General features: G+C 42.3%; 3 protein-coding genes across 3 annotated transcripts in view; 2 read left to right on the forward strand and 1 right to left on the reverse strand.

Annotated features, from left to right (window-relative positions):
• prok1 (prokineticin 1) overlaps positions 1 to 4,239 on the reverse strand; it is a 4,536-nt gene extending 297 nt beyond the window's left edge. Inside the window, exons 1-3 of the mRNA XM_031794967.1 lie at positions 3,950 to 4,239; positions 926 to 1,051; positions 1 to 411 (exon numbers count right to left, since the gene is read on the reverse strand). The exon at positions 1 to 411 is cut by the window's left edge and continues 297 nt beyond it. Of these exons, the coding sequence (XP_031650827.1) occupies positions 292 to 411; positions 926 to 1,051; positions 3,950 to 4,024 (321 nt within the window). The 5' untranslated portion in view covers positions 4,025 to 4,239 and the 3' untranslated portion in view covers positions 1 to 291. The remainder of the gene's footprint in view (positions 412 to 925; positions 1,052 to 3,949) is intronic.
• A 22,254-nt stretch (positions 4,240 to 26,493) lies between these two features.
• Positions 26,494 to 30,029, forward strand: lamtor5 (late endosomal/lysosomal adaptor, MAPK and MTOR activator 5). The gene is made up of 4 exons (XM_020507017.2): positions 26,494 to 26,690; positions 26,778 to 26,839; positions 28,441 to 28,558; positions 29,341 to 30,029. The coding sequence occupies exons 1-4, from the start codon at positions 26,656 to 26,658 to the stop codon at positions 29,399 to 29,401; spliced, it is 276 nt and encodes a 91-aa protein (XP_020362606.1). The 5' UTR covers positions 26,494 to 26,655; the 3' UTR covers positions 29,402 to 30,029.
• Positions 30,030 to 30,999: 970 nt separating this feature from the next.
• Positions 31,000 to 120,326, forward strand: slc16a4 (solute carrier family 16 member 4). The gene is made up of 10 exons (XM_031794757.1): positions 31,000 to 32,169; positions 42,890 to 43,029; positions 73,963 to 74,107; positions 74,458 to 74,590; positions 74,972 to 75,115; positions 75,662 to 75,823; positions 75,999 to 76,694; positions 102,231 to 102,442; positions 108,375 to 108,468; positions 113,677 to 120,326. Exons 2-10 carry the CDS (start codon positions 43,007 to 43,009, stop codon positions 113,901 to 113,903), a joined length of 1,836 nt encoding a protein of 611 aa, XP_031650617.1. The 5' UTR covers positions 31,000 to 32,169; positions 42,890 to 43,006; the 3' UTR covers positions 113,904 to 120,326.
• The last annotated feature ends 6,779 nt before the right edge of the window (positions 120,327 to 127,105 follow it).

Consider the following 127,105-nt stretch of genomic DNA (forward strand, 5'->3'; position numbering starts at 1 on the left):
AAATAAATAAAATTGGTACATACATTAAAAAAGAAAACATTTAGCTATGTATATTTCTTGGCACAGTTTAGCATGTATATATTGTCTTGGTATGTCTTTGGTGGCCAGTGGGGCACAGTGAGGTGTATTTACAGATGTTATATTCTCATGAAATATAACAGTTCCTATAGTATATAGAACAAAGACTAAGTAGAAGGAAAAGAGTGAAGGTCGTGTGTGATTGAATGTGCTGCTTTCATTGTTTCCCATCTTTCTCCTCTTCTTCTCTCTCCTCTTCTTCCTCCCCTGTCATCAAAAGTCTAGGTTTTTGAAGTCTTTGGTACACCTGTATGTGCTACCTGTGTAGCTGGTACAGACCAAATGAGGAAGACATGGACAGGTGTGATGCTGTCTTTTTCCTGGATAGGGCACCTGGAAGAAAAATACATGATCTACATTTGATTCAACTCCCTTAGGATCCATTAAATCACATTGAGCCAACAGCTCTATGGGCTAAATGAACAGACTTGGTCAAACGCCACCAGAGATTATGGAGCAATTCCAATGGGAAATGGAGAACCATTCAGTTGTCAATTCCCAGAGATAAACTTTGTGGAGTGAACTAACCCGGCTGGAGGCTGATCCGATCTCCAGCCAATCAAAGTGATGTATTACTTCCATTGGTTTGATTCATGATGAAAACAAGTCAATAACTTCTGAAGTTATCATCCTAAGCAATAACTGTGTGTGTATGTTTGTGCATATATGTGTTTATGTGCACTTCTGTGTGTTTGTGTGTGTGCGTGCGCTTGTGTGTGTATACCGGAGTGTGTGAGTGTTTGCACATGTGTGAGTGCGTGTGCCAGCCAGTATGTGCCATCAAGCATATGCATGTGTGTTTGCGCGTGTGTGTGTGTGCGTGCGTTCGTGCGTGTGTGTTCCTCACCTTGTGACTGAAGGGGTGGCACTCGTCCCCCTCTTCCCCTCGTGGTATACACATCCGCAGTCCCCTAAGCCACAGGCTGACAGCACAGCATAGACCAAACCCACACTGAACATCTCTATCACACGCCTGACAGAGACAGGGAGAGAGAGAGAGAGAGAGAGAGAGAGAGAGAATGAGAGAGAGAGATAGAGAGAGTGAGAGAGAATGAGAGAGAGATAGAGAGAGTGAGAGAGAGAGGGAGAGAGAGAGATAGAGAGAGAGAGAGAGAGGGAGAGAGAGAGAGAGAATGAGAGAGAGATAGAGAGAGAGGCAGAAAGGGGGAAGAGAGAAAAAGACAAAGAGAGAGAGAGAGAAAGACAGAGAGAGGCAGAGAGAGAGAGAAAGACAGAGAGAGGCAGAGAGAGAGAGAGAAAGACAGAGAGAGGCAGAGAGAGAGAGAAAGACAGAGAGAGGCAGAGAGAGAGAGAAAGACAGAGAGAGGCAGAGAGAGAGAGAAAGACAGAGAGAGGCAGAGAGAGAGAGAGAAAGACAGAGAGAGGCAGAGAGAGAGAGAGAGAGGACCATCACACATTTTTTTTACTCAGTTTGGTTGCACATTTTCTGTGCCGGTCTGGTGTTGTAGTAAAGCTCTGACTCTGGACCACAAATACCCACTGGAAACAGGATTCACATAAACACTGGAAACAGGAAACACATACCCACTGGAAACAGGAACACATACCCACTGGAAACAGGGAACACATACCCACAGGAAACACATACCCACTGGAAACAGGGACACCTCTTGGGTTGAGCCGTGGCGGAGATCTTTGTGGGCTATACTCGGCCTTGTCTCAGGATGGTAAGCTGGTGGTTGAAGATATCCCTCTAGTGGTGTGGGGGCTGTGCTTTGGCAAAGTGGGTGGGGTTATATCCTGCCTGTTTGGCCCTGTCCTTGGGTATCGTCGGATGGGGCCACAGTGTCTCCTGACCCCTGCTGTCTCAGCCTCCAGTATCTATGCTGCAGTAGTTTATGTGTCAGGGGCCTAGGGTCAGTCTGTTATATCTGGAGTACTTCTTCTGTCTTATCCGGTGTCCTGTGTTAATTTAAGTATGCTCTCTCTCTTTCTTTCTCACTCTCAGAGGACCTGAGCCCTAGGACCATGCCTCAGGACTACCTGGCATGATGACTCCTTGCTGTCCCCAGTCCACCTGGCTGTGCTGCTGCTCCAGTTTCAACTGTTCTGCCTGTGGCTATGGAACCCTGACCTGTTCACCGGACGTGCTACCTGTCCCAGACCTGCTGTTTTCAACTCTCTAGAGACAGCAGGAGCGGTAGAGATACTCTGAATGATCGGCTATGAAAAGCCAACTGACATGTACTCCTGAGGTGCTGACTTGCTGCACCCTCGACAACTACTGTGATTATTATTATTTGACCATGCTGGTCATTTATGAACATTTGAACATCTTGGCCATGTTCTGTTATAATCTCCATTCGGCACAGCCAGAAGAGGACTGGCCACCCCTCATAGCCTGGTTCCTCTCTAGGTTTCTTCCTAGGTTTTGGCCTTTCTAGGGAGTTTTTCCTAGCCACCATGCTTCTACACCTGCATTGCTTGCTGTTTGGGGTTTTAGGCTGGGTTTCTGTACCGCACTTTGAGATATCAGCTGATGTACGAAGGGCTATATAAATACATTTGATTTGATTTGACATACCCACTGGAAACAGGAAACACATACCCACTGGAAACAGGAAACACATACCCACTGGAAACAGGAAACACATACCCACTGGAAACAGGAAACACATACCCACTGGAAACAGGAAACACATACCCACTGGAAACAGGAAAAACATACCCACTGGAAACACATACCCACTGGAAACACATACCCACTGGAAACAGGAAACACATCCCCACTGGAAACAGGAAACACATCCCCACTGGAAACAGGAAACACATACCCACTGGAAACAGGAAACACATACAGACTGGAAACAGGAAACACATACAGACTGGAAACAGGAAACACGTACCCACTGGAACCAGGAAACACAGGATATTTTTGCAGAATTCTGCATGCAGAGTCTCAATTTGGTGTTTACTCTCTCTGTCTCGCTCTAACTTCCACCTGTCACTTCTAATGACCCCTACTCTCTCTATATATCTGTCTCTCTCTACCTTCTAATGACCCCTACTCTCTCTGTATCTGTCTCTCTCTCTACCTTCTAATGACCCCTACTCTCTCTATATCTGTCTCTCTCTCTACCTTCTAATGACCCCTACTCTCTCTATATCTGTCTCTCTCTACCTTCTAATGACCCCTACTCTCTCTATATCTGTCTCTCTCAGTGGTGTAAAGTACCTAAGTAAAAATACTTTTTTGGGTATCTGTACATTACTATTTATATTTTTGACAACTTTTAAAATCGTGTTTTCTGGTTTGCTTAATATAAGACATTTTAAATTATTTATACTTTTACTTTTGATACTTAAGTATATTTAAAACCAAATACTTTTAGACTTTTACTCAAGTAGTATTTTACTAGGGGACTTTTACTCAAGTAGTATTTTACTAGGGGACTTTTACTCAAGTAGTATTTTACTAGGGGACTTTTACTTGAGTCATTTTCTTTTAAGGTATCTTTCCTTTTACTCTGGTATGAAAATTGGGTACTTTTTCCACCACTGGTCTCTCTGTATCTGTCTCTCTCTACCTTCCAACTGTCACTTCTAATGACCGCTACTCTCTCTAACTTCTAATGACCGCTACTCTCTCTGCATCTGTCTCTCTCTACCTTCCAACTGTCACTTCTAATGACCCCTACTCTCTCTACCTTCTAATGACCGCTACTCTCTCTAACTTCTAATGACCGCTACTCTCTCTGCATCTGTCTCTCTCTACCTTCCAACTGTCACTTCTAATGACCCCTACTCTCTCTGCATCTGTCTCTCTCTACTTTCAATCGTACGTTTCACAATGACAACTCTATTAGTTAAAATTTCCACACAGCATATGAATGAAAGGTTTGTCACTCACCCCAGTGATGACAGCCCCCATGGACCAGTTGAAAGAAATCATTAAGATGGAGAGAAGCAGGACCCTGGTCCCCATGGCCGTAGCAGCAACAGTAGCACAGGATAGTGTAGGGTACCACTCTCTCCTCAACACAGTAATACTGTAGCCCCCTTCAGCGCAGTGGCTACTTTCTGTTGTCAGTCTCTACTCAACACAGCAATACTGTAGCCCCCTTCAGCGCAGTAGCTACTTTCTGTTGTCACTCTCTCCTTCTTGTGCCGTCTGACTCACTGTGCCTGGTGTCATGTCCAAGCTCTCTCTCACTCTCTTTCATCCTCTCCCTCTCCCCTGACCCCCCATATATGTGTGTATGTATGTATGTATGTATGTACGTACGTACGTACGTACGTACGTACGTACGTACGTACGTGTGTATGTATGTATGTATGTATGTATGTATGTATGTATGTATGTATGTATGTATATAACATGAAATACCTTATTTACATAAATATTCAGACCCTTTGCTATGAGACTCGAAATTGAGCTTGAGTTGTACCCTGTTTCATTGATCATCCTTGAGATGTTTCTACAACTTGATTGGACATGATTTTGAAAGAAACACACACCTGTCTAAGGTCCCACATTTCACAGTGCATGTCAGAGCAAAATCCAAGCCATGTCGTCGAAGGAATTGTCCGTAGAGTTCCAAGACAGGATTATGTCGAGGCACAGATCTGAGGAAGGGTACCAAAACATTTCTGCAGCATTGAAGGTCCCCAAGAACACAGTGGTCTCCATCATTCTTAAATGGAAGAAGTTTGGAACCACCAAGACTATTCATAGATTTAGCCGCCCAGCCAAACTGAGCAAATCGGGGGAGAAGGGCCTTGGTCAGGGAGGTGACCAAGAACCTGATGGTCACTCTGACAGAGCTCCAGAGTTCCTCTGTGGAGATGGGAAAACCTTCCAGAAGGACACCCATCTCTGCAGCACTCCACCAATCAGGCCTTTATGGTAGAGTGACCAGATGGAATCCACTCATCAGTAAAAGGCACATGGAAGCCCGCTTGGAGTTTACCAAAATGCACATAAAGACTCTCAGACCATGAGAAACAATATTCTCTGGTCTGATGAAATCCAGATTGAACTCTTTCCCCTGAATGCCAAGCATGGTGGTGGCAGCATCATGTTGTGGCAATGTTTTTCAGCGGCAGGGACTGAGAGACTAGTCAGGATCAAGGGAAAGATGAACGGAGCAAAGTACAGAGAGATCCTTGATGAAAACCTGCTCCAGAGCACTGAAGACCTCAGACTGGGGCGAAGGTTCATCTTCCAACAGGACAATGCCTGTAAGCACACAGTCCAGACAACGCAGGCAGGAATGGTTTCGGGACAAGTCTCTGAATGGCCTTAAGTGGCCCAAAAAGAGCCAAGACTTGAACCCAACCGAACATCTCTGGAGAGACCTGAAAATAGCTCCATGCAACCTGATAGACCTTGAGAGGATCTGCAGGAAGGAATGGGAGAAACTCCACAAATTCAGGTGTGCCAAGCTTGTACCAACATACCCAAGAAGACTCGAGGCTGTAATAGCTGCCAAAGGTGCTTCAACAAAGTACTGAGTAAAAGGGTCTGAAAACGTATGTAAATATGATATTTCCGTTTCTTAAATTTTAACACATTTGCCAAAATTCGTCATTATGGGGTATTGTGTGTAGATAGATGGCGGGGGGGGGGACGGACAATTTAAACAAGTTTATAATAAGGCTGTAACGTAACAAAATGTGGAAAAAGTAAAGGGGTCTGAATACTTTCCAAATGCACTGTATATACCTCTTCCTATTCCAAGTATAGCTCCGTATTCTGAGTAAGTGACCAGACCAACAGTGGTGACTGACTGACCAGCATGTCTGTTGAAAGGGCTTTACGAATACACACTAATACAGTATGTCACGGGACTGAAAGACACCTACTACCGGGCCAAAAAATGTATGGAAGTGAATAGGGAATTTCCACGCCGAAGGTATACATGTCATTCCACAGTAAATTATTATTATCATCATCAATATATATATATATATATATATATATATATATATATATATATGATGATAATAATAATAATAATTTACTGTACCGACGGATATATATATATATATATATATACTATATAAGTTTTCTTATCTCTCTCAGATACTTCAAAACATTGTTTTGATATATTTTTGGATTAATCGTTTTTTTCATATATGAATCTGTTATTCGATGTGTTTGTATGGGCTAATAGCAGTAAGACCAAATTCACTGTTTCATCAAATATATATATATATTTTTTATACCTACAAGGTTCCTAAAAATCAAATAGTTAAATGATCCATGGTATGGCCATCTTAAAACAATTCCATATGTTAGAAAACCAGCGCAGGCTTTTGGACTTTAATGGCATTTATGTAACATCCTGGTCCCAAGGCGTCCATCTGTTTGTCTGGGACAGGACCAGCCGTCATAGAAGACCCCAAAGTTATTACCATAGAAATAGAACGTCATTGCAGCGCACTTTTCCGGTCGGTCCATCGTCTCATTCTAAGATGAGGCTTTCAGGTAAATCACTACATAAATCGATCACAACTTTCTACTGAAAACAATGAGGCCAGGGAAAACACAGTGATCTGATCTCTTTTGTCATGCACCCATAAAATCATATACAGTTGACGTCGGGAAGTTTTACATACACCTTTGCCAAATACATTTAAACTTAGCTTTTCACAATTCCTGACATTTAATCCTAGTAAAAATTCCCTGTTTTAGGTCAGTTAGGATCACCACTTTATTTTAAGAATGTGAAATGTCAGAATAATATTAGAGAGAATGATTTATTTCAGCTTTTATTTATTTAATCACATTCCCAGTGGGTCAGATGTTTACATACACTCAATTAGTATTTGGTAGCGTTGCCTTTAAATTGTTTAACTTGGGTCATACCTTTCGGGTAGCCTCCCACAAGCTTCCCACAAGTTGGGTGAATTTTGAGACCCATTTCTCCTGACAGAGCTGGTGTAACTGAGTCAGGTTTGTAGGCCTACTTGCTCGCACACGCTTTTTCAGTTCTGCACACACATTTTCTATAGGATTGAGGTCAGGGCTTTGTGATGGCCACTCCAATACCTTGACTTTGTTGTCCTTAAGCCATTTTGCCACAACTTTGGAGGTATGCTTGGGGTCATTGTCCATTTGGAAAACACATTTGCGACCAAACTTTAACTTCCTGACTGATGTCTTGAGATGTTGCTTCAATATATCCACATCATTTTCCTATCTCATGATGCCATCTATTTTTGGAAGTGCCCCAGTCCCTCCTGCAGCAAAGCACCCCTACAACATGATGCTGCCACCACCGTGCTTCACGGTTGGGATGGTGTTCTTTGGCTTGCAAGAAACTGAGAAAAATGACTTCAAAGTTATTTTTTATTGTCCAACCGAATGAGTTGTAGGCAGATCATTGGAGATGTGGTTATCTGTTGTCTTACTATGAGGTCATTTTTTAAAGTTCATATTTACCCTGACCAGTGACATGACCTTTGACCCAAAAAAGACAGTTACTGCCTTCTTGCTTGGTACAGCCACTGGAATAACTTTTCCATGACGATTTCATTTATTTATTTTTTTTACAAACTTGTGTTAGAATATTTCATTGTATGTGGCTGTCAGTGTCATATAGTTTGATACTTGTATTAGCAAAGAACAATAAATAATATCTCTCTCTCTATTAAGCTCAGTGAAACCAAGGGAAAAGGCAGTAATTGACGTGAGTAATGCCAGCGAATGCCTTTTTCCATGGTTTCACTTTAACTTTTTACAGTTACTGCAAACATGACCGCCCATTTTCTCCATAATACAACACAATTGAGTCATGATATTTGTACACATGATAAAGCATGTTTTTCAAGTATTACATTATTATTATTATTTTTAATAACTAATTTTGGACGAAAATGTGCATATACTGCTATTTCGCCCGTTTAGGGCAGTATAGTGCACTAAATATAATAATAATAATAATATATTTAATTTGAATAGTGCTTTTCATTACAGAGTTACTTCAAAACTCTTGTCAAAAGTAGTACACTAGGGAGCTATTTGGGAAGTAGCCCAGGATCTCTGTAGACTAGACTGCCCTTTAAAATGGGAAGTAGCCCAGGATCTCTCTAGACTAGACTGCCCTTTAAATGAGAAGCAGCCCAGGATCTCTAGACTAGACTGCCCTTTAAAAATGGGAAGCAGCCCAGGATCTCCCTAGACTAGACTGCCCTTTAAATGAGAAGCAGCCCAGGATCTCTAGACTAGACTGCCCTTTAAATGTGAAGCAGCCCAGGATCTCTTTAGACTAGACTGCCCTTTAAAATGGGAAGCAGCCCAGGATCTCTGTAGACTAGACTGCCCTTTAAATGAGAAGCAGCCCAGGATCTCTCTAGACTAGACTGCCCTTTAAATGGGATAGAGAGGTACAGTATAGCATGACAATATTGTGTGACACATATCATATACTAGTATGATATTGTGTGACCCATATCATATACTAGTGTGATATTGTGTGACCCATATCATATACTAGTGTGATATTGTGTGACCCATATCATATACTAGTGTGATATTGTGTGACCCATATCATATACTAGTGTGATATTGTGTGCCACATATCATATACTAGTGTGATATTGTGTGCCACATATCATATACTAGTATGATGACTCATTGTGAGTTAAAGGTCAATCAAGGGACCGTCTGTAGACAGATATGTGCAGTACTGAATGATATACCGTAACTAATAGCAGTTAAGACACCTATTCCTTTTCACCAACTCCCTCTGGCCGTAAAGTGGACGAGGATGGACTATCTGTGTGTGTGGGCGGAGGGGGTGAAGAGGGGTGTGTGATGGTAATGGACAGGGAGGTGTCAATAGGATATGCAGGTTTCTGATTTAGGGATGAAGAGAGGGATGAGAGGAGAGGAAGTATACCCCATGGGTTAGTCAGCAACACATTACCCAGAATGCTGTGTAGCAGGTGATGGATTTCTCTGAAGGACTCCTGGCTACATAATTACATACCCTTGTTTCTGCCGTGTCAGCAGAAGAGAAGCAGCAGGCCTCTGAGGACCGATAGGACAGAAATCATCCAGAACCCTGTCTTCCCTGACTTGGGCAAAGTACAGTCGTGGCCAAAAGTTTTGAGAACGACACAAATATTAATTTCCACAAAGTTTACTACTTCAGTGTCTTTAGATATTTTTGTCAGACATTACTATGGAATACTGAAGCATAATTACAAGCATTTCATAAGTGTCAAAGGCTTTTATTGACAATTACATGAAGTTGATGCAAAGAGTCAATATTTGCAGTGTTGACCCTTCTTTTTCAAGACCTCTCCATTCCGCCCCGGCATGCTGTCAATTAACTTCTGGGCCACATCCTGACTGATGGCAGCCCATTCTCGTATAATCAATGCTTGGAGTTTGTCAGAATTTGTGTGTTTTTGTTTGTCCACCCACCTCTTGAGGATTGACCACAAGTTCTCAATAGGATTAAGGTCTGGGGAGTTTCCTGGCCTTGGACCCAAAATTTCGATGTTTTGTTCCCTGTGCCACTTAGTTATCACCTTTGCCTTATGGCAAGGTGGTCCATCATGCTGGAGAAGGCATTGTTTGTCACCAAACTGTTCCTGGGTGGTTGGGAGAAGTTGCTCTCAGAGGATGTGTTGGTACCATTCTCTATTCATGGCTGTTTTCTTAGGCAAAATTGTGAATGAGCCCACTCCCTTGGTTGAGAAGCAATCCCACACATGAATGGTCTCAGGATGCTTTACTGTTGGCATGATTCAGGACTGATGGTAGCGCTCACCTTGTCTTCTCCGGACAAGCTTTTTTCCGGATTCCCCAAACAATCGGAAAGGGGATTCATCAGAGAAAATTACTTTACCCCAGTCCTCAGCAGTCCAATCCCTGTACCTTTTGCAGAATATCAGTCTGTCCCTGATGTTTTTCCTGGAGAGAAGTGGCTTCTTTGCTGCCCTTCTTGACACCAGGCCATCCTCCAAAAGTCTTCACCTCACTGTGCGTGCAGATGCACTCACACCTGCCTGCTGCCATTCCTGAGCAAGCTCTGTATTGGTGGTGCCCCGATCCCGCAGCTAAATCAACTTTAGGAGATGGTCCTGGCGCTTGCTGGACTTTCTTGGGCGCCCTGAAGCCTTCTTCACAACATTTGAACCGCTCTCCTTGAAGTTCTTGATGATCCGATAAATGGTTGATTTAGGTGCAATCTTACTGGCAGCAAAATCCTTGCCTGTGAAGACCTTTTTGTGCAAAGCAATGATGACGGCACGTGTTTCCTTGCAGCTAACCATGGTTGACAGAGGAAGCACAATGATTCCAAGCACGACCCTCCTTTTGAAGCTTCCAATCTGTTATTCGAACTCAATCAGAATGACAGAGTGATCTCCAGCCTTGTCCTCGTCAACACTCACACCTGTGTTAACGAGAGAATCACTGACATGATGTCAGCTGGTCCTTTGGTGGCAGGGCTGAAATACAGTGGAAATGTTTTTGGGGGGGATTCAGTTCATTTGCATGGCATAGAGGGACTTTGCAATTAATTGCAATTCATCTGATCACTCTTCATAACATTCTGGAGTTTATGCAAATTGCCATCATACAAACAGAGGCAGAAGACTTTGTGAAAATGTATATTTGTCATTCTCAAAACTTTTGGCCACGACTAGACACCTTTATGGGGAACAGAAATACAGCAATACGATGAGAGAAGACCAAATACTTCCACCTCTTCTATCAGAGTCATTAGTTCATTTATTTTATATATGTAGCTCGTTTTTGGGCACAGGTCCAGGAATGGTTGAAAACCTGGACCTTTACGTGGAGCGAACTCTGCAGATAGCACTTCTGGGTGATCTGAAAAGTCAAAGTCAATCGATCAATAATATAATAATACTTTTAGCAAATTTTTTTAAATTTACAATCTGTAGAAACGATCAGAATAGAAAAGGATCAGTACTTTTGTGAAACATCACAGCACAGTTGAAAAATATATAGGGGAGGGGTTGAATGGAGCTGAACGTTGGGACTAATAACAACAAGATAACAAATGTAAGACATACGTGGTCTGTAAAATGTTTATAGGTCCAGAACTTTTGTGAAATAGCACAGTTACAAATATATGGCAAATAGAAATCAAACTGGATGGACATCAGAAATAGATGGGAGAGGTTGAGGAAGGCCAGGACTAAAAACAAACACAATACAACTATTGTAAAATAGATTGTGCCGATAAATTATATATAAACTCAGCAAAAAAAGAAACGTCCTCTCACTGTCAACTGCGTCTATTTTCAGCAAACTTAACATGTGTAAATATTTGTATGAACATAACAAGATTCAACAACTGAGACATAAACTGAACGAGTTCCACAGACATGTGACCAACAGAAATGGAATAATGTGTCCCTGAACAAACGGGGGTCAAAATCAAAAGTAACAGTCAGTATCTGGTGTGGCCACCAGCTGCATTAAGTACTGCAGTGCATCTCCTCCTCATGGACTGCACCAGATTTGCCGGTTCTTGCTGTGAGATGTTACCCCACTCTTCCACCAAGGCACCTGCAAGTTCCCAGACATTTCTGGGGTTCATTAATTGTTTATGGTTCATTGAACAAGCATGGGAAACAGTGTTTAAACCCTTTACAATAAAGATCTGTGAAGTTATTTAAATTTTTACGAATTATCTTTGAAAGACAGGGTCCTGAAAAAGGGATGTTTCTTTTTTTGCTGAGTATAGTATGTAGAAGCCTAAGTGTTGTTTATTAGGAGAGGGGTGGTAGGGTTTGCTGGAAATAATAAAGGAAAATATATTAGAATATATGTATGTGTATTTGTAGGTATGTATATAAATATATAGATTTACGCAAAAAACATATGTGGGATTGGAAATGATGCAGACAATTACATTGATGGAAACTACAATCTACTCGCAATAGTAAAGCTGATCTACCCCCTAAAAAAAAAAGAGAGAGATTTTTTTGTACATACTTTATTGGCCCAATTGTTACCAACTTCTTGAATGATGGGGCAAAATATAGATTTCTGCCTAAATAGACATACCCAAAAGTAATTATTTTTCATGAGATGACCATAAACAATAACTAGTAATGCTGCATAGTTCTAGACAGGTCTGGAACTAACCTTTCTGGTAAGAAACGGTTATAATTGCAGAGGTTTACTCACTTTTAAGGACACAAGCTCAAGTAGATTTTTTGTAGATTTTTTTTCATATTATGAAAAAGTGGGGCAATGGGGCTTGAAATGACTGAACTGCTTTCTAAATATAGTTACAATCAAATTATAAACGACTTACGATAAGATTTCACATTTCTTATAACTGTAAAATAAATATGATCATAATTAGTGACAGTACAATATTGGCCCTATTTCATATTACTGATAAAAGAGACATTTCTCCTCAATGTCCACTGAGCGGCACTGACGCCATTCAAATGTTTGCACTAACCGTAACCCTAACCCTAAACCTAACCCTAAACCTAACCCTTTACACAGAAAGTGAAAGGAGAAAGTGGTCTTGTTTAAATTCTATGAAATTATTTAGTATTTTTTCATGTTGAGAGCTCTAAATCCGACCTGAGAATATCACAAGATTGCTGAATTCGCTAAACTGTCCCCTTTAATATGCCGCAGGCTGGGCTAGTCTGCGGGAGAGCAAATTGATTCTGTGTCTGGATAGGCCAGAAAATGTGACACATCACTCCCTATGCAAATGTGGAGTCTGAAACCTGACACTTCAAGTCAGCTCTACTGACAGAGTGGAAACAGAGAGCTGACAGATGGGTCTTTCTGACACTATAAGGCCCGGGACTCTACGATGTTCACAGAGAGCTTTGTACACCAAAATGTCTCTCGGAACTGATCCAGAACCACCCAATAGTCCCCCGTATAGGGGACTTAACATCTAATTAAAAGCACAAACTTTACTTAATTTTAACGCACCTAGAAAGTTAGAACCAAGCACCCCTCCTCGTCCACTGTACATAGAACCCACCTGACGACCCACACCCCTAAAAAGTCCCCCTAACAGTTCACCAGCTCCCAAATACATGCTCCAGTGTGAGCGAGCCTGCACCAGCCCCAGCAGCCCAGCTCTGGGTTCCGTACACCCCGCCCCCTGAACCTCATGTTTCCTGGTCTTCCACACTGCCATTTTTGCCTGCCCCAACAAGTACTTTACGAGGCAGTCCCTTTGCCTTGTTGGCTACGCTCTACCTACTGTAGGACCTCTAACATTTAAGTCCAGTCATCCCCAACCCTAGGCCCACCCCGGACAGAAAACAACCCCACCAGCCTGGAACAAGAAAAAAAAACCTTGCATTGTCTCCTCCTCTCCACAGAACAGACCCACTGATGGATCAAGGTGCAACGTGTATCTGTTCGAAGCGATAGCCCTGTGAATCTCCTGTAGATCAGCAATACGCTTCTCTGTGGGAGGCTTATACAGGGAGCGCCAATATCCTCTCAGAGAAGAGCCCGGTCCCAACCCCCGCCAGCCACTCCGTTGCCCTCAGCCCGTGAAGATGGTATTTCTAAGCCACATTGGGGCGGCAGCGTAGCCCAGTGGTTAGAGCGAAAGGTTGCAAGGTCGAATCCCGGAGCTGACAAGGTAAAAAAAATGTCAGTTAACCCACTGTTCCTAGGCCATCATTGAAAATAAGAATTTGTTCTTAACTGACTTGCCTGGTTAAATAAATACATTCACAGCCACCCCATTGCCTCCAGCCTCTGCAGATGGTATTTCTGAACCACAGTCACCCCTCAGCATATGCAGATGGTATTTCTGAACCACAGTCACCCCTCAGCACATGCAGATGGTATTTCTGAGCCACCGTCACCCCTCAGCACATGCAGATGGTATTTCTGAGCCACAGTCACCCCTCAGCACATGCATATGGTATTTCTAAGCCACAGTCACCCCTCAGCACATGCAGATGGTATTTCTGAACCACAGTCACCCCTCAGCACATGCAGATGGTATTTCTGAGCCACAGTCACCCCTCAGCACATGCAGATGGTGATTCTTGAGCCACCTACGTACAGAGTCTTTTTGCTGGCTGTGCAAAAGGTCCCTAGCTCCGGAGTCTTGTACGGCACAATAATTACCTCACCCTGCTGGTGTTCCCCTGCAGCAGCAATGGTTGCTCCATTATCAATGCTCCTAGCTGTGAAACGTCTCTGTGAACGCCTAGGTAGAACGGAGTAATGGGTGACATATGGTCCTGCTCCAGATCCATCAGGAACAAGTGCCCGTCATATCCAAGGTCCACTGCATTGTTGGTTAAGGGCTTGTATAAGTAAACATTTCACGGTAAGATCTACACCTGTTGTATTCGGCACATGTGACAAATACAATTTGATTTGATTTTGATTTACTCTCCTCAGAACAGACCAAGCAGTGTCTCTTCAGCACACCCCCTTCTGGTACAGAAGTCTCTGTGCAGCTTATAGATGGAAAGCGGTCACTTTGGACCCAATGTCTACTTGTCCTTGTCCCCCCCCCCCCCTTAAGCTAAAGGAAGTGTAATCCTGCTTCGATTGTCCAGTGTTGACCAAAATCGATCCACCAGTAACCTCTGCAGTTGCTTGATGAGACTCTGTGGGCAATCCAACACCATCAGCCAGTGCCTGAGCATTGAAGCAACCAAGTTGTTAGTGACCAGGACCTTGAAAAGGTCCAATATGTAGGAATCGATCAGCCATTTCCTGGTTGCTAAAATTCTAATAGTTTGTCTAATGTCAATTTATGTGGCAAAACAAGCAGTCATTGTGTAGAGAATCCTTGTACCATCTAAACCACTGTGAAATATATTTTCCATAACCCAAAATATTGTATTTTCAGGTGTTTGAAGCTGGTGTACAAAACCCGAAATGAAAAGATGCAAAACTGAAATTTAAGAACGGGAAGCATAGGATTAACGCATATAGAACAGATATACCACTTCTTAGACTTGATTTCATTGAGAAGGACGGATCTATAACTTACATTTCTATGTGAATTTGGTCGGGTCGCCCAAAAAAAGTCACATATTGCAGCTTTAACTAAAAGACATCAGTGGCAACAACCATTTAGACAACTTAGCTGTAACCTTGTCCACCAGACCCGCCCAGAGTCTCTCTTAAACTCTGAGGTCCCCAAGAACACCCCCAAAGAACTCCATCCCTACTCTGCCCCACTGTAACCCCCCCCCCCCTCCAGAAAGACTAGGAGACCCTTCTCTGGCCCATCCCCATAAATCAGACCCTCACTCTGCTCCCAGTTCACCTTAGCTGATGCCAGTATATGCCCAGTGAAACCTCGGATTGGAGCGGCAATCCTGTTACAGCTCCAATTACAGACATAAAACCTACATAGCCTCGCTGCACTAATCCTCTTGCCTGGCTACCCAGACTTCTTGCTCCGGCCAAAATAACTCTAGTAGACAGTTTAATGAGAGCGGCTGAAGAATCCATACCAAACTCTAAATCATTCAGAAAGGGCAAGGCTGTCCCCCGGTGGTCAAGTGAGTGCCATACAGTTGTCAAGGAGAGAAACCGAGCCTTTAAAGCCTTAAAATAACTCAAATAGGTTCACAGAGCTGATTGAGCATCAAGGAAAAAGAGTAATAGCAAGAATAATCATACGGTCAAACAGACTTACAGACTCAACTCCAGCCACTTTAATAATGGGAATTGATGTAAAATATATCACTAGCCACTTTAAACAATGCTACCTAATATACTGTTTACATACCCTACATTATTTATCTCATATGTATATGTATATACTGTACTCTATATCATCTACTGCATCTTTATGTAATACATGTATCACTAGCCACTTTAACTATGCCACTTTGTTTACATACTCATCTCATATGTATATACTGTACTCGATACCATCTACTGTATCTTGCCTATGCTGCTCTGTACCATCACTCATTCATATATCTTTATGTACATATTCTTTATCCACTTACACTTGTGTCGATAAGGTAGTAGTTTTGGAATTGTTAGCTAGATTACTTGTCGGTTATTACTGCATTGTCGGAACTAGAAGCACAAGCATTTCGCTACACTCGCATTAACATCTGCTAACCATGTGTATGTGACAAATAAATTTGATTTTTGATTTGATTTTGATTTGACTTATTGGAGAAAGTACTGTGACATCACACTTATTGGAGAAAGTTCTGTGACATCACACTTAATGGAGAAAGTTCTGTGACGTCATTGGCCAGGAGACAAACATAAAGGGACAGGTTGGGAATGATCAGGAAAATGAAATGGCATCAATAGAAGACGGGCCATCCCGGGCACTAAAATCTGACGAAAAGACTGCAATGCACAGATGAGGAGAAATCAGACATGTTAGTGGAGGCCTTTGCAGGTATCCACAGCACTGCATCCCTAAGCCCAGAACAAGCTAAGAAGCAGGGAGACCATGCCGGAGACGAACTGAACTACACACCAGAGGAGGATCATTAACTCAGAGTTAGGTTAAAACACCAACCCTTTTGGATGCAGAATGCTCTTTGGCTGAGATAACGAAGGCGAGTAAAAACAGCTGGCTGACACAATATGCTATGAAATGTTTCCCGAGACCTATCAGAAAATTTCATACAAATAATTCTCAATATTTTTTTAATGATTATGGGAAACAGTATTATTCCCCAAAGCCCTGGAAACACGCTATAGCAGTCCCCATAGCTAAACCAGGAAGACCCAGGATCTATCTCTCAACTCAAACACAAATCAAGGAATGGAATGTATAGTCACAGACAGACTCGCGTATGTAACTAGATCGGACAATACAGGTCCGGATCGGTTCTACTCTCACAACCAGTCATGAAGTGGAGAATGGGACCGCCCAGGGAAGAGAGTGATCAACTGACATTTTCAACCTCTCCCTGCTCGAGTCTGTAATACCCACATGTTTCAAGCAGAACACCATAGTACTTGTCCCCAAGAATGTGAAGGTAACTTGCCTAAATGACTACCGCCCGTAGCACTCACATCTGTAGCCATGAAGTGCTTTGAAAGGCTGGTCATGGCTCACATCAATACCATCATCCCGCTAACCCTAGATCCACTCCAATTCGCATACCGCACCAACAGATCCACGATTGACGCAATCTCACTGCCCTATCCCACCTGGACAAAAGGAACACCTATGTGAGAATGCTGTTCATTGACGACAGCTCAGCGTTCAACAACATAGTGCCCACAAAGGACCCTGGGACTAAACACCTCCCTCTGCAACTGGATCCTGGACTTCCTGGCAGGCCGCTCCCAGGTGGTAAGGGTAGGCATCAACACATATGCCATGCTGATCCTCAACATGGGGGCCCCTCAGGGGTGCGTCCTTAGTCTTCTCCTGTACTCCCTGTTCACCCATGACTGTGTGGCCAAGCTTGACTCCAACACCCTCATTAAGTTTGCAGAACAGTGGTAGGCCTGGTCATCAACAACGATGAGACAGCCTATAGGGAGGAGGTCAGAGACCTGTCAGTGTGGTGCCAGGACAACAACCTCTCCATCAATGTGAGGAAGACAAAGGAGCTGATCGTGGACTACAGGGAAAGGAGGGCCGAACAGGCCACCATTAACATTGACGGTTGGCCTCCAGAGTGGCACAGTGGTCTAAGGCACTGCATCACAGTTGCTAGCTGTGCCACTGGAGATCCTGGTTTGAGTCCAGGCTCTGTCGCAGCCGGCCGTGACCGGGAGACCCACGGGGCAGTGCACAATTGGCCCAGTGTCGTCTGGGTTAGGTGAGGGTTTGGCCAGCAGGGATGTCCTTGTCCCATCGCGCACTAGTGACTCCTGTGGCGGGCCAGGTGCATGCACGCTGCCACAGTCACCAGGTGTACAGTGTTTCCTCCGACACGTTGGTGTGGCTGGTTTCTGGGTTAAGCGGGCGTTGTGTCAAGAAGCAGTGGGTTGTGTTTTGGAGGACGCATGGCTCTCGACCTTCTCCTCTCCCGAGTCCGTAAGGGAGTTGCAGTGTTGAGACAAGACTGTCTCAGAGAGAACAGTCTATAACTTGGGTGACTGGAGTCTGACAGTTTTTTGGGCCTTCCTCTGACACTGCCTAGTAAATAGATCCTGGATGGCAGGGAGCTTGGCCCCAGTGATGTACTGGGCAATACGCATTACCCTCTGTAGCGCATTATAGTCGGATGCCAAGCAATTGGATACCACGACAAATGGGGAGAATAAGTACAAATATATATATACTGTATGTGAAGAATGCAACAAAGATGCAGAATCATCTGGCCATGTGCATAAAGTTCCCTCAGCGCTCAACAAGCAACCTCTGACAAATGTCCCTCTACTTCTATTTGAGGTAAAAATGATGGATCAGACACCTTATCGATAGCAACAGCTCATGGTCCTCCTGGAATCAGACGTCCTTTTGAATCAATGGAGGAACGTAGTCAGAGAAATGCTGATGAATGTCTTGCTTAGGCTGTGTATGCAACTGGTTCACCTCTGATGCTTACAGGCAATGTGTATTAGGAAGAGATTTCTGAATGTTCTCCGCCCAGCATACACCCCTCCAACCAGACATGCTTTATCTACTCATTTGCTGGATGCAGAGTTCAGAGTTCAAGTGAAGGTCAAGCAAATCATAGAGAAAGCAGACTGTGTTGCAATCATCTCTGATAGGTGGTAGAATGTTTGTGGGCAAGGAATAATTAACTACATGATCTCCACCACTCAACCAGTATTCTACAAGAGCACAGACACAAGGGACAACAGACACACCGGTCTCTACATTGCAGATGAGCTGAAGGAAGTCATAAATGACCTTGGACCACAGAGGGTATTTGCACTGGTGACAGACGATGCTGCAAACATGAAGGCTGCTTGGTCTAAAGTGGAGTCCTACCCTCACATCACACCCATTGGCTGTGCTGCTCATGCGTTGAATCTGCGCCTCAAGGACATCATGGCACTGAAAACAATGGATACAATCTACAAAAGAGCCAAGGAAATGGTTAGGTATGTGAAGGATCATCAAGTTATAGCAGCAATCTGCCTCACCAAGCAAAGTGAGAAGAAAAAGGGCACCACATTGAAGCTGCCCAGCAACACCCGTTGGGGTGGTGTTATCATCATGTTTGACAGTCTCCTGGAGGGGAAGGAGTCTCTCCAAGAAATGGCCATATCACAGTCTGCCGATATGGACAGCCCTATCAAGAGGATCCTCCTGGATGATGTATTTTGGGAGAGAGTGATAAGCAGCCTGAAACTCCTGAAACCTATAGCAGTAGCCATTGCACGGATTGAGGGAGACAATGCCATCCTGGTCTGATGTTCAGACTCTACTTGCAGATGTAAGAGAAGAAATACGTGCTGCCCTGCCCACTTCACTGTTGATCCAAGCAGAAGAAACTGCAGTTCTGAAATACATCAAAAAGTGTGAAGACTTCTGCCTGAAGCAGCAGTTAGTCTAGTTGTTAGATCATTGGACTAGTAACCGAAAGGTTGCAAGATCGAATCCCCAAGCTGGCAAAGTAAAAATCGGTTGTTCTGCCCCAGAACAAGGCAGTTAACCAACTGTTCCTAGACCATCATTGTAAATAGATTAGTTCTTAACTGACTTGCCTAGTTAATAAAAAGTAAAATAAAAAAAGCCCATACACACCGCAGCATACAGTGCCTTGCGAAAGTATTCGGCCTCCTTGAACTTTGCGACCTTTTGCCACATTTCAGGCTTCAAACATAAAGATATAAAACTGTATTTTTTTGTGAAGAATCAACAACAAGTGGGACACAATCATGAAGTGGAACGACATTTATTGGATATTTCAAACTTTTTTAACAAATCAAAAACTGAAAAATTGGGCGTGCAACATTATTCAGCCCCCTTAAGTTAATACTTTGTAGCGCCACCTTTTGCTGTAAGTTTACAGCTTTACAGCTGTAAGTCGCTTGGGGTATGTCTCTATCAGTTTTGCACATCGAGAGACTGACATTTTTTCCCATTCCTCCTTGCAAAACAGCTCGAGCTCAGTGAGGTTGGATGGAGAGCATTTGTGAACAGCAGTTCAGTTCTTTCCACAGATTCTCGATTTGATTCAGGTCTGGACTTTGACTTGGCCATTCTAACACCTGTATATGTTTATTTTTGAACCATTCCATTGTAGATTTTGCTTTATGTTTTGGATCATTGTCTTGTTGGAAGACAAATCTCCGTCCCAGTCTCAGGTCTTTTGCAGACTCCATCAGGTTTTCTTCCAGAATGGTCCTGTATTTGGCTCCATCCATCTTCCCATCAATTTTAACCATCTTCCCTGTCCCTGCTGAAGAAAAGTAGGCCCAAACCATGATGCTGCCACCACCATGTTTGACAGTGTGGATGGTGTGTTCAGGGTGATGAGCTGTTTTGCTTTTACGCCAAACATAACGTTTTGCATTGTTGCCAAAAAGATCAATTTTGGTTTAATCTGACCAGAGCACCTTCTTCCACATGTTTGGTGTGTCTCCCAGGTGGCTTGTGGCAAACTTTAAACAACACTTTTTATGGATATCTTTAAGAAATGGCTTTCTTCTTGCAACTCTTCCATAAAGGCCAGATTTGTGCAATATATGACTGATTGTTGTCCTATGGACAGAGTCTCCCACCTCAGCTGTAGATCTCTGCAGTTCATCCAGAGTGATCATGGGCCTCTTGGCTGCATCTCTGATCAGTCTTCTCCTTGTATGAGCTGAAAGTTTAGAGGGACGGCCAGGTCTTGGTAGATTTGCAGTGGTCTGATACTCCTTCCATTTCAATATTATCACTTGCACAGTGCTCCTTGGGATGTTTAAAGCTTGGGAAATCTTTTTGTATCCAAATCCGGCTTTAAACTTCTTCACAACAGTTCCTTGTTCTTCATGATGCTCTCTGCGCTTTTAAACGGACCTCTGAGACTATCACAGTGCAGGTGCATTTATACGGAGACTTGATTACACACAGGTGGATTGTATTTATCATCATTAGTGATTTAGGTCAACATTGGATCATTCAGAGATCCTCACTGAACTTCTGGAGAGAGTTTGCTGCACTCAAAGTAGGGGCTGAATAATTTTCAGTTTTTGATTTGTTAAAAAAGTTTGAAATATCCAATAAATGTCGTTCCACTTCATGATTGTGTCCCACTTGTTGTTGATTCTTCACAAAAAAATACAGTTTTATATCTTTATGTTTGAAGCCTGAAATGTGGCAAAAGGTCGCAAAGTTCAAGGGGGCCGAATACTTTCGCAAGGCACTGTACATGTAGGACCCCAAGTCTGCTGGCAAGGGCATCCTGTCTGGTGCAGAGATCAACAAGGCCTATGGTGTCATCACTACTGTGTCTCGCCACCTCGGCTTGGATGAGGACAAGGTTCTTGGCAGTCTGGCGAAGTACACTTCCAAGCAAGGGCTTTGGAATAGAGATGCAATATGGCAGTCATGCCAACATATCTCATCAGCCACCTGGTGGAAGGGACTTTGTGGATCTGAGGCTCTTTCCCCTGTTGCCTCCATCACCGTCCAAATCCCACCAACATCAGCTGTCTCAGAGCGCAACTGGTCCTTGTTTGGGAACACACACACACAACAGGCTGACCAATACAAGGGTTGAAACACTGGTGGCCATCTGGGCAAATTTGAGGCTTTTTGAGCCTGACAACGAGCCTGACAACGAGCCATTCTCAACAAGGTTGGACAGTGAAGATGAGGCCTCATAGTCTGATGTTCAAGAGGTGGACATTGAGGAGGTCCAGAGAGAAGACATGGAAGCCTGAGAGGAAGACAACCAAAGCTTTAGTTTCTAGACTATCAGTTCACAGATGTATGTTGAAAACATTTTTGGGAGATGTGATGGATCATTGGGGATCATTCAATATCCCTTCCTTTTGTTGTTCAGTGAAATCACCCCATGTGAAGAGTCAATTCGTAACTAAATTCTTTAAAAAACAAATTATATTGGAAGGATTTAATCATTTGCATTTATTTCTACTTATGATAAGGTTAAAGGTTTATATTTCTGTCTCCATATGATACGGTAAATATACCCAATGTAAAAAAACATCTACATTTAAATTGTATTAATGTTAATTTGCATATATTTCTGTTAATTCCCATATATTCCCGTTAATTCCCACAGAAAGTTTCCACTTCTGAATATTCCCCAAAATGTTGCAACCCTAGTCCCGACTGAAGCCCAGTGACTCATCCTATGGTGTCTTGGCCATGTGACGGGAGAGTGTGCGACATGCTGACAATCTGTTGGAGGTCAAAGTCTATTTCCTTTCGTGGCACTTCTTTCAAATCGCCATTCATTCCTGCTGCCAATCATCACTCCGTATTCCTGCGAGACAGTTGATGAAAAGAATCTGGTTCAACTTGGGTTAACGGTCCGTTTTCTTAGAACTTGTCTACGTGACATAACGGTTGATCTCTAAGAAACTGATAAAGACCCAACCTGCCAATGGATATGTACGCATGAACAAAGAATTGGTGATGAATGTATTATTATTAAATGAAGCTTCTAGGGGTTCATGTTTAGTAGTTATCTCACAGGACACCGGAAAGGAAGACATTATCATAGCTTATTCAAGGTATACATCAAATGGATGGGGAGAAATATGTATATTATTTACGGTTAATCTCAATAAAATTACACTTTCTAAATAGGAAGAATGATATGATTTGATATTTATTTTAAACCTTGCATTAGTACGTGTTGTAGGCTTCTCATTAATGCATGAATCAATGTGAGAAGTAGGGCCTACATGAATATTGCCTTCATAAATGACATTCTATTTCCATGATTTTATAGAGCACATTATCTGAGGGAGATTCAAACTGAATCCTGAGCGGCAGGGTAGCCTAGTGGTTAGAGCAATTGGACTAGTAACCGGAAGGTTGCAAGTTCAAATCCCAGAATTTGTTCTTAACTGACTTGCCTAGTTAAATAAAGGTATATAAAAAAAGAGAGTTCATAACAACACAAAGAGAGAGAGAGCGAGACATTGTTGCCGTGGCCACTGCAGGAAGTTAGCTTGTCTAGATAACAATCAACATCCCTTTTCAAATATTTGACAGACACTTCTGTTGAGCTGAATAGAGTAGGTGTTTTTATAGCACCGTGATAAGGACACAGATTGGTGGTGGCTCAGACATGATCCCATCATAAAGGATATATCTAACAGCCTGTCCATCACCTGTTGAGAGTCAAGACATCACTGTCAGATGCGAGATGGGCTTAATAAGAAATGTTTGTAAATTAGAAATATGGTGATGATTGTGTTAGAAGAAGATGACTGTAGCATACACCAGGTTAATTGTTTATACAGTAAAACATACACTGAGTATACAAAACATTAAAAAGTCAATATTAGAAAGATGTTCCTAATTTAAATAAATAAATAAATTCACCTTTATTTAACAAGGAAAGTCAGTTCAGAACAAATTCTTATTTACAATGATGGCCTACCCTGGCCAAACCTGGACGATGCTGGGCCAATTGGGACTCCCAATCACGGCTGGATGTGATACAGCCTGGAATCGAACCAGGGACTGTAGTGACGCCTCTTGCACTGAGATGCAGTGTCTTAGACCGCTGCGACACTCAGAAGCAAATGTTTGGTATACTCATTGTCCGTTTCATATATACGTCAAAACACTTCTTTCATGTTAAGAGATTGATTTGTTAAAGTTGAGATGCTGAGAGGAGACTTTATAACGTTGCAAATGCACTAAACAAGTGATGGGATTTCAGTCCTGGCCCGCAACAGGTAACCCTCAATGACTCTTGTTTTAAGTCATGTCCTCGTTAGAGGCATAGGCGTGGATCAGAAAACCAGTCAGTATCTGGTGTGACCAACATTTGCCTCATGTAGCATGACACATCTCCTTTTGATGATCAGGCTGTTGATTGTGGCCTTTGGAATGCTGTTCCACTCCTCTTCAATGGCTGTGTGAAGTTGCTGGATATTGTTGTGAATTGGAACACACTGTCGAACACGTCGATCCAGAGCATCCCAAACATGCTCAATGGGTGACATGTCTGAGTATGCAGGCCATGGAAGAACTGGGACATTTTCAGCTTCCAGGAAGTGTGTACAGATTATTGCGACATGGGGCCGTGCATTATCATGCTGAAACATGAGGTGATGGTGGCGGATGAATGGCACAACAATGGACCTCAGGATCTCGTCACGGTATCTCTGTGCATTCAAATTGCCATCGATAAAATGCAATTGTGTTTGTTGTCTGTAGCTTATACCTGCCATACCATAACCTCACCGCCACCATGGGGCACTCTGCTCACAACGTTAACATCAGCAAATTGCTCGCCAACAAGACGCCACACACGTTGTCTGCGGTTGTGAGGCCGGTTAGACGTCCTGATAACTTCTCTAAAACGACGTTGGAGGCGGCTTATGGTAGAGAAATTCATATTCAATTCTCTGCCAACAGATCCGGTGGACATTCCTGCAGTCAACATGCCAATTGCATGCTCCCCTAAAACTTGAGAACTCTGGGGCATTGTGTTGTGTGACAAAACTGCACATTTTAGAGTGGCCTTTTATTGTCCCCAGCACAAGGTGCACTTGTGTAATGATCATGCTGTTTAATCAGCTTCTTAATAGGCCACACCTGTCAGGTGGATGGATTATCTTGGCAAAGGAGAAATGCTTACTAACAGGGATGTGACAGGCTATGTTAGAGATGCAATCTAACTTTGTTGCCTAACATAAAGCCCTGGTTAGTTTAAAACTTGCACTGAATACATATTGTTCTCTAATTCTCACGAAAAAGGATTGGCCGATCAATTGGTTTCCCGCCTATAAATATCTGGACATTTGGATTGAGAAGGATTGAATGGTTAAAAAAAAACATACAGATGAGGTTAAAAAATAAGATTACAAAAATTAATAATTATAATAAATATATATATATATATATATATATCTTACCTCTCCCTAAATAGTAGGAAGCAGATTGTACAGTCCTGCCAGTTCTTGACTATGGTGTCACCATTTACCAGATTGCAGCAGCCACTACTCTTAACCCTTTGGATGTGGTCTACCATATCGAGCTTTGCTTTATCACAGGTGACTGTTTTAATATTCACCACTGCATCCTGTATCAAAAGGTTGGCTGGTCCTCATTAAAGTCCCGTAGACTTCACTATTCCCTTTCTGCTTTACAAAGCTCTACTACACAAGCTTCCAACTTACTTAGCTTCGTTGTTAATAAAATATGAAAAACATGAGGTACCAAACCCGTTCACAAGGTTGGTTAACTCTCGAGGTTCCTCGGGTTTCCAAACTAGGGAAGTCCTTTTTTTAAAGTTTAAAAGCCCCTCATTGCTCGAACCAACTACAAAATACATTACAGTTGGATGTTCTGGTGCCGCTCGGGCAATTTAAAATATTGATTGGGAACCTTCTTATTGAGGACTGAAAATAGTTTTTCTTTAATATTTATGTTGTGCTGTATTTGACTGGTTTTATATTGTATTTTAGTTTTGAAATTGTATATGCAGGACTCCCTTGTGAAAGAGACCCTGGTCTCAATGCTGACTCCCTGCTTAAATAACGGTAAAATGTAGTGTATATTAAATCTGTTATGTAGGCTACAGTCAATCCGTCAGGGTGGTTGATGGCACTGCAATCCCAGAGTGCTCTTCTCGTTTTGCTTACTGTAGCTAAATGCACAGTGGCAGCCAGGCTGTGATTCAGGTCGGGACATACACAGTAAGCTATTTATAGAAATGGGTCAAATATTAGTTTGGAATCATTTTCACCAGGTGAATCACTCTGGGATGCCTATTTAGTTTATTTATCACTTACTTAAGGCCTAGTTCAAGGTATTCAACCTTAGGTCTGCGGTACTCGGGGGGGGGGGGGGGGGGGGGGGGGGGGGGGGGGTCAGCTATTTGTATTTATTTATTTTAAATGGGAAATGTTTGTATTTTATTTCAATGTTTTTATGAATATCGATAGCAAAATAAATGCATTTTGAATGACATACTTACAGTAGAAAAAAGATGAAAGAATATAGTTTAAAGAAGATATTCTAAACTATTTCACTCATTGTAGCTAATCACACTCACTGGCCTACCAGTAGAGGGGGAAAAATGCTACTGGTCAGCTTTCTTGTCTTGGACATACATTTTTACCAACACATGGCTAACCTTTGTTTAACCAGATAAACAGCTGCTATTTGCAAAAATGCGTTTGGAGTTACCTTTCCAGCAATATGCTATGTTAGAGTTTACACACTTCCTCTTCCAATTATAAATGTGGAGACTACCAAATCTATACATTTTTTTTTAAATGTTCATTATGTCTACTTTTCCTTGACACCGCCATTCACCTGGAACTGTTCTTACGTTGCTTTACCACCGATGTCTGTTTAAATGTTATAACATTGTGTTATTTCTCCCCTTCCTTTCCCATTACAGAAAAACCAGAAGGAATCGCGGTTGGTGTAATTTTGCCTTCGCGCATTTCCGTAGGAATGCGTATCACGTGAGTTCGAGAAAAAGTCAGGAAGCAGACAATCACAAACAATTTCTTGCAAAATATCGAATGTATTAACTGCAGTTAACTCGATTTAGGCTTTTGTTATCATGGAGTCGACCCTCGAGCTACATCTTGATGATACGTAAGTGATTATCTGATCGAGACTCGTACAAAACCGTTACATTTTGTGTAAACATTCCTGAAACGTGTGTCCATGTCGTTTTGATAGCATGAAAAATCCAGCCATTATCGGAGTTCTCTGCACCGACCAACAGGGACATATTCTAGGCTGTAAGTAAAACACCAATTTCTTGTTATTTTCATTATTTATCTTATTATTCAGCAGGCAAACATTTGACTGACAGGGTTTGAAAAGTGTGAAAATATCCCCTTGAAATGGCAGTAGCTAACGTTACAAATATTAGATAATGCAATAAGTAAAATGAATAGTAGCTATAGCCCAAGCTTGTTCTTTGGTAGGGGGTAAATCCATTTGAATTCAATCACTTTTTGACAGCACCCCTCTTTGTATGGAACGAAACCTTCCATACATATTTTACCATTTGTAGACTTGCTAATAAAAAGTGACATTTTGTACCCGAATAACAAAACATTCAAGAGAGCACTGTGTACAAAGTAGACCTATTTTTGCATACCACCATAGCCCAATAATGTACTCAAGATGTGTAGGCGAGCAAAACATTACTCCTTAAAGGTAGACTCAGCGACATGAAATAGATGCAGAAGGTAAACAGCAGTGTGGTAATTTCCACAACTAGGTGTGCGTGGCCCAACTTCTCCTCTATATGTTGGTGACCTGACAACCACGCTGTGAACCAAGTCATGCATCTCAATAGTTACTCGTTGCAACGTCATCTTGTGACGTCTACCTTGGATCCTATGTTCTTTTCAGAGCTAGACTGGCTCTGGCAGCCAAAACATCAAAATACTCCCATCTAAACGTTTATCAATTCTCAATAGTGATACTGTTCAATAAACATAAAGCCCTTTTTAATATCACGTCAGAAATAATTTCACAAATGCAAAATACACACTTACTGTTTTAACCGGGTTTGTCACAGTTGCAGCCGATTGTATTTTTCTATTCCAACACGTTTTTGGTGGCATTCTTCCGTTACACACACACACGTGTCAGGTGCATGCTATAGCTCATTAGCACAGGTGTTCGCCTCTCTTCTGTCGGTCTTCCGTAACCATATGCCGTAACATGGAGATATGGCCGTGTGGGAACACTAGCCCTATAAAGGTGTGTAGTAATTGAACATTTAGTTTAAAAATATATATTTCTCGCTGATATGAAAGATATGTTCCTTTTATGTTTTGAAAAACCACACCGGCAAGCGATGCGTGTTCACGTTTAGACCGAGCGTCAGGTTGATTAACAAAAGCCACCTGGGAAGAAGACGCCTTCTAGCATAGGCGCTAAAGGTAGTTAGCGTCTATCAATGGGGTAACCCCACCATACCATGAGACATGTCTTTATCACTGGAAAAGGGGAAACGGTTGAGATTTATATAATTTAAACGTTTATAAACAGGGTTGTCAAACTATTTCATTTTTTTTTTACACATTTTTTTTTGTAAACATGTCATTTTTTTAACCTTAAATGTAAATTATCTATAAACATGTCGAATCCCCCCCAAAATTGTTCATATTCGCATATTCGTTAAAGCTTAGACCCTATTTTTACATCATCTGAGGTTTTTGTGTTATTCCCGCCATTGGTTGAGACATGCTATTGAATACAGGGCCTAGCTAATGTATCAGGCCCCCTTTTGATACAAGTGAACTTACCACAAGATCAGCCAACATTTTGCTCTGTTCTTCCATATGACTGAATCTGAGTCTACTTTGTCTTGTGTTTACTTCAGGTCGTGGCTCTCTGTCTGATGAGCACGGTGGAGTGGTGTCTGTACTGGCCAGACAGGCAGCCTCTCTCACTAAAGACCCTACAGACAGCCCCACAGTGTGTCTGGAGTCAGATTCAGGGTGAGGAACCACATCCAATCATGAGTCAATATTAGGGGCGAGTTGCTTTTGCATCGTTTGGTACCCCGGGTTGGTAGAGATTTCAAAATGAACTCACGTAGTTATATAACCAGTTTAACTGGTCCATTTACTATTTACAAATAGAGTTTCTAGCACCTTCCTCTTTGCCACTTGTATGGATCGTAAACTATTGGATAGATAATGATGCAAAGTCTGCCCAGCCTTTCCATCAGAGGGAAAGGCCTGACATATTATCATGTTGCTGATACCTTTGCAAGTTTTTCCACATCTACATGGCGGGCATAGGTAGGAACTAGGGGTGGATTTGGGACTCGACTGGGAGCTTATCTGCAAAGTGCATGCATGTCTTGTTGTCTAGTTAGGTTTTCTTTGACTGTGCTGCCACCTTGTGGACATCATAGGTATGTGCACAGCTTCATATAGTTCCCTGCACTTCACCTTTACATTGCACTGTGCATATCTGAGCAGTCAAAACAACTCATTTGAAACTATGTTCAAGACATAGGCATAAAACACTGATCCCCAGTGGGCAACATGCTATGTTTATAATTATGGACAGCTTAAATGGGAAAAGATCACATGGCAGCATCCTGTGGATGCAAATTACACCATGACATGCTGCCTATGGTATTTAATGGCATGTCGAGCAGAGCCAGAGTTGGTCAGTTTCTGCTGATCAAGGATCAGTTTTGTAGTTTAGTAATGTCTGGATTGAAATGCAATTGATTGGCCACGGGCCATATTGTTTGTTTTTCCCACAGGAATATTCTAGTGAGAGCACATGGAACCATCACAGTAGCTGTTCATAAGATGTTGTCATGAAGTCGCCCGATGAAGATGGAGGAGTCTGTTTCTGTTTGTAAAGCTGTTTGTTCACTAATGCTAAATAATCCCACACAATACAGCCCTACCAAGCAAAAAGGCAGTAACTGCTTGGAACTGAGAAAAATGGCTTTTATTTACCTTGGTTTAGCAGTTACTGCAAACATGACCCCCATTTCCTCCAACACACAATACAATGGAGGCAGGATACTTGTCTACATGATTAAGCATGTACTTAATGTAGCAAAAATGACATTAACTCATTTTTGACCAAATGAGCAGTTACTGCCGTTTTGTCTTGGTAGGGCAGAATACATTATCTGGATCTAGGAGGTCACATGCAGGTGTTAGAAGATTCCATTTCTTCAACTGTCTGTTTGGCCACGAGTCATATTTAACTGTCTGTTTGGCCACGAGTCATATTTAACTGTCTGTTTGGCCACGAGTCATATTTAAAAGTCGACTCCATACTATTTGAGTTATGTTTTGTACGTTAATAGGTCTGATCAGTTTTTGTATCAATATTTGTTGACCTGGCAATTACTTTTTGGGACATTTTTAACCTGCATGTCTGATTTCAAATTCCTGTAGAGATATTGTATTCACATTAAAAGCAATGTAACATCAATATGCAAATTTTCACTTTTGTTATAGTGTCTTGTCCAGTAGTAAAAAGCGTACTGCCACGTCAGGGGGACTTAGTTATGTCACACTGTACTGGCTGGACCGAGATCCTAGTTTTTAGTGCAATTGTGAAGTATGCCAAATGAACGTAGCCCTTGTTAGGATACTTGACAGATGAACATTGAGTCCTCATCACAGTTCACTCTCTTAAGTGCTGTCTGTTTTCAAATGAGTGGTGTGACACATTTCCCTCTTGTGGGATGAGTAAGTAAACTTGACCTACAAGCCTACAGGAGTTGAACATTGAGTCTGGGCCACCTCTTACAGTCTCCATTACAGCCTGAAGGTCACCAATAATCAAAATCAAATCACATTTTATTGGTCACATACACATATTTAGCAGATGTTATTGCAGGTGTAGTGAAATGCTTGTGTTTCTAACTCCAACAGTGTAGTAATATCTAACAATTCACAACAATACAAACAAATCTGAAAGTAAAAGAATGGAATTCAGAAATATATAAATGTTAGATCGAGTGATGTTGGAATGGCATTGACTAAAATACAGTAGAATAGAATACAGTATATACATATGAGATGAGTAAAGCAGTATGTAAACACTATTAAAGTGACTAGTGATTCCATGTCTATGTATATAGGGCAGCAGGGTTGCGTAACGGGGTGGAAGCCGGCTAGTGATGGCTGTTTAACAGTCTGATGGCCTTGGGATAAAAGCTGTTTTTTCAACGGCATCCTATTCCCAATGAACTATAGTTAAGTAATTAGTGCATTAAATGGAGAATAGGGTGCTATTTGGGACTCATTTGCAATCCGAGTGTTCATGACCATGGCAGAGACAGACACCGGGACTTAATTTGTTGGCTGACGGTAAACATGATGATGATGACGACGATGAACCTATATTTGTTGTACAGTGCTCACTCAAGTGTGTAACATGTATCACAGCCCCCCCCCCCCCCCCAGTTTGATCTATGTATATTCCGAAAATGTTTATTTTAGTGACGAGTTAACTCACAGATATGGAATTTAGCAATCAGTGCTCCCTTGTATGAGCCTCTGAGTGTGATTTATGTATTTTTCAGCTGCTCGCTCTCTCTCTCTCTCACCTCTCGTTTAATTGTTATACGCGGTTTACGTTTGTGAATATTCACAGTTCACATGTCTCAACAGGTGCCCATCCTTCCAGCGAATGCATTTCCAGTTCAATGCATTTATTTCTAGGGCGTTTCAGGTAGATAAACCTTAACTGGAATATGGATTAATCTTCTAACCTTCTCCATGTCAAGTCATTTATTTTCTCCTTTAGATGGTTCAGCATTTCTCTTAGCAAGCGCGTCCTGCAGAGGTAATTCTGTGCAAATAGGTGTGGTAGGAGGTATTCGTGTCAAAACCTAGAAAAGTGTTATAGTTTTATACCATTATATCATCTCTCATTATTACACAATTTGAGTTCAGGTCACACAGATAAGATCTTGCGCTAATGTTTCTCTGCAGTGGATGGGATGTCCCGTTAGCTGCAGAGAGAACACTGCAGTCAGCGATTCCGCCTGGGCTGGCTGGCTGACTGTCTGTGTCAACCTGCAGAAAGACTCACCCCAATCCCCGACTCTATAATGGTTCTCAGCTAATAGCCTAGCTCTACATTAACCTACTGGCCAAGTTTTTAGCATGATGTTTTGACAGCAGAGCAGACGTTGTTTTTCTACGTTGGGAGGTTTTCAGAGAGAGCTCCACGTTTCAATCACGTGTCAGTCCCTGTGGAGGGCGGCTTTGGTTCACGCGACCTCTCTCACTTCATCGCCAATTTGCTGTTGACTGTTGAGGTGGTGGAGTTTGAGTCGCAACTCAGAGGACGGAATTCAAACGATGAACTACGTTTGTAGTTATTATGGCGACTTCACCCTCAGTGCCATCAAGTGAACGGGTCCTGTTCTGTAGAATTATATGCAAAGGAAACTTCTCCAAGTAGGCCTCCTTTCAAGTGCACTATCAAAAGGATGGATCGCGCACCTCAAGTGTAGGAATCTCCATCTCCTCGAGCGCAGAACACCACCTTTGTTATTTACTGAAGTTCCTATGTAAAATCAAGAGGGAAATTGGTCAGAATCTTATTGAAAATTAAGGTATGTATATAAGTTTACTAAATAGACTGTATTTCAGTCATAATTAATCAATAGTGTTTTTGCAGTTATGTATTTATTTTTTATAGGGTTTTAGTGATATGCTTTAACATATATACATTTTTTACTCACAAATACACAACAATTGAGTGTTTTCCCACCGGGCACAAATTGATTGCATCAACGTTGTTTACACGTCTTTTCAACGACTCAAAATACAATGGGGTCACGTTTAATCAACGTGGAAAAACTGATTGGATTAGCAAAAAAGTAATTCATATAAAGGAATGTTTGTCTTTTTTTTTTACCCGACTTTTAACGTACAGTGAGCTCCAAAAGTTATTGGAAGAGTGACATTGTTTTTTTGTTCTGGCTCTGTATTCCAGCACTTTGGATTTAAAATGATACAATGACTATGGGTTTAAAGTGCATACTGTCAACTTTCATTTCAGGTTATTTTCATTCATTTCGGGTGAACCGTTTAGAAATTATAGCACTTTTTGTACATAGTTCCCCTCTTTTAGAGGACCAAAAGTACTGGGACAAATGAACATGTGCTGTATGTGTATGAAATTAGTCAAACGTTTAGTTGGTCCCATATTCCTAGCACACAATGATAACGTCAAGCTTGTGAAGCTCAAATATCATACCACCAAAACATGCTAACCTCTCACCCTTACAATAGGGGAGGATAGCAGTTTTTTTTTGGGGGGGGGGGGGGGTTGATATTTGTGTGTCTGTAACTTTCTCAATCGTCACTATTCATGGTTCATTCAGGACTATCTGTAATCATGGTAGGATCCACATTAATGTCAAAGTGTTAAGAAACATATTATATTCTTATTTACAATAAAAGTGACTCTAAAATGACATGATTTACCATTCATTTATATTAGGCACAAAATAATCTGATACACAACCAAAACAAACAGCACATGCATCCATCAAGTGTGTAGAGTCACAAGCTTGATGTAATCATTGCACGCTAAGAATATGGGACCAAATACTAAACTTTTGACTACTTTAATACACACAAGTTAATTTGTCCCAGTACTTTTGGTCCCCTAAAATGGGACTATGTACAAAAAGTGCTGTAATTTCGAAATGGTTCCCCCAATATGGATGAAAATACCCTCAAATTATAGCTGACAGTCTGCTACTTTAACCTCAGTCATTGTATCATTTTAAATGCAAAGTGCTGGATTACAGAACCAAAATATTTTAAATAAATGTCTCACTGCCCCAATAGTTTTGGAACTGACTGTAAAACCAATGAAATGGTTCACATTTTGAAAAGCATTCCAGGTGAAGCTGGTTGAAAGAATGCCAAGAGTGTGCAAAGCTGTCATTAAGGCAAAGGGTGGCTACTTTGAAGAATCTCAAATATATTTTTTGTTTAACACTTTTTTGGTTATTACATGATTCCATATGTGTTATTTCATAGTTTTGATGTCTTCACTATTATTCTACAATGTAGAAAACAGTTTTAAAAAATAAAGACAAACTTTTGACTGGTACTGTAGGTTGTAATCTCATTGATCAACATCTCAACCAAATACTACCCAATTATCCACGTTGAAATGACGTAGGGTGCCCAGTGGGATATGTGTTCCTCTAACTAAATCCAAACAGCTAGTGATGATCTGTTTGTTCCAAACAGAGTTGTTTGATGTCCGGTGAGTGAGGGGCAATAATGCAGCAAGACCTCTCTAGGAGTTCAAATTTACAATACTGTGGTGTTGTATGGTCCAGATCTGGGTTCAAATAATGTTTAAAATCATTTCAAAAACGTAAGCTGTGCTTGATTGCCTGCCCGTGGGCATACAGACCTGTCCACTACCTCCACTGACCATATGGCTATGAGCTTTCTGATCCTCTCAAGACTGTGGCTGCCCATCCGGAGGCTTCAAGAAGTACTCGAGCTGACTTGGATCTATCTGATCTAGCTATTGTTGTAGCCTATATTTCTTTTTACATGACTTCTGGTTGTTTATTTAGCTTAACAAGCGCTTTGAGAATCTGTGTGTAATGAAAAGCGCTATAAATGTTTAATTTATTATTATTATTATTGTTGATTGAGCTCTCCCTGTCGCAATGGAACTAATAGAAACGTCCCAAAAGTGCAAACCCTGTGCACCTGGCACTCCAGCCGAGCTAATGCATAACGCTCAAAGTTTGTGGAAGATTTAAAATAGTACTTGAACCCTTTTGAATACTTTGGTGTATGGTCGTTCCGTTCTCTTTTTCAGGGATAATAAACTAAGCCAAAAGCTTTTCAACTAACCACCAAGCAGCTTTTTAGCGACGTAATCTCACCATTCCTCATGACTAATGTATTTTGCTTTTCTTATTAACACTAAAAGAGAATGTGAGAATGTCGGATTGGCTTTTAGTATGGTATTGTATTACTGGAGTCTACTGGGGAGGCAGAGCTACAGTAATTGTAACTATGAATCCGTGGTCACAAAGCTTGTTCGTACACTAATGCCTATCAAAGTAAACTGATACAGTATCTCATTGTATTCAACACTTAATAATGTCTAAGGTCTTCATTTCAGTTATTTGCTCTCACATAATGAAAAACCTTGAGTTGAGAACAATTACTCTGAGATGAGAGCATCTTTTGTTCTGTTAATTGAACTTACGTTATCGCCTGATGACCAAAAACCCTCTTCCAACCCGGTCTACTCCGGCATAAACTAATCTACATGCTTAATTCATTGTAATGGATTGCCCTAGTTGACCAAACACTACAGAAGAAGTTGGATGTTGTAACTGTAGGTAACTGAACCCACTGGGCATAGTCAATGTCAAACATCTACGTGAATTCAAGTGAAATCAAGACAATTTTTGAATTATGTCTTTGGATTTAGGTAAAAATTGGATGAGAAAGAAATACCCAAATTTACGTCGATGACTTTTTGTTAAATCCAAATAGTTTCCCATTTTGATTCAATGTCATCAGAAGGAAAAACAGACTTTTTTGCTGAAATTACGTGGAAACAACATTGATTCATCCAGTTTGTGCCCAGTGAGAAAGCTTCTAACCACAGGAGGTTGGTAGCACCTTAATTGGGGAGGACTGGCTCGTGGTTGGAGGCTGGAGCGGAATTTTTGTTGTTGCTATTTTCACTATTACAATTATAGGCGCACTTGTTGGCCTTGGCGTGAAAGGGCTGGGTTTTGATGAATAAACACGTTGTGGGTGTGTCGAGGCTTGGTCCCTCACTGACCAATCAGTGCTCCATGGCCAAATATGTGGTTGCTCAAAGTAGTTTTTTTAAATGTATTGCCTTGGAATCAACTCCAACTCCAATGTTAGTCCGTTATAGTTTGTTAAATGGCTTACAGAAATGAAATAACCTATATTTGCAAAATACGCAAACTTGAATCCATTTTACAGTCCACATTGTTCTAAGCAATTGCATGGCTTCAATAGCATTCCCACTGACATAGGGGCTAGGCCTACTGTAAATTACATCATGGCTGAGCATGGACATACCTAACAATGTCAATAAGCAACATTCAATTCATTATGGATAAGGCCTAAAAAGATAACAAATATTTCTAATCAAATTCTTATCAAAACAACTTGTTTTAAATAGGCTATGTCTGTCACGCCTTGGTCTTAGTATTTTGTGTTTTCTTTAATTATTTGTTCAGGCCAGGGTGTGACATGGGGTTATTGTTTGTCTTATTGGGGTTTTTGTAGGCATTGGGATTGTGGTTGATTAGGGGTGTGTCTAGTATAGGCTTGGCTGCCTGAGGCGGTTCTCAATCTGGAGTCAGGTGATTCTCGTTGTCTCGGATTGGGAACCGTATTTAGGTAGCCTGAGTTTCGCTTTGTATTTCGTGGGTGATTGTTCCTGTCTCTGTGTAGTGTTCACCAGATAGGCTGTAATAAGTTTCACGTTCCGTTTGTTGTTTTCGTATTTTGTATAGTTATTTCATGTATCGTCACTTTTCCATTAAAGATCATGATTAACCACCACACTGCATTTCGGTCCTCTCTGTCTACAAACGAAGAACGTCGTTACAATGTCACCCTTACAGACACCATAATTTCTCCCCATGGGCACATAATATTAAAACAACACAGACTATGGTGGCTTTTTGCAGTAGCTGGAACTGTCCAATATAAAGAGAAAGGGAGAACGTCCACTCACCATTATACTGCTCCCAAATAGGTGTCACGCCCTGACCTTAGAGAGCCGTTTTATTTCTCTATTTGGTTAGGTCAGGGTGTGATGTGGGGTGGGCATTCTATGTTTTGTTTTTCTATGATTTTGTATTTCTATGTTTTGGCCGGGTATGGTTCTCAATCAGGGACAGCTGTCTCGTTGTCTCTGATTGGGAACCATACTTAGGTAGCCCTTTCCCTCCTTTCTTTGTGGGAAGTTAACTTTATTTGTGGCACTTAGCCCTTAAGCTTCACGGTTGTTTTTGTATGGTGTATTGTTTTTGTCGGCGTCATCCTAATAAAAAGGAATATGTACGCTCACTACGCTGCGCTTTGGTCCTCTTTATTCCACGGCCTTGACAATAGGCCTGTGTTTTATGAATATAATCGGAACCATTTTACAGATCAGATCGTGTTCACACATCTCTAGAAGTTGCATTGTAAGTATGAAAAACAAGCAATCATATTTAAAATAAATAAATAAATGTAATGATGGTATAAAATCTCCGGGATAAAAAAGACAGGCGTTGCTGTTGAACCAGCCTTCATTATAGTAGACGTAAGGGAGGGTTTGGGTTGAATCGGAAAACAAGCAACTTTCTCACTCCCTGAACTTGATCCCGACTCTCAGCGTACATCGTTACAGCCAAAGGAAAGGAAGACCCAGACTTACCTCTTATCCTGCAGAGGATACGTTCTTTAGAGCTAACTGCACCTCAGATTGGAGCCCAATCTGACACATCTCAACATCAACTGTTCAGAGGAGACTGTGTGAATCAGGCCTTCATGGTCGAATTTCTGAAAAGAAGCCACTTCTAAAGGACACCAATAAGAAGACAAGCCTTGCTTGGGCCAAGAAATAAGAGCAATGGACATTAGAACAGTGGAAATCTGTCCTTTGGACAGATGAGTACAAATGTTAGATTTTTGGTTCCAACCGCTGTGTCTTTTGAGATGCAGAGTAGGTGAGTGGATGATCTCCGCGTGTGTGGTTCCTACCGTGAAGCATGGAGGAGGAGGAGGAGGTGTGATTGTGTGGGGGTGCTTTGCTGATGACAACGTCTGTGATTTATTTAGAATTCAAGGCACACTTAACCAGCATGGCTACCACAGCATTCTGCAGCGATACGCCATCCCATCTGGTTTGCGCGTAGTGGGACTATCATTTGTTTTTCAACAGGACAATGACCCAACACACCTCCAGGTTGTGTAAGGGCTATTTGACCAAGAAGGAGATGGTTCCATATTTGTTCATTTATAGTTTTGATGTCTTCATTATCATTTTACAATGTAGAAAATATTAAAATTAAAGAAAAACCCTTGAATGAATAGGTGTGTTCTAACTTTTGACTGGCACTGTATATATTTTTGTGTTATTTGACTTATTATCAACCCATCCACCACCCCCTTCTTCGAAGGACACATATCTGTTTTAGTTTTTTACAGCTTTTCTCCTACATAGAAACTCAGCAAAAAAAGAAACGTCCCTTTTTGAGGACCCTGTCTTTCATAGATAATTCATAAAAATCCAAATAACTTCACAGATCTTCATTGTAAAGGGTTTAAACACTGTTTCCCATGCTTGTTCAATGAACCACAAACAATTAATGAACATGCACCTGTGGAACGGTCGTTAAGATACTAACAGCTTACAGACGGTAGGCAATTAAGGTCACAGTTATGAAAACTTAGGACACTAAAGATGCTTTTCTACTGACTCTGAAAAACACCAAAAGAAACATACCCATTGTCCCTGCTCATCTGCGTGAACGTGCCATAGGCATGCTGCAAGGAGACATGAGGACTGCAGATGTGGCCGGGGCAATAAATTGCAATGTCCGTACTGTGAGATGCCTAAGACCGCACAACAGAGAGACAGGACGGACAGCTGATTGTCCTCGCAGTGGCAGACCACGTGTAACAACACCTGCACAGGATCGGTACATCCGAACATCACACTTGCGGGACAGGTACAGGATGGCAACAACAACTGCTCGAGTTACACCAGGAAGGCACAATCCCTCCATCAGTGCTCAGACTGTCTGCAATAGGCTGAGAGAGGCTGGACTGATGGCTTGTAGGCCTGTTGTAAGGCAGGTCCTCACCAGACATCACCGGCAACAACGTTGCCTATGGGCACAAACCCACCGTCGCTAGACCAGACAGGACTGGCAAAAAGTGCTCTTCACTGACGAGTCAAGGTTTTGTTTCACCAGGGGTGATGGTCGGATCCGCTTTATCATTGAAGGAATGAGCGTTACACTGAGGCCTGTACTCTGGAGCGGGATCGATTTGGAGGTGGAGGGTCCGTCATGGTCTGGGGCGGTGTGTCACAGCATCATCGGACTGAGCTTGTTGTCATTGCAGGCAATCTCAACGCTGTGTGTTACAGGGAAGACATCCTCCTCCCTCATGTGGTACCCTTCCTGCAGGCTCATCCTGACATGATCATCCAGCATGACAATGCCACCAGCCATACTGCTCATTCTGTGAGTGATTTCCTGCAAGACAGGAATGTCAGTGTTCTGCCATGGCCAGCGAAGAGCCCGGATCTCCATCCAATTGAACACGTACCCCCTGTGTATTGCCAAGTTATTACCTCGTGTCCCTGCACATTGACTTGGTACTGGTACCACCTGTGTATCGCCAAGTAATTACCTCGTGTCCCTGCACATTGACTTGGTACTGGTACCCCCTGTGTATCGCCAAGTTATTACCTCGTGTTCCTGTACATTGACTTGGTACTGGTACCCCCTGTGTATTGCCAAGTTATTACCTCGTGTTCCTGCACATTGACTTGGTACTGGTACCCCCTGTGTATCGCCAAGTTATTACCTCGTGTTCCTGCACTTGGATGACTGGAGTCTTTGACAATTTTAGGGCCTTCCTCTGACACCGCCTAGTGTATATAGGTCCTGGATGTCAGGAAGCTTGGCCCCAGTGATGTACTGTGCCGTACCCACTACCCTTACAGTCGCATTTGCCATACCAGGCGGTGATGCAACTGGTCAGGATGCTCTCGATGTTGCAGCTGTACCAAGGAACTTGAAACTCTCAACCTGCACCATTACAGCCCCATTCAATGTGAATGGGGGCATGGTCTGCCCTCCTTTTCCTGTAGTCCACGATCATCTCCTTTGTCTTGCTCACGTTGAGGGAGAGGTTGTCCTGGCAGTGTCTCTGACCTTCTTCCTATAGGCTGTCTCATCGTTGTTGGTGATCAGGCCTACCACCATTGTGTCATCAGCATACTTAATGAAGGTGTTGGAGTCGTGCTTGGCCACAGGGTCGTGGGTGATCAGTGAGTACAGGAGGGGACTGAGCATGCACCCCTGAGGGGCCCCCTTGTTAAGGATCAGCGCGGCAGATGTGTAGTTAACTACCCTTACCACCTGGGGGTGGCCCGTCAAGAAGTCCAGGGTCCAGTTGCAGAGGAAGGTGTTTAGTCCCAGGTTCCTTAGCTTAGTGATGAGCTTTGTGGGTAGTCTGGTGTTGAACGCTGAGCTGTAGTCAATGAACAGCATTCTCACATAGGTGTTATTTTTGTCCAGGTGGGAAAGGTCAAAAGGTCAGTGTGGAGTGTGATTGAGATTGCATCATCTGTGGATCTGTTGGGCAATTTAGTGTTTCCGGGTTGATGGTGTAGATGTGAGCCATGACCAGCCTTTCAATGCACTTCATGGCTACCGACGTGAGTGTAGTCATTTAGACAGGTTACCTTCGCTTTCTTGGGCACAGGAACTATGGTGGTCTGCTTGAAACATGTAGGTATTACAGACTCGGGCAGGGAGTGGTCGCAAATGTCAGTGAAGACACTTGCCAGTTGGTCCACGCATTCTCTGAGTACACGTTTTGGTAATCCGTCTGGCCCCGTGGCCTTATGAATGTTGACCTGTTTAAAGGTCTTGCTCACATCGGCTACTGAGTGCGTGATCACATAGTCATCCGGAACAGCTGGTTCTCTCATGTATGCTTCAGTGTTGCTTGCCTCGAAGCGAGCATAAAAGGCATTTAGCTCATCTGGTAGGCTCGCGTTACTGGGCAGCTCGTGGCTGGGTTTCCCTTTGTACTCTGTAATAGTTTGCAAGCCCTGCCACATCTGACGATTGTTGGAGCCGGTGTAGCAGGATTCAATCTTAGTCCTGTATTGACACTTTGCCTGTTTGATGGTTCGTCTGAGGGCATAGCAGGATTTTTTACAAGCTTCCGTATTAGTGTCCCGCTCCTTGAAAGCGGCAGCTCTATCCTTTAGCTCGGTGTGGATGTTGCCTGTAATCCATGGCTTCTGATTGGGATATGTACATACGGTCACTGTGGGGATGTCGTCGTCGTCGATGCACTTATTGATGAAGCCTGAGGTGATATACTCCTCAATGCCATTCAATGACTCCCGGAACATTTTCCAAAATGTGCTAGCAAAACAGTCTGACCACATCTGTATTGAGCGAGTCACTGGTACTTTCTACTTTAGTTGTTGCTTGTAAGCAGGAATCAGGAGTAATGTAATCAGTAATGTAACCAGGAGTATAGAATTATGGTCAGACTTGCCAGATGGAGGGCTAGGGAGAGCTTTGTACGCGTCTCTGTATGTGAAGTAAAGATGGTCTACAGTTTTTTTCCCTCTGGTTGCACGTGACATGCTGGTACAAAGGAGGTAAAACAGATTTTCGTTAGCCTGCATTAAAGTCCCCGGCCACTAGGAGTGCTGCTTCTGGATGCCCATTTTCTTGTTTGCTTATGGCCTTATACAGCTCGTTGAGTGTGGTCTTCGTGCCAGCGTCGGTTTGTGGTGGTAAATAGATGGCTACAAAAAATATAAATGGAAAACTCTCTTGGTAGATAGTGTGGTCTACAGCTTATCATGAGGTACTCTACCTCAGGCGAGCAATACCTCGAGACAATATTAGACATTTTTCACCAGCTGTTATTGACAAATAGACCCTCACCCCTCATCTTACCGGACATAGCTGTTCTGTCCTGCCGATATATGGAAAAACCAGCTGGCATATCTTTTATTTATCCGTTATTTTACCAGGTAAGTTGACTGAGAACACATTCTCATTTGCAGCAACGACATGGGGAATAGTTACAGGGGAGAGGAGGGGGATGAATGAGAATGAGCCAATTGTAAACTGGGGATTATTAGGTGACCGTGATGGTTTGAGGGCCAGATTGGGAATTTAGCCAGAACACCGGGGTTAACACCCCTACACTTACGCTAAGTGCCATGGGATCTTTAATGATCTCAGAGAGTCTGGACACCCGTTTAACGTCCCAACCCGAAAGACGGCACCCTACGCAGGGCAGTGTTCACAATATCTACACGGAAGATAGATATGCCAGCTGTCCAGATAGGCTAGTTATCCACATGGAAGATGGAAACACATACATTTGCACACCCTCCCTCCCCCTCAGGCACACAAACAAACACACTAGTGGTGCGCAAGTTTGTTCAACAGCACCTGCCCGAAGGTACTAATAACCAATCCGAAACTGCCCAATGTGATAAAGTGAACATCTGAGGCCCGCACCCGACCTTAATCCACTGATATGGAAAATGCACAGTAAGCTACAGTTGGAGACGGCGTAACGATGTTTTGACAAGGGGTGCTGGATTTTTTTGTTGATGGCTGATTTTAGATATGTTTCTACTTTATAAATTCAAAAATGTTTGTATGCTATTTGTTAGTCAACTTGTCTATAATTTCACTGAACAAAAATATAAACGCAACATGTAAAGTGTTGGTCCCATGTTTCATGAGCTGAAATAAAATATCTCAGAAATGTTCCATAAGCACAGAATGCTTATTAATCTCAAATGTTGTGTACAAATTTGCATCTCTAACAAAGCCTGTTACATCCCTGTTAGTAAGCATCTCTCCCTTGCCAAGATAATCCACCCAGCTGACAGGTGTGGCATATCAAGAAGCTGATTAAACAGCATGATCATTACACACGTGTGCTGGGGACTATAAAATGCCACTCTAAAATGTATACTTATTTTCCACCATAATTTGCTAATAAATTCCTAAAAAATCCTACAATGTGATTTTCTGGATGTTTTTTTTCTCATTTTGTCTGTCATAGTTGAAGTGTACCTATGATGAAAATTACAGGCCTCTCTCATCTTTTTAAGTGGGAGAACTTGCACAATTGGTGGCTGACTAAATACTTTTTGCCCCACTGTATATAGTTCATCCTGAGGGATCTTTTAGGCCTATGATAACTCTTGGAAGACATTAGGAACGTCTACCCATCCTGTCATGATGACAACTCACTTCTCTTCATGCTTTGATGTGTTGTTATTTTAGTATGAAACTATGTCTTCAGTCAGGGAAAATTTTCTACTGAGACAAGTCACACTGTTGCCCTGATTTTCAATTTTACCTAACCTTTATCTAACTTGCCAAGTTAAATAAAGGTTAAGTAAAAAAATATAAATAAATTGTCGATCCAGAAAAGTCCCTTGAGGTTAAAAACCTCTTATGCAAAGGGAGATTTTCATGTTATTTCTAACTTGTGTGTGCCTGTTTGTTGTTGCAGGTTAACCTTGAGACGGCTGTAGATTTATCTCCCTATCCACACACCAGAGGAAGACGCTACAATACACAGTAGACACTTTTCAAATCTCTGCTGCTGCTTCACAGCCCACCTTTCACCATGCTATCTAAAGAGCACAACAGGTATAGCACCGTACACCCACACCTGTCTTTCACCCTGTCTTTCACCCTGTCTTTCACCCTGTCTTTTCACCTGTCTTTCCACCTGTCTTTCACCCTGTCTTTCCCCGTCTTTACACCTGTCTTTACACCTGTCTTTCCACCTGTCTTTCCACCTGTCTTTCACCCTGTCTTTCCCCCTGTCTTTACACCTGTCTTTCCCCCTGTCTTTACACCTGTCTTTCCCCCTGTCTTTCCCCCTGTCTTTACACCTGTCTTTACACCTATCCTTTCCCCCTGTCCTTCTACTTGTCCCTTTACCTATCCTTTCACCTGTCCTCCTACTTGTCCCTTTACCTATCCTTCCCCCTGTCATCCTACTTGTCCCTTTACCTATCCTTTCCCCCTGTCCTCCCTGTCCTCCTACTTGTCCCTTTACCTATCCTTTCTCCCTGTCCTTCTACCTGTCCCTGTACCTATCATTTCCCCCTGTCCTCCCTGTCCTCCTACTTGTCCCTTTAACTATCCTTTCACCCTGTCCTCCCTGTCCTCCTACTTGTCCCTTTACCTATCCTTTCAACTGTCCTCCTACTTGTCCCTTTACCTATCCTTTCACCCTGTCCTTCTACCTGTCCCTTTACATATCATTTCCCCCTGTCCTCCTACTTGTCCCTTTACCTATCCTTTTCCCCTGTCTTCCTACTTGTCCCTTTACCAATCCTTTCTCCCTGTCCTTCTACCTGTCCCTTTACCTATCCTTTCCCCCTTTCCTCCCTGTCCTTCTACTTGTCATTTCCCCCTGTCCTCCCACCTGTCCTTCTACCTGTACTCCTCCTGTCCTTCCCCCAGCCCTTCTATCTATCCTATTACCTGTCCTCCCCCCTGTCCTTCACCATCCTGTCCTTCTCCTGTCCTTCACCCTTGTGCCTTTAGCTACATTTTGAAAAAATTCCTGCTGGCTAACTAGTGTAAATCTGTCAAGTCTGATGATGTGTTTATGGTAATGTTCTCTGTAGTGTTTTCTCATCATCCCCGTACTTAGTGTCTCTGTGTCCACTTATAGTGAACACGATTCATATTCCTTCAGCACTTGAACCTTTAGAAGCTGTATATGTTCTGTCTCAATCCTAACTCACACTCATACACATTCCCTACCATTGAACTAACCAGCGTCATGTTCTAACGAGTCTGTTCCAAACATTCCCAGATCTAATGTTTATGTGGATAGTAGTAGCACAGCGACGGTAGACCTGAAATAATGATTTTTGTTGGTGGCCCACTCTTTGAAGGTATGCACAAATGAAGGAGTGTGGCTTTAGTGCTTTGTCTACAGCGGTGGTAGATGGGAAAATTTCCTAAAGAGGAAAAGTCTCTGTCTCTCTCTGTCTCTCTGTCTCTATGTGTGTCTCTCTGTCTCTCTCTCTGTCTCTCTCTCTGTCTCTCTGTGTGTGTCTCTCTCTGTCTCTCTGTGTGTCTCTCTCTCTCTGTGTCTCTCTCTCTCTCTGTCTCTCTCTGTGTGTCTCTCTGTGTGTGTCTCTCTCTCTCTCTGTGTCTCTCTCTGTGTGTCTCTGTGTCTCTCTCTCTCTCTCTGTCTCTCTCTGTGTGTGTCTCTCTCTCTCTCTCTGTCTCTCTGTCTCTGTCTGTCTCTCTCTCTCTCTGTCTCTCTGTGTGTCTCTCTCTCTGTCTCTCTGTGTGTGTCTCTCTCTGTCTCTCAATTCAATTCAAGGGGCTTTATTGACATGGGAAACATGTGTTAACATTGCCAAAGCTAGTGAGGTAGATAATATACAAAGTGAAATAAACAATCAAAATTAACAGTAAACATGACACATACAGAAGTTTCAAAACAATAAAAACATTACAAATGTCATATTATATACTCTATATATACTGTGTTGTAACAATGTGTGTATATATATATATATATATATATATATACAGTGTTGTAACAATGTACAAATGATTAAAGTACACAATGGAAAATAAATAAGCATAAATCTGGGTTGTATTTACAATGTTGTTTGTTCTTCACTGGTTGCCCTTTTCTTGTGGAAACAGGTCACAAATCTTGCTACTGTGATGGCACACTGTGGAATTTCACCCAGTAGATATGGGAGTTTATCAAAATTGGATTTGTTTTTCTTTGTGGATCTGTGTAATCTGAGGGAAATATGTCTCTCTAAAATGGTCATACATTGGACAGGAGGTTAGGAAGTACAGCTCAGTTTCCACCTCATTTTGTGGGCAGTGAGCACATAGCCCGTCTTCTCTTGAGAGCCATGTCTGCCTACGGCGGCCTTTCTCAATAGCAAGGCTATGCTCACTGAGTCTGTACATAGTCAAGGCTTTCCTTAATTTTGGGTCAGTCACAGTGGACAGGTATTCTGCCACTGTGTACTCTCTGTTTATGGCCAAATATCAATCTAGTTTGCTCTGTTTTTTTGTTCTTTCCAATGTGTCAAGTAATTATCTTTTTGTTTTCTCATGATTTGGTTGGGTCTAATTGTGCTGTTGTCCTGGGGCTCTGTGGGGTGTGTTTCTCTCTCTCTGTCTCTGTCTCTGTCTCTATCTCTCTCTCTCTCTCTCTCTCTCTCTCTCTCTCTCCATTCGCCAACGTATTCCCATATAGATTATTATGTTACTATTATGTTATGTTTATTCCACGGGTTTCCCAATCCTGATCATTGTTCATTAAATGCCTTGCTTGTGTTCCAACTGAGCTATTGGCTCACTGATGACGATATCGCCTGCTCGCCCCCTCTCAACGTTTGAGTGATGGAATTCATCCAAACCGAGTTGCGGTTTGCAATGCTGATGCAATCTGGTATAAGTGGAGCTGAAAATAATCTCACTCCAGTGTGAGCAGTAGCCTCGGTTATTGTGCTGTAGGTACAGATGTAGGATCATAATTTGAGCCAGTTTGCTACGCAGAAAAATAATCCTGCAGCAAAAGGAAATCTTAATTATTATGCGATTATAATTAAATTAACATTTTTTTATGGTTTATAGGTGCAAATCATGCCTGACATTTCAGAGTGGAAATTCCAAACGTTAGAAGCCTTTTGAAAACTCAAATACATTGTCAGCAACACAAGAGTGATCAAATCAAGATCCGACATCTGTAGGCTACAATTGTTAATGCAGAATCACTCTGTAGTAGAAACACAGAGTGTTTCAGTCCCATCATCGGCGTGATTTATGGCTTCTAACCCCTTTTAAACATTGTGTGTTTGAGCTACAGACTGCTGGGTTGTTGCATTGGATTAGTCTATTTCTTCTGCATAGATACCAGACAGTCGTCTGTGATTAACAGGCGCTGACTTAGAGCGGTGTCTGTGAGACAAGGGCGGATCCCAAAAACAGTTTTTCTCACAAAAACGGCTGTATAGTCCAGTCCGAACAGTTTGAGGTACAAACTATTATGGCCCACCTATGAAGATCTGAGACTCTCACAAACACGCACTGTTTTGCCCTGTGATGCTCACAAGCTACACAAGAGTCTTTAGAAGGTAAAGGGTTCTTCTACATCCCAGGACATAGTGTCTATAATGTTGTAAGGGTTTTTTCTACATAGAAGATCATAGGAAAACCTAGGTCATAGTGTCTATAATACTGTAAGAGGGTTCTTCTAAATCAAATTAAATCAAATGTATTTATATAGCCCTTCTTACATCAGCTGATATCTCAACGTGCTGTACCGAAACCCAGCCTAAAACCCCAAAAAGCAAGCAATGCAGGTGTAGAAGCACAGTGGCTAGGAAAAACTCCCTAGAAAGGCCAAAATCTAGGAAGAAACCTAGACAGGAACCAGGCTCTGAGGGGGCTGGCCAGTCCTCTTCTGGCTGTGCCGAATGGAGATTATAACAGAACATGGCCAAGATGTTCAAATGTTCATAAATAACCAGCATGGTCAAATAATAATAATCACAGTAGTTGTCGAGGGTGCAACAGGTCAGCACCTCAGGAGTACATGTCAGTTGGCTTTTCATAGCCGATCATTGAGAGTATCTCTACCGCTCTTGCTGTCTCTAGAGAGTTGAAAACAGCAGGTCTGGGACAGGTAGCACGTCCGGTGAACAGGTCAGGGTTCCACAGCCGCAGGCAGAACAGTTGAAACTGGAGCAGCAGCACGGCCAGGTGAACTGGGGACAGCAAGGAGTCATCATGCCAGGTAGTCCTGAGGCATGTTCCTAGGGCTCAGGTCCTCCGAGAGAGAGAGAGAAAGAAAGAAAGGACACCGGATAAGACAGGAGAAGTACTCCAGATATAATAGATTGACCCTAGCCCCCCGAGACATAAACTACTGCAGCATAAATACTGGAGGCTGAGAAAGGAGGGGTCAGGAGACACTGTGGCTCCGTCCGATGATACCCTCGGACAGAGCCAAACAGGCAGGATATAACCGCACCCACAGCCCCCACACTACTAGAGGGATATCTTCAACCACCAATTTACCATCCTGAGACAAGCCCGAGTATAGCCCACAAAGATCTCCGCCACAGCACAACCCAAGGAGGTTGCCAACCCAGACAGGAAGACCATGTCAGTGACTCAACCCACTCAAGTGGCTCACCCCTCCTAGGGACGGCATGAAAGAGCACCAGTAAGCCAGTGACTCAGTCCCTGTAATTGGGTTAGAGGCAGAGAATCCCAGTGGAGAGGGGAGAACCGGCCAGGCAGAGACAGCTGTCCTCCAGCTATTTGATTAGAAATTCTAGGGACAATTAGCAAGCCTGCGTCTTGTGACCGTAGCGTACGTGTAGGTATGTACGGCAGGACCAAATCGGAAAGATGGGTAGGAGCAAGCCCATGTAATGCTTTGTAGGTTAACAGTAAAACCTTGAAATCAGCCCTTGCCTTACAGGAAGCCAGTGTAGAGAGGCTAGCACTGGAGAAATATGATCAAATCTTTTGGTTCTAGTCAGGATTCTAGCAGCCGTATTTAGCAGTAACTGAAGTTTATTTAGTGCTTTATCCGGGTAGCCGGAAAGTAGAGCATTGCAGTAGTCTAAACCTAGAAGTGACAAAAGCATGGATGAATTTTTCTGCATCATTTCTGGACAGAACATTTCAGATTTTTGCAATGTTACGTAGATGGAAAAAAGCTGTCCTTGAAACAGTCTTGATATGTTTGTCAAAAGAGAGATCAGGGTCCAGAGTAACGCCGAGGTCCTTCACAGTTTGAGACGACTGTACAACCATCAAGATTAATTGTCAGATTCAACAGAAGAATCAGTCCACAACTTGTCCGTGTAGACCAATTTGGCTTTTCAATCTCTCCAAAAGAATGTGGTGATCGATGGTATCAAAAGCAGCACTAAGGTCTAGGAGCCCGAGGACAGATGCAGAGCCTCGGTCTGACGCCATTAAAAGGTAATTTACCACCTTCACAAGTGCAGTCTCAGTGCTATGATGGGGTCTGAAACCAGACTGAAGCATTTTGTATACATTGTTTGTCTTCAGGAAGCCAGTGAGTTGCTGCGCAGCAGCTTTTTCAATTTTTTTTGAGAGGAATGGGAGATTCGATATAGGCCGATAGTTTTTAATATTTTCTGGGTTAAGGTTTGGCTTTTTCAAGAGAGGCTTTATTACTGCCTCTTTTAGTGAGTTTGGTACACATCTGATGGATAGAGAGATGTTTATTATGTTCAACATAGGAGGGCCAAGCACTGGAAGCAGCTCTTTCAGTAGTTTAGTTGGAATAGGGAATAGTTGGAATAGTATGCAGCTTGGTTTAGAGGCCATGATTGTTTTCATCATTGTGTCAAGATATATAGTACTAAAACACTTGAGTGTCTCCCTTGATCCTAGGTCCTGGCAGAGTTGTGCAGACCCAGGACAACTGAGCTTTGGAGGAATACGCAGATTAAAAGAGAAGTCCGTAATTTGCTTTCTAATGATCATGATCTTTTCCTCAAAGAAGTTCATGAATTTATTACTGCTGAAGTGAAAGCCATCCTCTCTTGGGGAATGCTGCTTTTTAGTTAGCTTTGCGACAGTATCAAAAATACATTTTGGATTGTTCTTATTTTTCTCTATTAAGTTGGAAAAATAGGATGATCGAGCATCAGTGAGGACTCTTCGATACTGCACGGTACTGTCTTTCCAAGCTAGTCGGAAGAGTTCCAGTTTGAGAGGTGGATCAGAGACTCACCAGCAGCAAGACCGACATCATTGATGTATACAGAGAAGAGAGTCGGCCCAAGAATTGAACCCTGTGGCACCCCCATAGAGACTGCCAGAGGCCCGGACAACAGGCCCTCCGATTTGACACACTGAACTCTATCGGAGAAGAAGTTGGTGAACCAGGCGAGGCAATCATTTGAGAAACCAAGGCTGTTGAGTCTGCCGATAAGGATGTGGTGATTGACAGAGTCGAAAGCCTTAGCCAGGTCGATGAATACGGCTGCACAGTATTGTTTCTTATCGATGGCGGTTATAATATCGTTTAGGACCTTAAGCGTGGCTGAGGTGAACCCATGACCAGCTCTGAAACCAGATTCCATAGCTGGAGAAGGTACTGGGGGATTCTAAATGGTCGGTAATCTGTTTGTTGACTTGGCTTTCGAAGACCTTAGAATGGCAGGGTAGGATAGATATAGGTCTGTAGCAGTTTGGGTCAAGAGTGTCCCCCCCTTTGAAGATGGGGATGACCGCAGCTGCTTTCCAATTTTTGGGAATCTCAGATGGCACGAAAGAGAGGTTGAATTAGCTAGTAATAGGGGTTGCAACAATTTCGACAGATCATTTTAGAAAGAGAGGGTCCAGATTGTCTAGCCCGGCTTGTTTGTAGGGGTCCAGATTTTGCAGCTCTTTCAGAACATCAGCTATCTGGATTTGGGTGAAGGAGAAGTGGGGGAGGATTGGGCGAGTTGCTGTGGGGAGGACAGGGCTGTTGACCGGGGTAGGGGTAGCCAGGTGGAAAGCATGGCCAGCCGTAGAAAAATGCTTATTGAAATTCTCAATTATGGTGGATTTATCGGTGGTGACAGAGTTTCCTATCCTCGGTGCAGTGGGCCGCTGGGAGGAGGTGCTCTCACTGGACTTTACAGTGTCCCAGAACTTTTTTTTATTTTAATTTTTTTTGAATTTTACCCCTTTTTCTCCCCAATGTTGTGGTATCCAATTGTTGTAGTAGCTACTATCTTGTCTCATCGCTACAACTCCCGTACGGGCTCGGGAGAGATGAAGGTTGAAAGTCATGCGTCCTCCGATACACAATCCAACCAAGCCGCACTGCTTCTTAACACAGCGCGCATCCAACCCGGAAGCCAGCCGCACCAATGTGTCGGAGGAAACACCGTGCACCTGGCAACCTTGGTTAGTGCGCACTGCGCCCGGCCCGCCACAGGAGTCGCTGGTGCGGGATGAGACAAGGACATCCCTACCGACCAAGCCCTCCCTAACCCGGACGACGCTAGGCCAATTCTGCGTCGCCCCACGGACCTCCCGGTCGCGGCCGGTTAAGACAGAGCCTGGGCGCGAACCCAGAGTCTCTGATGGCACAGCTGCCGCTGCAGTACAGCACCCTTAACCACTGCGCCACCCGGGAGGCCCTTGTCCCAGAACTTTTTTGAGTTTGTGTTGCAAGAAGCACATTTCTGCTTGAAAAAGCTAGCCTTGGCTTTCCTAACTTCCCTGAAAAGTTGCACATCACGGGGGCTGTTCGGTGCTAATACAGAACAACCACAGGATGTTTTTGTGCTAGTCAAGGGCAGTCAGGTCTGGAGAGAACCAAGGGCTATATCTGTTCCTGGTTCTAAATTTCTTGAATGGGGCATGCTTATTTAAGATTAAGGCAGAGTTGCAAAGAAAAAGCCATATCTCAGACTGGCCAATAAAAAGAAAAGATTAAGATGGGCAAAAGAACACAGAACACTGGACAGAGGAACTCTGCGTAAAAGGCCAACATCCCGGAGTCGCCTCTTCACTGTTGACGTTGAGACTGGTGTTTTGCGGGTACTATTTAATGAAGCTGCCAGTTGAGGACTTGTGAGGCGTCTGTTTCTCAAACTAGACACTCTAATGTACTTGTCCTCTTGCAACATATTCCCCCATTCATTTATAATGTTTAGTTACGGAAATGTTTATAATTCATTAAATATGATATACATCCATACCATTCTCATTCTCCAAGTGGGAATGTTGTTTGGAGAGCTCACAAACAGCACAACTTTTGGTTTATTTAATTGCATTTACAAGTTTAATGTCAATTTACTGTCAGTTTACTGTCGGTTTACTGTCAATTTACTGTCAGTTTACTGTCAAATTACTGTCTGTTTACTGTCAATTTACCGTCAAATTACTGTCGGTTTACTGTCAATTTACCATCAGTTTACTGTCTGTTTGCTGTCAGTTTACTGTCAAGGTTGGGTAACTCATGGAGAGGCTGTATCTGAGCCTGGTAGACCCCACCTGTGCTTTATTGGTTCAAACAGGTTTTGCCTGATGAGACTTTTTCTTTTGAATGCTGACATTTTAAAGACAGAACTTCGTATATGCACTTGTAACATAATCTTTGAAACACCAGCACTGTGTAAACACAAATGTCCACCTCTACCTGCCTGCCTCCTGCTGAATCCTTGTCCTCACGACTCCTAGAAGGCTACAGAGATAGGCGACAGCGATAGGCGACAGATTTCGTGGCGACAGAGATAGGCGACAGATTTCGTGGCAACCTGTCACTTCAAAAGCACTCACAATCTCGGAAATTTGAACTTTGTGTTTATGATGGCGTAGCGTGATATAAGCAGAATGTAATGCAATTTCCATGCAAGAACCCCACAAATATTTGCCTCCTCGCTGACTTCAACTGCCCACTTAGTCACTTTATTTGTGATAATAAAATGATGATGCGCATCGTAACCATATATACGGCTTTAGGCAGTTAGCTCACAGTGGTAAGGCTCTGGACAGTTAGCTCACAGTGGTAAGGCTCTGGACAGTTAGCTCACAGTTCTATGGCTCCGGAGAGTTAGCTCACAGTGGTAAGGCTCTGGACAGTTAGCTCACAGTTCTATGGCTCCGGAGAGTTAGCTCACAGTGGTAAGGCTCTGGACAGTTAGCTCACAGTTCTATGGCTCCGGAGAGTTAGCTCACAGTGGTAAGGCTCTGGACAGTTAGCTCACAGTGGTAAGGCTCTGGACAGTTAGCTCACAGTTCTATGGCTCCGGAGAGTTAGCTCACAGTGGTAAGGCTCCGGAGAGTTAGCTCACAGTGGTAACGCTCTAGACAGTTAGCCCACAGTGGTAAGGCTCCGGAAAGTTAGCTCAGTGGTAAGGCTCTGGACAGTTAGCCCACAGTGGTAAGGCTCTGGACAGTTAGCCCACAGTGGTAAGGCTCTGGACAGTTAGCCCACAGTGGTAAGGCTCCGGACAGTTAGCTCAGTGGTAAGGCTCTGGACAGTTAGCCCACAGTGGTAAGGCACTGGACAGTTAGCCCACAGTGGTAAGGCTCTGGACAGTTAGCCCACAGTGGTAAGGCTCTGGACAGTTAGCCCACAGTGGTAAGGCTCTGGATAGTTAGCTCAGTGGTAAGGCTCTGGACAGTTAGCCCACAGTGGTAAGGCTCTGGACAGTTAGCCCACAGTGGTAAGGCTCTGGACAGTTAGCCCACAGTGGTAAGGCTCTGGATAGTTAGCTCAGTGGTAAGGCTCTGGACAGTTAGCCCACAGTGGTAAGGCTCCGGACAGTTAGCTCAGTGGTAAGGCTCTGGACAGTTAGCCCACAGTGGTAAGGCTCTGGACAGTTAGCCCACAGTTGTATGGCTCTGGAGAGTTAGCTCACAGTGGTAAGGCTCCAGACAGTTAGGCCACAGTGGTAAGGCTCTGGACAGTTAGCCCACAGTGGTAAGGCTCCGGACAGTTAGCCCACAGTTGTATGGCTCTGGAGAGTTAGCTCACAGTGGTAAGGCTCCAGACAGTTAGCTCACAGTGGTAACGCTCTGGACAGTTAGCCCACAGTGGTAAGGCTCTGGACAGTTAGCCCACAGTGTTAACGCACTGAGTTGCTGACATCTTTTGCCAACTTGCAGTGTAAACTCGAATCCCACATGTAGCACAAAACACATTTTTGTAATGTGCATTTATTGCAGTATTCTGTTGGGAAGAAAAGTGTAATCATCACCTTGAAAATTTTGATTAGGGCTCAATTCAATCCAACCTGCATTACAGTGTGTCACGCCCTGATCTGTTTCAACTGTCCTTGCGCTTGTATCCACCCCCTCCAGGTGTCGCCCATCTTCCCCATTATCCCCTAGGTACTTATAACTGTGTTCTCTGTTTGTCTGTTGCCAGTTCGTCTTGTTTGTCAAGTCAACCAGCGTTGTGTTTCTCAGCTCCTGCTTTTCCCCAGTCTCTCTTTTCTCACCCTCCTGGTTTAGACCATTGCCTGTCCTGACTCTATGCCCACCTGCCTGACCATTCTGCCTGCCCTTGCCCCTGACCCTGAGCCTACCTGCCATCTGGTACCTTTGCCCCTACTCTGGATTATGACCTCTGCCTGCCTTGACCTGTCGTTTGCCTACCCCTGTTGTTGTAATCAACATAGTTACTTCAACACAGTCTGCACTTGGGTCTTACCTGAAACGTGATACAGTATTTAAGCAGTATTTATTTTTTAAATTGTCAAATGAACACACAAATTGGTCTTGGGGGTAGGGTACTGTTTAAAAAACTACAATTACTACCAGGTATGCTTTGTTGAACACTGAACACTGAACACTTGCTTTTGTCCAGGTGGGAATGGGCAGTGTGGAGTGTGATTGAGAATGCGTCATCTGTAGATCTGTTGGGGCGGTATGGGAATTGGCGTGGGTCTAGAGTTTCCAGGATGAGGGTGTTGATGTGAGTCATGACCAGCCTTTCAATGCATTGCATGACTACAGATGTGAGTCTTACGTGGCGTTAGTTATTTAGACAGGTTACCTTGGCGTTCTTGGGCACAGGGACTATGGTGGTCAGCTTGAAACATGTAGGTATTACAGACTGGGTCAGGGAGAGGTTGAAAATGTCAGTGAAGACACTAGCCAGCTGGTCAGCGCATGCTCTAAGTACACATCCTGGTAATCAGTATGAACATTAACCTGTTTAAAGGTCTTACATCGGCTACAGAGAGCGTGACCATACAGACAGCTGGTGCTTTCATGCATGGCTCAGTGTTGCTTGCTTGCCATCTTCCGGCTAGCTGAAGAGTTCCCTCAGCCACTCCTGGGCTACAATCACCTATCTGGACCCGTTTTACTGCCGGTGTGGAGCCCCACCGGGCCTTCACAACTGGTCTACCAACGTTATCTGCCCGAGGGGGTTATTCAACTGGCCCCTCCGTCGCGACGTAACCTGAACGCCCATCTGCTAACGCTAATCGTTAGCTGTCTAGAGCATATCGGATGCTAGCTGAATAGGTCCATCGGACAACTTTCTTGGGCCACTATAACTATAACTATTTTGTCAATTGGATTGGTCCCCTCTACCACACGGAACCCCACTAATCTACCAACGGAAATCTTCCGTTTCCAGCTACAAAAGTCATTTATATCATTAACAATGTCTACACTGTATTTCTGATCAATTTTATGTTATTTTAATGGACAAAAGATGTCCTTAACCTTTCATAAACAAGGACATTTATAAGTGACCCTAAACTTTTGAACGGTAGTGTATGTTTAGGTATAATATCCAGGATATGTATTTTCATGAATATAGAATATACGTATTTTCATATTGAGAGATTATGTACATACAGTGCCTAGTCAAAGTCGACCACTCAACACCTATTGGAAAGCTATTCTGGTGTGTCTTTGACATAAGCATTTGTGTAATTGTCTCGCTGAAAAAATTAAACTGTATTCCAGAGTTATGTTTTCAAAAGACTGAGACGTGTTTTACTTTACATTTTTCCCTGGGTTTCACTCCTTTCATATTTATTTTGATCCCGACAATCTCCCCAGTCCCTGCCGATGACAAGCATACCCATGACATGATGCTGCCACCATAATAATTGAAAATACAGAGGGTTTCACAGATTTGACCCAAACCTGTAGTTTGTAATTTAATCCGAAAGGTTGGTCTTAATTATCCCAATAAGGATATTTGGTTTGCTGCTCTGTGCATACATCAAAACACATCATCAAGCAGAGATCAAATCAAATCAAAATCAAATCAAATTTTATTTGTCACATACACATGGTTAGCAGATGTTAATGTGAGTGTAGCGAAATGCTTGTGCTTCTAGTTCCGACAATGCAGTAATAACCAACGAGTAATCTAACCTAACAATTCCACAACTACTACCTTATACACACAAGTGTAAAGGGATAAAGAATATGTACATAAAGATATATGAATGAGTGATGGTACAGAACGGCATAGGCAAGATGCAGTAGATGGTCCCGAGTACAGTATATACATATGAGATGAGTAATGTAGGGTATGTAAACATTATATTAAGTGGCATAGTTTAAAGTGGCTAGTGATACATGTATTACATAAAGATGGCAAGATGCAGTAGATGGTATAGAGTACAGTATATACATATGAGATGAGTAATGTAGGGTATGTAAACATTATATTAAGTGGCATTGTTTAACGTGGCTAGTGATACATTTTGTACATCAATTTCCATCCATTTCCATTATTAAAGTGGCTAGAGTAGAGTCAGTATGTTGGCAGCAGCCACTCAATGTTAGTGGTGGCTGTTTAACAGTCTGATGGCCTTGAGATAGAAGCTGTTTTTCAGTCTCTTGGTCCCTGCTTTGATGCACCTGTACTGACCTCGCCTTCTGGATGATAGCGGGGTGAACAGGCAGTGGCTCGGATGGTTGTTGTCCTTGATGATCTTTATGGCCTTCCTGTGACATCGGGTGGTGTAGGTGTCCTGGAGGGCAGGTAGTTTGCCCCCGGTGATGCGTTGTGCAGACCTCACTACCCTCTGGAGAGCCTTACGGTTGTGGGCGGAGCAGTTGCCGTACCAGGCGATGATACAGCCCGACAGTATGCTCTCGATTGTGCATCTGTAGAAGTTTGTGTGCTTTTGGTGACAAGCCATATTTCTTCAGCCTCCTGAGGTTGAAGAGGCGCTGCTGCGCCTTGTTCACAATGCTGTCTGTGTGGGTGGACCAATTCAGTTTGTCCGTGATGTGTACGCCAAGGAACTTAAAACTTTCCACCCTCTCCACTACTGTCCAGTCGATGTGGATAGGGGGGTGCTCCCTCTGCTGTTTCCTGAAGTCCACGATCATCTCCTTTGTTTTGTTGACGTTGAGTGTGAGGTTATTTTCCTGACACCACACTCCGAGGGCCCTCACCTCCTCCCTGTAGGCCGTCTCGTCGTTGTTGGTAGGCTTGATTACCAACAACTGTAGTGTCGTCGGCAAACTTGATGATTGAGTTGGAGGCGTGCATGGCCATGCAGTCGTGGGTGAACAGGGAGTACAGGAGAGGGCTCAGAATGCACCCTTGTGGGGCCCCAGTGTTGAGGATCAGCGGGGTGGAGATGTTGTTACTTACCCTCACCACCTGGGGGCGGCCCGTCAGGAAGTCCAGTATCCAGTTGCACAGGGCGGGGTCGAGACCCAGGGTCTCGAGCTTGATGACGATTTTGGAGGGTACTATGGTGTTAAATGTGAGCTGTAGTCGATGAACAGCATTCTCACATAGGTATTCCTCTTGTCCAGATGGGATAGGGCACAGTGCAGTGTGATTGCGTCGTTTGTGGACCTATTTGGGCGGTAAGCAAATTGGAGTGGGTCTAGGGTGTCTGGTAGGGTGGAGGTGATATGGTCCTTGACTAGTCTCTCAAAGCATTTCATGATGACGGAGGTGAGTGCTATGGGGTGGTAGTCGTTTAGCTCAGTTACCTTAGCTTTCTTGGGAACAGGAACAATGGTGGCCCTCTTGAAGCATGTGGGAACAGCAGACTGGGATAAGGATTGATTGAATACGTCCATAAACACACCAGCCAGCTGGTCTGCGCATGCTCTGCCGTCTGGGCCTGCAGCCCTGCGAGGGTTGACACGTTTAAATGTTTTACTCACGTCGGCTGCAGTGAATATAGACAAGGGACATTTACAGACAATGAACACAGATAGAAAAAGTGCAGTTCATCAGTGATTCAGTGATAATCATTAAACTATATACACTATACACATCAGTACACTATACACATCAGTACACTATACACATCAGTACACTATATACACTATACACATCAGTACACTATACACATCAGTACACTATACACATCAGTACACTATACACATCAGTACACTATATACACTATACACATCAGTACACTATACACATCAGTACACTATATACACTATACACATCAGTACACTATACACATCAGTACACTATACACATCAGTACACTATATACACTATACACATCAGTACACTATACACATCAGTACACTATATACACTATACACATCTGTACACTATACACATTAGTACACTATACACATCAGTACATTATATAGACTATACACATCAGTACACTATACACATCCGTACACTATATATACTATACAATATGTACTATACACATCAGTACACTATACACAGTATAGACATCTGTACACTACACACATCACTATATACACTCTACACATTAGTACACTATTCACATCAGTATACTATAAACACTACACACATCGGTACACAATACACATCATTACACTATGCAAATCAGTACACTATATACACTATACACTAGAGGTCGACCGATTATGATTTTTCAACACCGATACCGATTATTGGAGGACCCCAAAAAAAAGCCGATACCGATTAATCGGCCGATTTTTGTATATATATTTGTAATAATGACAATTACAACAATACTGAATGAACAATGAACACTTTTATTTGAACTTAATATAATACATCAATAAAATCAATTTAGTCTAAAATAAATCATGAAACATGTTCAATTTGGTTTAAATAATGCAAAAACAAAGTGTTGGAGAATAAAGTAAAAGTGCAATATGTGCCATGTAAAAAAGCTAATGTTTCAGTACCTTGCTCAGAACATGAGAACATCTGAAAGCTGGTGGTTCCTTTTAACATGAGTCTTCAATATTCCCAGGTAAGAAGTTTTAGGTTTTAGTTATTATAGGAATTATTCCCTCTATACCATTTGTATTTCATATACCTTTGACTATTGGATGTTCTAATAGGTACTATAGTATTGCCAGCCTAATCTCGGGAGTTAATAGGCTTGGTCATAAACAGCACAATGCTTGAAGCATTGATAAGAGCTGCTGGCAAACGCAGTAAAGTGCTGTTTGAATGAATGCTTACGAGCCTGCTGCTGCCTACCACCGCTCAGTCAGACTGCTTTACCAAATCACAGACTTAATTATAATATAATAACACACAGAAATACGAGTCTTAGGTCATTAATATGGTCAAATCCGGAAACTATCATTTAGAAAACCAAATGTTTATTCTTTCAGTGAAATACGGAACTGTTCCGTATTTTATCTAAAGGGTGGCATCCATAAGTCTAAATATTGCTGTTACATTGCACAACCTTCAATGTTATGTCATATTTATGTAAAAAATCTGGCAAATTAGTTCTCAATGAGCCAGGGGACCCAAACTGTTGCATATACCCTGACTCTGCGTGCAATGAATGCAAGAGAAGTGACACAATTTCCCTAGTTTAATATTGCCTGCTAACATGAATTTATTTTAACTAAATATGTAGGTTTAAAAATATATACTTCTGTGTATTGATTTTAAGAAAGGCGTTGATGTTTATGGTTAGGTACATTCGTGCAACGATTGTGCTTTTTTCGCAAATGCGCTTTTGTTAAATTATCCACCTTTTCGCGAAGTTGGCTGTTTTTGTTAGGAAGAAACGGTCTTCACACAGTTCCCAACGAGCCAGGCGGCCCAAACTGCTGCATATACCCGGACTCTGTTGCACAGAACGCAAGAGAAGTGACACAATTTCCCTAGTTAAAATAAATGAATGTTATCAGGCAATATTAATTAAATATGCAGGTTTTAAAATATATAATTGTGTATTGATTTTAAGAAAGGCGTTGATGTTTATGGTTAGGTACACATTGGGGCAACGACTGCTTTTTTCGCGAATGCGCTTGTTAAATCACCCGTTTGGTGAAGTAGGCTGTGATTCAATGATAAATTAACAGGCACCGCATCGATTACGCAGGACAAGCTAGATAAACTAGTAATATCATCAACCTTGTGTAGTTAACTAGTGATTATGTGAAGATTGATTGGTTTTTATAAGATCTGTTTAATGCTAGCCAGCACCTTACCTTGGCTCCTTGCTGCACTCGCATAACAGGTAGTCAGCCTGCCACGCAGTCTCCTCGTGGAGTGCAATGTAATCGGCCATGATCGGTGTCCAAAAATGCAGAATACCGATTGTTATGAAAACTTGAAATCGTCCCTAATTAATCGACCATTCCGATTAATCGGTCGACTTCTACTACACACATCAGTACAATATATACACTATACAGATCACTACACTATAGATATCAGTACACTATATACACTATACGCATCAGTACACTATACACATCTGTACACTATACACATCTGTACACTATACACATCTGTACACTACACACATCAGTACACTATACACATCAGTAAGTTATATACACTACACACATCAGTACACTATATACACTATACACATCAGTACACTATACACATCAGTACACTATATACATCAGTACACTATATACACTATATACATCAGTACACTATATACACTATACACATCAGTACACTATATACATCAGTACACTATATACATCAGTACACTATATACATCAGTACACTATACACATCAGTACACTATATACACTATATACATCAGTACACTATATACACTATATGCATCAGTACACTATATAGACATCAGTACACCGTATACAGTATAAACATCACTACACTGTCAACTACAATAGATAGACAGAGGTCGTGCACCTTTCCACTGAGACTCACGTCCAACTCTCACTGAATGTCCTCACAGATTAACAGATAATCCCCTCTAACTCAACTTTTGTCCTGGAAGCCAGTTCCACTGCGTGTTTTCATTGTTCCCCTCTAATCAGGGACTGATTTAGACCTGGGACACCAGGTGTGTGCAAATTCATTATTAGGTAAAACAGAAAACCAGCACCGTCTGGAACTCGTAGGGTAATATTTGAATACCCCTGAGATAAACCATTGATCTTTAGCACGATCTTTACCCTGCAATACCATTCAATGCATTTAGATCCTATTGTCATTTATGGCCTTGTATGTCTGGCTGTCCGTTCGTCTACCTGTGTGGAATATATTTCAGTGTTACACCATGCAAAGTATCATCCGAGGACAGCAGAGGAAATGTGGTGAGTCATAGATAGGGGAGCAAAAACTTGGGTAACAGCCCGAAAATGCCCATGTTTTCCAGTATACCTTCTAGCGAAAAACGATTCTGGAGTTCCTGTACATTCGCCTGTGATTCCGGGACATTCCGGGGACTCTTCCAACTGGGATTTTGTGAAAGTTACTGCAATTTTGCACCCTAGTCTGTCAGCACTCAACACCTATCAGTGTACTGATTTGAATGTCCCTCTTTGACCTCTGTCCTTAGTCCTTTGCTGTATCAGCAATCAATGAAGTGTGGAATATGTTGCAACGTGTTGGTGGTTGTAGAAGAGGATATATATTTTACTTGAAGACATGCAGACTCAGCACTTACAGAGAGAATTGTTTATTGATGATACAGGATCTGCAGGCAATGTCTAACAGAGATGTCTAACAGATGTCTAACAGAGATGTCTAACAGAGAGGTCTAACAGAGAGGTCTAACAGAGAGGTCTAACAGAGAGGTCTAACAGATGTCTAACAGAGATGTCTAACAGAGATGTCTAACAGAGAGGTCTAACAGAGATGTCTAACAGAGAGGTCTAACAGAGATGTCTAACAGAGATGTCTAACAGAGATGTCTAACAGAGATGTCTAACAGAGAGGTCTAACAGAGATGTCTAACAGAGATGTCTAACAGAGAGGTCTAACAGAGATGTCTAACAGAGATGTCTAACAGAGATGTCTAACAGAGATGTCTAACAGAGATGTCTAACAGAGAGGTCTAACAGAGAGGTCTAACAGAGATGTCTAACAGAGATGTCTAACAGAGAGGTCTAACAGAGATGTCTAACAGAGATGTCTAACAGAGAGGTCTAACAGAGATGTCTAACAGAGATGTCTAACAGAGAGGTCTAACAGAGAGGTCTAACAGAGAGGTCTAACAGAGATGTCTAACAGAGATGTCTAACAGAGATGTCTAACAGAGATGTCTAACAGAGAGGTCTAACAGAGATGTCTAACAGAGATGTCTAACAGAGAGGTCTAACAGAGAGGTCTAACAGAGATGTCTAACAGAGATGTCTAACAGAGGAAGAAAAAAAGCTACCAGTCAATGTAGTTGCTGGGAACTAGGATAGGCTGGCAGTATTCCTGGAAATTGTGTTTGTTCTTTAAATTGTGTTTGTCACATGTTGTCACACAACAATGAAATGCTAACGTACAAGCCCTTCACCAACAATGAAATGCTAACGTACAAGCCCTTCACCAACAATGAAATGCTAACGTACAAGCCCTTCACCAACAATGAAATGCTAACGTACAAGCCCTTCACCCACAATGAAATGCTAACGTACAAGCCCTTCACCAACAATGAAATGCTAACGTACAAGCCCTTCACCAACAATGCAGTTTTAAGAAAGATAACAAAAAATAAAAGTAACAAATAACGTAGTAAAATAACAATGTGGAGGCTATATACAGGGTATTACGGTACAGAGTCAATGTGGAGGCTATATACAGGGTATTACGGTACAGAGTCAATGTGGAGGCTATATACAGGGTATTACGGTACAGAGTCAATGTGGAGGCTATATACAGGGGGTACCGGTACAGAGTCAATGTGGAGGCTATATACAGGGTATTACGGTACAGAGTCAATGTGGAGGCTATATACAGGGGGTACCGGTACTGAGTCAATGTGGAGGCTATATACAGGGGGTACCGGTACAGAGTCAATGTGGAGGCTATATACAGGGGGTACCGGTACAGAGTCAATGTGGAGGCTATATACAGGGGGTACCGGTACAGAGTCAATGTGGAGGCTATATACAGGGGGTACCGGTACAGAGTCAATGTGGAGGCTATATACAGGGGGTACCGGTACAGAGTCAATGTGGAGGCTATATACAGGGGGTACCGGTACAGAGTCAATGTGGAGGCTATATACAGGGGGTACCGGTACAGAGTCAATGTGGAGGCTATATACAGGGGGTACCGGTACAGAGTCAATGTGGAGGCTATATACAGGGTATTACGGTACAGAGTCAATGTGGTGGCTATATACAGGGGGTACCGGTACAGAGTCAATGTGGAGGCTATATACAGGGGGTACCGGTACAGCGTCAATGTGGAGGCTATATACAAGGGGTACCGGTACAGAGTCAATGTGGAGGCTATATACAGGGGGTACCGGTACAGAGTCAATGTGGAGGCTATATACAGGGGGTACCGGTACAGAGTCAATGTGGAGGCTATATACAGGGGGTACCGGTACTGAGTCAATGTGGAGGCTATATACAGGGGGTACCGGTACAGAGTCAATGTGGAGGCTATATACAGGGGGTACCGGTACAGAGTCAATGTGGAGGCTATATACAGGGGGTACCGGTACAGAGTCAATGTGGAGGCTATATACAGGGGGTACCGGTACAGAGTCAATGTGGAGGCTATATACAGGGGGTACCAGTACAGAGTCAATGTGGAGGCTATATACAGGGGGTACCAGTACAGAGTCAATGTGGAGGCTATATACAGGGGGTACCGGTACAGAGTCAGTGTGGAGGCTATATACAGGGGGTACCGGTACTGAGTCAATGTGGAGGCTATATACAGGGGGTACCGGTACTGAGTCAATGTGGAGGCTATATACAGGGGGTACCGGTACAGAGTCAATGTGGAGGCTATATACAGGGGGTACCGGTACAGAGTCAATGTGGAGGCTATATACAGGGGGTACCGGTACTGAGTCAATGTGGAGGCTATATACAGGGGGTACCGGTACTGAGTCAATGTGGAGGCTATATACAGGGGGTACCGGTACTGAGTCAATGTGGAGGCTATATACAGGGGGTACCGGTACTGAGTCAATGTGGAGGCTATATACAGGGGGTACCGGTACAGAGTCAATGTGGAGGCTATATACAGGGGGTACCGGTACTGAGTCAATGTGGAGGCTATATACAGGGGGTACCGGTACTGAGTCAATGTGGAGGCTATATACAGGGGGTACCGGTACTGAGTCAATCTTGAGGCTATATACAGGGGGTACCGGTACAGAGTCAATGTGGAAGCTATATACAGGGGGTACCGGTACTGAGTCAATGTGGAGGCTATATACAGGGGGTACCGGTACTGAGTCAATGTGGAGGCTATATACAGGGGGTACCGGTACAGAGTCAATGTGGAGGCTATATACAGGGGGTACCGGTACTGAGTCAATGTGGAGGCTATATACAGGGGGTACCGGTACTGAGTCAATGTGGAGGCTATATACAGGGGGTACCGGTACTGAGTCAATCTTGAGGCTATATACAGGGGGTACCGGTACAGAGTCAATGTGGAGGCTATATACAGGGGGTACCGGTACTGAGTCAATGTGGAGGCTATATACAGGGGGTACCGGTACTGAGTCAATGTGGAGGCTATATACAGGGGGTACCGGTACTGAGTCAATGTGGAGGCTATATACAGGGGGTACCGGTACAGAGTCAATGTGGAGGCTATATACAGGGGGTACCGGTACTGAGTCAATGTGGAGGCTATATACAGGGGGTACCGGTACAGAGTCAATGTGGAGGCTATATACAGGGGGTACCGGTACTGAGTCAATGTGGAGGCTATATACAGGGGGTACCGGTACAGAGTCAATGTGGAGGCTATATACAGGGGGTACCGGTACTGAGTCAATGTGGAGGCTATATACAGGGGGTACCGGTACTGAGTCAATGTGGAGGCTATATACAGGGGGTACCGGTACAGAGTCAATGTGGAGGCTATATACAGGGGGTACCGGTACAGAGTCAATGTGGAGGCTATATACAGGGGGTACCGGTACAGAGTCAATGTGGAGGCTATATACAGGGGTACCGGTACAGAGTCAATGTGGAGGCTATATACAGGGGGTACCGGTACTGAGTCAATGTGGAGGCTATATACAGGGGGTACCGGTACTGAGTCAGTGTGGAGGCTATATACAGGGGGTACCGGTACAGAGTCAATGTGGAGGCTATATACAGGGGGTACCGGTACTGAGTCAATGTGGAGGCTATATACAGGGGGTACCGGTACTGAGTCAATGTGGAGGCTATATACAGGGGGTACCGGTACAGAGTCAATGTGGAGGCTATATACAGGGGGTACCGGTACAGAGTCAATGTGGAGGCTATATACAGGGGGTACCGGTACTGAGTCAATGTGGAGGCTATATACAGGGGGTACCGGTACAGAGTCAATGTGGAGGCTATATACAGGGGGTACCGGTACAGAGTCAATGTGGAGGCTATATACAGGGGGTACCGGTACTGAGTCAATGTGGAGGCTATATACAGGGGGTACCGGTACAGAGTCAATGTGGAGGCTATATACAGGGGGTACCGGTACAGAGTCAATGTGCGGGGGCACCGGTTAGTCGAGGTAATTGAGGTAATATGTACATGTAGGTAGCGTTATTAAAGTGACTATGCATAGATAATAACAGAGAGTAGCAGCAGCGTAAAATAGTGTGTGTGTGTGGGGGGGCAATGCAAATAGTCTGGGTAGCCAATTTGATTGACAAGATGTATAGCTTGGGGGTATAATCTGTTTAGAAGCCTCTTTGACCTAGACTTGGCACTCTGGTACCGCTTGCCATGCGGTAGCAGAGAGAACAGTCTATGACTGGGGTGGCTGGAGTCCTTGACAATTTTTAGGGCCTTCCTCTGACACCTGGAACCAGTACCTTCCAAGTCTGTTTCCATGTGAAGGCGTTTTACATGGAAATAAAATATAAACTCAACATGTAAAGTGCTGGTCCCATGTTTCATGAGCTGAAATAAAATATCCCAAATGCACAAAAAGCTTATTTCTCTCAAATGTAGGGCACACATGTCATTACATCCCTGTTAGTGAGCATAATCCATCCACCTGACAGGAGTGGCATATCAAGAAGATGATTAAACAGCATGATCAATACACAGGTGCACCTTCTGCTTGGGACAATAAAAGGCCACTCTAAAATGTGCAGTTTTGTCACACAACACAATGCCTTAGATGTCTCAAGTTTTTGAGGGAGCGTGCAATTGGTATGCTGACTGCAGGAATCTCCATCAAATCTTTTGCAAGAGAACTGAATATCCATTCCTCCAGTACATCCATCTGGCCTCACATCCATCTGGCCTCACATCCATCTGGCCTCACAACCACAGACCATGTGCAACCACTCCAGCCCAGGACCTCCAAATCCGGCTTCTTCCCCTTTAGGATTGTCTGAGACCAGCCACCCGGAGAGCTGATGAAACTGTGAGTTTGCACAACCGAATAATTTCTGCACATACTGTCAGAAACCGTCTCGGGGAAGCTCATCTGCGTGCTGGTTGTCCTTGACCTGACTGCAGTTTGACGTCGTAACCGATATCAAATTAAATGTTATTGGTCACATATACATGGTTAGCAGATGTTATTGCGAGTGTAGCGAAATGCTTGTGCTTCTAGTTCTGACAGTGCAATAATATCTAACAAGTAATCTAACAATTCCCCAACAACTACCTAATACACACAAAGCTGTTTTTCAGTCTCTCGGTCCCAGCTTTATGCACCTGTACTGACCTCACCTTATGGATGGTAGCGGGGTGAACAGGCAATGGCTCGGGTGGTTGTTGTCCTTGATGATCTTTTTGGCCTTCCTGTGACAACAGGTGCTGTGGCCTGGAGGGCAGGTAGTTTCGCCCCCGGTGATGCGTTGTGCAGACCGCACCACCCTCTGGAGAGCCCTGCGGTTGTGGGTGGTGCAGTTGCCGTACCAGGCGGTGATACAGCCCGACAGGACGCTCTCAATTGTGCATCTATAAAAGTTTGTGAGGGTTTTAGGTGACAAGACAAATTTCTTCAGCCTCCTGAGGTTGAAGAGGCGCTGTTGTGGACAATGAACACAATTGCATTTTGAATTCACAAAGATACCGTGATGAGATCCTGAGGCCCATTTTCGTGCCATTCATCCGCCACCATCACCTCATGTTTCAGCATGGTAATGCACTGTCCCATGTCGCAAGGATCTGTAAGCTGAAAATGTCCCAGTTCTTCCATGGCCTGCAAACTCACCAGACATGTCACCCATTAAGCATGTTTGGGATGCTCTGGATCGACGTGTGCGACAGCGTGTTCTGATTCCTGCTAATATCCAGCAACTTCACACTGCCATTGAAGAGGAGTGGGACAACATTCCACAGACCACAAGCAATATCTGATCAACTCCATCCATCAACTCCATGTCGCACGGTATGAGGAAATGGTGGTCACATTGTTGCACATTGGAACATTGTTGCGGGGACTTGCTTCCATTCAGCCACAAGCATTAGTGAGGTTGGCCACTGATGGTGGGCGATTAGGTCTGGCTTACAGCCGGCGTTCCAATTCATCCTAAAGGTGTTCGATGGGGTTGAGGTCAGGGTTCTGTGCAGACCAGTCAAGTTCTTCCACAACGATCTTGACAAATAATTTCTGTGTGGACCTTGCTTAGTGCACGGGGCATTGTAATACTGAAACAGGAAAGGGCCTTCCCCAAACTGTTGCCACAAAGTTGGAAGCACAGAATCATCTAGAAAGTCATTGTATGCTGTAGTGTTAAGATTTCCCTTCACTGGAACTAAGGGGCCTGAACCATGAAAAACAGCCCCAGACCATTATTCCTCCTCCATCACTTTACAGTTGGCACTATGCATTGGGGCAGGTAGCATTCTCCTGGCATCCACCAAACCTAGATTTGTCCATTGGACTGCCAGACGGTGAAGTGTGATTCATCACTCCACTGCTCCAGAGTCCAATGGCGTCGAGCTTTATACCACTCGAGCTGACGCTTGGCATCGCGCAAGGTGATCTTAGGCTTGTGTGCGGCTGGTCGGCCATGGAAACCCATTTCATGAAGCTCCCGTCTAACAGTTCTTGTGCTGACGTTTCTTCCAGAGGCAGTTTGGAATAATTTTTACGCGCTGTGCGCTTCAGCACTCAGCGGCCCTTTTCTGTGAGCTTGTGTGGCCTAAAGTATAACATATGGATACGGTTTACTTTGACAGTGTTGCCATGTTATGGTTTACCCTGACAGTGTTGCCATGTTATGGTTTACCCTGACAGTGTTGCCATGTTATGGTTTACCCTGACAGTGTTGCCATGTTATGGTTTACCCTGACAGTGTTGCCATGTTATGGTTTACCCTGACAGTGTTGCCATGTTACGGTTTACTTTGACAGTGTTGTCATGTTACGGTTTACTTTGACAGTGTTGCCATGTTACGGTTTACTTTGACAGTGTTGCCATGTTACGGTTTACTTTGACAGTGTTGCCATGTTACGGTTTACTTTGACAGTGATGCCATGTTACGGTTTACTTTGACAGTGTTGCCATGTTACGGTTTACTTTGACAGTGTTGTCATGTTACGGTTTACTTTGACAGTGTTGCCATGTTACGGTTTACTTTGACAGTGTTGCCATGTTACGGTTTACTTTGACAGTGTTGCCATGTTATGGTTTACTTTGACAGTGTTGCCATGTTACGGTTTACCCTGACAGTGTTGCCTAACATGTACACAGCCAATCTGTAAATAGCACACCCAACTACCTCATCCCATATTGTTATTTATCTTCTTGCTCTTTTGCAACCCCAGTATCTCTACTTGCACATCATCATCTGCACATCTATCACTCCAGTGTTAATGCTAAATTGTAATTATTTCGCCTCTATGGCCTATTCATTGCCTTACATCCCTACTCTTCTGCATTTGCACACACTGTATATAGATTTTTATATTGTGTTATTGACTGTACGTTTGTTTATGTGTAGCTCTGTGTTGTTGTTTTTGTCGCACTGCTTTGCTTTATCTTGGCCAGGTCACAGTTGTAAATGAGACAACTGGTCGACCTGGTTAAATAAAGGTGTTCTCAACTGGCCTATATGAAAGTATTATATATGGATATGAAAGTATTATATATGGATATGGTGTACTTTCAAAGTATTATATATGGATAACAAAGTATTATATATGAATATGGTGTACTTTGAAAGTATTATATATGGATATGAAAGTATTATATATGGATAATAAAGTATTATATATGGATATGGTGTACTTTCAAAGTATTATATATGGATATGAAAGTATTATATATGGATATGGTGTACTTTGAAAGTATTATATATGGATATGAAAGTATTATATATGGATATGAAAGTATTATATATGGATATGGTGTACTTTCAAAGTATTATATATGGATATGAAAGTATTATATATGGATAACAAAGTATTATATATGGATATGGTGTACTTTGAAAGTATTATATATGGATATGAAAGTATTATATATGGATACGAAAGTATTATATATGGATATGGTGTACTTTGAAAGTATCATATATGGATATGAAAGTATTATATATGGATAATAAAGTATTATATATGGATATGGTGTACTTTCAAAGTATTATATATGGATATGAAAGTATTATATATGGATAATAAAGTATTATATATGGATATGGTGTACTTTCAAAGTATTATATATGGATATGAAAGTATTATATATGGATATGGTGTACTTTGAAAGTAGTATATATGGATATGAAAGTATTATATATGGATATGAAAGTATTATATATGGATATGGTGTACTTTCAAAGTATTATATATGGATATGAAAGTATTATATATGGATATGAAAATATTATATATGGATATGGTGTACTTTGAAAGTAGTATATATGGATATGAAAGTATTATATATGGATATGAAAGTATTATATATGGATATGGTGTACTTTGAAAGTATTATATATGGATATGAAAGTATTATATATGGATATGAAAGTATTATATATGGATATGGTGTACTTTCAAAATATTATATATGGATATGAAAGTATTATATATGGATATGAAAGTATTATATATGGATATGGTGTACTTTGAAAGTATTATATATGGATATGAAAGTATTATATATGGATATGAAAGTATTATATATGGATAATAAAGTATTATATATGGATATGGTGTACTTTGAAAGTAGTATATATGGATATGAAAGTATTATATATGGATATGAAAGTATTATATATGGAAATGGTGTACTTTCAAAGTATTATATATGGATATGAAAGTATTATATATGGATATGAAAATATTATATATGGATATGGTGTACTTTGAAAGTAGTATATATGGATATGAAAGTATTATATATGGATATGAAAGTATTATATATGGATATGGTGTACTTTGAAAGTATTATATATGGATATGAAAGTATTATATATGGATATGAAAGTATTATATATGGATATGGTGTACTTTCAAAGTATTATATATGGATATGAAAGTATTATATATGGATATGGTGTACTTTGAAATTATTATATATGGATATGAAAGTATTATATATGGATATGGTGTACTTTGAAAGTATTATATATGGATATGAAAGTATTATATATGGATATGGTGTACTTTGAAAGTATTATATATGGATATGAAAGTATTATATATGGATAATAAAGTATTATATATGGATATGGTGTACTTTGAAAGTATTATATATGGATATGAAAGTATTATATATGGATAATAAAGTATTATATATGGATATGGTGTACTTTCAAAGTATTATATATGGATATGAAAGTATTATATATGGATAATAAAGTATTATATATGGATATGGTGTACTTTCAAAGTATTATATATGGATATGAAAGTATTATATATGGATATGGTGTACTTTGAAAGTAGTATATATGGATATGAAAGTATTATATATGGATATGAAAGTATTATATATGGATATGGTGTACTTTCAAAGTATTATATATGGATATGAAAGTATTATATATGGATATGAAATATTATATATGGATATGGTGTACTTTGAAAGTAGTATATATGGATATGAAAGTATTATATATGGATATGAAAGTATTATATATGGATATGGTGTACTTTGAAAGTATTATATATGGATATGAAAGTATTATATATGGATATGAAAGTATTATATATGGATATGGTGTACTTTCAAAGTATTATATATGGATATGAAAGTATTATATATGGATATGAAAGTATTATATATGGATATGGTGTACTTTGAAAGTATTATATATGGATATGAAAGTATTATATATGGATATGGTGTACTTTGAAAGTATTATATATGGATATGAAAGTATTATATATGGATAATAAAGTATTATATATGGATATGGTGTACTTTGAAAGTAGTATATATGGATATGAAAGTATTATATATGGATATGAAAGTATTATATATGGATATGGTGTACTTTCAAAGTATTATATATGGATATGAAAGTATTATATATGGATATGAAAATATTATATATGGATATGGTGTACTTTGAAAGTAGTATATATGGATATGAAAGTATTATATATGGATATGAAAGTATTATATATGGATATGGTGTACTTTCAAAGTATTATATATGGATATGAAGTATTATATATGGATATGAAAGTATTATATATGGATATGGTGTACTTTCAAAGTATTATATATGGATATGAAAGTATTATATATGGATATGGTGTACTTTGAAAGTAGTATATATGGATATGAAAGTATTATATATGGATATGAAAGTATTATATATGGATATGGTGTACTTTCAAAGTATTATATATGGATATGAAAGTATTATATATGGATATGAAAATATTATATATGGATATGGTGTACTTTGAAAGTAGTATATATGGATATGAAAGTATTATATATGGATATGAAAGTATTATATATGGATATGGTGTACTTTGAAAGTATTATATATGGATATGAAAGTATTATATATGGATATGAAAGTATTATATATGGATATGGTGTACTTTCAAAGTATTATATATGGATATGAAAGTATTATATATGGATATGAAAGTATTATATATGGATATGGTGTACTTTGAAAGTATTATATATGGATATGAAAGTATTATATATGGATATGGTGTACTTTGAAAGTATTATATATGGATATGAAAGTATTATATATGGATAATAAAGTATTATATATGGATATGGTGTACTTTGAAAGTAGTATATATGGATATGAAAGTATTATATATGGATATGAAAGTATTATATATGGATATGGTGTACTTTCAAAGTATTATATATGGATATGAAAGTATTATATATGGATATGAAAATATTATATATGGATATGGTGTACTTTGAAAGTAGTATATATGGATATGAAAGTATTATATATGGATATGAAAGTATTATATATGGATATGGTGTACTTTCAAAGTATTATATATGGATATGAAAGTATTATATATGGATATGGTGTACTTTGAAAGTATTATATATGGATATGAAAGTATTATATATGGATATGAAAGTATTATATATGGATATGGTGTACTTTCAAAGTATTATATATGGATATGAAAGTATTATATATGGATATGAAAGTATTATATATGGATATGGTGTACTTTCAAAGTATTATATATGGATATGAAAGTATTATATATGGATATGAAAGTATTATATATGGATATGGTGTACTTTGAAAGTATTATATATGGATATGAAAGTATTATATATGGATATGGTGTACTTTGAAAGTATTATATATGGATATGAAAGTATTATATATGGATAATAAAGTATTATATATGGATATGGTGTACTTTGAAAGTAGTATATATGGATATGAAAGTATTATATATGGATATGAAAGTATTATATATGGATATGAAAGTATTATATATGGATATGGTGTACTTTCAAAGTATTATATATGGATATGAAAGTATTATATATGGATATGAAAGTATTATATATGGATATGGTGTACTTTGAAAGTATTATATATGGATATGAAAGTATTATATATGGATATGGTGTACTTTGAAAGTATTATATATGGATAATAAAGTATTATATATGGATATGGTGTACTTTCAAAGTATTATATATGGATATGAAAGTATTATATATGGATATGGTGTACTTTGAAAGTAGTATATATGGATATGAAAGTATTATATATGGATATGAAAGTATTATATATGGATATGGTGTACTTTCAAAGTATTATATATGGATATGAAAGTATTATATATGGATATGAAAATATTATATATGGATATGGTGTACTTTGAAAGTAGTATATATGGATATGAAAGTATTATATATGGATATGAAAGTATTATATATGGATATGGTGTACTTTGAAAGTATTATATATGGATATGAAAGTATTATATATGGATATGAAAGTATTATATATGGATATGGTGTACTTTCAAAGTATTATATATGGATATGAAAGTATTATATATGGATATGAAAGTATTATATATGGATATGGTGTACTTTCAAAGTATTATATATGGATATGAAAGTATTATATATGGATATGAAAATATTATATATGGATATGGTGTACTTTGAAAGTAGTATATATGGATATGAAAGTATTATATATGGATATGAAAGTATTATATATGGATATGGTGTACTTTGAAAGTATTATATATGGATATGAAAGTATTATATATGGATATGAAAGTATTATATATGGATATGGTGTACTTTGAAAGTATTATATATGGATATGAAAGTATTATATATGGATAATAAAGTATTATATATGGATATGGTGTACTTTGAAAGTAGTATATATGGATATGAAAGTATTATATATGGATATGAAAGTATTATATATGGATATGGTGTACTTTCAAAGTATTATATATGGATATGAAAGTATTATATATGGATATGAAAATATTATATATGGATATGGTGTACTTTGAAAGTAGTATATATGGATATGAAAGTATTATATATGGATATGAAAGTATTATATATGGATATGGTGTACTTTGAAAGTATTATATATGGATATGAAAGTATTATATATGGATATGAAAGTATTATATATGGATATGGTGTACTTTCAAAGTATTATATATGGATATGAAAGTATTATATATGGATATGAAAGTATTATATATGGATATGGTGTACTTTGAAAGTATTATATATGGATATGAAAGTATTATATATGGATATGGTGTACTTTGAAAGTATTATATATGGATATGAAAGTATTATATATGGATATGGTGTACTTTCAAAGTATTGTATATGGATATGAAAGTATTATATATGGATATGAAAGTATTATATATGGATATGGTGTACTTTGAAAGTAGTATATATGGATATGAAAGTATTATATATGGATATGAAAGTATTATATATGGATATGGTGTACTTTGAAAGTATTATATATGGATATGAAAGTATTATATATGGATATGAAAGTATTATATATGGATATTGTGTACTTTGAAAGTATTATATATGGATATGGTGTACTTTGAAAGTATTATATATGGATATGGTGTACTTTGAAAGTAGTATATATGGATATGAAAGTATTATATATGGATATGAAAGTATTATATATGGATATGGTGTAATTTGAAAGTAGTATATATGGATATGAAAGTATTATATATGGATATGGTGTACTTTCAAAGTATTGTATATGGATATGAAAGTATTATATATGGATATGGTGTACTTTGAAAGTGTTGCATTGTTGTGGTTTGTTTGCAGTGAGCCCAAGGTTGCCAAGGTTAACCTGTTTAGGAGAAGTAATACCTGTATGAAGACCGAGGATGAGAAGAAAGGGAAGGAGATCCAATATGAAGACCCCCCGGACGGTGGCTGGGGCTGGATGGTCGTACTTCACTGCTTCCTGGTACGGCTTCTTCTTTCCTCATCTTTGGGTGTTTTTTGGGAGGTTTACGAAATGTTTATCTATTAGACACGTTTCTAGCATTTCTTGAAATAATTGTTGATATGTTATGCAATTACACAAGGTTGTGGTCCATTTGGAAAATAAACCAAATTCCAATTCCAGCATTGAAGTGAATTTGAATTGTAGTGTACTGTACTTCCTGAATTGAAAAGGAATTGACCCCAACCCTGCATGGTTGTAGTGTGGCAGACCATGTGCTCACGTGTTGGTTTGTGTGTGTGTTTGTGTGCCTGCGTGCGTCTGTCTGCCTGCCTATCTGTGTACCTCCCTCCATCGGTCTATGCCTCCAGGTGAATGTGCTGGTGATGGGGACCCTAAAAAGCTTTGGGATCTTCTTCGTGGCGTTCCAGGATGAGTTCGGAGGGTCAGCAGAGAGTATCAGCTGGATCGGCTCCATCATGTCTAGCTTGCGGCTCTCAGGAGGTCAGAGTTCACATGACAGGAAAACATTCAGACTACAACTGTGTGTGTGTGTGTGTGTGTGTGTGTGTGTGTGTGTGTGTGTGTGTGTGTGTGTGTGTGTGTGTGTGTGTGTGTGTGTGTGTGTGTGTGGAAGTCATATTTGTTTGTGTGTGTGTGTATGTCTCGCTCAAGGTCAGAGTTCACATGAAACCAAAGTCTGACCACATCACTCGTCCCTCTGGGGTCTGGGGGTCTGGGTCTGCGATCTGGGGTCTGGCTCTTGTGTTGCATCGCCTTAACCACTGACAAAATCTGACACCTGTCTTTCTAACTAAGAACTTAGTGGATGAATGAACAAAGTATGGGACACATTTTCAAGTTTATCTGTTTGTTCCTGTGTAGGTCCCCTGGCCTCTGTAGCTTGTGCGAAGTTGGGTAACAGAGTGACCTCTATAGCCGGGGCTGTGCTGGTCAGTGTTGGCTTCCTCATGAGTATCTTTGCCACCAGCGTGGTATTCCTCTATATCAGCATGGGGCTGATTGTAGGTAAGCTAACAAGTTAAAAGCTCAAACAGGTAAAAGAGGTTAAAGGTTAAAGTGCAGACGCTAGCCGTGCTACAAAGCAAAGTAGCCCTGGGTCCTAAGTCTTAATTTGTATACTTGCAAGTATTTGTCTTGAGGTATTTGATATACTAGAACTGAGGGGTTTATCTGTCTAGCGTTTGCATTTTGGTGAGAAATCACAGGTTTCTAATGAAGAATTCTGAATCATAAGTATATGATTAAGCAATAAGGCCAATATACCACGGCTAATAATATGGCCAATATACCACGGCTAAGGGCTGTTCTTAGGCAGGATGCAACGCGAAGTGTCTGGACACAGCCCTTAGCCGTGGTATAATGACCATATGTCACAAGCCCCCGAGGTGCCTTATTGCTATTATAAACTGGTTACCAACGTAATTAGAGCAGTAAATGTTTTGTCATACCCGTGGGTATACAGTCTGATATTCCACGGCTTTCAGCCAATCAGCATTCAGGGCTTGAACCACCCAGTTTATGATCATAAACATATTATGTATCCCCTCTCAGGCCTTGGTTTTGCGCTCCTGTACCAAGCCACCTCAGTTGTCACGGCAACATATTTCCGTAAGAGGTTAGCGACGGCATACTCCATCGGAAGGTCTGGGATGGGCTTGACCTTCGCCCTCGCCCCCTTCACTCAGCTGCTGCTGGAAAAGTATGCCTGGCAAGGTACTGACACACAGACACACACACTATGTCTGTTGGTGTGTGGGAAGTATTTAATGATTCATCATCTAATGATGTGAAAATTATGTATATTTCTCTGTCTGTCACACGTCTACTGTATGCTTATTTTAGATTGACCCTGTAAAGAGCCTGTGGCACGCCTTTGTTATTTCCACAGGAGCTCTGCTGATCCTGGGAGGCCTGATGTTGAACCTGGTGGCCTCTGGGATGCTGCTAAGACCCATTCACGTGAAGCCTGCACCACCCCCTTCCTCATCCTCATCGTCATTCATCCAAAAAAGCCCTCTGATAGGTCCAGAGAAGGAAAAGAACTGCCCTCAGAATGGATGCTGCCTTAACGGATCCACGCCGTTAACCAATGGCATCGCCAAATCAGACTCTTCCTTTTCCATTCCTCCACCCCTCCACTGGGACGCTGAGACCCAAGAGAAGGCCACGACCCATGGGCTGGGTCAGAGCAACCACAGCCACCCACCTCCACCAAACCCTGAACTGACCAAACGTGTCCAGAACAGGCAGGTGAACGGGAACGTTCAGGAGCAGTCCCCCACCACGCCACTCACAGACACCCCCAGTCCTGTGGAACAGAACGGTACCAGTAGCATAAACGGTTCCGCTGTGGTTGGGTTCTTCTCACCGAACGGCACCACCACCGTGGACGACCCTATCCCACCGTTCGTGAAAAACCGAGTCCTGGACTTCTCCCTGTTAAAGAACCCCTTCTTCTGCATCTATACCTGGTCCCTGGTGTTTAGCCAGCTGGCTTACTTCATCCCTTACTTCCACCTGTCTGCCCGGGCCAGGAACCTGGGCATCGATGCCATGGACGCTTCCTTCATCATCTCTGTGGCAGGTTAGTTTCACCTGGTCAAATTTATACATCAACCTACGGGCAGAATTTTGTGTGACACTTGTATTTTGAGAGTCCAACATAGGTGTTGAGTTTTAGTAGATGAGACAGGAATAATGTATTTTATTTGAACCAGACACCTCATTTGTCAATAAAATATATACATCCAAATGAACACTATCAATTGACAATCAGTCTGAAAAGCTAAACTCTTAGAAAAAAAAGGTTTGGTTGTCCCCTTAGGAGAACCCTTTTTGTTTCCCTCTTGTCTAAATGGTTCTACCTGGAACCAAAAGGGTTCTACTTGGAACCAAAAGGGTTCTACCTGGAACCAAAAGGGTTCTACTTGGAACCAAAAGGGTTCTACCTGGAACCAAAAGGGTTCTACCTGGAACCAAAAGGGTTCTACTTGGAACCACCAACAAGTGTTATTCAAATGCTTTTCCTAGGGCGACAGCCAAAGAACCCTTTTAGGTTATAGTTAACTCCTTTTTTCCAAAGAGTCCAATAATAGAATCCTGGACAGGGGGTTCGACTATTCCTCTTCTGAATGTAACCTTCTGTAGCTTAACATCAATTTTTTTCAGTCTACTTAGTCAGAGATAGAACCAGGGAACTTACTTTTCTTTGCAGTGCTGTGGTAGGGCAGATTTTGTTTTAGAAGTGATGAAAAAAAGTCCTAATTTAGCTTTAGCTAGGGTATGAATTATGTATGAGTACTGTAGCAGCTCAGACCCTGCAGTAGTTTTACAGCTCAGACTCAGACCCCGCAGTAGTTTTACAGCTCAGACCCCGCAGTAGTTTTACAGCTCAGACTCAGACCCCGCAGTAGTTTTACAGCTCAGACCCAGACCCCGCAGTAGTTTTACAGCTCAGACTCAGACCCCGCAGTAGTTTTACAGCTCAGACTCAGACCCCGCAGTAGTTTTACAGGTCAGACTCAGACCCCACAGTAGATTTACAGCTCAGACTCAGACCCTGCAGTAGTTTTACAGCTCAGACTCAGACCCCGCAGTAGTTTTACAGCTCAGACTCAGACCCCGCAGTAGTTTTACAGCTCAGACTCAGACCCTAGCTGCAGTGGTCTTACGTAACACATGCCCTTATATAAAACCTGAACTTTGGCCCAGTGGCCCAAGCTGTGGGGTTCAGCTCAGTAGTATTCCCATTGATGAGGCTGAGGCCACTCTGTATGAAAACCAGGCATGCATCCCAAATAGCACCCTATTTCCTATATACGGCCCTGGTAAAAACTAGTGCACTAAATAGGTAATAGTGTTCCATTTAGGGAGCACTCCAATAATAACATATCTCTCGGCCAGCCCAGTCCGTACGCTTCTACACACATGCATACTGTAGTTAAAACCAGGTGGTTAAACATACTTCATGAATTATCGAATCACACCGGTGGTGAATGTGGTACTGAGTTGTGGAGTGGTGAATTATGGTACTGAGTTATGGAGTGGTGAATGTGGTACTGAGTTGTGGAGTGGTGAATTATGGTACTGAGTTATGGAGTGGTGAATGTGGTACTGAGTTGTGGAGTGGTGAATTATGGTACTGAGTTGTGGAGTGGTGAGTTATAGTACTGAGTTGTGGAGTGGTGAATGGGGTACTGAGTTGTGGAGTGGTGAATGTGGTACTGAGTTGTGGAGTGGTGAATGTGGTACTGAGTGGTGAATGTGGTACTGAGTTGTGGAGTGGTGAATGTGGTACTGAGTTGTGGAGTGGTGAATGTGGTACTGAGTTGTGGAGTGGTGAATGTGGTACTGAGTTGTGGAGTGGTGAATGTGGTACTGAGTTGTGGAGTGGTGAATGTGGTACTGAGTGGTGGAGTGGTGAAGGGGGTACTGAGTGGTGAATGTGGTACAGTGTTATGGAGTGGTGAATGTGGTACAGTGTTATGGAGTGGTGAATGTGGTACTGAGTGGTGAATGGGGTACTGAGTTGTGGAGTGGTGAATGTGGTACTGAGTTGTGGAGTGGTGAATGTGGTACTGAGTTGTGGAGTGGTGAATGTGGTACTACGTGGTGAATGTGGTACTGCGTGGTGAATGTGGTACAGTGTTATGGAGTGGTGAATGTGGTACAGTGTTATGGAGTGGTGAATGTGGTACTGAGTTGTGGAATGGTGAATGTGGTACTGATTTGTGGAGTGGTGAATGGGGTACTGAGTTGTGGAGTGGTGAATGTGGTACTGAGTTTTGGAGTGGTGAATGTGGTACTGAGTGGTGAATGTGGTACTGAGTTGTGGAGTGGTGAATGTGGTACTGAGTTGTGGAGTGGTGAATGTGGTACTGAGTTGTGGAGTGGTGAATGTGGTACTGAGTGGTGGAGTGGTGAATGTGGTAGTGAGTGGTGGAGTGGTGAATGGGGTACTGAGTTGTGGAGTGGTGAATGGGGTACTGAGTGGTGGAGTGGTGAATGGGGTACTGAGTTGTGGAGTGGTGAATGGGGTACTGAGTTGTGGAGTGGTGAATGGGGTACTGAGTTGTGGAGTGGTGAATGTGGTACTGAGTGGTGGAGTGGTGAATGTGGTACTGAGTTGTGGAGTGGTGAATGTGGTACTGAGTTATGGAGTGGTGAATGTGGTACTGAGTTGTGGAGTGGTGAATGTGGTACTGAGTTATGGAGTGGTGAATGTGGTACTGAGTTATGGAGTGGTGAATGTGGTACAGTGTTATGGAGTGGTGAATGTGGTACAGTGTTATGGAGTGGTGAATGTGGTACAGTGTTATGGAGTGGTGAATGTGGTACTGAGTGGTGAATGGGGTTGTCTGTAACTAGTTATGGTTGTCTGTAACTAGTTATGGTTGGGTGTAACTAGTTATGGTTGTCTGTAACTAGTTCTGCCAAATGGTTTCCAAGATAATGTCTGTTGCCACAGTCTGCTCTGTGTGTAGTAATGGAGTGAATGTAATGATAGGAGATCTGTAGTGTGTTGTGACAGACTGTCACGTCGAGTAGCTAGCTAGCTAGTGCACAAGCTTTGAGTTCTGAGATTAGGACTGTGAGTGTTAGGATGGGTGCTGGTACGTGTATTAATGTAGGCCTAACACAGAGGTTGATGTGCCGGGGTCCAGTAGAGTCAGTGAATGCCAGCCAGACAACGCCAGCAGTGGGTCTGGATGTCTCTATTTTCATCTTGACCCCTGAGTAACCCCTAAAAAAAAGCAGAGGGCTGACTATCCGGGTGCCGCAGAGAACATTAGTGGATGGCCTGTCCTCTTGAGTTAACCCTATCAGTCCTTAGATCACATCTAAAAATTGGCTTTTCATTTCATCTGACTTTCATTGAGCTGCATGTCCAGCCCCTATATTTAGAGCCTCACAATGAAGGGTTTTATTTTCAGGACAACCAGGGCTACAATGAAGTGTTTTCCCATGTTCTGGTCAGGACAACCAGGGCACAAAACTATTTAACACGAACAGTTGTATTCATGAATTTTATTGACAAATGTCAAATTAGAAAATAAGGTCCATATGAACTCATATGTACAGAACTTGTTTGCTTGGTGGGAGATACATTTCCAACTAGTTAGAGATAACTGTGTGGAGTTTGTGACAGCAACTATGTGAGCAAATTACAGTATTATAGACATTATGTCCTGGGATTTCCCATGATCTATGTCGAAGAACCCCTTACAGTATTATAGACACTATGTCCTGGGATTTACTATGATCGCCAGAAGTTTTTGTGAAAATACCTGTCACCAGGCCCCTTCAGGAACCGCCCTTGTCTCAGAAACACAGCTCTAGCTTAGCCCCTGTTAATCACACAGACTAGTGGTTGGTATCTATGGATGCAGAAGTATATAATGGTACAACCCAGAAGTATGTAGCTCAAACGCACCTTTTAAAGGGGGTTAGAATTACAAAACACGCAAGCGTGTTAAAGGGTTAAAGGGTTTAACACAGTGAGGTGGAGAACATTAAGGGATGGTCTATGCTCCTCATGGAGTTAAAAGGTTTTCATAAGTAGGTCTGTGATTAGGGGGGATGATAGCATTGGGGTATTCTCAGCACACATTTGTTCTGTCTCACATTCTGCTGTCATGTCATTCCCAAAAAGTGAACAGAGACAGAGAGAGACAGAGAGAGACTGCCACCCACTCCTGCCACAACAAACCCAACATATCCCCAATGTCCCCCAGCCTTCTCCCTCCCTCCCTCTCCTCCTCACATCAATTGAAAGAGGCCCTTTCAGCTAGCTGAGCTCAGACAGAGAGGAGGGCCACCATAGTCCAGACCATAGAAATTGAATTACTAGAACGCACATTCCCATTCCAGTCCATGTTCATTCATTCTATTATTTCTATTTCTATGCTCCAGACAAGGCCTCATGTCAGGCCATCGTCGCTGCTCCACTGGCATTGCTAGGCAACGGCTTACTGAGTAAAAGTGGCTGCCATGGCGACAGGAGGGCATCCCGATTATCATTTTTTTGTCCAATGTTGAAGTGGCTGGTTGATATTGTTCGCTCAGAATCGCTGAGGCGGAGATGTGTACAAATGGAGAGGCGAAATGAGCCAACAGAGCTTGTTTAGTAATGAGAAGGACTGGGGGAAAGAGGAATGACTAACATGTGGTTTAAACCCCTGCTTTAACAGGGGGACCTCACGAGGGAATCATGTGGTTTAAACCCCTGCTTTACAGTGATCTCACTAAGGGAATCATGTGGTTTAAACCCCTGCTTTAACAGGGGACCTCCCTAGGGAATCATGTGGTTTAAACCCCTGCTTTAACAGGGGACCTCCCTAGGGAATCATGTGGTTTAAACCCCTGCTTTAACAGGGGGACCTCCCTAGGGAATCATGTGGTTTAAACCCCTGCTTTAACAGGGGGACCTCCCTAGGGAATCATGTGGTTTAAACCCCTGCTTTAACAGGGGACCTCCCTAGGGAATCATGTGGTTTAAACCCCTGCTTTAACAGGGGGACCTCCCTAGGGAATCATGTGGTTTAAACCCCTGCTATAACAGGGGACCTCCCTAGGGAATCATGTGGTTTAAACCCCTGCTTTAACAGGGGGACCTCCCTAGGGAATCATGTGGTTTAAACCCCTGCTTTAACAGGGGGACCTCCCTAGGGAATCATGTGGTTTAAACCCCTGCTTTAACAGGGGGACCTCCCTAGGGAATCATGTGGTTTAAACCCCTGCTTTAACAGGGGGACCTCCCTAGAGAATCATGTGGTTTAAACCCCTGCTTTAACAGGGGGACCTCCCTAGGGAATCATGTGGTTTAAACCCCTGCTTTAACAGGGGGACCTCCCTAGGGAATCATGTGGTTTAAACCCCTGCTTTAACAGGGGGACCTCCCTAGGGAATCATGTGGTTTAAACCCCTGCTTTAACAGGGGACCTCCCTAGGGAATCATGTGGTTTAAACCCCTGCTTTAACAGGGGACCTCCCTAGGGAATCATGTGGTTTAAACCCCTGCTTTAACAAGGGACCTCCCTAGGGAATCATGTGGTTTAAACCCCTGCTTTAACAGGGGGACCTCACGAGGGAATCATGTGGTTTAAACCCCTGCTTTACAGTGACCTCTCTAAGGGAATCATGTGGTTTAAACCCCTGCTTTACAGTGACCTCTCTAAGGGAATCATGTGGTTTAAACCCCTGCTTTACAGTGACCTCACTAAGGGAATCATGTGGTTTAAACCCCTGCTTTACAGTGATCTCACTAAGGGAATCATGTGGTTTAAACCCCTGCTTTACAGTGATCTCACTAAGGGAATCATGTGTTTTTAAAACCCTGCTTTAACAGTGACCTCACATAATGCCAAGATGGTGTAGCAGTGCAGACCTTGTTTGTCGTTCTCCCGTGTAAATTTTGTATTTTTTGTATATATTTCAATACATTTTCAATGTCTTTTTCCATTATTAAATTAAATATACCTTCCAGCAATCCCCCTCACCCAATGTGATACGGATCTGCTATTTTTAGACCTTATCGCCAGAACCTCCATCGGAAGCTAACCAGCTAATTAGCTACTAGCTATTTAGTCATTGTTAGCCACTGCTAGCGGCCTTTACCTTTATCACAGAAACCAGTCACTTTTAGCCTGGATAATACTTGCCAACCTGCCAGTCAGCTCAGCGCGTTATCAACCCTGAGCATATCGGACTGTTTTTCTCCACTTCAACACCAGATTCCTGCCGTAAGTCCTGGACCATAACTCCAGATCATCGCAGCTAACTAGCAGCCACCGAGTGACCCAGCCCCGAAGCTAGCCTTGAGCCAGGCCCATCTCCAGGCCTACTCAGTGGACCCTATGATCACTCGACTACACAGCTGATGCCTCCGGGACTCTTCACTAACACGACTAGAATCTACTACACCACCAGATTCTTGCCGTAAGCTCAGGACCTTCGCATCGGGTCATCGCTGCTAGCTAGCTGCTACCAAGCGGCTATAATGGCTAACGCCCTTGTCCCAAAGCTAGCACCAGTTAGCCGCGAGCCAGGCGCATCTCCCAGCTAGCAAACAAAATTACTCCAGCTACAATACCTCTTTTTCCAACTGGCCTGGACCCTCTGTCAACACGGAGCCCCGCCGTTCCATCACGACTGGTCTGGCGACGTAATTCCATCCGCTGTGCCCTCAACCGGCCTTTGCCAGACATCGAGGCAGATGCTTCTACTATCCTCGGCCTGCTAACTCTTTTTTTTTTGCGCTGTGTTTCCCGCTTGCTAGCGTAGTAACGACTACCTAACGGCTTCCCTGTTTCACCTATTGCTGTTCACTGGACCCTATGATCACCTGGCTACAGAGCTGATGCCTGCTGGACTGTTCATTAATCACGGTACTCCACTTCGTTTATTTTGTTTATCTGTCGGCCCCAGCCTCGAACACAGGCCCTGTGTGTAGTTAACTGACGCTCTCTGCCCATTCATCGCCATTTTACCTGTTGTTGCTGTCTTAGCTGATTAGCTGTTGTTGTCTGACCTGTTGTTGTCTTAGCTAGCTCTCCCAATCAACACTTGTGATTACTTTATGCCCTGCTTAATGTCTCTCTCTAATGTCAATATTCCTTGTATACTGTTGTTTAGGATAGTTATCATTGTTTTAGTTCATTGCTGAGCCCCTAGTTCCATTCAACATGCCTCCGATACCTCTCTTGTCCCATCTCCCACACATGCGGTGACCTCAGCCAGCATAACTAGTGTGTTCAGAGATGCAAGCTCTCTTATCGTCACTCAATGCCTAGGTTTCACACCACTGTACCCACACCCTACCATACCCCTCTCTGTACATTATGCCCTGAATCTATCCTACCACACCCAGAAATCTGCTCCTTTTATTCTCTGTCCCCAACACACTAGACGACCAGTTTTGATAGCCTTTAGCCGTACCCTCATCCTACTCCTCCTCTGTTCCTCGGATGAATATTGAGGTTAACCCAGGCCCTGCGTGTCCCCAGGCACTCTCATTTGTTGACTTCTGTAATCGTAAAAACCTTGGTTTCATGCATGTTAACATCAAAAGCCTCCTCCCTAAGTTTGTTTTACTCACTGCTTTAGCACACTCGCCAATCCTCATGTCCTTGCTGTGTCTGAATCCTGGCTTAGGAAGGCCACCAGAAATTCTGAGGTTTCCATCCCCAACTACATTTTTTTTTGTCAAGATAGAACTGCCAAAGGGGGAGGAGTTGCAATCTATTGCAGAGATAGCCTGTCAGAGTTCTGTCATACTTTCCAGGTCTATGCCCAAACAGTTCGAGCTTCTAATTTTAAAAATTAATCTCTCTAGAAATAAGCCTCTCACTGTTGCCACCTGTTATAGGCCCCCTCAGCTCCCAGCTGTGCCCTGGACACCATATGAATTGATCGCCCCTATCTATCTTCAGAGTTCGTTCTGGTAGGTGACCTAAACTGGGATATGCTTAACACGCCGGCAGTCCTACAATCTAAGCTAGATTCTCTCACAAATTATCAAGGAACCCACCAGGTACAACCCTAAATCCGTAAACATGGGCACCCTCATAGACATTATCCTGACCAACTTGCCCTCCAAATACACCTCTGCTGTTTTCAATTAGGATCTCAGCGATCACTGCCTCACTGCCTGCGTGCGTAATGGGTCCGCGGTCAAACGACCACCCCTCATCACTGTCTAACGCTCCCTAAATCACTTCTGCGAGCAGGCCTTTCAAATCGACCTGGCCCGGGTATTCTGGAAGGATATTGTCCTCATCGTGTCAGTAGAGGATGCCTCACCATCTTAAATAAGCCCCTTTCAAAAAATGTAGAACTAAGAACAGATAACCAGCACTAAAACAACCTGTGGTGGACTGCACTAGCATCGAATAGTCCCCACGATATGCAACTTTTCAGGGAAGTCAGGAACCAATACACGAAGTCAATTAGGAACTCAAAGGCTAGCTTTTTCAAACAGAAATTTGCATCCTGTAGCTCTAACTCCAAAAAGTTTTGGGACACTGTAAATTCCATGGAGAATAAGAGCACCTCTGTACGGCTGGACATGCTTTCCTTCTGGCTACCCCAACCCCGGCCAACAGCTCCACACCCCCCATAGCTAGTGACCTCTCTAAGGGAATCATGTGGTTTTAAACCCCTGCTTTAACAGGTGACCTCACTAAGGGAATCATGTGGTTTTAAACCCCTGCTTTAACAGGTGACCTCACTAAGGGAATCATGTGGTTTTAAACCCTTTAACTCCATGAGGAGCGTAGTCCATCCACTTCTCCTCGTCACTGTGGGAGCTTGCGCAGTCTGATACTTTTTGTTTATGACAGTTTACGGTGGAACACGTGAACATATAGTTTCAGAATTCGACCTGTTGGAGACATATATATATATATATATATATATATATATATATATATATATGTGGGGAGAGTAGGGAGAACAAGTATTTGATAACCTGCAAAATCGGCAGTGTTTCCTACTTACAAAGCATGTAGAGGTCTGTCATTTCTATCATAGGTAGTACACGTCAACTGTGAGAGACGGAATCTAAAACAAAAATCCAGAAAATCACATTGTAGGATTTTTAAGTAATTCATCTGCATTTTATTGCATGATATAAGTATTTGATCACCTACCAACCAGTAAGAATTCCGGATTGCTCACCGTTCTTGTGATCATTTTGACCCCACGGGGTGAGATCTTGCGTGGAGCCCCAGATCGAGAGAGATTGTCAGTGGTCTTGTATGTCTTCCATTTCCTAATAATTGCTCCCACAGTTGATTTCTTCAAACCAAGCTGCTTACCTATTGCAGATTCAGTCTTCCCAGCCTGGTGCAAGTCTACAATTTTGTTTCTGGTGTCCTTTGACAGCTCTTTGGTCTTGGCCATAGTGGAGTTTGGAGTGTGACTGTTTGAAGTTGTGGACAGGTGTCTTTTATACTGATAACAAGTTCAAACAGGTGCCATTAATACAGGTAACGAGTGGCGGACAGAGGAGCCTCTTAAAGAAGAAGATATAGGTCTGTGAGAGCCAGAAATCTTGCTTGTTTGTAGGTGACCAAATACTTATTTTCCACCATAATGTGCTAATAAATTCATTAAAAATCCTACAATATGATTTTCTGGAAAAAAAATTCTCATTTTGTCTGTCATAGTTGAAGTGTACCTATGATGAAAATTACAGGCCTCTCTCATCTTTTTAAGTGGGAGAACCTGCACAATTGATGGCTGACTAAATACTTTTTTGCCTCACTGTATATATACAGTGCCTTGCGAAAGTATTCGGCCCCCTTGAACTTTGCGACCTTTTGCCACATTTCAGGCTTCAAACATAAAGATATAAAACTGTATTTTTTTGTGAAGAATCAACAACAAGTGGGACACAATCATGAAGTGGAACGACATTTATTGGATATTTCAAACTTTTTTAACAAATCAAAAACTGAAAAATTGGGCGTGCAAAATTATTCAGCCCCCTTAAGTTAATACTTTGTAGCGCCACCTTTTGCTGCGATTACAGCTGTAAGTCGCTTGGGGTATGTCTCTATCAGTTTTGCACATCGAGAGACTGACATTTTTTCCCATTTCTCCTTGCAAAACAGCTCGAGCTCAGTGAGGTTGGATGGAGAGCATTTGTGAACAGCAGTTTTCAGTTCTTTCCACAGATTCTCGATTGGATTCAGGTCTGGACTTTGACTTGGCCATCCTAACACCTGGATATGTTTATTTTTGAACCATTCCATTGTAGATTTTGCTTTATGTTTTGGATCATTGTCTTGTTGGAAGACAAATCTCCGTCCCAGTCTCAGGTCTTTTGCAGACTCCATCAGGTTTTCTTCCAGAATGGTCCTGTATTTGGCTCCATCCATCTTCCCATCAATTTTAACCATCTTCCCTGTCCCTGCTGAAGAAAAGCAGGCCCAAACCATGATGCTGCCACCACCATGTTTGACAGTGGGGATGGTGTTCAGGGTGATGAGCTGTGTTGCTTTTACGCCAAACATAACGTTTTGCATTGTTGCCAAAAAGTTCAATTTTGGTTTCATCCGACCAGAGCACCTTCTTCCACATGTTTGGTGTGTCTCCCAGGTGGGTTGTGGCAAACTTTAAACAACACTTTTTATGGATATCTTTAAGAAATGGCTTTCTTCTTGCCACTCTTCCATAAAGGCCAGATTTGTGCAATATACGACTGATTGTTGTCCTATGGACAGAGTCTCCCACCTCAGCTGTAGATCTCTGCAGTTCATCCAGAGTGATCATGGGCCTCTTGGCTGCATCTCTGATCAGTCTTCTCCTTGTATGAGCTGAAAGTTTAGAGGGACGGCCAGGTCTCGGTAGATTTGCAGTGGTCTGATACTCCTTCCATTTCAATATTATCGCTTGCACAGTGCTCCTTGGGATGTTTAAAGCTTGGGAAATCTTTTTGTATCCAAATCCGGCTTTAAACTTCTTCACAACATTATCTCGGACCTGCCTGGTGTGTTCCTTGTTCTTCATGATGCTCTCTGTGCTTTTAACGGACCTCTGAGACTATCACAGTGCAGGTGCATTTATACGGAGACTTGATTACACACAGGTGGATTGTATTTATCATCATTAGTCATTTAGGTCAACATTGGATCATTCAGAGATCCACACTGAACTTCTGGAGAGAGTTTGCTGCACTGAAAGTAAAGGGGCTGAATAATTTTGCACGCCCAATTTTTCAGTTTTTGATTTGTTAAAAAAGTTTGAAATATCCAATAAATGTCGTTCCACTTCATGATTGTGTCCCACTTGTTGTTGATTCTTCACAAAAAAATACAGTTTTATATCTTTATGTTTGAAGCCTGAAATGGTTCAAGGGGGCCGAATACTTTCGCAAGGCACTGTATATATATATATATATATATATATATATATATATATATATATATATATATATATAGTGTACACAAAGGTATGTGGACACCTCTTAAAATTAGTGGATTCGGATGCTGGCAGGCGTATAAAATCGAGCACACAGCCATGCAATCTCCATAGACAAACATTGGCCATACTGAAGAACTCAGTGACTTTCAACGTGGCACCGTCATACGATTCCACTTTTCCAACAAGATGTAATCAAATTTCTGCCCTGCTAGAGCTGCCCGGTCAACTGTAAGTGCTGTTATAGTGAAGTGTAAATGTCTAGGAGCTACTAAGGCTCAGCGGCGAATTGGTAGGCCACACAAGCTCACAGAACGGGAACACCAAGTGTTGAAGCGCCTAAAAATCGTCGGCCCTCAGTTGCAACACTCACTTCCGAGTTCCAAACTGCCTCTGGAAGCAACGTTAGCACAATAACTGTTTGTCAGGAGCTTCATGGAATGGCTTTCCATGGCCGAGCCGCAGCACACAAGCCCAAGATCACCATGCGCATTCCAAGCATCAGCCATAGTGGTATATAGCTTACCACCATTGGACTCTGGAGCAGTGGAAACGCATTCTCTGGAGTGATGAATCACGCTTCACCATCTGGCAGTCCGAAGGACAAATATGGGAATGCTACCTGCCCCAATGCATAGTGCCAACTGTGAAGTTTAGTGATGGAGAAATGATGGTTCGGGCCCCTTAGTTCCAGTGAAGGGAAATCTTAACGCTACAGCATACAATGACATTCTAGACGATTCTGTGCTTCCAATTTTGTGGCAAATGTTTGGGGAAGGCCCATTCCTGTTTCAGATTGAAAATGTCACTGTGCACAAAATGAGCTCCATACAGAGATCAGTGTGGAAAAACTTGACTGGCCCTGACCTCAACCCCATTGAACACCTTTGGTATGAATTGGAAAGCCGACTGCAAGACAGACCTAATTTTCCAACATCAGTGCCCGACTTCACTAATGCTCTTGTGGCTGAATGGAAGCAAGTCCCCGCAGCAATGTTCCATCATCTAGTGGAAAGCCTTCCCAGAAGAGTGGAGGCTGTTATGGCAGCAATGTTCCAACATCTAGTGGAAAGCCTTCCCAGAAGAGTGGAGGCTGTTATAGCAGCAATGTTCCAACATCTAGTAGAAAGCCTTCCCAGAAGAGTGGAGGCTGTTATTGCAGCGATGTTCCAACATCTAGTGGAAATCCTTCCCAGAAGAGTGGAGGCTGTTATAGCAGCAAAAGGGGGGAACAACTCCATATTAATACCCATGATTTTGGAATGAGATGTTCGATGAGCCTGTGTCCACATACTTATGGTCATGTAGCGTACATGTAGCTAAGTAATCTGATTCTACACCCCCCACTTCCGCAAAGAAATCACATTCGACGTCAAAGTCCATTATAAATACCTTCCAAACACACTGCTCCGGCCTCCCAAGACCCCAAGAATCCTTGTAATGACTTTCTCGGCACATTTCTTTTCTGCTAATTTATTTCATTAGGCTAATATTTACCAATGTATTTTTTTGATGTAATATTGAAATTCAGGAAGAAGATTACTGTGCGCCATGATTCGGGACCTAGGTCTGGACTGCTTATTAGTATTATGAGTAATGGAAAAGGAAATTGAATCACAAAATAAAATCAAAACACAATAGTCCTTAGGATTATGTTACATGTACAGTAGTAAGCCAAATACAACACGAGCAAACAAATAACATTACAAATGACTTTGTAGTGACTACAGGTTTTAGCTATTTATTTTTGCAATCTACCTCGAATGGTTGGAGCTTTCCCGTCTATGGTGGAAAAACGGTGGGAGTGGAAGCCGGTTTCAACCGGTCCCAACGTCATCAAAGTGACCAAAGTGATCACTCTAATCCCAAAGTGATCAAAGTGATCACTCTAATCCCAAAGTCATCAAAGTGATCATTATATTCCCAAAGTGATCAAAGTGATCATTCTATTCCCAAAGTGATCAAAGTGATCTCTTTAATCCCAAAGTGATCCATATAAAACACATTTATTTGGCAAGTCAATGCCGAGTCACCAATTGTTGTTTATGTAACGATAAATACACATGGTTTTTAATGCATATTTAGGTCATTTTGGAAATGTGGCATGTTTATATAAACATACAGAAATCTACGTACTCAAGCAATGTACCTAGAAACTGTCTGGGGGTACTGACAAACTTCCAGGCAAGTGTTATAAAGAGCCCAGAAGTGTTTTTGGATGAACTTCCCCTTTAAGGTTTATCGTTGAGTTGCATGGTGCACTAACACCTGCCTGTCTTATCTGTCAGAGGTGAGAGCCCCACAAACATCAAGGCCACAGACAAAGCCTTGTGACTTCCCATTCCCAAGCATTTGGCTTCCAGGAAGAGTGGAGTGGAGAGATCTGTTTGTGCTGTCTTGAGTTGGCAAGTCTGTTCCGGGTTGGCAAGACAGCACAAACAGATCTGGGACCAGGCTAAAGAGAACGAGGCAGCTTTATTGAAAGCCGTTGTGCTGCGTTTCTACAGAAAACAGCTGTTGAACAACTTCCACCAACCTGCTGCGAGTAAAACACACAAACAACCTCAGGGCTAGTCTGTTCTCCGGAGGCGGACCATGGGGGGGGGGGGGGGGGGGGGGGGGGGGGGACGCTCTCTGGTCACTAGGAGAGGACAGATAAACAGGAACAGGGGAATGACAGCTGTCTGGACTCATTGCTGTGGAATATTCCACAGTAGAGATAGTAATGTTCTGTTACAAGACATAGAGCTCGCTAGCTTGTAGTCCTCATTTTTTTTTTTATTAGTTGGCCATGGCTTGTTGGTCAAAGCTTACGGGGAAATGAATAGGGGTTTTGTTAGTTTTTTTTGATAAACTCTGAAAATAAGGTCTGTGGTAAACACAGGTGTAGGAGATGTTATATGTTCTATGAGATAATATCTGTCAGTTAACATGACCTTCATGAATTATGAACCCTTTATGTGCTTGCGTTGATTACATAAATTCTTCAAAATGCACAAAAAGTGACGTTAACTGATGAAGATTATCTCATAGAACAGAAACGTATAAGATCTCCTGAGCCACAGACATTATTTTCGGGCATTTATCCAAAACTTCTAAAAAAATTAAAAACATTTTATTTCCCCGTAGGCTTTGACCAACGAACCATGGCGGAGCTAGCCTCAGTTGGTGCCGTCAAAAAGACGCCATTACTATTGCTCTCTAGTTTTAGTCACGTTTTTATGATGGTCTTTCTTCAGCAAGAAAAAAGACCATCACACAGCTGCAAATCACATCCTGATAAAAGCTGTTGACCGTTTTCAACCAATAAGACTAGAAAAGACTAACCAGCTTTTAAAATCTATCATTCTACTCCACTACTTTTCTAGACTCTCACAAGTGTACTCTAACAAAGTGATAGCCTATAAAGCTGCAGAGTATCTGAACTGAAGTCCATAGTAGATTGAAGTCACTAAATGTAGTGTGTCCCCGCACTGCACCTTTATCACTGCAGTACTGGATTTACAGAGGAAATCACTATGACTGTATCCCATAGGTCACCATGTGTGCCCTGGTCAAAAGTAGTGAAATATATAGATAACAGGCTGCCATTTGAAATGCAGAGGAGTAATGATCTGACTGCATTTCGTTGATCAATGGGATGATGATGCTGCCCGTCTGTCTGCCCTGAGCTATTCCTGAACCCAGAATCAATACAGCCACAGCAATGGCAGGGGCTATCACATTCACATTGACCTCAGAAAGATAAGGGAGGTCACGTCAAAAAATGGCACCCTTTTCCCTATATAGTGGACTACTCTTGCCCAGGGCCCATAGAGCTGTGTTCGAAAGGAGTGCACTTTATAGGAAATAGGCTGGCGTTTTTTTGATGTACCTTCATCATCGGCCACTAGAACCAATCAATTAAAAACGTAATCAATAGATTGTGGTGTGACAGATGATCGTGAATACAGTACTCGATGCAGATCTTATCTCCTCATTTAGATGTTGCCGTTATCTACTGATTGTCTCAATCATGTTCAGCTGTTGGAGTAAGCTGTTGTCAGTCAGGGCTGAATGAATGAATGAACACACTGTTGCTTATGATAAGCCACTGCACTAATCAACCTCTGTGTCCCATCGAGTCGGCAAACGTTGTGGAACCCTGCAGATTACAATTCATCACAAATAGAACTGATTGTGATTCCCGAATTCTACCAAAGTTTGTTTGTGTAGGCTGTTCACAGATCTTTGTGCTCATGCCAACTCCAATCGCTTTCATTGTCAAGCCAAACATTGCAATGAGTGACAAGGAGTTCGGGTGATAGCAGAAACAGACTGGCACTCAGGCATGATAGTGTTCCACAACGTGGTGTCCTGCTGAACGCAGCCACAACACTGGACGTTCTCTTCAACGTGACAGGGAACACAGGACTCCAGATGGGAACTCTGTGGGAGACTGAGTGGGAGGAGACTAATACATCCTCATCATTCACCAGATGTCACACATCATGTTTTAGCACAGTTTGAAGACTGCTGCTGCTATGTCTCTGTCTTTCTCTCTCTCTCTCTCTCTCTCTCTCTCTCTCTCTCTCTCTCTCTCAGATAAAGGTTGGTCTATCTCTTTTAGTCTGGCTCTCGCTCGCCCACTCATGCATGCATGGGTTATTCTATACTTCAGAATGATTAAGGCATGACGATTGATTTACTGATTGATTGAAACAAGGTCTGAATTCAGTACGTTTATTTTTTGTTCTGGAACATTCAATTGAACGGAAAGGGTTCAATTACTGAACAAACCGTTTGAAAAATGGGGAGGGGTTGAGTTGTGGGTTGGGGAACGCTGTCACCATGGCCACTCCCTTTAAAATACATCACTGATTGCATTAAGCCACACCCATCAAATGGGAGAGAATGTACATCAAAGTCTGTTCAAGAACGTACAATCAATCTAATGTATTTATAAAGCCCTTTTTACATCAGCAGATGTCACAAAGTGCTGTACAGAAACCCAGCCTAAAACCCCAAACAGCAAGCAATGCAGATGTAAAAGCACGGTGGCTAGGAAAAACTCCCTAGAAAGGAACCTAGGAAGAAACCTAGAGAGGAACCAGGCTCTGCGGGGAGGCCAGACCTCTTCTAGCTGTGCCGGTTACATTGCCATTAAAGCCAGATTGTTCTTCAAGACCAGCAGGGTCATACAGAGGTTGAGACAGCAGGTGCGGTAGAGAGAGAGAGTCAAAAACAGCAGGTCCGGGATAAGGTAGCGCGTCCAGTGTTCTGCCGCAGGCAGAACAGTTGAAATTGGAGCAGCAGCATGACCAGGTGGACTGGGGACAGCCAGGAGTCATCAGGCCAGGTAGTCCTGAGGCATGGTCCTAGGGCACAGATCCTCCGGGACGGGAGGGAGAGTGGGAGAGAGAGAATTAGAGGGAGCATACTTAAATTCACAGGACACCAGATAAGACAGGAGAATTACACCAGATAGAACAGACTGACCCTTGCCCCCCACACATAGACTATTGCATCATAGATACTTGAGGCTGAGACATAGGGGGGTCGGGAGACACTGTGACCCCATCTGACGATACCCCCAGACAGGGCACAGACAAAGCACAGCCCCCACACCACTAGAGGGATATCAACAGATCACCAATTTACTACCGTGAGACAAGGCTAAGTATAGCCCACAAAGATCTCCTCCACCGCACAAGCTGGAGGGGGACACAGAACCAGGCAGGAAGATCACATCTGTGACTCAGCCCCCCTAACAATAACTTTTTGGGGAAACGTGTTGTTCAGTACAAGGTGTTAAGCAACGTAGGAAACGTTCAAGCGAACTGACTGCACTTCTGGACAGATGCCAGCACACCTCCCTTGCATTCCAAAGAGGTGTGCCAAAAAGTTGACAAAAATGCACCTTGGTTTGACATTTTTCTAGTATTAGAGGAGTAGAAAACTACATGTAGTTCAACGAGTAGCTAATTAAACTACATTTTGCAGTGCCTTGCTGGTAGTTGAACTAAAGTCAAACCTTGGTAGATTTCCCTTTCAGTCGGTCACTGGTTATAACATATTATGAGGAGTCAAAGACCAGTCCTATTCACTTGAAGCAAACTGAAATCATGCCCACAGGTCCGCCCTCGGAAGCTTCGACCTTCCTGGCTATAAAACGTGTTCTCAGAGCATTTCGTATTATTCTGTATGTACACTACATGACCAACAGTATGTGGACACCTGCTCATTGGACATCTTATTCCAAAATCATGGGTATTAATATGGAGTTGTTCCCCCCTTTTGCTGCTATAACAGCCTCCACTCTTCTGGGAAGGCTTTCCACTAGATGTTGGAACATTGCTGCGGGGACTTGCTTCCATTCAGCCACAAGAGCATTTATGAGGTCGGGCACTGATGGTGGGTGATTTAGGTCTGGCTCTCAGTCGGCGTTCCAATTCATCCCAAAGGTGTTCGATGGGGTTGAGGTCAGGGCTCTGTGCAGGCCAGTCAAGTTCTTCCACACCGATTTCTACGAACCATTTCTGTATGGACCTCGCTTTGTGCACGGGGAATTGTCATGCGGAAACAGTAAAGGGTCTTTCCCAAACTGTTTCCATAAAGTTGGAAGCACAGAATCATCTACAATAATGGTGCCGGAGGGGATAATAGCACCGTTTTATGGGCTCTTAACCAATTGAGCTATTTTGTGTGGTTTTTTGCATTGTTTGTAACTTATTTTGTACATAATGTTGCTGCTACCGTCTCTTATGACCGAAAAGAGCGTATGGATATCAGAAAAGCGGTTACTAAACTCAAACTTAACAAAGATGTTTTCTTTAATGAGTCCGACGTGAATGATATACTGATCCTCCGAGACCAGGCCCAAATCCCCGTCATTTGCGTGAAGAGAAGACAGAAATACAGGGAGATCGGGGTGTCTTGTGAGAATTAGTCAGGGAGTGGGTAACCTGCTTCTATCATCCGTTCTATTGGCCAACGTGCAATCACTGGAAAATAAACTGGAATCTCCGCTCGAGAATATCCTAACAGGACATTAAAAAATATATTTTGTTTCACAGAGTCATGGTTGAGCGACGATAAGGATAATATTCAGCTGCCTAGATTCTCTGTGTTTTGGCAGGACAGAACAGCTACGTCTGGTAAGACGAGGGGTGGTGTTGTGTGTCTATTTGTCAATATTAAGGTCTTGAGGTATTTCTTGCCTGAGGTAGAGTACCTCATGATAAACTGTAGATCACACTATCTACCCGAGAGTTTTCATCAACATTTTTTGTAGCTGTCTATATACCACCACAGAGCGAGGTTGGCACTAAAACCGCAGTCAATGAGCTGTATTCCGCCATAAGCAAACAAGAAAATGCTCATACAGAAGCGGCGCTCCTAGTGGCCGGGGACTTTAATGCAGGCAAACAAATCAGTTTTAACACATTTTTACCAGCATGTCACATGTGCTACCAGAGGAAAGAAAATCCTAGACCACATTTACATTGAGATGCATACAAAACTCTCCCCCACCCTCCATTTGGCAAATCTGACCATAATTCTATCCTCCTGATTCTTTTCTTCATGGATTACAGGCAACATCCGCATCGAGCTAAAAGCGAGAGCTTACGCTTTCAAGGAGTGGGAGAGTAATCCGGATGCGTATAAGAAATCCCGCTATGCCCTCAGACAACCCATTAAACAAGCAAAGCGTCAATGCAGGATTAAGATTGAATCCTTCTACACCGGCTCCGACGCTCGTCGGACTTCAAAGGGAAACTCAGACTGCCCAGTGAGGCGAGCCTACCAGATGGGCTAAATGTCTTTCATGCTCGCTTCAAGGCAAGCAACACTGAAGCATGCACGAGAGCACCAGCTGTTCTGGATGACTGTGTGGTAACGTTCACGGTAGCCGATGTGAACAAAACCTTTTAAAAAAGGTCAACAAAGCCGCTGGGCTGCCCCCAGGTGGTAAGAGTAGGCAACAACACATCTGCCACGCTGATCCTTAACACTGGGGCCCCTCAGGGGTGTTTACTTTGTACAATCCTGTACTCCCTGTTCACCGACGACTGTGTGACCAAATACGACTTCCAACACCATCATTAAGTTTGCTGATGATACAACAGTGGTAGGCCTGGTCACCGACAAAAAAATAATACGGCCTATAGGGAGGGGGTCAGAGAACTGGCAGTGTGGTGCCAGGAGAGCAACCTTTCCCTCAATGTGAGCAAGACAAAGGAGCTGATTGTGGACTACAGTAAAAAGCGGGCCGAACAGGTCCCCATTAACATCAACGGGGCTTTAGTGGAGCGGGTCGAGAGTTTCAAGTTCCTTGGTGCCCACATTACCAATGCACTAACATGGTCCAAACATACAAAGACAGTCATGAAGAGGGCACGACAACACCTTTTCCCCTCAGGAGACTGAAAAGATTTGGCATGGTTCCCCAGATCCTCAAAAAGTTCTACAGCTGCACCATCGAGAGCATCCTGACCTGTTGCATCACTGCCTGGCATGGCAACTGCTCGACATCTGACCGCAAGGCGCTACAGAGGGTAGTGCGTACGGCCTAGTACATCACTGGGGCCAAGCTTCCGGCCATCCAGGACTTATATAACAGAGAGGAAAGCCCATAAAGGAAAGCCCATAAAATTGTCAGAGACTCCAGTCACCCAAGTCAAAGACTGTTCTCTCTGCTACCGCATGGCAAACAGTACCGGAGCGCCAAATCTAGGACCAAAAGGCTCCTCAACAGCGTCTACCCCCAAATCAATCCCAGAACAACAGCAAAGGACCTTGTGAAGATGCTGGAGGATACAGGTACAAAAGTATCTGTATCCACAGTAAAACAAGTCCTATATTGACATAACCTGAAAGGCCGCTCAGCCAGGAAGAAGCCACTGCTCCAAAACCGCCATAAAAAAGCCAGACTTCGGTTTGCAACTGCACTTGAGGACAAATATCGTAATTTTTTGAGAAATGTCCTCTGGTTTGATGAAACAAAAAATATAACTGTTTGGCCATAATGACCATCGTTATGTTTGAAGGATAAAGGGGAAGGCTTGCAAGCCGAAGAACACCATCCCAACCGTGAAGCACATGGGTGGCAGCATCATGTTGTGGGGTTGCTTTGCTGCAGGAGGGATTGGTGCGCTTCACAAAATAGATGGCATCATGAGGGTGGAAAATTATGTGGATATATTGAAGAAAAATCTCAAGACATCAGCCAGGAAGTTGGAGCTTGGTCGCAAATGGGTCTTCCAAATGGACAATGACCCCCAAGCATACTTCCAAAGTATGAAATGGATTAAGGACAACAAAGTCAATGTATTGAGTGGCCATCATAAAGCCCTGATCTCACACCTTTAGAAAATGTGTGGGCAGAACTGGAAAAGCCTGTACGAGTGAGGAGGCCTACAAACCTGACTTAATTACACCAGCTCTGTCAGGAGGAATGGGCCAAAATTCACCCAATTTATTGTGGGAAGCTTGTGGAAGGCTACCCGAGACGTTTGACCCAAGTTAAACAATTTAAAGGCAATGCTACCAAATACTAATTGAGTGTATGTAAACTTCTGACCCACTGGGAATGTGATGAAAGAAATAAAAGCTGAAATAAATCATTCTCTCAACTATCATTTTGACATTTCACATTCTTAAAATAAAGTGGTGATCCTAACTGAAATGTATTTGGCTAAGGTGTATGTAAACTTTCAACTTCAACTGTACACTCACACACACATACCTTTACACTCATCATTTGCTGCTGCTACTCTGTTCTTTATTTTACTAATTATTATCTATCCATTACTCCCTGTATATAGCTCCACATTGATCTGGTACTCCCTGTATATAGCTCCACATTGATCTGGTACTGGTACTCTCTGTACACAGCTCCACATTGATCTGGTACTCCCTGTATATAGCTCCACATTGATCTGGTACTGGTACACCCTGTATATAACTCCTCATTGATCTGGTACTGGTACTCCCGGGAAATAGCTCCACATTGATCTGGTACTGGTACTCTCTGTACACAGCTCCACATTGATCTGGTACTTGTACTCCCTGTATATAGATCCACATTGATCTGGTACTGGTACTCTCTGTACACAGCTCCACATTGATCTGGTACTTGTACTCCCTGTATATAGCTCCACATTGATCTGGTACTGGTACTCTCTGTACACAGCTCCACATTGATCTGGTACTTGTACTCCCTGTATATAGCTCCACATTGATCTGGTACTGGTACTCCCTGTATATAGCTCCACATTGATCTGGTACTGGTACTCTCTGTACACAGCTCCACATTGATCTGGTACTGGTACTCTCTGTACACAGCTCCACATTGATCTGGTACTTGTACTCCCTGTATATAGCTCCACATTGATCTGGTACTGGTACTCTCTGTACACAGCTCCACATTGATCTGGTACTGGTACTCTCTGTACACAGCTCCACATTGATCTGGTACTTGTACTCCCTGTATATAGATCCACATTGATCTGGTACTGGTACTCTCTGTACACAGCTCCACATTGATCTGGTACTTGTACTCCCTGTATATAGCTCCACATTGATCTGGTACTGGTACTCTGTACACAGCTCCACATTGATCTGGTACTTGTACTCCCTGTATATAGATCCACATTGATCTGGTACTGGTACTCCCTGTATATAGCTCCACATTGATCTGGTACTGGTACTCCCTGTATTTTGCTCTATTCTTGTGTATTTTATTGAATTCTTTAGTATTATTTTTAAACTCTAGATTGTTGGGAAAGGTTCGTAAGCAAGCATTTCACTGTAAAGTCTACACCAGTTGTATCCGGCGCATGTGATAAGTAAAATTTGATTTTAACTCAGCGAGACAAAACAAACGGGTGGCCCCCAAAAAACGTTTGGTTGAAAAACAAGAAAACAAAGTGTCAATAGTGCTGTTTGTCCGTTTTGAGATGCCGTAGCCAGTATACATTTCCTCAAAATAGTCTGACTTAATCGAAGATAACTCAAAATACCTGTAATTAATTTGGAAGTTTTTACTGAGGAGATCTTAGTCGTGCAATTTTAGATCTAACTAAGATGTTTGGTGCAGTATTTCTCAAGTGAAAAAAATGTACATGAAAATTATGTTTTTACTCGTTAAATGAGTAAAAACACTTTTGAAGAATTGAAGAACTGTTTCGGCTGGGAATAATGTGGACGCCTTTATGGGAAGGGTTAGCTAACATGCTAAGTAGTTGCAAAGTAGCTAAAATGCTAAAGTTGTCCGTGATGAGATTTGAACACGCAATATTTGAGTTGCTAGACATTCGCGTTATGTAAGTCCTCTGTTTAGGGGAACTGTGTGGTTCTGGTACCGGTTCCGACCAACATTTTCACTTCTAAATCAATCTGTGGACACCGTAGATGGAAATGGCTTGCAATGAGCGGTAGCTCTGATTTCTCACGGATACAGGAGTATTTATCTTATGCCTGTGTGAAGCAGGATGTGAACTCTGACACCACTTGAAGCCAGGATGTCCCTCCTACCATTTCATTCGCTCTTCCGACTGTCCATCAACTCAAGCCACTAACAATGCGTATGCCTGGAGTCCATATAACCTAACGTAACGCAGCAGGAGAGAGTGGTTTCATTGCTGTAGCACATTCAGAGATGATTTTATAGTCTGCAGTTCGCTGTGCATCCTCCTCCTTTTTGTGGCATCTTTGTCATTTGTCCCCGACGTCCTAGCACCTGTCTTGAGAGAGGAGATTTCCTCTCACCTTTTAAAAGCAGGCTATTCGTGTGGTCTCTGTGTCAGAAGTACAGAGCGGTTGGTATAGCCGGTACTTCTTAGTTCCCAAGAGCAATGGAACGTTGCGTCCCATCCTGGACAAGCACCTCAAGGTTGCAAGTTTTAAAGGCTCACAATTTGCCGGCTATTGCAGTCGGTATGTCCCAGCGATTGGTTCACATATATCTGAAGGATGCGTATATTCATGTGCTATACATCCTCCCCATCTCCATGGTTGGCTTTGGCACCGATGCGGTGCCAGAGGATCAGAGTGTTGGCCTAGCTGGATGATTGGCTGGTTGTAGTGGAGTCGAGGGAACAGATTGAGATCCATGCTGCAGTGCAGATTCCCTTTATTCATTCACTGGGGTTCATAGTGAATGACAACAGTTGTTTGACTACAGCTCGGCGAATTCAGTTTTTTGGGTCTCGTTCTGGACTCAGTTCTGAATCATGCATTTTTTTCCCAACAGAGGAGTTTCACATTGCGGCTCTGTCTGGCACGGTTTTAGCTGGTGCACTCTGTGCCTTTTTTACTTGTGCCTGAGGTTATTGGGTCTGATAGACAACAGGACGGTGGTGGCGTACATCAACAGGCAGGGAGGGACACGGCCTCTCTCTCTACTAAACCTGGCACGTTATTTGCTTGTATGGAACAGTGTGCATTGGGCGCTCCATTCTTGGTGTTCCATTGGGCGCTCCATTGTTGGCGTTCCATTGGGCGCTCCATTGTTGGCGTTCCATTGGGCGCTCCATTGTTGGCGTTCCATTGGGCGCTCCATTGTTGCCGTTCCATTGGGCGCTCCATTGTTGGCGTTCCATTGGGCGCTCCATTGTTGGCGTTCCATTGGGCGCTCCATTGTTGGCGTTCCATTGGGCGCTCCATTCTTGGCGAGCGGTTTGCTGATGTTAACGTTGTGAACAGAGTGCCCCATGGTGGCGATGGGGTTATGGTATAGGCAGGAATAAGCTACGGACAATGAACACTATTGCATTTTATCGATGGCAATTTGAATGCACAAAGATACAGTGATGAGATCCTGAGGCCCATTGTCGTGCCATTCATCCGCCTCCATCACCTCATGTTTCAACATGATAACGCACAGCCCCATGTTGCAAGGATCTGTACACAATTCCTGGAAGCTGAAAATGTCCCAGGTCTTGGCCTGCATACTCACCAGACATGTCACCCATTGAGAATGTTTGGGATGCTCTGGATCGACTTGTACGACAGCGTGTTCCAGTTCCCGCTAATATCCAGCGACTTCACACAGCCATTGAAGAGGTGTGGGACAACATTCCACAGTCCACAATCAACAGCCTGATCAACTCTATGCGAAGGAGATGTGTCACACTAGATACCGACTGGTGTTCTAATCCACGCCCCTACCTTTTTTTTAAGTATCTGTGTCCAACAGATGCAGGGTAGCCTAGTGGTTAGAGTGTTGGACTAGTAACCGGAAGGTTGCAAGCTCGAATCCCAGAGCTGACAAGGTACAAATCTGTCGTTCTGCCCCTGAACAGGCAGTTAACCCACTGTTCCTAGGCTGTCATTGAAAATAACAATATGTTCTTAACTGACTTGCCTAGTAAAATAAAAAAAATCTGTATTGCCAGTCATGTGAAATCCATATATTATTATTTATTTATTTAATCAGGCAAGTCAGAACAAATTCTTATTTACAAGGACACCAGCCTACACCAGCCCAAACCCTAACGTCGCTGGGCCAATTGTGTGCCACCCTATGGGACTCCCAATCACGGCCAGTTGTGATACAGCCTGGATTCGAACCAGGGTGTCTGTAGTGACGCCTCTAGCACTGAGATGCAGTGCCTTAGATGGCTGTGCCACTCGGGAGCTTAATGATGAATGAATTTATTTCAATTGACTGATTTCCTGAACTATGACCTGGAAGTAACATCTTTGAAATTGTTGCATGTTGGTTTTATATTTTTGTTCACTGTAGTTTGGATGTAGTGAACTACTTTTTCAAAGTAGCTTTAGCTCAGTAAACTATATGCTTCTTAAAGGTAGCTTTGGTGTAGCATAACTTCTTCCAGTGAGAAGTATTTGGTAGCTTGGTAAACTCTATTTTCAGAGTAGCTTCCCCAACTCTGCATTTTGCTAAAGCGACTTGTTATGTCTGTGCCTCTCCCTCTCTCCCACCTCTCCTTCTCTCTCCTTCTCTCTCTTCTCCCACCTCTCCTTCCCCCTCTCCCGCTCTGCTTCTCCCTCCCCTTTCTTTCTCTCTCTACCTCCTCTTTTCCCTCTCCTTCTCCCTCTTCTTCTCCCCCTCCTTTTACCTATCCTCTCCTCCTTCTCCTTCTCCTTCTCCTTCTCCTCCTTCTCCTTCTCCTTCTCCTTCTCCTTCTCCTTCTCCTTCTCCTTCTCCTTCTCCTTCTCCTTCTCCTTCTCCTTCTCCTTCTCCCTCCAGGTATCACAGAGACTATAGCCCAGCTAGGCTCTGGTTGGCTAGCGGATAAGAACCTGTTCCATAAGTACCACTACCACAAGGCCTACCTGATCCTGTGTGGAGTGGTCAACCTGTTTGCCCCTCTGGCTAACACCTACATCCTGCTGATGGTTTACGCTGTCTTCTTTGCCATCTTCTGCGGCGGCTACATGGCACTGCTACTGCCTGTCCTGGTAAGAATCACACACCACACAAGGCACAAGCCTGAACATATACCAGTGTTTTGTCTATTAAGCCATCTTCTGCTGCGGTTACATGGCTACTGCGGGTCCTAGGTTGGGATCTGGTTGAACAATTTCAATCAGTCAATTCAGGAAGTTAACTGAAATTCCAATTCAATAATTGGAAGGAGGAAAAAAAAGGGTGATTTATTCATTTTAAGAAAAGTAGACTTGCAGACTACGTGTGAGTTTACATATCAGTAGCCGAGAGACAAGGCCATACTTTATTTATTTTTTAACCTTTATTTAACCAGGCAAGTCAGTTAAGAACAAATTCTTATTTTCAATGACGGCCTAGGAACAGTGGGTTAATTGTCTGTTCAGGGGCAGAACGACAGATTTGTACCTTGTCAGCTCGGGGGTTTGAACTTGCAACCTTCCGGTTACTAGTCCAATGCTCTAACCACTAGGCTACCCTGCCGCACGCTTTTGATACTGGCAAAAGCGTGCAAATTCTTATTTTCTTTCAAGGTGACTTAGATACCACTCACCAATCAATGAAGATACCTAAAATAACCATTTAGGGGAGATAAGAGAGAGATTTCTTGAGAGAAATTGCTAGTAAAATTTGTTCCATGGTAATAATGTTTTTTTGATTAGAATGCAGCACTAGTGATATCTATTGATAGAGATAAGTATTTTTAAAATAGCTGACCAACCATTCAGAACAGGGTCTTTGAAGGATCTGTTCACTGTTTTGCTGATCTATGCCGTTTCACACAATCCAGCCATTGAGCGGAGTTTGTGTGTGTGTGTGTGTGTGTGTGTGTGTGTGTGTGTGTGTGTGTGTGTGTGTGTGTGTGTGTGTGTGTGTGTGTGTGTGTGTGTGTGTGTGTGTGTGTGTGTGTGTGTGTGTGTGTGTGTGTGTGTGTGTGTGTGTGTGTGTGTGTGTGTGTGTGTGTGTGTGTGTGTGTGTGTGTGTGGCCTTGGACATGTGGAGTGATATGAGAGGGAGAATGTGTGTGTGGACTGATACCAGTCTAGGACATCTGTAGATGGGGTCTGTTACCTCACCTCACTCCCAGTCAAACACACTCAGACAAAGCAAAAAAAGCAAGGGTATGAAACACACAAGTCAGCCAACAGCCATCATGCTCTTGTACCTCTTAACTACGTCCTTCAAACCAGTTCAGAATAGAAGTCATGACACTTTAATGTCTCTAGTCTTTGTCTCTAGTCTTTGATGTCTCTAGTCTTTAATGCCTCTAGTCTTTAATGTCTCTAGTCTTTAATGCCTCTAGTCTTTAATGTCTCTAGTCTTTAATGTCTTTAGTCTTTAATGTCTCTAGTCTTTAATGCCTCTAGTCTTTAATTCCTCTAGTCTTTCATGTATCTAGTATTTGATGTCTCTAGTCTTTGATGTCTCTAGTCTTTGATGTCTCTAGTCTTTGATGTCTCTAGTCTTTATTGTCTCTAGTCTTTACTGTCTCTAGTCTTTAATGCCTCTAGTCTTTGATGTCTCTAGTCTTTATTGTCTCTAGTCTTTAATGCCTCTAGTCTTTAATGTCTCTAGTTTTTAATGTCTCTAGTCTTTAATGTCTCTAGTCTTTGATTCCTCTAGTCTTTAATGTCTCTAGTCTTTAATGCCTCTAGTCTTTAATGCCTCTAGTCTTTAATGTCTCTAGTCTTTGATGTCTCTAGTCTTTGATGTCTCTAGTCTTTATTGTCTCTAGTCTTTACTGTCTCTAGTCTTTAATGCCTCTAGTCTTTGATGTCTCTAGTCTTTATTGTCTCTAGTCTTTAATGCCTCTAGTCTTTAATGTCTCTAGTTTTTAATGTCTCTAGTCTTTAATGTCTCTTGTCTTGAATGTCTTTAGTCTTTAATGTCTTTAGTCTTTAATGTCTCTAGTCTTTAATGCCTCTAGTCTTTAATGCCTCTAGTCTTTAATGCCTCTAGTCTTTACTGTCTCTAGTCTTTGATGTCTCTAGTCTTTGATGTCTCTAGTCTTTATTGTCTCTAGTCTTTACTGTCTCTAGTCTTTAATGCCTCTAGTCTTTGATGTCTCTAGTCTTTATTGTCTCTAGTCTTTAATGCCTCTAGTCTTTAATGTCTCTAGTTTTTAATGCCTCTAGTCTTTAATGTCTCTAGTTTTTAATGTCTCTAGTCTTTAATGTCTCTTGTCTGAATGTCTTTAGTCTTTAATGTCTTTAGTCTTTAATGTCTCTAGTCTTTAATGTCTCTAGTCTTTAATGTCTCTAGTCTTTAATGCCTCTAGTCTTTAATGCCTCTAGTCTTTAATGTCTCTAGTCTTTGATGTCTCTAGTCTTTGATGTCTCTAGTCTTTATTGTCTCTAGTCTTTACTGTCTCTAGTCTTTAATGCCTCTAGTCTTTGATGTCTCTAGTCTTTATTGTCTCTAGTCTTTAATGCCTCTAGTCTTTAATGTCTCTAGTCTTTAATGTCTCTAGTCTTTGATGTCTCTAGTCTTTATTGTCTTTAGTCTTTAATGTCTCTAGTCTTTAATGTCTCTAGTCTTTAATGTCTCTAGTCTTTAATGTCTCTAGTCTTTAATGCCTCTAGTCTTTAATGTCTTTAGTCTTTAATGTCTTTAGTCTTTAATGTCTCTAGTCTTTAATGTCTCTAGTCTTTGATGCCTCTAGTCTTTGATTCCTCTAGTCTTTAATGTCTCTAGTCTTTAATGTCTCTAGTCTTTGATGCCTCTAGTCTTTAATGTCTCTAGTCTTTAATGTCTCTAGTCTTTGATGTCTCTAGTCTTTGATGCCTCTAGTCTTTAATGTCTCTAGTCTTTGATGCCTCTAGTCTTTGATTCCTCTGGTTTTGTCCCGCCCTGACCTTAGATATATCTGTTTTCTTTATATGTTGGTTAGGTCAGGGTGTGACTAGGGTGGGTACGTTAGTTTTGTATTGTCTAGGGTTTTTGTATTGTCTATGGTTTTTTTATGTCTAGGGTTTTGTAGGTCTAGGGGTTTTTGTAATTCTATGTTGGCCTGATATGGTTCCCAATCAGAGACAGCTGTTTATCGTTGTCTCTGATTGGGGATCATATTTAGGTAGCCATTTTCTTTTTGGTGTTTGTGGGATCTTGTTCCATGTTTAGTTGCCTGTCTGCACTATTCGTATAGCTTCACGTTTAGTTTGTGCTTGTTTGTTTTTCTGAGTTTCAGTTTGATTAAAAACATGTGGAACTCTACTCATGCTGCGCCTTGGTCTCATCTTTACGACGATCGTGACAGTCTCTAGTCTTTAATGCCTCTAGTTTTTAATGTCTCTAGTTTTTAATGTCTCTAGTCTTTAATGTCTCTAGTCTTTAATGTCTCTAGTCTTTAATTCCTCTAGTCTTTGATGTATCAAGTCTTTAATGTCTCTAGTCTTTAATGTCTCTAGTCTTTAATGCCTCTAGTCTTTAATGTCTCTAGTCTTTAATTCCTCTAGTCTTTCATGTATCAAGTCTTTAATGTCTCTAGTCTTTAATGTCTCTAGTCTTTAATGCCTCTAGTCTTTAATGTCTCTAGTCTTTAATTCCTCTAGTCTTTCATGTATCAAGTCTTTAATGTCTCTAGTCTTTAATGCCTCTAGTCTTTAATTCCTCTAGTCTTTGATGTATCAAGTATTTAATGTCTCTAGTCTTTAATGTCTCTAGTCTTTAATATATCTAGTCTTTATTGTCTCTAGTCTTTGATCCCTCCAGTCTTTGATCCCTCTAGTCTTTGATGTATCAAGTATTTAATGTCTCTAGTCTTTAATGTCTCTAGTCTTTAATATATCTAGTCTTTATTGTCTCTAGTCTTTGATCCCTCCAGTCTTTGATCCCTCTAGTCTTTGATTCCTCTAGTCTTTAATGTCTCTAGTCTTTAATGCCTCTAGTCTTTAATTCCTCTAGTCTTTGATGTATCAAGTATTTAATGTCTCTAGTCTTTAATGTCTCTAGTCTTTAATGTCTCTAGTCTTTAATGTATCTAGTCTTTATTGTCTCTAGTCTTTGATCCCTCTAGTCTTTGATCCATCTAGTCTTTGATCCCTCTAGTCTTTAATGTCTCTAGTCTTTAATTCCTCTAGTCTTTATTGTCTCTAGTATTTGATGTATCAAGTCGTTAATGTCTCTAGTCTTTAATGTCTCTAGTCTTTAATGTATCTAGTCTTTATTGTCTCTAGTCTTTGATCCCTCTAGTCTTTGATCCCTCTAGTCTTTGATTCCTCTAGTCTTTAATGCCTCTAGTCTTTGATGTCTCTAGTCTTTGATGTCTCTAGTCTTTATTGTCTCTAGTCTTTAATGCCTCTAGTCTTTAATGTCTCTAGTCTTTGATGTCTCTAGTCTTTATTGTCTCTAGTCTTTAATGTCTCTAGTCTTTAATGTCTCTAGTCTTTTATGTCTCTTGTCTTTAATGTCTTTAGTCTTTAATGTCTTTAGTCTTTAATGTCTCTAGTCTTTAATGCCTCTAGTCTTTAATGTCTCTAGTCTTAGATGTCTCTAGTCTTTATTGTCTCTAGTCTTTAATGTCTCTAGTCTTTAATGTCTCTAGTCTTTAATGTCTCTAGTCTTTAATGCCTCTAGTCTTTAATGTCTCTAGTCTTTGATGGCTCTAGTCTTTATTGTCTCTAGTCTTTAATGCCTCTAGTCTTTAATGTCTCTAGTCTTTGATGTCTCTAGTCTTTATTGTCTCTAGTCTTTAATGTCTCTAGTCTTTAATGTCTCTAGTCTTTAATGTCTCTTGTCTTTAATGTCTTTCATTTTTAATGTCTTTAGTCTTTATTGTCTCTAGTCTTTATTGTCTCTAGTCTTTAATGCCTCTAGTCTTTAATGTCTCTAGTCTTTGATGTCTCTAGTCTTTAATGTCTCTAGTCTTTAATGCCTCTAGTCTTTACTGTCTCTAGTCTTTAATGCCTCTAGTCTTTAATTCCTCTAGTCTTTTATGTCTCAAATTTTTTATATCTCTAGTCTTTGATGCCTCTAGTCTTTAATTCCTCTAGTCATATTGTGTGATTTAATAGATGATTGTAGGTAATATATGATGGGAAATATTGAGACTAGAGGACTGTAAGTTGTTTGCGATAATAGCGTCCGAGGTGTGTGTGTGTTAACTAAGTGATGTAGTGGGAGGAGTTTAGTTACCATGGGTATTCACCTCAAGCAGTGACATGATCCCTTGTGGTTCAGTCTCAAAATGTATGCACTCACTACTGTAAGTCGCACTGGATAAATGCTAAATTATAAATGCATGGACCCACTCTTCTTATCGCTGTGACAGTACACCACATACCAGGGCTCTCCAACCCTGTTCCTGGAGAGCTACCCTATTGTAGGTTTTTACTCCAACCCTGTTCCTGGAGAGCTACCCTGTTGTAGGTTTTTACTCCAACCCTGTTCCTGGAGAGCTACCCTGTTGTAGGTTTTTACTCCAACCCTGTTCCTGGAGAGCTACCCTGTTGTAGGTTTTTACTCCAACCCTGTTGTAGGTTTTTACTCCTACCCTGTTCCTGGAGAGCTACCCTGTTGTAGGTTTATTTTGTATTTTTTGGGGGGGTGCTACCTAACCTCAGTGCAGTGGGCAGCTGGGAGGAGGTGTTCCTATTCTCCACGGACTTTACAGTGTCCCAGAACTTTTTGGAGTTAGTGCTACAGGATGCAAATTTCTGTTTGAAAAAGCTAACCTTAGCTTTCCTAACTGACTGAGTATATTGGTTACTGACTTCCCTGAAAAGTTGCATATCGCAGGGGGTCTAAATTCAGGCAGTAACACAACAAAATGTGGAAAAAGTCAAGTGGTGTAGATACAAGTAAAAAAATATATATATGTTCGATTCATAATGCAAATTTGTGTGCCTGTTTTGATGTACATGTTCTATGTTGTGTTCCTACATAGTTAGTTTAGTAACACTGACTAGTTAGTCAGGACTAATGTTTCTGGGTTCATTTCCTTCTCAGGTGGACCTGGTAGGACAAGAAAAACTCAACAACTCCATGGGATTCTCTATGTTCTTCGTAGGCCTCGGCTGTCTGACAGGACCTCCTCTCGCAGGTGAGGGAATCTTACACACACGCACACATGCACATACTCAAACGCATATACTCACACACGCACGCACACACACAGATGATTGTGTGTGTGTGTAAGTATGTGCATGCGTGTGTGTTCTTGTTTCGAAGACAGAAACAGCCAGGTGAAAAATAACCTATAGTTTAGCTCTTTGGAGGTTGATTGGAATAAAATGCATGCTCACGTTTTATCAATCAATCAAATGTATTTATAAAGCCCTTCTTACATCAGCTGATGTCACAATGTGCTGTACAGAAACCCAGCCTAAAACCCCAAACAGCTAGCAATGCAGGTGTAGAAGCATCCAACCCTCTAGGCCAGCATAGTCTTAGAAAAACTGTTCTGTTCATTCATAATTTGGTTCCAGTCCAGACGTAAAAAAAAAAGAGTTTCAACTGTTCTGCCTTATTATTATTCGACCATGCTGGTCATTTATGAACATTGAACATCTTGGCCATGTTCTGTTATAATCTCCACCCGGCACAGCCAGAAGAGGACTGGCCACCCCACATAGCCTGGTTCCTCTCTAGGTTTCTTCCTAGGTATTGGCCTTTCTAGGGAGTTTTTCCTAGCCACCGTGCTTCTACACCTGCATTGCTTGCTGTTTGGGGTTTTAGGCTGGGTTTCTGTACAGCACTTTGAGATATCAGCTGATGTACGAAGGGCTATATAAATAAATTTGATTTGATTTGATTTGAACAGGTGTAAAAAATTATTAAATCAACAGAACAGGTGTAAAAAATTATTAAATCAACAGAACAGGTGTAAAAAATTATTCAATCAACAGAACAGGTGTAGAAAATTATTCAATCAACAGAACTGGTGTAAAAAAATAATTCAATCAACAGAACAGGTGTAAAAAATTATTCAATCAACAGAACAGGGGTGTAAAAAATAATTCAATCAACAGAACAGGTGTAAAAAAATAATTCAATCAACAGAACAGGTGTAAAAAATTATTAAATCAACAGAACAGGTGTAAAAAATTATTAAATCAACAGAACAGGTGTAAAAAATTATTACATCAACAGAACAGGTGTAAAAAATGATTCAATCAACAGAACTGGTGTAAAAAATTATTCAATCAACAGAACTGGTGTAAAAATTATTCAATCAACAGAACAGGTGTAAAAAATTATTCAATCAACAGAACAGGTGTAAAAAATTATTACATCAACAGAACAGGTGTAAAAAATTATTAAATCAACAGAACAGGTGTAAAAAAATATTAAATCAACAGAACAGGTGTAAAAAAATATTCAATCAACAGAACAGGTATAAAAAAATATTCAATCAACAGAACAGGTGTAAGAAAATAATTAAATCAACAGAACAGGTGTAAAAAATTATTCAATCAACAGAACAGGGGTGTAAAAAATAATTAAATCAACAGAACAGGTGTAAAAAATGATTCAATCAACAGAACAGGTGTAAAAAATAATTAAATCAACAGAACAGGTGTAAAAAATGATTAAATCAACAGAACAGGTGTAAAAAATTATTAAATCCACAGAACAGGTGTAAAAAATTATTAAATCAACAGAACAGGTGTAAAAAATTATTCAATCAACAGAACAGGTGTAAAAAATAATTCAATCAACAGAACTGGTGTAAAAAATTATTCAATCAACAGAACAGGTGTAAAAAATTATTCAATCAACAGAACAGGTGTAAAAAAATATTAAATCAACAGAACAGGTGTACAAAATGATTCAATCAACAGAACAGGCGTAAAAAAATATTCAATCAACAGAACTGGTGTAAAAAAATATTCAATCAACAGAACAGGTGTAAAAAATTATTCAATCAACAGAACAGGTGTAAAGAAATATTCAATCAACAGAACAGGTGTAAAAAATAATTAAATCAACAGAACAGGTGTAAGAAATTATTCAATCAACAGAACAGGTGTAAAAAATTATTAAATCAATCATAAACTATACTGAACAAAAATATAAACGCAACATGTAAAGTGCTGGTCCCATGTTTCATTAGCTGATATAAAAGAACCCAGGCTGATTAAAGAGCATGATCTTTACATAGGTGCACCTTGTCCTCTGGACAATAAAAGGCCGCTCTTAAATGTGCAGTTTTCTCGCACAACACAATGCCACAGATGTCTCAAGTTTTGAAGGAGCGTGCAATTGGCATGCTGACTGCAGGAATGTCCACCAAAGTTGTTGCAAGATAATTGAATGTTAATATCTCTACCATAAGCCGCCTCCAACGTTGTTTTAGAGCATTTTGAAGGGTTTCCAACCGGCATCACAACCTCTACATATTGTAAACACCTCCACATGTTGTAAACACCTCCACATGTTGTAAACACCTCCACATCTTGGGAACTGTGGTCTATGAACCGATGTAAGCCTATTTCCAGGAAGAAAAGCTGCATTCCCCTTCCGTCAAAACTTAAACCCCCTTGAACTCAATGACCTACTGTAGAGAGGGGGATTAGAGAGGGGTAGTAGAGTCTTGAGAGCTGAGAGGGGGATCTACATTGGATAAACTGGTATTTTATCACCTAGTGTAAATAAATATAAACCAGTCCAAATGACACTCTCCAGGTGTCTACTAGATATAAATGACAAACTGAAACATCTTGTAAATACTTTCCCATCTTGGAAGTGTCTACGAACACTGATGTAAGCCTATTTCCAAGAAAAAATAATGCTACATTCCTCTTACGAGTGACTTTTGACTTCAAAACCTGTAGAAGAGGTACCCTTGAACTTATTGACACATAGGGGGGGGGGGGGGGGGGGTCTTCCTATTGGTCAGGCCGTCCTGAGAGCTGAGAGGGGATCTACATTCCAGGGTCAATACGTGACTATTGGTGACCCTTTACGGGGTTTGGGGTCAGGAAATGGCGTGCTGCTATGTTTATCGTCCATGCTGCTAGTCCTGCAGGATGAACTTAACTCATCGCAGTCCACCATGACACCAACCCCCACAACCAGCTAACTATACAGGCTGTGTGTTAGTATTCCACCCAGACACCCCCCCCCCCACACACACACACAACCAGCTAGCTATACAGGCTGTGTGTTAGTATTCCACCCAGACCCCCCCCCCCCCCCCCCCCCCCCCCCCACAACCAGCTAGCTATACAGGCTGTGGGTTAGTATTCCACCCAGACCCCCCACAACCAGCTAGCTATACAGGCTGTCTGTTAGCATACCACCCTGACTCCCACCTGCATAACCAGCTAGCTATAGAGGCTGTGTGTTAGCATTCCACCCTGACTCCCACCTGCACAACCAGCTAGCTATACAGGCTGTGTTAGCATACCACCCTGACTCCCACCTGCACAACCAGCTAGCTATAGAGGCTGTGTGTTAGCATTCCACCCTGACTCCCACCTGCACAACCAGCTAGCTATACAGGCTGTGTTAGCATACCACCCTGACTCCCACCTGCACAACCAGCTAGCTATAGAGGCTGTGTGTTAGCATACCACCCAGAGAGTAGCCTTGTGCAGATTGTTTTTCAGTTCTAGGCCAGACAATTCTCATAGTTGTATGATGTTCTGTCTGTAAGTATGTACACCAGATGTTATTGTTAGTTTTCAGTACAGTTAACTCTGACATTGTGAGTGAGAAGTCTATTGACGTTACTAACGGTCTCCCTTTGCTGTGGTGTCATTTGTCACTATAACGTGTGGTGTCAGATTCGGTTTCTGTGTGTGTGTGTGTCTTCATAAAAAATAAAAATAGAATCTAAAATTGCCAGTAATTCTATATCTACAGTGTGTATCCATTGCTTCTCTCATTGAGTCAACAAGTGACTTTATTAGCCTGAATGGCATTGCTAACGGTCTCCTCCCTTTGCAGTGGTGTCTCCTGTCATAATGTGTGGTGTCGGGGATGTCCGTTTCTTTCAGTTCTTTCAATGACGTTATTAATGGTTTCTTTTTGTGGTGGTGTCTTCTGTCATTTGTGTTTTCAGGGGGGGAGATGTTCGTTTCAGGGGGGAGATGTCCGTTTCAGGGGGGGAGATGTCCGTTTCAGGGGGGGAGATGTCCGTTTCAGGGGGGGAGATGTCCGTTTCAGGGTGGGAGATGACCGTTTCAGGGGGGAGATGACCGTTTCAGGGGGGAGATGTCCGTTTCAGGGTGGGAGATGTCCGTTTCAGGGTGGGAGATGTCCGTTTCAGGGGGGAGATGTCCGTTTCAGGGTGGGAGGTGTCCGTTTCAGGGGGGGAGATGTCCGTTTCAGGGGGGAGATGTCCGTTTCAGGGGGGAGATGTCCGTTTCAGGGGGGAGATGTCCGTTTCAGGGTGGGAGATGTCCGTTTCAGGGTGGGAGATGTCCGTTTCAGGGGGGGAGATGTCCGTTTCAGGGGGGGAGATGTCCGTTTCAGGGGGGGAGATGTCCGTTTCAGGGGGGGAGATGTCCGTTTCAGGGGGGAGATGTCCGTTTCAGGGGGGAGATGTCCGTTTCAGGGGGGAGATGTCCGTTTCAGGGGGGGAGATGTCCGTTTCAGGGGGGGAGATGTCCGTTTCAGGGGGGGAGATGTCCGTTTCAGGGGGGGAGATGTCCGTTTCAGGGGGGGAGATGTCCGTTTCAGGGGGGAGATGTCCATTTCAGGGGGGGAGATGTCCATTTCAGGGGGGAGATGTCCGTTTCAGGGGGGGAGATGTCCGTTTCAGGGGGAGAGATGTCCGTTTCAGGGGGGAGATGACCGTTTCAGGGGGGGAGATGTCCGTTTCAGGGGGGAGATGTCCGTTTCAGGGTGGGAGATGTCCGTTTCAGGGGGGAGATGTCCATTTCAGGGTGGGAGATGTCCGTTTCAGGGGGGGAGATGTCCGTTTCAGGGTGGGAGATGTCCGTTTCAGGGGGGAGATGTCCGTTTCAGGGGGGGAGATGTCCGTTTCAGGGGGGGAGATGTCCGTTTCAGGGGGGGAGATGTCCGTTTCAGGGGGGAGATGACCGTTTCAGGGGGGGAGATGTCCGTTTCAGGGGGGAGATGTCCGTTTCAGGGTGGGAGATGTCCGTTTCAGGGGGGAGATGTCCATTTCAGGGTGGGAGATGTCCGTTTCAGGGGGGGAGATGTCCGTTTCAGGGTGGGAGATGTCCGTTTCAGGGGGGAGATGTCCGTTTCAGGGGGGGAGATGTCCGTTTCTCTCTCTTAGCATTGAATGACTTGACTGTCTCCCCTTTTTGGCTTCCCTTTGTCTTCCATCCTCTAGGTTTCCTGTATGACTACACCCAGACCTACGACTGCTCCTTCTACCTGGCGGGGGGGTGTTACCTGCTGTCCTCTTTGTCTCTCTTCCTGGAGCCCGTGGCGAGAAGGTGGCAGAGCAGGAGGAAGAGACGCGAGGCCCGGAACGCAGACACCAGCTGGAAAACCAACGGTTGCTTCTGCCCCGAACCAGAGCTCCCTGTCTTGAAGAACAACAACGGCGTTGTCTAGATGGTGGTTTCACCACAGCTTTCACATTTGGTTCCTTGGAATGTTCTGAGAATATTGTATGCAAAAATAACCATAGGGCAATCACCATGCCTTAACAATCACTACGGTCCTTAGAACGTTTTGATCTAGCTGGGACATTATCGGACTCCCCAACTCTACTTCATCACGCCTGGAATCAAGGCTATCTAGATGGAGGGAGGGCAGGGTTGGCTTCCTGCTCTTAATAAATGCTAGACGCTTGACGATTATCCAAAGTGACTTATAGTACAGTGAGTACAGACATTTTTAGTATTTGGGATCCTAGCTGCAATCGAACCCGCGACCTGTGCTAGAGCCATTGCTCTTATTAACTGAGCCACACAGAACAGTGTAAGAGGGAAGAAGGGCTGAGTTGGCTGCTTCCACCCTTTCTCTCACTCTCCTTAATAAAACAAGCATGGACCTCCATGTGCCGACTGTGCCAGTTGGACCTCCATGTGCCGACTGTGCCAGTTGGACCTAAGTTACCCAGCTTTTGGATGGGCTGAAATGACCGTGCCCCTTTGGAGAAAGCCAAGGAATACCCAACTGACTGACTGGCTGACTGGCTGGCTAACAGACTGACTGAATGGCTGACTGTCTGGATGGTTTGCTAACAGGCTGACTGGCTAGCTGACTGACGGACTGAGGAGATGATGACCACAGCTATATGAATAGTCTAATAATGGTTGTGGATTGGTTGTGAAGACGTTCATTCAGTCCATAAAGTGAGACAGAAAACAGATAATCCTGTTTTTTTTGTTGTAACTTTGAAAATAAACCAAATTTCCACTTATTCTGCTAGGCCATATATGTTATCCTTCATGTTCTCATGGAATCACCTGACGTCTGCGACACAAATCTCATTGTAGTGTCGACTAATGTGGCTGGAACACTTTTCTTTCGGTATGAGGAGGAATTGAACAAGGCAACAACCTGACACAAAACAGTCACTGTAGTCTCTACAATCACATCCATATGAATCAGAAACCACACACCCCTGTGTGTCATACAGTACACCATGAATATGAAGTACACCATGAATATGAAGTACACCACGAATATGAAGTACACCATGAATATGAAGTACACCACGAATATGAAGTACACCACGAATATGAAGTACACCATGAATATGAAGTACACCATGAATATGAAGTACACCATGAATATGAAGTACACCACGAATATGAAGTACACCATGAATATGAAGTACACCATGAATATGAAGTACACCATGGAGGAGTCTTGGGATGCGTCCCAATTGGTACCATATTCCCTATATAGTTTAATACTTTTAAGCAAAGCTCCCATAGGGCTCCCCTAGGGCTCCCATAGGGCTCCCCTACAGCTTCCATAGGTCTCCCATACAGCTCCCATAGGTCTCCCATACAGCTTCCATAGGGCTCCCCTACAGCTTCCATAGAGCTCCCATACACCTCACATACAGCTTCCATAGGGCTCCCATAGGGCTCCCATACAGCTTCCATAGGGCTCCCATATAGATCTCATAGGGCTCCCATAAGGCTCCCATATAGATCTCATACAGTTCCCATAGGGCTCCCATACAGCTTCCATAGGGCTCCCATAGGGCTCCCATACAGCTCCCAAAAGGCTCCCATATAGATCTCATACAGTTCCCATAGGGCTCCCATACAGCTTCCATAGGGCTCCCATATAGATCTCATAGGGCTCCCATAAGGCTCCCATACAGCTCCCAAAAGGCTCCCATATAGATCTCATACAGTTCCCATAGGGCTCCCATACAGCTTCCATAGGGCTCCCATAAGGCTCCAGTCAAAAGTAGTGCACTGAATAGGGAATATAGCACGCAGTCCTATTCAACAAATGTCTCGGTATACCTCTATATTTATACCTGTACACGGAAACATTTAGCATTTTGAGGCATTTTGAGATTGTTGTTTGTTTATGGTATAGGTTACATACCATATAGATTATATACCATATACTGTAGATTACACTGAGAGTACAAAACATGATCAACACTTGCTCTTTTCATGACATAGACCGACCAGGTGAATCCAGGTGAAAGCTATGATCCCTTACTGATGTCACTTGTTAAATCCATTTTAATCAGTGTAGGTGAAGGGGAGGAGACATGTTAAGAAAGGATTTTTAAGCCTTGAGTCATGGATTGTGTATGTGTGCCATTCAGAGGGTAAATGGGAAAGACAACATATTGAAGTGCCTTTGAACGGTGTATGGTAGTAGGTGCCAGGCGCACCGGTTTATGTCAAGAACTACAACGCTGCTGAGTTTTTCACACTCAACACTGTCCCATGTGTGTCAAGCACAGGAGGTTGGTGGCACCTTAATTGGGGAGGACTGGTTCGTGGTAATGGCTGGAGTGGAATCAGTGGAATGGTATCAAATACATCAAACACATGGTTTGATGCCATTCCATTTTCTCCGTTCCAGACATTATTATGAGCCGTCCTCCCGTCAGCAGCCTCCACTGGTATTGCGAATGGTCCACCACCCAAAGGACATCCAGCCAACTTCACACTGTGGGAAGCATTGGCGTCAACATGGGCCAGCAACCCTGTGAAATGCTTTTGACACCTTGTAGAGTCCATGCCCTGAAGAATTGAGGCTGTTCTGAGGGCAAAAGGGGGAGGTGCAACTCCGTATTAGGAAGGTGTTCCTAATGTTTGTCCACTCAGTGTATATACCGTATGGTATACTGTACCAGTCAAAAGTTTGGACACACCTACTCATTCAAGGGTTTTTCTTAATTTTTTTTACTATTTTCTACATTGTAGAATAATAGTGAAGACATCAAAACTATGAAATAACACATACTGGATTGAAATGTTGTGGAAACAACGTTGATTCAACCAGTTTTTGCCCAGTGGGATTTTAGTATGTACGGTATACAACTGAGGGGCGATGACTTTGTACACAGACCCTAATTTAGGTTAGCCTGGCCCCAGATCGGTTTGTGCTGTCTTGCCTGTTTGGCGTGCCAACCACACCATAGACGTTGGCAAGTACCAAGCTACATACATGTAGGTAAATGAAATTGGATGAAAATACCTGGCTTTACTTCGTATGTACTCGGTGGGCAGGGTACATTGGGTTGGTGCTGCTTTACTGTGTAAACTACTGACCAAGTGCTTTTACAGACACTTTATTTGCTTAGCCTGCGTGCCAGTCTGCTTGTGCTGTATTGACAATAATGGAGGGACAAGGAATTGGCAATAGAGAACAAACAGATTGGCACTCAGGCTATTGACTTATTATAGCCCAGATAATATATATTCTTTAGATGTTACTACCCCAATGTACTGTAGCAGAACTGGTAAAATGAGGAAATGAAATGCTGTTGTAGGCTACTTCAGTGTCACAACTCCAGGCAGACAGAATGACAATGCAATCAATGTATAATGACATTATATATGGGAGTCTAGTCTATCGGGTGTTTTTGTTTTTTATGTTGTCATTTTTTTTCAATGTTTTGTCAGTCTACTGGTTCACTGTTTATCACCACTATTTGCCTTTATTACAACAGTATGTTTACTAACCCTTCTGTATACTGTGAGCCAAAGACACATCCATAATCTACACCTCAAACTCTCTCAGAAACACTTAGGTTCAAACGTAGTAATGCAGTACTAGCTAGCTCAATATTAGCTCAACCTGTTGAATACTAGCTCAACCTGTTGAATACTAGCTCAGCATGTTTAATACTAGCTTAACGTGTTGAATACTATCTCAACCTCAACTAGTAATACTAGCTCAACATGTTTAATACCAGTAATACTAGCTCAACATGTTTAATACTAGTAATACTAGCTCAACATGTTTAATACTAGTAATACTAGCTCAACGTGTTGAATACTAGCTCAACATGTTTAATACTAGTAATACTAGCTCAGCATGTTGAATACTAGTAATACTAGCTCAGTATGTTTAATACCAGTAATACTAGCTCAGCATGTTGAATACTAGTAATACTAGCTCAACATGTTTAATACTAGCTCAACATGTTTAATACTAGTAATACTAGCTCAGTATGTTTAATACCAGTAATACTAGCTCAGCATGTTTAATACTAGTAATACTAGCTCAGTATGTTTAATACCAGTAATACTAGCTCAGCATGTTGAATACTAGTAATACTAGCTCAACATGTTTAATACTAGTAATACTAGTTCAACATGTTGAATACTAGCTCAACATGTTTAATACTAGCTCAACCTGTTTAATACTAGTAATACTAGTTCAACATGTTGAATACTAGTAATACTAGCTCAACCTGTTTAATACTAGTAATACTAGCTCAACATGTTTAATACTAGTAATACTAGCTCAGCATGTTTAATACTAGTAATACTAGCTCAACATGTTGAATACTAGCTCAGCATGTTGAATACTAGTAATACTAGCTCAACATGTTTAATACTAGCTCAACATGTTTAATACTAGCTCAACATGTTTAATACTAGTAATACTAGCTCAACATGTTTAATACTAGTAATACTAGCTCAACATGTTTAATACTAGTAATACTAGCTCAGCATGTTGAATACTAGTAATACTAGCTCAACATGTTTAATACCAGTAATACTAGCTCAACATGTTTAATACCAGTAATACTAGCTCAGCATGTTGAATACTAGTAATACTAGCTCAACATGTTTAATACTAGCTCAGCATGTTTAATACTAGTAATACTAGCTCAGTATGTTTAATACCAGTAATACTAGCTCAGCATGTTGAATACTAGTAATACTAGCTCAACATGTTTAATACTAGTAATACTAGTTCAACATGTTGAATACTAGCTCAGCATGTTTAATACTAGTAATACTAGTTCAACATGTTTAATACTAGTAATACTAGCTCAACATGTTTAATACTAGTAATACTAGCTCAAATTGTTGAATACTAGTTCAACATGTTTAATACTAGTAATACTAGTTCAACATGTTGAATACTAGCTCAACATGTTTAATACTAGTAATACTAGCTCAGCATGTTTAATACTAGTAATACTAGTTCAACATGTTTAATACTAGCTCAACATGTTTAATACCAGTAATACTAGCTCAACATGTTTAATACTAGTTCAACATGTTTAATACTAGTAATACTAGTTCAACATGTTGAATACTAGCTCAACATGTTTAATACTAGTAATACTAGCTCAGCATGTTTAATACTAGTAATACTAGCTCAACATGTTTAGTACTAGTAATACTAGCTCAACATGTTAAATACTAGTAATACTAGTTCAACATGTTGAATACTAGTAACACTATCTCAGCATGATGAATACTAGTAATACTAGCTCAACATGTTGAATACTAGTAATACTAGCTCAACATGTTGAATACTAGTAATACTAGCTCAAAACAAGTAATATTAGCTCAACATGTTTAATACTAGCGCAATATTAGATCAAATTGTTTGACAGTTACCATAATGATTTCCCATTATTCACTAAATGTTCCTAAGTACTGTATACTGCATGTACATAGTTCAGTATTTTTCAACCAGTGGACATGTGCCGGTTCGTGAGATACTGCTGACCAGTCCCCGGTCCTTGGTACAAAAAAAAGTTTGAGGAGCACTGACCAGTTTGGTTCAAAATTAAGTGATGCAACATTTCACGGTTGTTTTCTACCGCCCTCTAGTGGCGCTAAAAAGCTTCAACTGAAAGAACACTGCATCATTAACTAGTACCAAATCTCTCTTTCCCCCTCAGCTCACTCTCACAAAGCTCATCAGCGTCCTGCCTGCACAGCTCTTTGTATTGTTTTAACACATTCTCCCATTGACCAACCGTGATGCACATGCAGCAGCTCTGTTCGCTCCTAAAATGGATGCCAAGAGAGCTCAGTGTTGTAAGTCCGAAATGCCACCCTGTTCTTTATATAATGCACTTTTAACCAGAGCCCTTATAGGTTCTGGTTAAACGTAGTGCTCCTATATAGGGAATGGAGTGCCATTTGGGACTTAACTGTTTGTTCACATCCAGTGTGATTTCCAAGAAGTGATTGTGGGCCCACTGAATGTTAATGTTAAATCGTGTGTAAAAAGGACATTTTGATGCTTTAAAAGTAGGTGTGTTTATTATATTATTTACTGTCTGAACCCAGTGGGGTGTATTATAAAGAAACCATGGTTTAAGCAATATCCTGAAAAATGTATTTTGTCCCAACAATTGTTTTTCAAGAAAACAAGAACAAAAGCAACCCTTAAGTCAAGTTCTTAAATGTATATTGGTAACACCTAGAAATGTATTTGATGTTGTATTCAGATTGCAATCATATCTTGTCAGACAAGATGATGACTTGACATTTTGCATACTAGAGAACATGCTTAACCAATCATATTCATAACAGTTTACTATTGCAATAAAGTGACATGTGACATGGATGGTGAGGTTTGTTAGGGTCATTTTTGCTCCTATTCAGACACCTGGAGAAAATCACTCTCACACACACAAAGAAATTGCACCAAAATCACTTTTTATTAAGAGAATGCACAATACAAAAAAACTATGTATATCAGACCAGATATGATGAGTCAAATTTAAACAAATCATCTCGTAAGCAAATTAAATCGCTTCAAACTGCAAACACAAAAATATATTTGGAAAATGTTATGAGAAGTAAAGAGGTGAACAGAATGTGGATTGTTCATTTCAACTGCACTGAGTTTGTAATAGTATAGATGCCATTATATAGAGTAACATATTGTATGAATAGATAGTACTTACATTCTGAGGTGTCTGACAGTGTCTTGGATGTTCCAGAGTTCAGTATATCCTCTAGAAGCGACGATACTCTATAGGTGACAGAGAAATCCACTAGAACAGAATAGATATTTTGTTATCCATTTTGTGAGAAACATAAATGAATCTTCTGACATTCAGATCCCTCCCAGACAGACACGTAAGCAAGGCACAAGTTCAGTCACAGTGCAGCGCCTTGCACAAGGGAACAACGGCAGGTGATGGTCTGGGGTCTTCACCAAGAGCCATTTTGTTGCCAGCAACCGTCGATCTGCCTTATTGATATGCGATGTGTCTTTATCCGGAACTTACCATCTCAGCCTTGGGGCAATCCGTTGTCACATCTGTTTTGATCTAAAACTTAACTGGAAACACTGTCAGACGCTAGTGAGTGATATTACCGTGGTGGTCATCTCCTAGTACAATATACTGCTATAACTGGAGGACAGCTTGATGGAGCCTGTCTGGAGTGTCAGATGGGTGGGGTTTGAACTTTGGGGACTATTACATTGGTTGTATTGTGCCAGGCTAAATAATGTGCACCTTAAGTATTACATAATAGGATGTCCTTTCAGCCACAGAATACTACAACACAGTTATTGTTAGCAGGTGGTACTACAACACAGTTACTATTAGCAGGTGGTACTACAACACATATATTGTTAGCAGGTGGTACTACAACACAGTTACTATTAGCAGGTGGTACTACAACACAGTTACTGTTAGCAGTTAGTACCACAACACAGTTATTGTTAGCAGGTGGTACTACAACACAGTTACTGTTAGCAGGTGGTACTACAACACAGTTACTATTAGCAGGTGGTCCTACAACACAGTTACTTACTGTTAGCAGGTGGTCCTACAACACAGTTACTATTAGCAGGTGGTGCTACAACACAGTTACTATTAGCAGGTGGTACTACAACACAGTTACTATTAGCAGGTGGTCCTACAACACAGTTACTTACTGTTAGCAGGTGGTACTACAACACAGTTACTGTCAGCAGGTGGTACTACAACACAGTTACTGTTAGCAGGTGGTACTACAACACAGTTACTGTTAGCAGATGGTACTACAACACAGTTGCTGTTAGCAGGTGGTACTACAACACAGTTACTGTTAGCAGGTGGTACTACAACACAGTTACTGTTAGCAGGTGGTACTACAACACAGTTACTGTTAGCAGGTGGTACTACAACACAGTTACTGTTAGCAGGTGGTACTACAACACAGTTACTATTAGCAGGTGGTGCTACAACACAGTTACTTACTGTTAGCAGGTGGTGCTACAACACAGTTACTGTCAGCAGGTGGTACTACAACACAGTTACTGTTAGCAGGTGGTACTACAACACAGTTACTGTTAGCAGATGGTACTACAACACAGTTGCTGTTAGCAGGTGGTACTACAACACAGTTACTGTCAGCAGGTGGTACTACAACACAGTTACTATTAGCAGGTGGTGCTACAACACAGTTACTTACTGTTAGCAGGTGGTGCTACAACACAGTTACTGTTAGCAGGTGGTGCTACAACACAGTTACTTACTGTTAGCAGGTGGTGCTACAACACAGTTACTATTAGCAGGTGGTAATACAACACAGTTACTTACTGTTAGCAGGTGGTAATACAACACAGTTACTTACTGTTAGCAGGTGGTACTACAACACAGTTACTGTTAGCAGGTGGTACTACAACACAGTTACTATTAGCAGGTGGTAATACAACACAGTTACTTACTGTTAGCAGGTGGTAATACAACACAGTTACTTACTGTTAGCAGGTGGTACTACAACACAGTTACTGTTAGCAGGTGGTACTACAACACAGTTACTGTTAGCAGGTGGTAATACAACACAGTTACTGTTAGCAGGTGGCACTACAACACAGTTACTATTAGCAGGTGGTGCTACAACACAGTTACTTACTGTTAGCAGGTGGTGCTACAACACAGTTACTGTTAGCAGGTGGTAATACAACACAGGTACTGTTAGCAGGTGGTCCTACAACACAGTTACTTACTGTTAGCTGGTGGTAATACAACACAGTTACTTACTGTTAGCAGGTGGTACTACAACACAGTTACTGTTAGCAGGTGGTACTACAACACAGTTACTGTTAGCAGGTGGTGCTACAACACAGTTACTTACTGTTAGCAGGTGGTAATACAACACAGTTACTTACTGTTAGCAGGTGGTACTACAACACAGTTACTGTTAGCAGGTGGTACTACAACACAGTTACTGTTAGCAGGTGGTGCTACAACACAGTTACTTACTGTTAGCAGGTGGTACTACAACACAGTTACTGTTAGCAGGTGGTACTACAACACAGTTACTGTTAGCAGATGGTACTACAACACAGTTACTGTTAGCAGGTGGTAATACAACACAGTTACTTACTGTTAGCAGGTGGTACTACAACACAGTTACTGTTAGCAGGTGGTACTACAACACAGTTACTATTAGCAGGTGGTGCTACAACACAGTTACTTACTGTTAGCAGGTGGTGCTACAACACAGTTACTGTTAGCAGGTGGTACTACAACACAGTTACTATTAGCAGGTGGTAATACAACACAGTTACTATTAGCAGGTGGTACTACAACACAGTTACTATTAGCAGGTGGTAATACAACACAGTTACTATTAGCAGGTGGTACTACAACACAGTTACTATTAGCAGGTGGTAATACAACACAGTTACTTACTGTTAGCAGGTGGTAATACAACACAGTTACTATTAGCAGGTGGTACTACAACACAGTTACTATTAGCAGGTGGTAATACAACACAGTTACTTACTGTTAGCAGGTGGTAATACAACACAGTTACTTACTGTTAGCAGGTGGTAATACAACACAGTTACTTACTGTTAGCAGGTGGTACTACAACACAGTTACTGTTAGCAGGTGGTACTACAACACAGTTACTGTCAGCAGGTGGTACTACAACACAGTTACTATTAGCAGGTGGTCCTACAACACAGTTACTGTTAGCAGGTGGTACTACAACACAGTTACTGTTAGCAGGTGGTACTACAACACAGTTACTGTTAGCAGGTGGTAATACAACACAGTTACTTACTGTTAGCAGGTGGTACTACAACACAGTTACTGTTAGCAGGTGGTACTACAACACAGTTACTATTAGCAGGTGGTGCTACAACACAGTTACTTACTGTTAGCAGGTGGTGCTACAACACAGTTACTGTTAGCAGGTGGTACTACAACACAGTTACTATTAGCAGGTGGTAATACAACACAGTTACTATTAGCAGGTGGTAATACAACACAGTTACTATTAGCAGGTGGTAATACAACACAGTTACTTACTGTTAGCAGGTGGTAATACAACACAGTTACTATTAGCAGGTGGTAATACAACACAGTTACTTACTGTTAGCAGGTGGTAATACAACACAGTTACTTACTGTTAGCAGGTGGTAATACAACACAGTTACTTACTGTTAGCAGGTGGTACTACAACACAGTTACTTACTGTTAGCAGGTGGTGCTACAACACAGTTACTGTTAGCAGGTGGTACTACAACACAGTTACTATTAGCAGGTGGTAATACAACACAGTTACTTACTGTTAGCAGGTGGTGCTACAACACAGTTACTTACAGTTAGCAGGTGGTACTACAACACAGTTACTGTTAGCAGGTGGTGCTACAACACAGTTACTTACTGTTAGCAGGTGGTACTACAACACAGTTACTTACTGTTAGCAGGTGGTGCTACAACACAGTTACTTACTGTTAGGCTTAGGCTCAGACTGAATTTCTCCAGACTATGGTTGTACGGTAATTAACCATTTTCACTACAGCCTCTGTTTACAGTGGTAGTGAAGGTGGTAACTAGGGGACATTGTCCTTCCCTCCCGATGCCCAGGGTAAGTGTTTCCAGAAAGTGAAGAGTCAGGTCACATGGTGCTGCTTGGATACGGTGGACATGTTTTTGGAGGTGTTTCAAATCATAAAAAATGTCTGTAAAAGCACATTTGTATGTGCATGTATTAAGGATCCCCATTGGTCCCTGCCAAGGCAGCAACTACTCTTCCTGGGGTTTATTATGGATCCCCATTGGTCCCTGCCAAGGCAGCAGCTACTCTTCCTGGGGTTTATTATGGATCCCCATTGGTTCCTGCCAAGGCAGCAGCTACTCTTCCTGGGGTTTATTATGGATCCCCATTGGTTCCTGCCAAGGCAGCAGCTACTCTTCCTGGGGTTTATTATGGATCCCCATTGGTTCCTGCCAAGGCAGCAGCTACTCTTCCTGGGGTTTATTATGGATCCCCATTGGTTCCTGCCAAGGCAGCAGCTACTCTTCCTGGGGTTTATTATGGATCCCCATTGGTTCCTGCCAAGGCAGCAGCTACTCTTCCTGGGGTTTATTATGGATCCCCATTGGTCCCTGCCAAGGCAGCAGCTACTCTTCCTGGGGTTTATTATGGATCCCCATTGGTTCCTGCCAAGGCAGCAGCTACTCTCCCTGGGGTTTATTATGGATCCCCATTGGTTCCTGCCAAGGCAGCAGCTACTCTTCCTGGGGTTTATTATGGATCCCCATTGGTTCCTGCCAAGGCAGCAGCTACTCTTCCTGGGGTTTATTATGGATCCCCATTGGTTCCTGCCAAGGCAGCAGCTACTCTTCCTGGGGTTTATTATGGATCCCCATTGGTCCCTTCCAAGGCAGCAGCTACTCTTCCTGGGGTTTATTATGGATCCCCATTGGTTCCTGCCAAGGCAGCAGCTACTCTTCCTGGGGTTTATTATGGATCCCCATTGGTTCCTGCCAAGGCAGCAGCTACTCTTCCTGGGGTTTATTATGGATCCCCATTGGTTCCTGCCAAGGCAGCAGCTACTCTTCCTGGAGTTTATTATGGATCCCCATTGGTTCCTGCCAAGGCAGCAGCTACTCTTCCTGGGGTTTATTATGGATCCCCATTGGTCCCTGCCAAGGCAGCAGCTACTCTTCCTGGGGTTTATTATGGATCCCCATTGGTTCCTGCCAAGGCAGCAGCTACTCTTCCTGGGGTTTATTATGGATCCCCATTGGTTCCTGCCAAGGAAGCAGCTACTCTTCCTGGGGTTTATTATGGATCCCCATTCGTTCCTGCCAAGGAAGCAGCTACTCTTCCTGGGGTTTATTATGGATCCCCATTGGTTCCTGCCAAGGCAGCAGCTACTCTTCCTGGGGTTTATTATGGATCCCCATTGGTTCCTGCCAAGGCAGCAGCTACTCTTCCTGGGGTTTATTATGGATCCCCATTGGTTCCTGCCAAGGAAGCAGCTACTCTTCCTGGGGTTTATTATGGATCCCCATTGGTTCCTGCCAAGGAAGCAGCTACTCTTCCTGGGGTTTATTATGGATCCCCATTGGTTCCTGCCAAGGCAGCAGCTACTCTTCCTGGGGTTTATTATGGATTCCCATTGGTTCCTGCCAAGGCAGCAGCTACTCTTCCTGGGGTTTATTATGGATCCCCATTGGTTCCTGCCAAGGCAGCAGCTACTCTTCCTGGGGTTTATTATGGATCCCAATTGGTTCCTGCCAAGGCAGCAGCTACTCTTCCTGGGGTTTATTATGGATCCCCATTGGTTCCTGCCAAGGCAGCAGCTACTCTTCCTGGGGTTTATTATGGATCCCCATTGGTTCCTGCCAAGGCAGCAGCTACTCTTCCTGCGGTTTATTATGGATCCCCATTAGTTCCTGCCAAGGCAGCAGCTACTCTTCCTGCGGTTTATTATGGATCCCCATTAGTTCCTGCCAAGGCAGCAGCTACTCTTCCTGGGGTTTATTATGGATCCCCATTGGTTCCTGCCAAGGCAGCAGCTACTCTTCCTGGGGTTTATTATGGATTCCCATTGGTTCCTGCCAAGGCAGCAGCTACTCTTCCTGGGGTTTATTATGGATCCCCATTGGTTCCTGCCAAGGCAGCAGCTACTCTTCCTGGGGTTTATTATGGATCCCCATTGGTTCCTGCCAAGGCAGCAGCTACTCTTCCTGGGGTTTATTATGGATCCCCATTGGTTCCTGCCAAGGCAGCAGCTACTCTTCCTGGGGTTTATTATGGATCCCCATTGGTTCCTGCCAAGGAAGCAGCTACTCTTCCTGGGGTTTATTATGGATCCCCATTGGTTCCTGCCAAGGCAGCAGCTACTCTTCCTGGGGTTTATTATGGATCCCCATTGGTTCCTGCCAAGGCAGCAGCTACTCTTCCTGGGGTTTATTATGGATCCCCATTGGTTCCTGCCAAGGCAGCAGCTACTCTTCCTGGGGTTTATTATGGATCCCCATTGGTTCCTGCCAAGGCAGCAGCTACTCTTCCTGCGGTTTATTATGGATCCCCATTGGTTCCTGCCGAGGCAGCAGCTACTCTTCCTGGGGTTTATTATGGATCCCCATTGGTTCCTGC

The sequence above is a fragment of the Oncorhynchus kisutch genome, linkage group LG17 (genome assembly GCF_002021735.2).
Source record: "Oncorhynchus kisutch isolate 150728-3 linkage group LG17, Okis_V2, whole genome shotgun sequence".
Taxonomy (NCBI): domain Eukaryota; kingdom Metazoa; phylum Chordata; class Actinopteri; order Salmoniformes; family Salmonidae; genus Oncorhynchus; species Oncorhynchus kisutch.

Coding starts and splice junctions, on each gene's coding strand:
- lamtor5 (XM_020507017.2), top strand. CDS start 26,656: ATGGAGTCGACCCTCGAGCTACATCTTGATGATAC. Junction 26,840..28,440: donor ACAGGGACATATTCTAGGCT/GTAAGTAAAACA, acceptor TGTTTACTTCAG/GTCGTGGCTCTCTGTCTGAT. Junction 28,559..29,340: donor TGTCTGGAGTCAGATTCAGG/GTGAGGAACCAC, acceptor TTTTTCCCACAG/GAATATTCTAGTGAGAGCAC.
- slc16a4 (XM_031794757.1), top strand. CDS start 43,007: ATGCTATCTAAAGAGCACAACAG. Junction 74,108..74,457: donor TCGTACTTCACTGCTTCCTG/GTACGGCTTCTT, acceptor CTATGCCTCCAG/GTGAATGTGCTGGTGATGGG. Junction 75,116..75,661: donor CAGCATGGGGCTGATTGTAG/GTAAGCTAACAA, acceptor ATCCCCTCTCAG/GCCTTGGTTTTGCGCTCCTG.